General features: G+C 34.4%; 2 protein-coding genes, 1 long non-coding RNA gene and 2 pseudogenes across 5 annotated transcripts in view; 3 read left to right on the top strand and 2 right to left on the bottom strand.

The window, feature by feature from the left end:
- The window catches only part of LOC148939803 (uncharacterized), a 3153-nt gene extending 2151 nt beyond the window's left edge, over nt 1–1002 (bottom strand). The window contains exon 1 of the mRNA XM_089106400.1: nt 904–1002. Coding sequence (XP_088962526.1) covers nt 904–1002 — 99 coding nt within the window. The remainder of the gene's footprint in view (nt 1–903) is intronic.
- The window catches only part of LOC148939802 (uncharacterized), a 34113-nt gene extending 30956 nt beyond the window's left edge, over nt 1–3157 (top strand). Inside the window, exon 5 of the long non-coding RNA XR_016143475.1 lies at nt 2908–3157. This is a non-coding gene — a long non-coding RNA (uncharacterized LOC148939802). The remainder of the gene's footprint in view (nt 1–2907) is intronic.
- Nucleotides 3158–46469: 43312 nt separating this feature from the next.
- LOC148939800 (uncharacterized) lies at nt 46470–129359 on the top strand. 3 transcript variants are annotated; one of them, XM_089105729.1, is made up of 2 exons: nt 46470–46523; nt 67813–71440. In XM_089105729.1, exon 2 carries the CDS (start codon nt 67821–67823, stop codon nt 68832–68834), a length of 1014 nt encoding a protein of 337 aa, XP_088961855.1. In that variant the 5' UTR covers nt 46470–46523; nt 67813–67820; the 3' UTR covers nt 68835–71440. The 3 variants fall into 3 exon arrangements, 2 of the variants coding, with proteins under 2 accessions (XP_088961855.1, XP_088961854.1); XR_016143436.1 differs by lacking the exon at nt 67813–71440 and adding an exon at nt 129103–129359 and having other exon boundaries at nt 46498–46633; XM_089105728.1 differs by having other exon boundaries at nt 46498–46633.
- LOC148939801 (uncharacterized) lies at nt 60875–62441 on the bottom strand (annotated as a pseudogene).
- An 11981-nt stretch (nt 129360–141340) lies between the features above and the next one.
- Nucleotides 141341–142706, top strand: LOC148939799 (uncharacterized; annotated as a pseudogene).
- Nucleotides 142707–144179: the final 1473 nt, after the last annotated feature.

Genomic DNA, 144179 nt, shown 5'->3' with positions numbered 1-144179 from the left:
AAGAAAAATTAGTACCCCACCGAACCCCCTAACCATAATTTTGTCTAGAAAGCATTTATCAGAAAGAAGTCCCCTCCCCCCATTTTCAGTAGAGCACAAAGTAAAAATTTGCGAGAATTATACTAAACTCAGAAATCAAATGCAATTCAATTTACGCATAATAAAGTTATGTATTCTTTTTCTTAGAAATCCCGGCCCCTTACTTTTCACGCGAAGAAACAGTTTTGTTCACTTTAAAATGAAGGTGTTAGAAGCGAGGTATTGCAACCCTAACTCCCCCCCCCATATAAACACTGAGTACTGGAAAGTGAATATCAAAATGGAAAATGAATATTAAAAAAAACTGACATCCATCCCCCTCTTAACAATCCCTCCCCCTCTTTTACAGAAGAAAGTCCCTCCCCCTTGTCAGTAAAGCAAGAGTAAAAATTGAGATGAAGAAGCTATTATTTTAATTTGATCAAAAGTATCCTTTTTTCCAGTGAAACCATTTTGGCTCAAGCGCTAACGTAATGATTGAGAAACCGGATATACTTTAAAAGGGTGACAGTAATTATCAGCTATTTAAAACTTCACGGAAATGCTTAAGTCAAACCAGAGTGGCTTAATATATTAAGGGATTGACAGAAAGTTGGCTGTCAAAAGGAGAGTTCAAAACCATGATTATTTCTATTGGAAGAATTAAAGTTATAAACAGAGAGGGGGAAGGGGGAGATGGAAGGTTTACGTGGTAAAAAAAGAACATATTTTAAGCTTTCTAGCGAGTATAAACAACATATAGTAGAGTTTGTATTGTGGGGGGGGGGGGCGGGGGGTTACCTGAATTTGAATATATTGTGGGGTGACTATGTAAAATGATTTTATTTGAAAATAAACTATGAAAATTTACTAAACAGTACACACATTATAAATCGCTGTAGCCAATGCTTCCAGCTCATCAATGTATTCCAATGTTATATCCATTGTGTCTTGGAACTTTCTGAATGTTAAATCACAACGCATGTCCGTTATATACGAAATCAAAAGGGCTAATTGTGTTGTAATGGTAAACCTTTTTTAACCGACTCTCTGATTGGCTTAGAATGAGATGTAACCGACTCCCTGATTGGCATAGAAGGAGACGCGTGATCCTAATTCCCGTTAACGGATCTCGGAAATCCTCTCGGAAATCCTCTCCCCTCGGAAGTTCTCGGAAATCCTCACCCCTTCGATTATGTAAATCACCCCAGTGTCATTACACCTGGACATACAACAACAAATCAATTGACCTTGACCTCATTATACTCGATCGTAAATCCTTGAATAAATTATGTCTCGTCGGTGTTGACTAAATTGTAAATGGCAGCACACGGTCCCGTCAGTATTCAGTGCCCATATATTGACTCCCGTCACGACCTCCTGATAGGGTTCTACTTCCATTTTATAGCAGTCGCTTCGCAGTGACAAATCCTTTTTGCAATACATAAACTGGGAATCTTCCAAAGATATAGGAGTAGAGAGAAATAGAGACACGAGCATCTATTTTTTTGGAGGGGAGGGGGGGGGGAATTCGATGCGTAGTTTTAATTAATAAGGTTCTAATCACGTAAATTTTTAACTTTTTTTCACAAATTTCTAATAGCTAATTCTCATATTATCACTGGTTCTCACAATCAAAAAATTAATCTGCTTCTTCAACATTTACATTTAATTATGAATGCTCTCTGTAGCTTTCATTCTACGTTTTGACGATGATACCGTAATTTTTTTCTTGCAATTCACCTATTTTCTCATTTTTTGTGTTTGTTAGTTTGAAGAATCACATACTTAATCTACTTCATATATTTTACTTGGGATGCAAGCTGGTGGTCCCCTTTGTACGCCATTTCTGAAATCTCGAGAAATTTACGATTTTCCCTACAATTTCCCTATATTTTCCCGCAATTTAATATTTTTTCAATAATTTACTGAAATATTTTTTCTTACTGAAACGTAAATCATTAAAAAAAATTGTGAGTGGTAAAAATTTCAGTGGTACAAATATGCATAAATTGTAAATATACATATAGTATATTATATCATAGCAAATACTATATTATAAATTTAAATATGCATATACATAAGCATACCTAAATATATTGCCTCCTCGTCAATACCTAGCTCTTTACGCTAAAGTTCAAATTTTGTCCCATTTCTTTAGGAATTAAATAAAAAAAACAAGTCTTTTAACTGAAATTAAGCAGTGACATTAAAATCTGAAGTGAAAAGAAATTATTCCGTATATAAAAGGGGCCGTCCCCTCCTCAACGCCTCGCTTTTTACAGTAAAGTTCAACTCTTTCTCGAAACTCTACTTTTTAAAACAACAAAAAACTTTATTTTTATTCTTATATACTTTATATATTTATTGTTTTTATTTTATATATTTAAAAACCTTTAAAACAATGAATGAACACCTCGAGATATCTGGGGAAGGTAAACAGAAAGGGAAGATAACTCATTAACGAATTTTACTGAAGTTTTTTTTTTACCTTTTTAAAATTTAATAACACCATACAAAATGAGGTATAAGAAGTAAGAAGTGTTTTACCCTGGGCTTTATTCAAGCTTTTAGCAGCTAAATAACCAACTTCTAAATACTAACTACCAACTTCACCAACTTCAACTTCTAAATAACCAGAAAAACCAACTTCTTTGGCTCTACACTTGTTGGAGCCTTGACCCTTGCAAATATATCCTGGCGTTATCTTCCTCCGCTAGTTACGACTCGCCATTGCTGGCTCGTTACGTCTGGCCATTGGCTCTCGTACGTTTGTACCTCCTCTACATCCTAAGTGGTATTGATTTGTTCTTTTTTATTTTGAGTGTAAGCATTTTTTCTCCTGTAAGGCGTTAGATTTCAAGGTTATTATATTCTTCTATTTTTCAGGTCTATTCACTGCCACATCGGGATTTGAGTTATAGATGATACTTATTAAACACAATCACTGGTATGGCAGTATAGACTGCTTGGAATTTCAATCTGCAGCTTTTTAATCAAACAGAAATTACCAAAAATCATCAGACCTAATGTTCGCTTCACAAGATCACAATCAGTACCGTCTACTGTTTTAGGGATTTTTATTATTAAATCTGTTGTGTGTGATTCTATGAAACTTTAATAACTATATAGGCGTTACTTTTTTAAGCATGAATATTCTACAAGTCCACCTAATTTGAAGAATGCCTACGAACGAATGCCAAACAATACAATGATAAATTTTTCCAACATTATTATCGTAAAATGAATATCTTCACCCCTCCGAGTGGCTTCCACCTAATAAACGTTAAATAAACAGCTTTTTTACTTTAACTACAGAATTCTCATTTTAAAACACGAATTTACCTTTATTGGAGTCAGAATTCTCTTTTTTTGGGGAATAGGTAACAGGCCTGAATATATTCCATAGTCTGATAAAAGTATTCTGAGACTGAATGTATTTGGATGTTCAATATTCTTGTGGTGGGACACAGCCCCACCAAAAGGAGTTTCAGAGGAAGTTCTAATCTCCAAGCCTGCTCTCCAAGTTCTGGTCCATGACAGGCCATGTGCCTTTCAAAAAGGGACTTGAGCAATGCTTGAAAAATGGATTAGGTTCTGAAACAGTGTATCATTCTAAAATAATTTTTTTATTCCTAAATTAGTTTCGGTTGGTATAATTCAATATTTGACTGCCGTTACCTTTGATCGAAGCTTTAGATGACTGTTGAACCTTCTTTAGAAAGTGTCAACAGAAGAACTTTTAGAGTCAACAGAGAAACTTTTGTAGCTCACACAATTTTTATAACGTAGATACAGAATAGCTATTATGCTATATTTAGCGTTATCAGTTTTATTCAGTGGCATTGAATTCAAGTAGTGATGTCTTTTTTTTACTTGATTACTATTAGTAAGTTCCAAACAGTCTTAAAACCGCCATAAAAAATGCATTATCCATATAAAAACTACACCATTGGAATCTTAAAAGCCAAAAACCACATTGGAATCGTCAAACAAAAAATGAACAAATATAGAAAAATTCTCTACCAAGCGTCAAACTACCACAAATCAGCATTAAATAATAAATCAAACGACAAAAAAAAACAAAAATTACAATAAATAACCGAATCAAACTCAAAACGAGCAGAAAGTAACATGAGCAGGGTTCACAAACTCTACGCCTTCTTAAGGATAGAACATAATTGGCACATTACTGAAAAAAATACAAATGAAAGTATATATATATATATATATATATATATATATATATATATATATATATATATATATATATATATATATATATATATATATATATATATATATATATATATATATATATATATATATATATATATATATATATATATATATATATATATATATATATATATATATATATATATATATATATATATATATATATATATATATATATATATATATATATATATATATATATATATATATATATGTTGCTATTGTACGGCCGGGGAGTGTAAGTTCAGAAAAAACTTAAATCAGGAAACTAGTTATCCAAGGGTTCAAAATAAATCAATTAATCATTTCTAAACCAGTTAAAAACGTTTAGGCTAGCATCATTGTCCTCATAGTACCGCTGTATAATTGCTTAAAATTTATTAGCCTTTATTAATTTCATTAGAACGTTTTAAGAAACTTAGGTGTTAAAATCCGACAGAACACGACAAAATAAATACTGTCAAAAAAGCCTACTTCTTGCGTCGCTATTCTCAAACTCAATATGTCCCCTGACAGAATCTATAACTCCTTTTAACCTGGGGCTAATCTATAGCTCCACAGTGTAGGATACAAAGAGTAATAAATCGAAATCACATTTTAATAAGCCATTACGAAATAAAAAGCATACCTTTAGAAAAAGACTGTTTATTCTCTCTGCGTTAACCCTTAAATTAAAATTCATGATTTGAATCTGAAGTGAGACGGGGTTGTTTTAGAAAGAGTGGCGGCTTAGTGATCAGTTCAATGCAGGTTTTTCAAGCGTGAGCTATGAAAGTGTAAATATAAATATTTACACTTTCAGCGAGGTATTGCAACCCTAACCCCCTAGAAGCGAGGTATTGCAACCCTAACCCCCCCCCCCCATATAAACACTGAGTAATGGAAATTGAATATCAAAATGGAAATTGAATATTAAAAGAAACTGACATCCATCCCCCTCTTAACAATCCCTCCCCCTCTTTTACAGAAGAAAGTCCCTCTCCCTTTTCAGTAAAGTAATGGTAAAATTTGCGATGAAGAAGCTATGATTTTAATTTGATCAAAAGTATCCTTTTTTCCAGTGAAACCTTTTGGCTAAAGCGCTAACGTAATGATTGAGAAACCGGAGGTACTTTAAAAGGGTGACAGTAATTATCAGCTATTTAAAACTTCACGGAAATGCTGAAGTCAAACCAGAGTGGCTTAATATATTAAGGGATTGACAGCAAGTTGGCTGTCAAAAGGAGAGTTCAAAACCATTGTTATTTCTATTGGAAGAATTAAAGTTATAAACAGAGAGGGGGGAGGGGGAGAGGTGAGGTTTACGTGGTAAAAAAAGAACATATTTTAAGCATTCTAGCGAGTATAAACAACATATAGTGGAGTTTGTATTGTGGGGGGGCTACCTGAATTTGAATATATTGTTGGGTGACTATGTAAAATGATTTTATTTGAAAATAAACTATGAAAATTTACTAAACAGTACACACATTATAAATCGCTGTAGCCAATGCTTCCAGCTCATCAATGTATTCCAATGTTATATCCATTGTGTCTTGGAACTTTTAATCGCTGTAGCCAATGCTTCCAGCTCATCAATGTATTCCAATGTTATATCCATTGTGTCTTGGAACACTATATTTAGCGTTATCAGTTTTATTCAGTGGCATTGAATTCAAGTAGTGTTGTCTTTTTTTACTTGATTACTATTAGTAAGTTCCAAACAGTCTTAAAACCGCCACAAATAATGCATTATCAATATAATGCATTATTTTTGGGAATAGGTAACAGGCCTGAATATATTCCATAGTCTGATAAAAGTATTCTGAGACAGAATATATTTGGATGTTCAATATTCTTGTGGTGCGACACAGCCCCACCAAAAGGAGTTTCAGAGGAAGTTCTAATCTCCCAGCCTGATCTCCAAGTTCTGGTCCATGACAGGCCATGTGCCTTTCAAAAAGGGACTTGAGCAATGCTTGAAAAATAGATTAGGTTCTGAAACAGTGTATCATTCTAAAATAATTTTTTTATTCTTAAATTTGATGCGCTTGGTATAATTCAATATTTGACTGCCGTTACCTTTGATCGAAGCTTTAGATGACTGTTGAACCTTCTTTAGAAAGTGTCTAACTTTTAGAGTCAACAGAGAAACTTTTGTAGCTCACACAATTTTTATAACGTAGATACAGAATAGCTATTATGCTATATTTAGCGTTATCAGTTTTATTCAGTGGCATTGAATTCAAGTAGTGTTGTTTTTTTTTACTTGATTAATATTAGTAAGTTCCAAACAGTCTTAAAACCGCCACAAATAATGCATTATCCATATAGAAACTACACCATTGGAATCTTAAAAGACAAAAACCACATTGGAATCGTCAAACAAAAAATGAACAAATATAGAAAAATTCTCTACCAAGCGTCAAACTACCACAAATCAGCATTAAATAATAAATCAAACGACAAAAAAAAACAAAAATTACAATAAATAACCGAATCAAACTCAAAACGAGCAGAAAGTAACATGAGCAGGGCTCACAACCCCTATGCCTTCTTAAGGATAGAACATAATTGGCACATTACTGAAAAAAATACAAATGAAAGTATATATATATATATATATATATATATATATATATATATATATATATATATATATATATATATATATATATATATATATATATATATATATATATATATATATATATTTGCTGATATTTATTCCTTAAAATCTTAATATTTTTTGATTTTTTAAAGCTTTAAAAATGAAAACATTAAAAAAAATTTCAGTAAAATGCAAGTTATGTTCTTTCCTTGAGAAGGCACAGGGTTTGTGGGCCCTACTCATGCTACTTTTTGCTCGTTTTGAGTTTGACTCGGTTATTTATTGTAAATAATTAAAAAACTTTTTCCAAAAAATAAGTTTTTCAAAAAAAAAAGAACTTCATTCAACCAAAAATAAACAAAAATAGAATCAAATAATCTACCAAGCATACAACTACCACAAATCAGTATCAATAGATAAATGAAGCCCTAAACAGACAGAAATAAAAACAAATAAAATATTCAAACTCAAAACGACCAGAAATTAATGTGAATAGGGTTCTAAGCCCCTATGCTTTCCAAAAGCCAGTATATAATTTGTACTCTACTGAAAAAAACTCAAATGAATTTACTGGAAAAAAATGTGCGCTGTAGGGTTCTGCACCGTTTCCGTTTCTGTTTTTCTTCCACCGTTTTCTCCGTTATCTGTTGTGTTTTTTTTAAGAAAAAGGAAAAAAACAGGTATTCCCGTTTTTGTTTCTGTTTGTTTTTTTTTCTTAATGTTTTTGCCGTTTCTGTTTTTCTTAAGCCAGTTTTTATTCAATTACCGTGTTTTTGTTGCGAATAGAATCATATCACGTTCTTGCAACTTTTATTGGATTTGGACACATGCCATGTATAGAGACATATAATCTTAGTCCATTCATCACAAGTTTTGATTTATGTGGCCATTTTGGATGTTTGGTCTTTTTTATATTTGATCTTTTTTATTAACCAATGTTCGTCAATGTTCATTTTACTCTCATAAGCCTAAAAAACTGAAAAAACAGAAATATCTGTTAAAACAACCGTTAAAAAGAAAAAAACTGGCCGTTTCTGTTTTATTTAAAAAAAAAACAGAAAAAAAGAAACGGAATTCCGTTTTTTTCCTCGTTTCTGTTAGAATCTCTTTCTGTTGTGTTTTTTTAATTGGCTTTTTTTACTGTTTCTATTTTATCCAAAAACAGAAACGGTGCCGACCCCTAGTGCAACGTCAGTTTAATATACATATGCTGATATTTATTGCTTAAAATCTTATTTAATTTTTGATTTCTTAAAGTTATAAAAATGACAACATTTAAAAGAATTTTTTTCATTAAAGTACAAATTATATTCTGGCTTTTTGAAAGCATGGGGGGTTAGAACCCTATTCATATTGATTTCTGCTCGTTTTGAGTTTGAATATGTTATTTATTGTAATTAACATAGTTTCATTTATTTATTGATGCTGATTTGTGGTAGTTGTATGCTTGGTAGATTCTTTGATTCTACTGTTGTTAATTTTTGATTTAATGGAGTTTTTTACTTATTTTGAAAAACTCATTCTATGGAAATTTTTTTTTTAAATTAAGTTCTGTTCATTTTATACGGAGATAATATTTTCAAGGAAAAAGACTGAGCCTCTTATAAAGTTAAAACACAGCCCTTCCATAAAAACCTTAAATACCCCCTTTTGATAACGTATAACCCTTGCCCCTAATCTCTATGGTTTGTTTCAACCCCAAAAGCCTTATTATATAATGTTTAGACTATTTTGAATAGAATGGTTATCTCAAAATTTCTATTAGATGCATTTTGGGACAATACCACTTGTGTGTGTGGAGGGGGAGGGGGGTAGAGCTGCCCTTCGACCACTTTGACTATTAAAAAGAGCACTAGAGCGTCTGATTACCAATCCAATCAGCCCCCTCCGAAGTTTATATGACCATGCTTTCTATAAAAAAACTTTGTATGCCCCTAGGCATAACTTACAACTGTTGCCCTGGGGACTGGGGAGATTTGTTATCCTCAAAGACATAATTTTCAGACGTTTCAAATACGTTGAACTAAAAGTCTATCTCAAATTTTGATTTGCAGTGTTTGGGAAAATGATTGGCGTGGGGAAGCGGGGGGAATTCGCCCTCTGATCCCTTTCGATTAATCAAAAAGGCACTACTCTCAATTTACAATCGAATGAGCCCTTTTTGAAGCTTCTACGACTAATTTTTCTATAAGAGCCTTATATGTCCCAAGGGTCTAACTTCCGACCCTTGTCCTGAGAGCCATGGGGGAAGGGTTGTCACACTCAAAGACATAACTTCCAAGCCTTTCAACTACGTTGAACAAAATGGCCATATCAAAATATTGATCGTAAATGTTTGGGGAAATGATGGGCATGGGGGGTGATTCTCCCTTCGATTACTTTCTACTATTAAAAAGGGCAATAGCCCTCTCAATTTCCAATCGAATGAGCCCATTTTGGAGTTTTTACGACAACATTTTCTACAAGAACCATATATGCCACCAGGGCATACCTTACAACCTTAGCTCTAAGGGCTGTGGGGGGGGGAGGGGGTGTTATGCTCAAAGACATAATTTCCAGACCTTTCAGCCATGTTCAACAAAATGGCTATATCAAAATTTTGATCAGAAGTGTTTGGAGAAATTATGGGCGTAGATGGGGGGGGGGCATCAGCCCTCCAATCGCTTTTGACAAAATTTTCTAAATTTTGATTGAATGTGTTTGGGGAAATGGTGGACGCGAGAAGGGGGTTCGTTGCCCTCCAATAACTTTCGCCTATTAAAAAGGGAACTAGCCCTTTCAGCACTTGGCGATGCTCTTCTATCAACAAGAGTCGAAACCCTGCACAGACAATCTCAATCCTATTACCTCCGACTCATTATATATTCATGCCTACAAATATTACGCTACTACGGGGAGGCAACCCGTAATAGATAAATCAGCTAGGAAGAGGTTTTTCAGCCCAAAGACTCCCATCAAAACATACCAATCCCAGAAGAATTGTCCATTAGTCAGAATCCCGTGCAAATGCTGTGTCGTTTACTAGGCTATAATTTCCTCGAGGGGAAATTATATAAGTACCTAACCAATTTTTTGTATTGCCAGGGTAGCAAGGGTTTAATAAATTGTTTTTTTAATTTCATGTTCGAACTTAGTTTTTACTTCATATTTTTATTTTTTACCTGACCTCATAATTTTGATCTTTTTATTTGACTTGATTTGTTTTGTTTTTTGTTTTTTTTGTGTGTTATTTTCTGTTATTTGAATCAGAATACGAATTCGGCCTTAAAAGGCTAGTGATAGTTCATTTTTGGAATAAATCTTATCTTATCTTATCTTATCTCAAGTGAGAATAGAGTTGACCGCAGGGTCCTCAGTCTTGCAGGTACCCCGAAAAGGTCGAGGCAGCCCTTTGCAGAGGCCGTTGTCCATAGATCTGGATCTTACGCCCTGCCAGAGTTGTCCTCCTATAGAGGATCCTCCCGCGATGGTGTTCTGCATCACCATGCAACTTAACCCATTGCTGGGGGAAGGTTTGCAACTCATGGAACTTGTGGACAAACCAGTGGGCCCTTTTGAGTGTACATTTAAGGGGCCTTCTTCCTCCTCCACCTGTATTTATGACCCCGGGCACAGGTGCCCCAGATTCTATTATGGACCTCCAGGCAAACCAGGTACTTTTACAAGTTATTATGCTAATTGCCCTTCTATGGTAAAATTCATTATCCTCATATTTTGAAGAGGTGGGGGGGGGGGTCTAATTTTTGCAACCTGTATTTTTTTCCAGCTGATTTTAGAACATTTTTAATTAAGCTTTGCCCCGCATTTGCTAGTTCTCATTTAATTATAAAAATGTACGTTTTTACGATATCCTGATTCCCCAAAAATTTTGTGGTTTTTATCGCAGACACATATTCCTTGTCTGTGGTATTTTACCAAAAATTAGTGCCTATGTCGTGCCAAATGTTGTTTAGAGATAGGGGTTATCCATTGTGGTTTCCCTCTAATCTTTTATATTATTCGCGTCTGGTATTATCCTCAGTTTAATTTGCGCCTTAGTTTTATACAGTCATTGAGTGTAATTTGTCCCTTTCGTGATATTTTGACTATTACCTTGTTTTACGAGTTTATGGGTTTAGTACCCGGGTAAAATCTTCGCTGCTATTTATTTTAGCATGACGGATTTTACCCAAACATTCAGCCCAAACCTTCTCCAGTTTGACCGATTCTAATATCAATTTGGTTAGTTTGGTGGATCCCCCCAATTACAAGCCGTTTAGTAGTTTCGTTTTTAAATGCAAACGGTCCTGTCATTGGTGTTTTTTACCTGCAATGTCGTCGCCCTGTTATTTCTGTTAATGGTTTGTTTTGAATTTATTTAATATGTGAAATGAGTTATACCCGAGAAAACTTTCTTTTACACGGTGCTATACTTTTTAAATTGTGACCAATTTTATCTCCGGTTTCTTGTTTATATACACCGTCCTTATAGGTAAGTGTTTAATTTATCATATCTTCTACTATTTATAATAAGATTACAGCTAGCTTGTACATGTAGTGGCCACCTAATGTAAACTCATGCTGCCTTTCCCATTATAATTATTTTTAAATTTCTCCAAAACAATTTTTTTCAAATTCGACTGAAAGTGTCACCTCAGAGAGTCAAAGGTCAGTAGATGCATTGCATGTACTTAACAACGAGAGACCAGCAGTGATTGAGCTCACTCCAAATTTTCTAGCTTCCAATGACCCTATTTCAGTAAACTAACCTCCTTTGTTTTTTTTTTGTTTTTTTTTTTTTAATTATCCCCCCAAAATATATTTTCCAATATACATATCAAAAGAATCGCCTTTTAATGCTGATTCTAATTATGTATAATTTAATTAGGTTCACTACACCCATTTACGCGGCCTTATTAATTTTATGAAACGAAGCCTAATTCGTTTTTACAAGTCTTGTCATTACACCGTTCGCGAAGCTATATCTCGTCTCGGAAACAAAATTTTTGCGGGAACCTATGATGTCACTTCAGATCGGAGCTAATAATTTAGCGTTAGAGAGTGACGTTATTAATTTTTAATGGCGATCTATATTTGAAGAAAAACTTGTTGTTATTTATATGCCGATTAAAAAAAAGAAAATATAGATATTTCTTGACAGTGTTTTTATTCGTTTTATTTTTATTTAATATTTTTTTTTGTTATAATTGTTTTATTCCAATAATAATCCGCTGGGGGCTACGCTTGTTCTGCCTTTCTCCGTCACCTAGTCCGAGTTTTGGACCCCAAATTTTTGCTTTTCTTCCTTATAATACTTGAAAGTTTGTCAGTGGTCTTTATAGTGCGGTTTACATGGTTCCAAATCCGAGTGCGTTTTTTTCGCTTCGTCAAGTATCTGTAATCGTTGCTTTTATTGATGTTTGGACTTTTTCATAAGTGTTTTGGCGATTTGTTCTGGTCACAAAGGAACTTCTTGCTTCCCCTTTGGTTTCTTTACTGTTCTCCATAATTTTTCTCTTAGAAGGTTTTCTTGACGATGGCCCAGGTTTAGCTATATCGGTTTCTGTAGAAGAATTTTCAGTGTCACATTCTGTTAGCTCGCGTCTGGTAAATGGCGTTTGTTCCAAAAGCCATTTTTGCGTTAAGACTGTAGGTGAGTCTAATGTATGAAAATCAGATAATTCATTGGTTCCTTCCAATTTTTCTTCCTCTGTGAATTTTACCCTTGGTTTATCACATTTTAAACCCTTATGTTGTGTTTGATTTTCTTCATCGCTAGTATCCGATGAGTATCACATTTTAAACCCTTATGTTGTGTTTGATTTTCTTCATCGCTAGTATCCGATAAGTATCGAATATTTTTTCTCTTGCTTGTTGTGTAGAGTTTGTAGCTAAGACTGGGCTAAATGCTCCTTCCACTCCTCCCAACTTTTGTGGTTATTAAAAAGGTCCTAAAATTCATATGGTCTTCTGATATATACTGGTGAGATCGTGTCCTCTATTTCTTCTTCTGAAAGTATAGGCTCTGTTTTCCACTGTTTTGAAAAATATCCCTTTTTCATTCTATTATGGTGCACTACTCCTTCCTTTTCCTTATTCTGATGCTTTAGAACATATGTTAAGATATTTGGTAGAATTTTTATAGTCCTGTAGGGTCCATCCCATTTCGGTTTTAACTTTTTTGTTCCTTCCAGATTAGTTTTGTAAACATAAACCAAATCTCCTAAACAGTAACTCGTTTTATTTTTGCTTGTTCTGTCATATTTTTCTTTTTATTCTGTTTTCGCATCTTCCAGATTGTCGTTAACTTGTTCCATAGCTTTTTTTATTCGCATCACCATCTCTTGCTTATATTGGTCTAGGTTGTAATATATTCTGTCATTTTGTATTTCATCTAAACAAATTCTGGGATCTCTTATGTGTTGCAAAAAAATCGCGTTTCTTTTGAGGTACGTGAAAATCCGTATTTATTGCAAAGACTACAAATGGTAAATGTTCTTCCCAATTTTCATTTTCTTCTCTTGCATGTATTCCTAGCATGTAAGCTAATTCCCTATGCTGACTTGCAACCTTTCTATTAGCTGCTGCCAGATAAGATTAGATAAACCCTTGTTTAATATCTGGATATTCTAATATTTAATAAAATAATTTTGCTGTAGCATATGGCGCATTCTCGCCAAGTAAAACTTTTGGGAGAATGACAAATTTCAGAAATTGGTGATTGACCAAAACTTTCATAATGGTTATTGTCCTTTTGTTTTTAATTGGAAAACTATATAAATATGAATTAAAATGATTGACTACCGTTAGTACAAACCTGTTTCTTGTCCTGGAAACTGTTAAACGTTCCCCGGTTCCCCAACTCTCTGTTTACAGAAATTTTCCTACCTCTGAGGGGATGAGCTATTTACATATGTCAGCCCTAGGGGTTCTTGGGGGTAAATTATGTTTGGCCGCACTCTTGGCAGCTTTGTATAAAAGCTTCTACTTTTTGAGTACATTATCGTAAAATCACAATTTTCTTTCAGCCTCCCCATAGTTTTGGCTTCTCACATGTGACAGCCAATCGTCACATGTGCCATCTGTAAAACTTCTCCTTCCAGAGATTTTGAAATTACTGGAAGAATTTTAAAGTCATTTTTTCTATATTCTTGCGATGGTCTATGATATCTTACGAGAATATTTTTACTTTCGTTAAGATCGAAATTATTCAAGTCCTTTAAAAAATTTTTAAAGTGCTCTGGTAGTTCCGTTCTTTTTGATAAAAAGGATGTCATTGCTAAAATAAAAAATTTTTATCTTGATCATTCGTAATATTTTCATTAGCCATTATTTATAGCCCTTTCTCTTTGTTTTGGATGGTTATTACCAAAATTTATTCTGTATTAGATTTTATTACAAATAGTATGGTAAAAGGTTGGTACGGCCCCTAATTTATATTGGAGTTTATGAAAATGCTTGTAGATGTCGTATCCACGGTGTCTACCGGATTGAAGTATTTTGAATCGTATTTAGCCAAACTAATAATTTTTGGTCTACACGTAAAATAATTTTTTTTCCAAGTAAAAATTGTCAAAAATATTCTGTTAAAGCTGGAACTGCCAAACTCTCCCTTACAATTGTCGCGTATTTTTTTTCTGCCTCCGACAGTGACCTGCTCACGTATTGAACTATTGATTCTATTCCTTCAGAATTTATATTTAATAATATGGCTCCTATGTTGTACTCAGAAGTATCTGTTTGCAATCAGAAGTGTTGTTACAAATCAGGTAGTTTTAAAATTGGCACCAACAATAGTTTCGGTTTTTTGTAATTTAGCGCTCGTTTTGTGTTCGCTGGGCATTCGAATTTACCTGATTTTTTCAAAAGGTTTGTCAAAGGTTGTGCTATTGTCGCATAATTTTTAATATATCGTCTGAAATAGCTTAAAAAACCACAAACTGATCTGCAGCTTTTTTGATCTTTAGGAGGCTGTAAATTTTCCATGGCTGTAAATTTTTTTGGATTTGCTGAAATAGTACCTTGGTTTATCAGGTGTCCAACAAAAACTAATTTTGGTACTACTATTTTTAACTTTTCAGGTTTTAATTTTAAGCCTGCTTTTTCAAACTTTACCAGTATTTTTCTAAGCCCGACCAAGTGGTCTTTCAGGTTTTCATTAAACAAAATTACATCATTTAAATAAGCCAAGGTATCTGTATTCCTTCCTGGTTCGTTATCTTTTAACACCAAATTCAATAATCAACTAAAACAATTTGGAATAAATGATAAGCCAAAAGGCATATGTTCAAACGTGTACGTCCCTCCATCGTCTGAGATTACTATAGCCTTATGTTTGGTTTATGCACCTAAATCAATTTGCCAATATCATGCTGTTGAATCAAAACTAGTATAATGTTTTGAACCCCCTTTCGAATCTAGAATTGAATCAGTTCTTGGTAATTTCATCACGTCTTTAACAGTGACGGCATTTAGCTATCTAAAGTCTATACATAATCTCCAGGTGTTATCTTTTTTCCTGACTATTACTAGTGGAAAACACCAATCGCTCACACTTTCTTTAATTATTTCCTGATCTTCCATTTCTTTTATTTGGCTTTCTAGCCATGGCTTTAAATGATAAGGTGTTTTGTACGGTGATTATTTTATTGGAAGGCCCTCTGTTGATATCTTGTGCGTGATTAAGTGAGTTAATCCGTAATCCACTTTGTGTCTTGCAAAAGTCCATTTAAAATCACAAAGAATATTTTCCACCCTAGTTTTTACGTTTTCCGATAAATGTTGTAAATTAAATTGTTGAAAAAAATCCATTATCGACATTCCATACTTTTCTTGGAGTTGCAGTTTTAATGAGGATAAATGTTCGTGGCTAGTGAAGTTTACGCTTAATTCTGGACTGTTTATAGATTTTATTTCTGAATTTGAAATCTTTTCTACTGATCCAAGTCCTACCTGGTTCATTTTTATTGTATTATTACTTAGATTTGATAGTTTTAAGTATGTTATACCATTTTCAATTTTTATAACTGGATTTTCCACGAAAATCATTGGGTATTCTTTTATGGTGTACCCTCCTATCATGGCATCAATTGTTTTAACCTTTCCTACTTTTGCATTTAATGTCGCTAGAACCTGAGCTGTCGTTCCCCCTTCTATGGTGATTTTTCCGCTTATTTTTAGGTTATAATTCGAATCTTCACTTTCGTTATCTGTTGTTACGCAAATTTGCCTTTAATTTAATTTGCCTGGTTTATGGTTATTGTATCGGATATGGGTTCCCATATAATCCCATATTTTCTGATGGCATCTACTCCTAGAATACAAGGAAATGGTAGCTGATTGCATATTATTTCTGTTACTGTTATTTCTTTATCCCCTCCACTCAATTTCAGTGGACATTCTCCCAAAATTGTCAGCTTGTGTCCTGTCACTGATGTCAGGGTATTCTGGCATCTGCTTACGCGATTTTTGACACTAGGAGGAAACCTCTTAAAAACTTCCTCTCAAATTAATGATTGCGATGTGCCTGTATCTAGTAAACAAGGTAAATTTTGAAAACACTCCATTTTAAAACAACGCAGAATCGGTAGATTATTATTATTTGCATTTGTATCACAACATTCTAAACTATATAGGGGTCTTTGTAAGGAAACAGCTCTGTCGACCCTTACAGGCTGGTTTCTACGTTTAAATGCCCACTGTATGGCCGAAAGTTTCTGGGATTATCCCAGTTTTCTTCAGCGCTGCTACTTTGACCCTGGGTATTGTTATCCGTTTGCCTCCTAGGCCTAAATTCAGGAATATTATTAGGTGTTTGCCAAGTATTATTTGTTCCCTGCCTTCCTAAACTTTTGTCCGCCTGCGTTCTGAACTGGTGTTTTGTCTTGTACGTCTGGCCTTCTTTGCGTATTCTATGCCAGCAATCTGCTGCATAGTGGTTTGGTTTGCTACAATAATAGCAATAAAATTTTCTCTTAAATTGTTTGTTTGTTTCCTGGTTATTTCTAAATATTTTTGATCTGTCCTTGTTGGTTCCTCAACTATCTGTCTTTGTTGGGGGAGGGTGCCCATATTTTCTATAGTTATTAGCTGCTAATCTCTCAGGGTCGTGGAGTCTGTCAGCTATTTCCCTAGACGGCGAGCCTCGGCCTCCATCGCGCCTTTTTATGTTCACGATTCGGCTCCTCAAAGCTCACCCTTTTCTGTCCCCTTTCATGTTTTATACTTTCTTGGGCTCCTGTGTTATTTATTGACATCTGGTCAAACTTTTTCATAGCCTCGTCAATTTTTACCTCTGTTTCAACTAGTATTATAGCTTGCTCTAATTTTTCAGATTTTCATGATAATATTAGTCTTAATACCTTTTTTAGTAACATTTGGGTAAAAGTATGTAGTTTTACATTTTGTACTGTATCGTCATTTCTGCCTTTCTCTGACTATAAGCATACGAATCTACAAATTTTGTCTGCATATTTCGTGATGCTAGTTGAGGTATTGAATGTCACTACCTCTGTTCTTAGCCTCTCGGAGATGCTTGTCTCTATGAATCTTGTTTTAAAAGATTCAATTAGAGTACTGATGTTCTTGGGCTATTTTTCCTTAATTGCCTAAAAATGTTTAAGGGCGCTTCCCTTTAATCTGGCTGCCACGCATTGCTCTTTGACCTTATCCTCAAACGATTCAGTTAGTTCGTCGTAAATTTCCAATTTTTCTATAAACTCATCTACATCTGAATTTTCCGCGTATTCTGGTATAATTTTTTCAATTTCAAGTGCTGTTGATAGGGAAGTCATTTTTTCCTCTGGTAAAGCCATTTTATTTCAATCTACTATTTTTATCTAGCCTTCTCGACCCAGTTTTTCTAGCGACCACCAGTTGTTTTGAAGTGTATTTTATGGTATTTGGGGGTTGTAGTCGTAGATGCCTTTATTCTCCCTTTAAAGGGGAGATAAACTCTGGCCCTAAGGTAATTAAACTTTGGTAGCGTGCCTTAGGCTATGACCGAACTAATGAGGCGTACTGGCTGGGTATGTTCGAGGGGTTAAAGGTAGATCGTAGAGAGGTTGTCTAAAATACAATACTTTTATTCATTTAACATATAATAATAATCAGATATATTCTTTCTACTGGGACTGGCTGTCCCAAGTAGACCAAAAGTCTCAGAAACTACAATAATATATAATAAGATACTTAGACACTTACAATGATAAGACAAGATTCCAAGGTATTTCTAAGAACAACGGACCAGAGGTCAGTCCGGCATAAAGTTAGTATCACATCACTTCCGATAAAATGTATCTTTTATACATTTTTATCAACCACACGTTCCCACGTAATCGCTAGGAAGTGGTAATTTCTCAATTTCCCGTTAAACAGAACTTGGCAGGATATGTTCCTTATCTTAATAAAAAGTGGTATTTCAAAACTTCATATTTGCGTCTTATATATTTTTACTAAATTAATAATTAACTAAATTAGAAAGTTTTACCACATAACTAATGCATAGAAATTAAGACAAATTCATAAAAATCAAGACCAAACCGTCGAAATCAAGTACAACCACTAAAAATCAAGACCACTCCAAAGAAATCAACAGGACAACATGTAGAAATCCAGAACAATCTTATAGAAATTATGACCAGCCCGTAGAAATCCAAACCAAACCATAAAAATTAAGACCAAACTGTAGAAATCAAGGCCAATCTCTAAATCAAGACCAATGTAAAGAAATCAAGAGACCTATGTATAGAAATCCAGGTCAAATCATAGAAATTAAGACCAAACTGTAGAAATCCAGAAGAATTCATAAATCTAAGACAAACCCGTAGACATCAAGGGCAACCTCTACAAATCAAGACCAATCCGAAGAAATCAAGAGACCAATAAACAGAAATCCAGAACAATCCCACAGAAATCATAACAAGTGCATAGAAATTCAGACGAATCATATCTGATTTCAGCTAGGCACGTTTGGGTTCAGAAAATTTGCCCGCACGATTACTGAACCCAAACGACCCTAGCTTAAATCAGTTAACATAATATAACCTAGCTAAAAAAAATTAGGTTGGCTGCAGGTATCCCAGCTGCAAAAAGATGGTTGCAGGTACCAATAGGTGTGGCAGTTTGACTGTAGGTACCCGGGGTTAGATGTAAGTTGGTTGCAGAGACCCAGGGTGTGACAGGTGGCACTTTTACTGCTTAAGTAGATTCAGATGCTCATTTCATTGTCTCTGTTGATGATATTTTTGTTAGTCAAATCGATTCAAGTCTCATTGCATTGTCGCTATTATTGATGCTTTTACAGTTGGTCATAATACCTATGGGGCTGTTCTGGATTCTCTTCTGTTTCTGGATTCGTCCGGATTTCTATGCCCTGGTTAGGTTTTATATGGGATTGTTCTGGATTTTTACAGATTGGTATCATGATTTCTTCGGATTGGTCTAGATTTCTAGATGTTTGCCTTGATTTCTACAGTTTGTTCTTGATTCTGAGAGGTTACCCTTGATTTCTACGGAATGGTCTTTATTTTTATGAATTCGTCTGTATTTCGATGAATTGGTTATGAGTTCTATGGGACTGTTCAGGATTTCTACATATTGGCCTCAGGAATTCTTTGGATGGATCTTGATTTTTAAAGGTTGGCCTTGATTTCTACAATTTGATCTTGGTTTCTACGGATTGGTCTTGATTTCTATGTAATGATCATCATTTCTAAGGATTGTTCTTTATTTTTAGATATAGACCTCTTGATTTCTATGGACTGGTCAGGATTTCTACAGTTTGGTCTTGATTTCTATAGTTTGGTCTGGATTTCTATGCATTGATCTCTTGATTTCTTGGGATTGTTCTTGATTTAGTGGTTGGCCTTTATTTTTACAGTTGGTCTTGATTTCTTTAGTTAGGTCTGGATTTCTACGGGTTGGTCAGTAAGAGTTGGAATATTTCAGTAGTGTTTTGTCGTGGTTTACCTTGTCACTGTTACACTCTCTTGATGTTTCAAAGTTTATTTTGAATTTTTTTTTCGTTGAAATGTAAGAGTTGAAATATTTCAGCAGTGTTTTGTCGTGGTTTACCTTGTCACTGTTACATTCTCTTGATATTTCAAGGTTCATTTTGGATTTTTTCGTTGAAATGTAAGAGTTGGAATGTTTCAGTAGTATTTTGTCGTGGTTTACCTTGTCACTGTTACATTCTCTTGATGTTTCAAACTTCTTTTTGGATTTTTTTTTTAGTTGACATATAAGAGTTGGAATATTTCAGTAGTGTTTTGTCGTGGTTTACCTTGTCACTGTTACATTCTCTTGATATTTCAAAGTTCATTTTGGATTTTTTTTTTCGTTGAAATGTAACACACCTGCTCAGACACACTGTCATAGTGAGAGAGATATGCAAAATGTTGGGTTAATTTAGGTTCAGTTAGAGTGGCGCGCCACTCTAAGTGAACCTATATTAACCCAACTTTTGCATATCTCTCTCACTATGACTGTATGTCTGAGCAGGTGTCTTATATTTCAGCGAAAAAAATCCAAAACGAACTTTGAAATATCAAGAGAATGTAACAGTGACAAGGTAAACTAAGAAAAAACACAACTAAAATATACTAACCTTTACATTTAAGAGAAAATAAGTCAAAAATGAACTTTTAAAAATCCAGAGATTGTAAGTGTGTACTGGTAAGCTCAGACAAAACGCTACCGAAATAATCCAACTCTTACATTTCAACGAAAAAAAATCCAACATGAACTTTGAAACATCAAGAGAATGTAACAGTGACAAGGTAAACTGCGACAAAACACTAATGGGGGAAGAGGCCCAAAAAGTTGGGGAGAGGGGGCCTTTCTGTGTCTCAAGCTCGCAAAAAAAGAAGTATTTAAAAAATGGGGGGGGGTGCAAAAAAGTCGGGGGGGGCCTCTCTGTGTCTCATGCTCGCACAAAAAAAACGTATTAAAAAAATGGTGGGGGGCTGACAAAAAGTTGGGGGAAGGGGGGCCCTTGGGGTTGGGAGTCCCATACAACACTGTTCAAATGGAACTTGTGTATTATAAAGACCACAGAGTTTCACCCCAAATCATCCTCTAAAATGTCTCAAACTGTTTCACCCAAATAATCCCTAAAATGTTGATTAATTTGTTTCGCCCAAATAATCCCCTAAACGTAATTTTAGAATGTTCCTTTTGTTTTGGCATCCCTGCGCTGTCACATTTAAAATTCCAAGGAAACCATATCCCGCGTTAAATATATTCAATCTGTCTTGATCTCCTTTGAATTTCTGAAATATGTCTAAGGTGTTTCTAGTTACACTATTAAGGCTTCGAAAGAATATTGATATTTATCTCTCAGACCAAAGAAAATGAAGCCTTTTAGTTTCTTAATTCCCCTCGTGTTACATTGGAATTCCCCGTCGATTATCTAAATCAATTTCCCAGAAATCTAGTCACTTCTGTCTGTATCCAAGAAACATCAGACAAATTGACCAACAAACAGAACCATGAAACAACACTCATAACCATCAAATAACATCAAACCAACCATCAACAAACAGAACCATGAAACAACATCATATAACCATCAAACAGAACAGAACCATGAAAAAAACATCAAACAAGTTGACCAACACTCATAGCCCTCAAACAACATCAAACCGACCATCAACAAACAGAACCATTAAAAAACATCAAATAACCATCAAACAGAACAGAACTATGAAAAAACCATCAAATCATCAAACAATATAACCATCAAACAGGCCTAGAATGAGGTGTGGTCTTGTACCATTAGACACGATTATAGATGGCAGCAGTGGTGCCTTGTAGTGCTGGCACTGTCATCCCTACTTTGGTCATAATTTCTATGTAATTGTCTAGGATTTCTACATATTACCCTCTTGTTTTCTTTGTATTTTTCGTGACTTTTAGAGGTTGCGCTTGATTTCTACGAGTCGGGCTAGATTTTTATGAATTCGTTTGGATTTCTACATATTGGTTATGATTTCTATGGGATTGATCTTGATTTTTAGAGGTTACCCTTGATTTCTACAGTCTCTGATTTGGTTTGGATTTCTATGGTTCGTTCATAACTTCTATCGCATAGTTCTGGATTTCAACATATTGATCTCTTCATTTCTTTGGATTTGTCTTGATTTGTTTACTTGATATTTACGGGTTGATCTAGATTTTTATGAATTGGTCTGGATTTGTATGCATTGGTTATGATTTCTATGGAATTCCTATGAATTTCTACATATTGGCATCTTGATTTCTTCGGATTGGTCTTGATTTTTAGAGGTTGCCCTTGATTTCTACAGTTTGGACTTGATTTCTCTGGCTTGGTCTGGATTTCTATGGGTTGTTCATAATTTTTATGGGATAGTTCTGGATTTCTAAATATTGGTCTCTTGATTTCTTCGGATTTGTCTTGATTTGTTTAGGTTACCTTGATTTCTACGGGTTGGTTTTGATTTTTATGAATTGTCTGGATTTTTAGGCGTTAGTTATGATTTCTATGGCATTGTTCTGGATTTCTACATATTGCTGTTTTGAGTTCTTTGGATTGGCGTGGATTTTTAGAGGTTTTACTTAATTTCTACAGGTTGGTCTTGATTTTTATGAATTCGTCTGGATTTCTATTCATTGGTTATTATTTCTATGTTATTGTACTGGATTTCTTTATATTGGTCTCTTGATTTCTTCGGATTGGTCTGGATTCCTATAGACTGATCTTGATTTTTACAGTGTGGTCTTGATTTATATGGTTTTGTCTTGATTTTTATGTACTGGTCATGGTTTATTAGGATTGTTCTGGATATCTACATATTGATCTCTTGATTTCTACGAGTTGATCTTGATTTCTATGGAATTGCCGGAATTTCTGCAGTTTGGTCTTGATTTCTATGGTTTGGTCTGGATTTCTATGCATTGGTCTCTGGATTTCTTCGGGTTGACGTTGATTTTAAGATTGACCTTTATTTCTACGGGATGGTCCTAATTCTTATGAATTCGGTTGGATTTCTATGTTGGTCCTGATTTCCATGGACTGTTCTGGATTTCTATATATCGGTCTTTCGATTTATTCGGATTAGTCTTGATTTTTAGAGGTTGGCCATGATTTCCACGGTTTGGTCTTGATTTTATGAATTCTTTTGAATTTTTATGCATTTGTGAGGATTTCTATGGGTTTGCCCTAGATTTTTAAATATTGATCTCTTAATTTCTTCGGGTTGTTCTTGATTTTTAGAGGTTGCTCTTGATTTCTACGAGTTCGTCTTGATTTTATGGTTTTGTCTGGATTTTCTATGCACTGGTCATGATTTTTAGGGTTCGTTCTGGATTTCTATATATTGGTCTCTTGATTTCTTTGGATTGGTCTGGATTTTCAGAGGATGGCCTTCATTTCTACAGTTTGGTCTTTGTTTTTATGAATACACTCTGACTCTGTGTTTTTGATTATTTTTTGCAAGATAATGGCTGATTCCTTAAAAATAGGATGAGTCTGCATGAAATGCCAAAAACAAACCACTTTGTTTCTATAGCTGCTAAAAAATTTTTATACGAATCAAAGAATGTTCGAACAATTGTTTTTTGAATGCATGTAAGAAAAAGACCGAATCTTTAAAAACGGGTTGACATTGCATGAAATGTCCAAACATATCACTTTGTTTTCTTAGCTGTTTAAACCATTTTGGTACAAATCAAAGAATCTATTAACCATTTTTGAAAGCATGTAAAAAAAATCTTGAGTCCTCAAATTGCAGAAGAATCATGTAACACCCACGTGTAAACAATAGATCAGTAATTAATAACACTTTCTGGTTGCTAGGGCCCCATTGGAATTGGTTGCTAGGGTTCCGTCGGAATTGGCTGCTACGGGCTCCCGTTGGAATTGGCTGTTATGACCCGGTCAGAATTGGTTGCTAAGGCCCAGTTGGATTTGGTTACTAAGGCCCCGTTGGAATTAGCTGCTAGACACCCCCCCTTTGTTTGAATTGGTTGATAGGGTCCCCGCTGAGATTGACTGCTAGGGCCCCCTTGAAATTGGTTGTTAGGGCCTGGTTGTAATTGCTTGCTAGGGCCCCGTTGGAATTGGTTGCTAGGACCCCGTTGGAATTGGTAGCTAGGGCCTCCGTTCAAATTGGATGCTAGGGCCCCGTTGGAATTGGCTGTTAGGTCCCAGTTGAAATTGGTTGTGAAGGTCCGGTTGGAATCGGTTGCTAGGACTTTGTATAAGCAAACAATAGCACTTGCAAAAGTATGTGCAGTGAAACATAACAGCCAACTGTGTTCAACTTGAAGTAGCCCAAAAGCTTCTTTGGGACATGGCAGAAACAAAACAATAAAAACACCTACGGATACTATATAACATACCTAACAATACCATAACAGCGATAACAACAGCAAAAACACAACATATATTAAGCCATATAATACCATAATAATAAAACACTAAAATAATACTTAATACTCACACACGTAATAATTATAGGTAGATAAATATTCCATGTTTTAAAGCCACATAGGCTATGGCTGCCAAAAACAAAATATCAAACAGAGAAGAAAATTATCACACTATCAAAATTCTTCAAGCATGACTCACCCCCTACAAAAGTCTCTCTCTATTGGTTATTCCCAATTTAAGATTTTTTGCCATCATTTTTATTTTTCCGTAATATTTTGATCCCATTTCTGAGACCAACCACTAACTTGTCTCCAAACTACTAAAAAAAGTGTTGTTCTTAAATCCAATAATTCAGAACAGCCATGAAGTGACATAAGCCATGAAGATAGCCATAAGCCATGAAGAAAAGCAGATCCTCATCATTATCTCCCCATATGGAGACTATACAGGCTATGTAAAAATAGTGTTTGAATTACACAGTCAGAAAATGAATGCTTAAGATTTTTTCCGCAATCTTGCATAGGTATCCTCACTTAGTTTGGATTATGGGTAATTTCACTGAGACGCCTCCATTAATATTCCGTGATGTAACGCGTAGATCAGTGCTCATTTTAGGGGATTCATAAATTTCTGTGCGACAGGATATTTGTAGCTGTAACAAGGATGGTCAGCTTGGTTACACAGTGCACACTTCATGTTATTTTGACAGGGGGTTTCTAGCTCGTTCGAATGTCCTGGCTGGGCAAAAAGCAAACAGCGAGTAAGATCTTCATAGTGCTGAGAAATATGTCCGTAAGCTTGGCAGTTGTAGCAGCGAGGAGGAAAAGGGAGAAACTTATAAATACGGATACGCTCGTACTCAATTATCACTAACGAGGAAATGGCTGCTAATAAGTCTTCTTGGCGAGAGAACCGAAGCTTGTAGGACTAGTTTTGCCAATACGGGAGACTTCGGTACAGTTAGTTATCAAGTTCTGCAACTGACCGTCAGTAACACTGTCAGGAACGAAACGGGAAATTCCATAATACACTGGAACTTTTAGCTGTAAGCTTAGCAATTGTTCCTTAGATTTAATCAGCGACCATAGTAGCTTTATTTTTATCACTTACAACTAAGCGGCAAGTTTATTTTTCTTGTCTAAGTTCTGTCATCACTAATATAGAGTCACCATACAAGTTATCAATAAAAGATTTGCGGTCCTTGTGGTCATTAAGCGATTAAGGTGGATTCTTTAATATAACGGCAAAAGAGGGTTTGTATGAATGTGTGGGGGCTTGAGACAAAGAAGGCAGTGGGTTGCACTTCGACAGAACGTAATTATCGAATCTGACACATAATTCGATAACTTTACGAGTAAGTGTAGCACTTGATTCCCCTTCGATAACTGGTACTTTGTCAGGCTCGTACAGCACGAAACGGGGTAGGGGTATCTGCTTTTCATCACACTTTTAAAATTTTTTAGCATGTCCAGACATTTATCTGCAGCTTTCTGTCTGTCACTTGGACGATTCGTTCAGTTTGCAAAATTCCACAATATTTTCTTTGCTTCCATTAATGAATCAGTGCTAAAAAAAAGTCCGCACCAGTTTTTGCGATATCGGCGTGAACATTCCCCACAGTCCGGGTCCGGTATAAGAAGTTTAATACTGGAGATCATACAAGCTGCTGGCTCCGCATTTTATGTAGCAAACAAACATACAGCAGGTATCTCACTTAGTCAGAAACAAGGTTGAATAGCCGCACAGAGATCACCGGGAGCAAGGATAACGTCGAGACCTGCTCACCTCTCCCCTAAAGTTTAAGGCAGGTTCTCTCCCCTCTTCTGCTTGGTCCCAAGCGATCCACGCGGTACTGTTGACGCACCTTAAGAAAAGGTTGAAATTTGGTTTAAATTGACTGAATTCTAGTAATTTGGCTATTTTCATATACACGATTTGGCGGAAACTATCGTCTATTGGCAACCTCCAATCGGCAACAATGAGTTAAAATATTTGTTCCCAGGGGACATCACAGAGGTCAAAATTACCAGACAAAAGATAAGCCGATTATAAATAAGACTCTTCAAATAAGAGTCCACTGGGAAATCACTCACAATGTAAAACAGGGTTTTATCCAAAAAAGAGATCTTTAAACCACAAGCTCTAGATCAAGATATATTTGACCTATAGGGAAATATATTTTATATTGGTTGGTATTAGCCGACAGTTAGGCCTACTTAAAAGGAAACATTATAAAATTCTGAAGACAAAATTAAAAATATAAAATATTTCCCTATAACATGCCTATAAATACTTTACACAACCCTCCTTTTTATCAAATATTTCACCATCTTAAATTATAGAGGCCTACATTTCCTGGGTTCAAAAGTCATTTATGGAAAAATGAACGGAGAATATATGACTTGGACTATTAGACTTGGCACCATGAACACGAATCTAATAAATAATGTATGCAATTCGGATCTGTATATGACCAAATACAAATCCTATTGCATACCTTCGGATTTCCTCGAGTATATTCAATGTGTTAACAATACCCTTATCACTATAATAGTAGCCCATCAAACAAATACAACTTAAAAACAATAGGGAAATTTTTTTTCAAGACAGTGCAATTTATACTAGTGAATATTTCGGCCCTATGTCCAAGGGCCGTCTTCAGCACAACATTCAATAAAAAATATATATAAAAACAAACTTACATTAAAATACGAAGTTTAAAAAACCGCTTTTAAAAACCTTTAAAATAGCCCTAGTATCCTTACTTCAACGAAGTTCAACCAGGACTGATAAATAAAATGACGAGAGAGGATGAGTTCATTCAAACTCATCATTTGATCAATGAGTTGATCAAATGATCAAATGATCATGAGTTCATTCAAGGATCATTTGATCCTCTTGGCCTACCGTATACGGTCTACACGCCTCACTTTAAAAACTTTCTTGACCAAAGTGGAAAGTCTATTATTCAAAATTGGAAGCGAGTACAAGATTTATCAACTGAAAGCTGTGGTTTTCATGCACTATTATATTTTATTTGTTGATGTCGTGGACATACTTACAGTTAATTCTTCAATATTTATGGTGACAATCCGCGATTGAACGACTTTTTAGTTGTAATTATTCTTTCCTACTTCTATAATATAAATTTCGGTGCCATAAGAGTGAAATGCTTTAAAAATTTATTTAAGTTTGTGCATTAATAATATATAATTTCTTCTTCTTCATCGTCATTTACGTTGTCGTCGTCTTCGACAACGATTACTGGTGGCAGATCATTGGGATTCAACTTCTATTCATCTTGGAGAGCACAGTCGGGGTTTATATTTTCTACAATAAATTGTAACTTCACTTGTATTAAATCTCTTTTTAAAGTCAATACTTCTTTTCCGATTCATATTATAAAATTCATGTGTTTCAATTTGCTTATTTGAAGCGATGTCACACATAAAATTCTCATACGAAGAATCACTTTCTATAACAGCTAAATAAAAGTCTCTTGGTTTATAATCATAGTAGCCGGTATCTTCACAGTGATGACATAAAAACCAGAGTCTTTTATTATTCTAGCAATTGAAGCGTAAACAAGGTTCTTGTTCCCAAAACAATTTAAAGTCACAACGATATCAGTCTTTAAAAAAAAAACTGCAATCACCTTTAGAGTTTTTTGCAATCATGCCAGGGTAAGTATTTTCCTATTGTTCACATTTATCATAGTGACAATTGGAGCATAGGAAACCTCTAGTATGAGAGTCACAAATCACTTTGAGACAGTAATTACACTCTTAAATTTGCACAATATATCTTACATGCAATTTACACGGATTGCATAATCTACACTTTTCATTATAGTCATCAGCAAAGGTACAATTCTCACAGGATGACCAGCTGCCCAATGTATACAAGCATAATGAACATGTGTAAAACAATGAATAATTTATGATACCAACGTTTTCAGAGAGCGGCTGTTGCTGATAAATTTTTTCATAGTAACCGACTTTTACACTCACATCTATATTTTCTGCATTGAAAAGATTTAGAGATGAGTTGACTGAAGGATTAGATTCTTTATGTAGTAGATATGCCATTTTCAGGAAAAGAAATTCCTTTTCGATCTAACAATTTTTACTTTCTTTTTCTTGTTTGATGCCTTACGCTTCCGGGCTGAGTTCAGACTGATGAGTGATGATGTGTTTCCAACCCCTTTTAAATCTTTTCCGCTTTTTCGTGCTTGCAATCGCTCACCAAGGGATCAGGCACTGGAAATAAGATTTTTTGAGGCACTTAAATTAAAAACGTTCCCAGGGCCCCAATTATGTAGTGTAGAGGACGCAAAATCTTTGGTAACCGGTGCAATATTTTTTTAAGCCAGGGGTAGTGCAGAGAGAATCAGCTTAGAAAACCAATTGCCGAGACAGTACCCGGACGTTGATGAACGACCCCTGTAATATTCGATTCCATAGCACAACTTTCGTAGTCCAAGAGTAGCAACATAACAATCAATATCAGGACAAACAAAATTACTTCTATTAGCCATCTTACTGACTGGGTCAAAAATGACATGTAATCACAGTCAAGCCTTTGTTATTGCAAAAGGGTCTTCCCATTCCCTTCTTAATGTTAATTAATTAAAAAAAATTCCATAGAGTAAGTTTTTCAAATAAAAATAAATAATTCTATTAAACAAAAAATGACCAAAAATAAAATAAAATAATCTACAAAGCGTGAAACTACCACAAATCACCATCGATAAATAAATGAAACCCAAAACGAGCAGAAATTACAATAAATAACCGAGTCAAACTTGAAACGAGCTGAAATTAACATAAGTTGGGCTCAACGCCCTTATGCCTTCCAAAGGCCAGAACATAATTTGCACTTTACTGAAAAAATATAAAATTTTTTACTTTTATAACTTTAATAAATCAAATAATTTTAAGATTTTGATTACTAAATATCAATAAATGTATATTAAACTGACAATGCACATTCATTTGTATTTTTTGTTCAACTAAGTTGAACAAAATTGCTATCTCTAAGCTTTGATTGAATGTGTTTGGGGAAATGGAGGGCGTGAGAGGGGGGTTAATCACTCTCCATTCACTTTCGACTATTAAAAAGGGCAATTTCAATTTCCGATCAAATGAGCCCCTTTTGAAATTTCTACAACTTTCTTTATAAACCTCATATGCCCCCAGGGCACAAATTACAACCCTTGCACTCAAAGCTCAGATGGGGTTTTAATCCTAAAAGACCTAATTTCCAGAACTTTCGACTAGGTTGAACAAAATGGATATCTCAAAATTTTGATTGGATGTGTTTAGGGATATGGTGGGCGTGAGATGGGGGTTAGTTGCCCATTTTAATAAAAACCTTATATGCCCCCAGAGCATAACTTATAACCCTTGCCCTGAAGACTATGGGGAGAGTTTTCTGCTCAAAGGTATAATTTCCTGAGCTTTAAACTTCGTGGAACAAAATGGCTATCAAGAAATTTTGATTGGACATGTTTGGGGAAATGGTGGGCGTGGAAGGGGTTTTTGTTGCCTTCCAATCACTTTCGACTATTAAAAAGGGTACTAGCCATTTCAATTTCCAATCGAATGAGTCATTTTTGAAGTTTCAACGACGAAGCGTTCAGTAAAAGCCTTATATGCCCCAAGGGCATAACTTACAACCCTTGCCCTGAGGGCTGTGGGGGAGTGTCCTCCTCAAAAATATAATTTCTATCTGGAAATCCAAAACACTGAATAAAATGGCTATCTAAAAATTTTGATTGGATGTGTTTGGGGGAAAAGGTGGGCGAAAGAGGGGGTCTGGTTTCCCTCAAATCACTTTCGACTATTAAAGAGGGCACTAGACCTTTCAATTTCCAATCGAATGAGCCCTTTTTCAAGTTTCTACGATAAATATTTCAATAAAAACTTATATGCCCCCAGAGCATAACTTATAACCCTTGCTCTGAAGACTGTGGGGGGAGTGTCCTGCTCAAAGGTATAATTTTCTGAACTTCAAATGCGTGGAACAAAATGGCAATCTCAAAATTTTGATTGGATGTGTTTTGGGAAATGGTGGGTGTGGAAGGGGTTCTAGTTGCCTTCCAATTACTTTCGACTATTAAAAAGTGCACAAGCCATTTCAATTTTTAATCAAATGAGCCATTTTTGAAGTTTCTACGACGTTGCGTTGTATAAAAACTTTATAAGCCCCCAGAGCATAACTTACAACCCTTGTCTTGAGGGTTGTGAGGTGGTTGTCATCCTCAAAGACCTAATTTCCAGAACTTAAAACTATGTTGAACAAAATGGCTATCTCAAAATTTTGATTGGATGTGTTCGGTGGAATGATGGGCGTGGGGGGGGCTATTTGCCCTCCAAGCACTTTCGACTATTAAAAAGGGTACTAGCCCTTTGAATTTCCTATTGAATGAGCCTGTTTTGAAGTTTTTTCGACAACGCCTTCTATAAAAACCTTATATGCCCGCAGGTCATAACTTAAAACCCTTGCCCTGAGGGTCGTGAGGGAATGTCCTCCTCAAAAACATATTTTCTGTCTGGAAAACAACTACGCTGATCAAAATGGCTATCTCAAAATTTTGATTGGATGTGTTTGGGGGAATGATGGGCGTGGGGGGCTATTTGCCCTCCAATCACTTTCGACTATTCAAGAGGGTACTAGTCCTTTGAATGTCCAATCGAATGATCATGTTTTGAAGTTTCTACGACAACACCTTGTATAAAAACCTTATATGCCCCCATGGCATAACTTAAAACCCTTGCCCTGAGGACTGTGGGGGAGTGTCCTCCTCAAAAATATATTTTCTATCTGGAAATTTACTACGCTGAACAAAATGGCCATCTCAAAATTTTGATTGGATGTGTTTGGAGGAATGATGGGCGTGGGGGGCGGGGGGCTAGTTGCCCTCCAATCACTTTCGACTATTAAAAAGGGCACTAGCCACTTCCATTTCCAATCGAACAGGCCCTTTTCGAAGTTTCTACGACAACTCCTTCGATACGAAGTGCCCGGGTGGAGAAAAAACACATTGTGCCCACATCGTTCTTTACTTAGGCAGCGCTCGCGCGCTGCCTATGATTAACAGAGCTCCAAATACGAACATTTGACTGGAATGTATTGAAGGTGCTTTATATTTTAATGGTGAATGTGTTTACTAGAGATTTTTCATTCTAGAATATGTAGGAGTGAGATATTGTTATTACCAACTCTTGATCTCTCGACCAAGGATGCGTAAAAGAAATATACAATTGTCAGATGAGAAAGCGGATGCATTGTCTACATAGAATCAGTGGACCACAAGTAATTCGCCTTTTCCAAAATATTTCTTGTTCGATTGATTCGAACAGTATCACCAACATTAAATTGTTTCTTCCCAGCCTATTCATTAGAATATTGTTTCAGAAAAATTTAAAGTGTATTGTCACTGTGATGAACTTCAAGAAGACTAACATTGGACAAGGATCGATAAGGCTGTTGATTATAAATCAAAATGAATGTTTCTAAATCTTGAATAAATGAAGTAATATTTTTCAATGTACGATATCTTGAAATTAATAGTCCAACAGTACTTATCAAACGTTCTGCCAATGTCACCTTTATAAAACTGCGAGTATGATAGAGTACTGTATTATATTTCAATAAAACCTTTTTACATGTGGATCAACGAATTCACTTCTCCGATCTGTTTGAATTTTTCTATAAGAATCCTGTTCAAGAATACTTTCTACATCTTTAGAAACTTCATCACATCTCTTTTCCTACAATGGAGCTGCATATGCATAGAGACTAAAACACTTATTGCAAATAAAATAAACTTGTACGGTCTATTATGGCGTCTTTGAATCTCTTCTAGAGTCAAAAGATCCACTTGTAATATATTTAATGGGAAAAAAGCTTTAGTATTTCGATAGTCACGACCTCTGGTCCTATGATTTCGATGAAGAGTATAGCTGGGTTCCTTCTGTAAATACTGTTTTGCTAACTTCTTTTCAGCTCTGGCGACATTATAAAGTGTAGTGGGAGAACTTGAACTTCCCACTTTTCTAATATTTTCTTAAGCCCGTTTCAAAACTTGATCCATTTTGAACGTAAACGCGGTGTGAAGCTGCTGCTCGCCTTTTGCTTACTAAATAAGGTGGGAGGACGTGTTTGACTAATACTCTTACCAGGCCCACTTGACGTGCTATTACTTAATATATCTTGTTATATTCTCCAAATTCCCCTAATTTTTTTAAAATATGTTTAATTCGAATAAGACTTTTGGGAAAATTTGATGACTTTAAAAATTGATATAAATGACTATCAAAGGACTCAAGTCTTCTACGATTTGCAATCAAATCTGATAACAAATCAATTAAGTTTTAAGTCTTGCCCTAGATTTTAACTTCATTCTTTTTCTTGTCAATATGTTCTATTCTGCAAAATAGGTAAAGAGTCTTTTACTTTGGTCACGATAGGATGGGGGTAATAAGCCTACATCACATGTTAATAAACTTCTTATTTGTTTGGCTTTTTAAAAGCTTCAAAATTTCAGTACTTTCAGAAGGTTGATCAATAACATTTTCTTTTGGTGGTCTTTCACGGTAAAGTTAATGTTTGTTGACATGTCGAAGGCCATTTTGAACCAACATTAATTTTTGTTCATCGGCAATTTTTACATTATTAATAAATTTATCAAGATTATCTTCAAAGTGCTCATTTGGTGAAAGACCTAGTTCAACTGGCGTAAATTTATAGGGTTTAACAATTTCTAGAGAATAGTGATTACAAGTCCGGTGATTATCAGCAATAACAGTCAAAAGAAAAGCTGTTTAAACAAGCTTGTTTGCTTAAACAAGCTGTTTATTTTGTTATTTCCTTTCTTTTTGCCGGCTAGGGCATGCATAAGTGAACGATGTTTCTTTTTAAGTTGTCTAACACATTTTGACAGTTGAAAATTGTCTTCCGTTAAATTTAAACAAAGTTTAGGTAAAAGGTTGATGAATTTAGTGTCAATATAATGTTTGAGTATAGCTTTCCTTCGCCGCGGTTTTGAATTAACTGGGATGGAAAATAAATATCTGTTTTAGTGTGGCTTCTTTATCGTCATGATGGTTACTAACGGCCTTTTTACTATTTACGGGTGTACCGTAATTTCATTTTCAAAAATATCAGTGACTACACAAAACTCTTCGGAGTGTTTTAATTCAGTTCCAACAGAATGTACCCATAAGGTTTATTAGTAGCTTAATTATACGCAAAGAGTAAAAATATTCAGATCATCAGTTTTTTCTACTTGAATGAGTTGACTTATATATTTTGGAGTCTAAAAAATGGATTTTATTTAAGAATGTATTATTATCTACAATTTCTTTCCATTGAAATTCTAAGACTAGCAACTTCTCAGATGATTTATTAATGATAATGTATGAAAAAGAACCATCTACCCTTGCGCCATCTAAAACTTCACCTTTCTGCAAACGTGCCATCGCTGGTAATATAAATTTTAAATCGTAGTTGGAATTGTGCATGTAAACCGGTAGAAAGTATTGTTGCCTAGCATTAATATTATATGGTTTATGCGCAAACCCCCAAAAGTTACTCCCTCCCGATTGAATAAGGTCAACTAAATTATCATAGTCGCGGACTTTCCAATCCACACTACCCTCAACAAGTTTTTTTATTACAAGCCTGGCATATATCTTTATTTTTAATAGCCTACTCGTCTTCCGATAATAGAGTCATTGGATAATGTGTGTTGCGCTGCCGTCAAATTACCTTATTAGCTCTTTTAATTAGTGCAACCATAGCTGCACCTACACATTTCTCCTCACCCAATGTCTCAACTACATCTACCACTTTCACGGTATTACTTAAGTCTCTTCGTACGTGGGTATAAGAAACTACAATGGCTTCGTGTTATTTAATACTTTTAAACTTTAATGGATCGCACACATCCATGAGTGAAACTTTGATGTCCAATGTCACCTTGTCGCTCTGCACGAGCATGTTCTGAAAATGTTTGAACCGTAAGATGGCATTGTTGCCTAAAACCTTCTCCGTGGACTGGTATCCATGAAGTTTGCAGTGTCTCGTGATCTTTCATTTTTAACTCTGTATAAAATCTAGATAAACACATTGGACAGTAATAGAATGTTAACCCCCCTTGATTTTATTTTGACCCCTCATTTAAAAACCCAACTAATATGTGGAATAGGAAAGAAATGTCGAATTGAATCAGGATCTTTGGCTGGCTCGTAAAGATAGCCATACCCAGTGTTTCACTGACTCAATGGACGGAGTCCTTATGGAGTATAAAACGCCCTTTTTACTAATAAGTCCCCCCCTCTTCATACTCTGTATCGTACTGCAACACGGAAATCCTAAGCTTTAAATGCTCATTTGCCCTCTGAAAAATATCAATCCCCTTAAGTGTTACAGGGTAATTCCCCTTTAAACAATTAAAACACAACTTTAGGAAACTCTGCCCCCTCCTTACCCCTATTAACTGTAAAGCCGTCCAAATATGTCTTACTAACATCCTTTGCCTCAGGTTCAAGCCCCCCGACGAGGACTGAATATTTGAAACACTCTAAGCCCGTATCGAAACAAAAGTGTTGCACATCACTACAACTCTCTAAATCTGCATTATATTTTCCAAAATAAATCTTCCCACTCCTTCTCCCGCCTTTTAAAACAAATTATTTTTAAAATTTTGTGATATTAGCTTCTAATTTTTCCATAAACAAAACAACCAATCCACTCCCATATTCATTATACCCCTCCATCCTATTAAGAATTCCCCCCACCCAATACGAAAACATACCCTCATGCAGGTCAGGGTGAAACGTCTGCATTGCCGTTTGCAGGTAATACGGTTGAAAATCACCTTTTCTTTAATTGAATTTTTTTTAAGTTTGATTAACGTCTTCATACTATCGCTTCCTCCCGCCTCCCAAATATGGTTTTCAAGCATATGAGGTTTATAAAGAAAGTTGTAGAAATTTCAAAAGGGGCTCATTTGATCGGAAATTGAAATTGAGCCTTTTAGATGAATGTTACATTTATTGCCGGTATTATGGGTTCAACGGAGTCTTTGGAGGCCTATTATACTGATAGCGAGTAGTATGGGGTCTCTTAGTTCAAGGGGTCACAATGCCCTTCTAAGAACATTACCTAGAATTCCCCCCACCCAATACGAAAACATACCCTCATGCAGGTCAGGGTGAAACGTCTGCATTGCCGTTTGCAGGTAATACGGGTGAAAATCACCTGTTCTTTAATTGAATTTTTTGAAGTTTGATTAACGTCTTCATACTATCGCTTCCTCCCGCCTCCCGAATATGGTTTTCAAGAAGGGCCTAAATCTTTCCGACATAGAAGTAGACAATGTCAATTCGATCCGTATGGATGCTACCAGTTTTAAGAGTGTTGAAAGGGTCTCCAATTTCAGCCCAATAACACGAATATGGTGCAAAGCAGTATTAGCTAGATGCAAGTCAGGCAATACAGGGGGTAAACCAGCATCATTTTGTCCTGCTCCCTCTTCATCACTTTGCGGTATGGATCCTGTCTCGACCTCATTTGTGGGTAACTTTGACCAATCCATAGTCCTTAACAAGACCGAGACCCCGCACAAACACATCTAAATCAAACATAGGGGGACCTGTATTAACCGGATTAAAACCCCAGAACTTAAACCTCCGTCGCATTCACTACTCTCCAGGGCCTGTTCCAATTTCATAATGGACTTTATATCCTCCTAGAGGTTGTAGGCCCCTTGAGATAATGCTCTGTGAATCTAGAAAAATAATAGGAGAATATTAGATTGCTAGAGTAATTCATCCAATGAAAAGGGAATATAATAGTTATGAGTGAGATTGAAGGACCTCATCAGCATGTAATGTTCTTAGAAGGGCATTGTGACCCCTTGAACTAAGAGACCCCATACTACTCGCTATCAGTATAATAGGCCTCCAAAGACTCCGTTGAACCCATAGTACCGGCAATAAATGTAACATTCATCTAAAAGGCTCAATTTCAATTTCCGATCAAATGAGCCCCTTTTGAAATTTCTACAACAACTTTCTATATAAACCTCATATGCCCCCAGGGCACAAATTACAATCCTTGCACTCAAAGCTCAGATGGGGTTTTAATCCTAAAAGACCTAATTTCCAGAACTTTCGACTAGGTTGAACAAAATGGATATCTCAAAATTTTGATTGGATGTGTTTAGGGATATGGTGGGCGTGAGATGGGGGTTAGTTGCCCATTTTAATAAAAACCTTATATGCCCCCAGAGCATAACTTATAACCCTTGCCCTGAAGACTATGGGGAGAGTTTTTTGCTCAAAGGTATAATTTCCTGAGCTTTAAACTTCGTGGAACAAAATGGCTATCAAGAAATTTTGATCAGATATGTTTGGGAAAATGGTGGGGGTGGAAGGGGTTTTTGTTGCCTTCCAATCACTTTCGACTATTAAAAAGGGTACTAGCCATTTCAATTTCCAATCGAATGAGTCATTTTTGAAGTTTCAACGACGAAGCGTTCAGTAAAAGCCTTATATGCCCCAAGGGCATAACTTACAACCCTTGCCCTGAGGGCTGTGGGGGAGTGTCCTCCTCAAAAATATAATTTCTATCTGGAAATCCAAAACACTGAATAAAATGGCTATCTAAAAATTTTGATTGGATGTGTTTGGGGGAAAAGGTGGGCGAAAGAGGGGGTCTGGTTTCCCTCAAATCACTTTCGACTATTAAAGAGGGCACTAGACCTTTCAATTTCCAATTGAATGAGCCCTTTTTCAAGTTTCTACGATAAATATTTCAATAAAACTTATATGCCCCCAGGGCATAACTTATAACACTTGCTCTGAAGACTGTGGGGGGAGTGTCCTGCTCAAAGGTATAATTTTCTGAACTTTAACTGCGTGGAACAAAATGGCAATCTCAAAATTTTGATTGGATGTGTTTTGGGAAATGGTGGGCGTGGAAGGGGTTCTAGTTGCCTTCCAATTACTTTCGACTATTAAAAAGTGCACAAGCCATTTCAATTTTTAATCAAATGAGCCATTTTTGAAGTTTCTACGACGTTGCGTTGTATAAAAACTTTATAAGCCCCCAGAGCATAACTTACAACCCTTGTCTTGAGGGTTGTGAGGTGGTTGTCATCCTCAAAGACCTAATTTCCAGAACTTAAAACTTTGTTGAACAAAATGGCTATCTCAAATTTTTGTTTGGATGTGTTCGGTGGAATGATAGGCGTGGGGGGGGGGCTATTTGCCCTCCAAGCACTTTCGACTATTAAAAAGGGTACTAGCCCTTTGAATTTCCAATTGAATGAGCCTGTTTTTAAGTTTTTTCGACAAAGCCTTCTATAAAAACCTTATATGCCCCCAGGCTATAACTTAAAACCCTTGCCCTGAGGGTCGTGTGGGAATGTCCTCCTCAAAAACATATTTTCTATCTGGAAAACAACTACGCTGATCATAATGGCTATCTCAAAATTTTGATTGGATGTGTAAGGGGGAATGATGGGCGTTGGGTGCTATTTGCCCTCCAATCACTTTCGACTATTCAATAGGGTACTAGTCCTTTGAATTTCCAATCGAATGAGCATGTTTTGAAGTTTCTACGACAACACCTTGTATAAAAACCTTATATGCCCCCAGGGCATAACTTAAAACCCTTGCCCTGAGGGTTGTGGGGGAGTGTCCTCCTCGAAAATATATTTTCTATCGGGAAATTTACTACACTGAACAAAATGGCCATCTCAAAATTTTGATTGGATGTGTTTGGAGTAATGATGGGTGTGGGGGGTGGGGGGCTAGTTGCCCTCCAATCACTTTCGACTATTAAAAAGGGCACTAGCCACTTCCATTTCCAATCGAACAGGCCCTTTTCGAAGTTTCTACGACAACTCCTTCGATACGAAGTACCCGGGTGGAGAAAAAACACATTGTGCCCACATCGTTCTTTACTTAGGCAACGCTAGCGCGCTGCCTATGATTAACAGAGCTCCAAATACGAACATTTGACTGGAATGTATTGAAGGTGCTTTATATTTTAATGGTGAATGTGTTTACTAGAGGTTTTTCGTTCTAGAATATGTAGGAGTGAGACATTGTTATTACCGACTCTTGATCTCTCGACAAAGGATGCGTAAAAGAAATATACAATTGTCAGATGAGAAAGCGGATGCATTGTCTACAGAGAATAAGTAATTCGCCTTTTCCAAAATATTTCTTGTTCGATTTATTCGAACAGTATCACCAACATTAAATTGTTTCTTTCCAGCCTATTCATTAGAATATTGTTTACGAAAAATGTTAAGTGTATCGTCACTGTGATGAACTTCAAGAAGACTAACATTGGACAAGGATCGATAAGGCTGTTGATTATAAAGCAAAATGAATTTTTCTAAATCTTGAATAAATGAAGTAATATTTTTCAATGTACGATATCTCGAAATTAATAGTCCAACAGTACTTATCAAACGTTTTGCCAATGTCACCTTTATAAAACTGCGAGTATGATAGAGTACTGTATTATATTTCAATAAAACCTTTTTACATATGGATCAACGAATTCACTTCTCCGATCTGTTTGAATTTTTCTATAAGAATCCTGTTCAAGAATACTTTCTACATCTTTAGAAACTTCATCACATTTCTTTTCCTACAATGGAGCTGCATATGCATAGAGACTAAAAACACTTATTGCAAATAAAATAAACTTGTACGGTCTATTATGGCGTCTTTGAATCTCTTCTAGAGTCAAAAGATCCACTTGTAATATATTTAATGGGAAAAAAGCTTTAGTATTTCGATAGTCACGACCTCTGGTCCTATGATTTCGATGAAGAGTATAGCTGGGTTCCTTCTGTAAATACTGTTTTGCTAACTTCTTTTCAGCTCTGGCGACATTATAAAGTGTAGTGGGAGAACTTGAACTTCCCACTTTTCTAATATTTTCTTAAGCCCGTTTCAAAACTTGGTCCATTTTGAATGTAAACGCGGTGTGAAGCTGCTGCTCGCCTTTTGCATACTAATTAAGGTGGAAGGACGCGTTTGACTAATACTCTTACCAGGCTCACTTGACGTGCTATCACTTAATATATCTTGTTTTATTCTCCAAACTCCCCTAATTTTTTTTAAAACATGTTTAATTCGAATAAGACTTTTGGGAAAATTTGATGACTTTAAAAATTGATATAAATGACTATCAAAGGATTCAAGTCTTCTACGATTTGCAAGCAAATCTGATAACAAATCAATTAAGTTTTAAGTCTTGCCCTAGATTTTAACTTCATTCTTTTTCTTGTCAATATGTTCTATTCTGCAAAATAGGTAAAGAGTCTTTTACTTTGGTCACGATAGGATGGGGGTAATAAGCCTACATCACAAGTTAATAAACTTCTTATTTGTTTGGCTTTTTCAAAGCTTCAAAAATTTCAGTACTTTCAGAAGGTTGATCAATAACATTTTCTTTTGGTGGTCTTTCACGGTAAAGTTAATGTTTGTTGACATGTCGAAGGCCATTTTGAACCAACATTAATTTTTGTTCATCGGCAATTTTTACATTATTAATAAATTTATCAAGATTATCTTCAAAGTGCTCATTTGGTGAAAGACCTAGTTCAACTGGCGTAAATTTATAGGGTTTAACAATTTCTAGAGAATAGTGATTACAAGTCCGGTGATTATCAGCAATAACAGTCAAAAGAAAAGCTGTTTAAACAAGCTTGTTTGCTTAAACAAGCTGTTTATTTTGTTATTTCCTTTCGTTTTGCCGGCTAGGGCATGCATAAGTGAACGATGTGTCTTTTTAAGTTGTCTAACACCTTTTGACAGTTGAAAATGTCCTCTGTTAAATTTAGACAAAGTTCAGGTAAAACGTTGATGAGTTTAGTGTCAATATAATGTTTGAGTATAGCTTTCCTTAGCCGCGGTTTTGAATTAACTGGGATGGAAAATAAATATCTGTTTTAGTGTGGCTTCTTTATCGTCATGATTGTTATTAACGGCCTTTTTACTGTTTACGGATGTGCCGTAATTTCATTTTCAAAAATATCAGTGACTACACATAACTTTCGGAGTGTTTTAATTCAGGTCCAACAGAATGTACACATAAGGTTTATTTGTAGCTTGATTGTACGCAAAGAGTAAAAATTTTGGTTCATCAAGGTAGATTTGTCTGTTTAGAGTCATAAGTGACCTTGAATCGCAAACAACCCTATATATAATATAGTAAGTACAATTCAATTTAAGTGTTCTCATACAATCACTAGGATGAAAAAGATTATAAAGAACAACAGTTATGAAAATTTTTTCATGATGTGACCAGACTGTAAATAATCTTAGAAGTTTCTGAGACCATCAATAGATTCAGTTAAATCATCAATAATCAACCACAAGTTTGGCGCAATACTATTTAAAAGGTCAATTCCTCGTATGTATTTTATCCTTGGTGCAATACTCTTTATTTTATCATTGGACTTTTGCCACATACTACAAAAATGATATATGTTTTTCACGTTTTTTAAAAAATTTTTTATCCCGACTTTGAATTCTTTTCGTTAATAGTGTTGTTTCGCCAGACATTGAAGGACCACAAAGAAATCATCTGAATGTTTTTTTAAAGTGATACATACTCCTCCAATTTCAAAATACAACTAATCAAACCTAACCTCAATCTGTTCAATAAATACTAAAAATTGGAATATACAAGTTTCCTTTAATTCCTAAGTAAATACATAACAAATATTTAAAACATCTTTACACAAGCCATTATCGTATTTAAATAGGCGGTGGGAAAACAAAATAAAATAGACACTTGAAAATTATAACACTTGAACATGTAACCGAGTTGGGAGGCCGCTGCAAATGCCGAAGCCTGGCCCGGAAGGCGCAGTGCCTGCTGCTGCGGCTGGCGACGGGGCCGGGAGGTAACATAAAAAAACATAAAACACTTTAATTTACCACTTTGCACAAGAAAAAAGTAAATAAATAAATGTAAAATATATAAAAATAAATATAATAAATAAAATATAAAAAATACACACTGCTGAGCTGGAGACTGATTGGCCCTCCTCTCCCCAATGACGGATCAAATAGGCCCCCTCGCCCTCCTACCAACTATAGGACTTATTCCAGACCGAGTTGTTTTCTATAGTCTAAATAATCAACACGATCTAAAGTACGATAGTGACCGTGTAATAGTACCCTCAAACCGTCTGCGCGGAGATAGAATTTATACGATATGGCTGTCAAGGCATTTTTTGCGATTTTAATAGCGGAGTTCTTATATTTTAAAGAGCAAATGGCCATGCTCTTCACTCTTGGAACTAACTTATTTTCAACACATTTCCTATAGACTCATGTTTAAATTTTCCTTTACATAGCGCGAAGACACTCCCTTGCAGAAATGTTTGATCAACTCATTGTGCGTTTCTAAAGAGTACACCTTCTAAACCAGGAAGCACACCTTTGGATGCCAAGTTGCTTCCCGTCTCGGAATTTAAATTTAATAATCGGTTTAGGGCCTGGTATTTCACGAGCTGCGGATAAAAAGACTCATCCCAGTTGGTGTAGTATATTCGGGAGCTAATGTGCGTATCATTTTCCAAGTCTTGCAACAGACTCTCTGTTTTAACTTTCAACAGGAGTTAATCAGTGTGTCCATTATACACTTGACCTTGCCCTTTTCCCGGCCCTTGAAATTTGCACACATTGTAATAAAACTCCAACATGAGTTTCTTTGATATTTCTAATATAGCACTGCCAGCGGCAATGTTTTTATTTAAAACTTGTTTTTTCTATGTAAAAGGACCAAATTGGAGTCTATGATCGTGAATGATCTGAAGTTCAGATCTTCAATAATTCAAGAACATTCTTTTGGGTCAGTCACAACGTCACAACGACTCCTGCTGCACACACACTCGCATATCTTACCAAAGACCGAAATCAAAATGAGTTTAAAGTTTTTTTTCGACTTTTATTTTCGCTTCAGATCGTTTCTTAACAAACGTAAATACAAACGTTTTCATGTACGGCTTTTGATCAAACTGGCGGGTTCTATGATTTTTGTGACCTTGAAACCGTTAGCCAGCATCCATCACCAGAGAACGGGATGTACAACAATAGTCCGTTTCAGATGTAGGTCGGCAATCAGCTTCTGTTTTGAAAGTGTCCAGCGCATACTCTCATCCTCTACAAAAGATAAATTATAGGGACTCAAAGAGTCCCTAGGCAATGGTCTTATTATGCAATGGAAAGTTCTTTACCGAATCATGAACTTCCAAAGGTATTTCACCATCAATTTCGAAAAACCATCCTTGAGGTCCATTCTACTAAACAGTGTGAACTTTTGCGAAATTTGGAGCAGAAGGATCATCCAGCCATTGGTAATTTCCACACGGCAAATAAAAGTGAGACACTGTTGCCGGAAAAAGGAAATTTGTATACAAGAAAACTGCATTCGACTTCTCACCGGTACGTTGTGCAGTCAGGATGATGTCAAGAATATGATACTCTTGAAAAACATACCCTCCCCGCATGGATCTCTCTACAAATAAGTGTTGGTCCACGTCGGTGAACAGACCTATTTTTGCATCACTAATTTTCAGAATTAAATCCATCATCTGACGTAGAGTTGAAAAATAATACCTATATCCATCCAAAAATCATCGTAAATTTTGTCTGTTTTTTACAGACAATATCCAATAACGTCAATACATCACTTGCCAGGTACATTTTACAATAATCCCACCTATTTTTACATCCTTCCTTAGCCCAAACCCTCTTGGCAAATTCATAATCGGCAGTGGTGCATTGACAATCGTGAAGTGAGTCACCAAAATCTTCGATGGCCAGTAATTTTGTCTCATAGTGCCTTGAAGCGGAGTTGTAGTACTCGTACGGGTATATATCCTTGCACGTTAATATATCATACATTTCATCATCTGGAAAGTGCTGTTTGAGGCGAGTAAAACTATTCAGATCATCATTTTTTTCTACTTGAATGAGTTGACTTAAATATTTTGGAGTCTAAAAAATGGATTTTATTTAAGAATGTATTATTATCTACAATTTCTTTCCATTTAAATTCTAAGACTAGCAACTTCTCAGATGATTTAGTAATGATAATGAAAGAAAAAGAACCATCTACTCTTGCGCCATCTAAAACTTCACCTATCTGCAAACGTGCCATTGCTGGTAATATAAATTTCAAATCGTAGTTGGAATTGTGCATGTAAACCGGTAGAAAGTATTGTTGCTCAACATTTACATTACGCGATTTATGCGCAACCCCTCAAAATTTACTCCCTCCCGATTGAATAAGGTCAACTAAATTATCATAGTCGTGGACTTTCCAATCCACACTACCCTCAACAAGTTTTTTTATTACAAGCCTGGCATATATCTTTATTTTTAATAGCCTACTCGTCTTCCGATAATAGAGTCATTGGATAATGTGTGTTGCGCTGCCGTCAAATTACCTTATTAGCTCTTTTAATTAGTGCAACCATAGCTGCACCTACACATTTCTCCTCACCCAATGTCTCAACTACATCTACCACTTTCACGGTATTACTTAAGTCTCTTCGTACGTGGGTATAAGAAACTACAATGGCTTCGTGTTATTTAATACTATTAAACTTTAATGGATCGCACACATCCATGAGTGAAACTTTGATGTCCAATGTCACCTTGTCGCTCTGCACGAGCATGTTCTGAAAATGTTTGAACCGTAAGATGGCATTGTTGCCTAAAACCTTCTCCGTGGACTGGTATCCATGAAGTTTGCAGTGTCTCGTGATTTTTCAATTTTAACTCTCTATAAAATATAGATCAGCACATTGGACAGTAATAGCATGTTAACCCCCCTTGATTATATTTTGACCCCTCACTTAACCCAACTAATATGTGGAATGGGAAATAAATGTCCAATTAAATCAGGCTCTTTGGCTGGCTCGTAAAGAAGCCATACCCAGTGTTTCACTGACTCAATGGACGGAGTCCTTACGGAATATAAAACGCCCTTTTTACTAATAAGTCCCCCCCTCTTCATACTCTGTATCGTACTGAAACATGGAAATCCCAAGCTTTAAATGCTCATTTGCCTTCTGAAAAATATCAATCCCCTTAAGTGTTACAGGGTAATTCCCCTTTAAACAATTAAAACACAACTTTAGGAAATTCTGCCCCCTCCTTACCCCTATTAACTGTAAAGCCGTCCAAATATGTCTTACTAACATCCTTTTCCTCAGGTTCAAGCCCCACGACGAGGACTGAATATTTGAAACACTCTAAGCCCGTATCGAAACAAAAGTGTTGCACATCACTACAACTCTCTAAATCTGCATTATATTTTCCAAAATAAATCTTCCCACTCCTTCTCCCGCCTTTTAAAACAAATTATTTTTAAAATTTTGTGATATTAGCTTCTAATTTTTACATAAACAAAACAAACAATCCACTCCCATTTTCATTATACCCCTCCATCCTATTAAGAATTCCCCCCACCCAATACGAAAAAATACCCTTATGCAGGTCAGGGTGAAACGTCTGCATTGCCGTTTGCAGGTAATACGGGTGAAAATCACCTGTTCTTTAATTGAATTTTTTTTAAGTTTGATTAACGTCTTCATACTATCGCTTCCTCCCGCCTCCCGAATATGGTTTTCAAGAAGGGCCCAAATCTTTCCGACATAGAAGTAGACAATGTCAATTGGATCCGTATGGATGCTACCAGTTTTAAGAGTATTGAAAGGGTCTCCAATCTCAGCCCGAAAAACACAAATATGGTGCAAAGCAGTATTAGCTAGATACAAGTCAGGCAATACAAGGGGTAAACCAGCATCATTTTGTCCTGCTCCCTCTTCATCACTTTGCGGTATGGATCCTGTCTCGACCTCATTTGTGGGTAACTTTGACCAATCCATAGTCCTTAACAAGACCGAGACCCCGCACAAACGCATCTAAATCAAACATAGGGGGACCTGTATTAACCTGATTAAAACCCCAGAACTTAAACCTCCGTCACATTCAATACTCTCCAGGGCCTGTTCCAATTTCATAATGGACTTTATATCCTCCTAGAGGTTGTAGGCCCCTTGAGATAATGCTCTGTGAATCTAGAAAAATAATAGGAGCATATTAGATTGCTAGAATAATTCATCCAATGAAAAGGGAATATAATAGTTATGAGTGAGATTGAAGGACCTCACCAGTAGGTAATGTTCTTAGAAGGGCATTGTGACCCCTTGAACTAAGAGACCCCATACTACTCGCTATCAGTATAATAGGCCTCCAAAGACTCCGTTGAACCCATAGTACCGGCAATAAATGTAACATTCATCTAAAAGGCTCCCCTTTGGATTTATTGAGAGTATATACCATGGAGGACTCCCCTTGGATCACTAGCAGTTGAGCGCTTATTTTTATTAAAAGATCTTACTGAGGGGGAATTATATCTGGCCAAATCTTGAACATATTCTTGGCTCATGCCATTAATGCATAAGTGGCGTCGTCCTCCATCAATGCAGCTCCTAAGAGGTTGGTGAAGTGGTCATAAATTATAATGTCAAGATCGACCTGAAAAGAAACAAAAATTTGTATTCCCTTTAGCAGTAAAAAGAATATTAATCTAGGGGCTCCTCAAAGCCTTCAGATGGTATGCGGCCAGGTGCCCCCCTCCAAAGAAAACGACATTTCACTACAAGGCTCTGGCTATTTCCTGAAAAGAATGTCTTACGTAAATATTTCTCTCTCGAAACTATTAATATAACAGGCCTACCGCTATAATATTGAAAAAGCCTTCAAAACTAACGTGGGGGCAGATGGAACTAACAGGTCTAGAACATAATTGGAACTATGGAACTAACGAATAATCAAAAAATTTTCAATACAAGATTTTAGTTTCTCCCTCTGATAGTTTCCCCATTATTAGGACCCTTCAAGAGTAAGACACTATGTCCTTTAGGGCATTTTCATACCGTTTTCTGTGCCAATGTGAACAGGACGAAAAACCTATGTGCATCCAGCCTTACTCACCAAGAAGTCTAAAATACATCAAAATTAATGACAAATTACAGGTTTTGCACAGTAGAGTTTAATTATAAACACCCCATTCAGATGCGGTCTGATTTATTTCATTGGTTTAGGTTGCAATTTTTTAATTTTGTCCTTTTTTGAAAAGTAATTTTTACTTTTCTGATGGGGAGGCAGTATAATACGGGCATTTAATGCTTTTGGATACAACTTCTGGCCTAATTAAATCATGTTTTCTTTTTCTTATGAATGAGTATCTGTTCGAAATAAATGCTCCTGGCACTGAAAGGCACTTTTTTGTCAAATAACTAAGAGAATTGCATTTTATGAGCTACACTAATCCTACTTGTTGATCTATTCTATGTAAGTTACCATTATAATCCAACCCTCTAGTATAGAACATAAAGGGGCTAAAATATAGCATAAAAGATTCCATAACTGACAAGGTGAACCTAGGCTACTTGATCACTCGTTGTGTGATCTTTCCAAAAAAATTAGGCCTATACCAACCAAGTCACTTGCAAATGCACCCACTTTCTCACCTTGCCTAGTGGATGCATGTGGCCCTAATAATTCAAATCTTCATTAAATTAATGCAGTCAAAGTTTCTAGGCTAGTTATTATAGCCTATAAAACAGTTTTGTTCTCAGTTTGCAATTCATATCCATAGGTGATTGCACATTTAAATTAACAAAATATTAGCCTAGCCTATTGATCTGGAATTGGGGCTATAATGTCAATCCTAAAAGGCAATGTGTTTTGGAAATAAATTTTGATGAATGGGTATAAAATTTGAGATTGTTGTCAATTGGCCTGTTCTTTTACTCAACTTTGTGCTAAGGTCTTACATCTTGGCAAAAAACACTTAAAAGTGAAATCTTAGCAGTAAGATCTTACTTCTAATGCTATTTTTTTGCAAAGGTCTTTCATCATTCTGCTCTGATCAGCAGTCTAAAAACAATGATGAGTATCATCAAAGTTCTTGGATCATTGTTCTATGTGGAAGAAAAATGGTATGCTTCACACTTTTTTCTAACATCAGTGAGCTGTAAGATCTTAAAACAAAGATGAACAAAAAGAACAAAAATCTTTGCAGAAAGATCTTAGATATAATGGAGTACACTGGACTCGTCCACATCGCTAGCAAGTGCGATTTAAGGTAATTTAAGGTAATATAAGATCTTGGAGCAAAAGAAAAGCCCTAATAAGTTTTCAAAGATGTCTCTTACAGTTGTTTTTTCAAGTCTCTCTTGCAGGTTGATGCTCTAGCCTTCAGAAGGCGTAGGGGTATTAGCCCAAATACTGGTTGCAGGAATTCCTGTTTATAAAGTTTGACTTAATTATTTATCAGGGGCATATCTCCAGTATTCTTTTTTTTTGGGGGGGGGGAAGAGGGGTCTATATCTTGATAGTCAAGGGGCATGGGACATATAATAATTTTTTGGTCCATGTTATTGGGGGGCAACTGCCCCCCCCCCCCAAACAACACTCCTGTTATTTATTGTAATTCTTATTTTTTTGCAAGCCATATTCATCCTTTTTTAGCCATATCCATTGTTTCCAGTTTTAGTCATTCTTTGACTTTATTTTTTCTTGTTTGGCTCAGTCTAGTTGTTTAACTTTCTTTTTATGTTTGTTTTTAATCTACACTTTTTTTGTTGTTGGTTTATAAAAGTAATCATCATGCCAATCTGGATTCACATTGTTTTGGATTTGGTGAACATCTCCTGAAACTTTTCAACTTCATTACTTTAGCTGTTTCTGAGATATTACAGATATACTTCATTTAAAGAAGCTCTGCAATTTTTGGCAGTAGCAGACACCCATAAATTTGACAGCCATATTTTGGCCAGTGGACCCTGTAATTTCAACACCAATTATTTCTCATTTGTTTTACATGTTCATTGAAGTTTTGACAGAGTAACCTATATTTTGAAAGGGCCTGTTTCTGTCTGTCAAAAATTTTGAAAAGGTTACTACAAGGTATTTGCAAAGTAAATAAATTAATTTATAGAAGCCATCATCTATGTTTGAATTTGACTAAAGGAATATTTTTAGTGAACCTGGTATTCCAGTACATTAAACAAGAATTTTCGACACTTGGAACCTAGTTTTGACAATGTAATATTTGTTGCCATTTTGATTTAATTTTGTCGAAAAAAAGCTAATGTGACTAAAATTCAGATAAAATCAGATGAATCCGGATGCATTGGTTCTAATTCAAACTCTTTTGTTTTGCAGCAAATAACCAATTAACAGCAGTTTGAACATTGCATACGTGAAAATTTGTTTGGAGCTACTTTCGTGTCGAAAACATGAAACTTACTGAAATAAATGTTTCTTTCTTATCTGGGTGTGCTGGATATTGTGTCAACATTTTCTATTGTTGAAATACAGAAATGGCTTCAAGAGATGGCTCTCCAAGTCATGGCTAAACAGAGTTATTCCATTTCGTTGGGAAATTTTGACAAGGGTTCCAAAATTGTGCTGTTGAATCATTTGTACCTTTTCCCTACTCTTTTGAAATATAGTGATTAGTGCCATCACAATTGTTACTGTGCCCCCTCCCCTTATGGGACCTGATATTGCCCATGACTTTAGGGTAAAACCCTATATACTCAGGCAAATATTTTGATCAAGAGGTATTTTTTCCTAAACAGGGACAATAGGCTCCTAATCTTGGACTACTTTATGTGAATGACTATAGGTCTAGATAATTAGGAGTAGGCTAGTTGGGATTGGTTGACTATACAAATATATAAACAAATAGACAATAAACAAAATATTTGTGGTTCTAGTGGAGGTTTTCTTTGAATTGGCATTGTGAAACAGCTGTTGATGAGAACTACGTACAAAAAATAGTGCTAAACCACAAAATCAGCAAACTTTATGGTAAAATTCTGGTTGGAGCTACTTTTGTTATCTTAGAAATGGGTTAGGTTAGAAAAATGAAAATTTCAGGGATGGGTATACAGACAAATGAATGCCCCAAGAAAGTATTTTGAAGTACCTACCCTCACTCCCTCTCATTCTAGAGGCAGTGACTTTTAATGACCTGTAAAAATCTTTGTGTTATAAAACTAAAACCTTGCAAGAGATCTTCTTCTTAAATGAAATAAAAGAAAACTGTTTTCAGCTCCACAACTTTGCTAAATTCCAATTATGAAATGTTTTAAAGAGCTGCAAATACATTTCCTAAATTTAGATAAAAACCCATTGATATGGCTTAAAATTTTACTCAAAGGCTGTTCTTTTGCTCATCATTGTGCCAAGATCTTAAACCTTTGATAAAATTATATTTTAACTACTTTTTGCTATCTCAGAGAGGATTCAGGTTAGAAAATAAAACTTTTAGTGGTGCTTGTACACCACACAGTCAGGTGCTTCATTTAATAAGAACCTGTTTCTTTGATGATCAATCCCAATTATACATCACAAAATATTATGAAAATATGCTTTAGAAACAAATTTGGGCTATATATTTGCACATTAGGGGGGTTAACGTAAAGTATAACAGCCCTGCATGCAAAATCTGTTAGATATGATTATTCTGCATATTATGAAGTAAGAATTGTTTTCTAGCTTCAAACTGTCCAAATACTTTACCCCAACCCCCCAATGTGCAAATATATAGCCCAAATTATATGTTTCCCATATATTCTGTCACTTGTCTTTGTCTTGTCTCATGCTAAGCTGAAAGAAACTAACAAAGAAACCATTTTGTTCTTAAGTTTTAAAGTGTAAATTTGACTATTTGGTGTATAATGCACAAGTACCCTTTCAGAAATGTATCTACAGACCAAAGTTGGTCATGGGAAGGCATTTTGAAGTACCTACCTCAACTCTTTCTCCTTCTAGAGGGCACTGACTTTTGGAAATCTTTGTTTTGAAAAAGTCAAACCTTGCAGAATATATCAATAAAACTGTTCAATAAAGTACAAAAAACTGTTTTCAGCTTCACAACTTTACTCAATCCCAATTTGTGAGGTTTCAAAGATCTGCAAATAGATTTCGTAAATTTAGAAAAACCCATTGTTATGGCATGAAGTTCTGCTCAATTACCAGGAATTGCATTTTCAAGACTAAAATTTTCATGCCCTGTATTCATTACTGAAAATTTCATTTTCATAACCTTACACATTTCCAAGATGGCAAAAACTAGACTATAATTTTACCACATCTTTTGGCAAAGAACTGAAAAGTGAAAAATTAGTACTAAGATCTTACTTCTAATGCCATTCTTTTGCAAATGTCTTTTATCATTCTGTTCTGATCAGTAGTCTAAGAACAATGATGAGTATATCATCAAATTTTTTTTCACGATTGTTCTATTTGGCAGGGAAATTCGATTTTAACCAGAATGCTATAAATAACTATAGGCTATCTGCCTTATTTCTTACTCAAATTTATTTAGATTGAATCTTAACTCATAAATTCATTGACAAAATTATGTTCCAGTAAGCTCTTCTTCATACATTTACCTATTTTATGACTTTCTATGACTTAACCTATTCTTCCATGATGACATAACGTGTCTTCCATGATGTAAAATAAAGTCATAAGTTTATTTTATGACCTTCTAGCGCTAAAACTTAATTTTAAAAACAGCTGTTAGAGTCAAGAAGGTGTTGCAACTATTTCCAATCAAGGGTTGCTTTAGTAGAAGTATAGTTGAGCAGCTTTTCACAAATTTGAATATGGATAGCCTATAGTATATGGCAAGAATTGAAAAAAGGTCTACCAATAAATTTTTAGTTAAAAGCAACTTCAAAGTATAATAATCACTGTGGTCATAAATGCATCATATCAAGCCCCTCCCCCGCACCTCCAATGGGAACAAACTCAGCTCTAAGTCACACATAAGTGTACTGATATTGTCTTTTTTTCAAATGGCTTTGTTAGTACAATTTTTTGATGTATCACTTATTTACCTATTGGTTTCTGCCCTAGTCCTACAGTGTTTCTTCTGAACATTTCTCACTTATTTCCCCATCCAATTTTTTTTTTAGACACTTGCCTTAGATCCTCATGTGCTTCTAGTGGTGCTTAGGGTATCACGAAATTACTCTTGGTACTAATGTGTTATTCTGACCACACTCAAGAAATGAAGTTAGGTTAATCATAATGAAATATACCAAAACATGATGAAAATATAATACTTTACAAACAAAATTGCATAAACTACAACTGATAATTATAGAAAGCAGGCTTCCCAGAACGCATTACTACCTAACATGACCAACTCTATATATTAAATATTTAATTAAAACATGCCTGCACAGTAGTCTATCCCACTTATGCTAAGCTGATTATCTGAGGGTGCACACAGTCTGTCTTCAGGCTTGGTACAGCCAGTACATCACCCAAGTTGGGTTGTAAAGTTGCACAAATATTCCAGGGGAGCCAAGTTTCATATGCATGGATGATGTATCTCCATTTGCAGTATTTAATCACATTTCTGATTAATAGTTGCAATGTCAGTTCTCTTCAAGTCTTGTTTCTGGCCTACTGTGTTCAATGGAAGTTAAAGATACAGTGCTAGCAAGTGTCTTCTAACTGCAGTATCTTGTCTCTAACCATTGGCTCAAGTACCATTTGTCTGAGCTGTAACATATAGAAAGGAAATGCTAATAGTAAAAGAATGTCCAATTTCCTAGTTATGAACAATACTTTTTATTTCTTTCTTCAAGTAATTTTCTATTACTTGAATGGCTATAGTTTTGTTAACTTCTCATCACCACTTTCTCATGTTAATTCCATTTAAGGAATAAAAGTTGCTTTCTGACAGTTAATTGTCATGTGGCATCAAGTCACAAAACATCTGGGGGTGGGGGGGATAACCAGTTAGCCATGCCAAAATAGAAAATAGCTATGAAATATAAACAAGAAGGCATATTTCAAAGTCTAGGGGGGGGCAATTGCCCCCTGCCCATAATTGGCACCCCTGTGGGATGCAAAAGATTTCTAAATGGTTTTGTTGAAATAAATTTATTGAACACAGTTAGTTTGTTCTGTTGTTATTTCAATATTCTGGTAAACTTTTTTGGATGTATGTCTGACAATTTATCAATATAACAAAAACTCATAGCCAAATTGTATCCCTTGAAAAATATCTCATTTGCAAAAAGTAGAGAATTTTATTTCCTCAAATGTTATTGTCTTTTTCTCTGCTATTCAGTGTAATATGTGGCTAATTTGTAATACCATTTGAACATAACTCTAGATTTTGACAAGTATAATGAATTATGAATATAATATAATGTTGTTTTATAATATAATTATGCCTAATGTTGTTTTAAAGACTTATGAATATAATGTTGTTTATTATAATCATTTTATGACATATTGTGGTGGAGTATGGACTCACTGTAATTACATTTTTTTTGCATAGATACAGTTGTGAAAGAAGGTTAAACAAATCTATATCTAGGCTACATTTTTGCTGTTTCTCATAAAATTAGGATATTCCAATCAAGCACTAAATTTGCTTGTCTTCTGTTATGGAAGTGGATCAGTTTCAAAGTATTTTGTGTAAATTTTAATATATGATATTTCAGGTGGACAATTAAATTTAAACAAACACTCTTTCTGATGAATGTAAAGTGTGGAAAATAAATGAAAGTGATCATGTGCATGATCAAGTGATCAGTGATCATGTGCATGATCATGTGCAAGTGATCAGTCCTATTTATTAAGCTCTAGTTTTGTTAATAGTAAAATTGGGTATCGTACGGTAATTTTACAGACCCTCGTAAAATTAACAATTTACATATTTTACTGGTATTTCACGTATTTTATATATGACATATTTTACAGCCCCTTGTAGTTAACATTGTGCAAAACTACCCAAATGCTAGAAGAAACAGGTCTAGATATGATATTGTTATTTTACTGGTACTTATACGACTACTACTAGTACTGCTGCAACTAATACCACTAAGAATACCACAACTGAAAAAATAAAAAAAAATACTTCACAAACATTCCTTTTATTAACCAATAAAAAAAAATCAGTTAAAAAAAAACAGAAATTAATTTGAAAAAAAAATTATTAAGAAAATAAGTTTTTAGAGAAAAGTAAAGAGTTACAAAGTAAGAAGTTTTAAAGAGTTAAGAGCTAAGACAAGCAGAAATAAATTTAAATAGTATAATTTTAAATAAATCTAAATAAATAATATTAGTAATTTAAATAGTATAAATTTAAATATTATAATTAAATAGTATAATTGATTACTATTATTAAATAAATAGTAGTTCAAGTGTAAAACGAACATACATCACGATCAATAAATAAGTGAAACCTAAACAGATAGATCAATAATTAGTAATGTTTGACTACAATGGCCACTACTTCCATGATTACTGCTGCAACAACTAGTACTATTGGGAGTGATGCTATTTCTAAGACTACTATTACAGTCGCTGCTAAAACTACTGCTACTATTACAGATAGGCCTTCTATGACTACTACCCTTTCTGCTGCGACTACTACCACTAAAATGACTACAACTGAGAAATATTAAAAAAATACTTCACAAATATTCCTTTTATTAACCAATAAAAAAAACTGTATCAATTAAAAATGAACAGAAATTAATTTGAAAATTTTTTATTCAGAACAGAAGTTTTTAGAGAAAAGTAAAGAGTTACAGAGTAAAGAGTTATGTTAAACCTAAGACGAACAGAACAACCTTTTTAGTCGTAGTGTATCTTTAGTCAGCTTGGCATTAATGTTTGGGAGTACTTCCTTCGTTTCCTTGTCTCCCTCCCTGTTATTCCAGTTCTGTTCCATTCTTTCATTTTTGAAACTCTATATTGACAATTTTCAGCAGCCTTGAAAAACGAGGATTAATTCGGTGATGTCCCAAGTCAATGGGTGCTTAGTCTTTCCTTTATTTGAAATTGAAAAATAAAGAGCAACATTGAAACTTAAAACAAATAGAAATTATTCTTTATATGAGTGGAGTTGCCCCCTCCTCAACTTGTTGCCTTTTTTGCTGATTTCTTGTTAGATTTAAAAGTCTTTTTATTCTATTTCAATGGCCCTTGGGTTTCAGTAACCCTTCTTAATCATCAATCGAATTGAAGGGGTTATTGCCCCTTCAAGTCTTTAAAGGTAGAGCCTCTTTTGTTCTTTAGCAAAGGGAAACATATTTTGAACAGTTTCAGTTCCAAAAATTTGTAGTAGGGTAGGGGAGAATGGGGCGAACTTGGACACTTTTTAGTTTTCCAAGCATAACTAGGTACTGGATTGACATAAAACAATTTAGTGTGGGTCGTTAGAAAGGTAAAAGTCTGGCAAATAATGGTGAATTTTTTTCAGATTTTTTAAAGATCACCCTGAAGCGTGAGTACCATGAAAGTAGGACCCTGTCAAGTGTCCAGTTTCGCCCCGTACACAGGGTGAAATTGGACAGGTATGGGGCGACCTTGGACTAGACAGTTTTAAGCAATTAAACTTTATCCAAATACAGAACTTTCGTTTAAAATGATATATAATCACTCAAAATCATATGAAAACTTAAAATTGCATAAAAAAATCAGCCAGGAACATTGCACGGGCCTCCGGGTTTTAACTCGAATTACCAATTTAAAGCGTATATCAAAAGATTAAAACCAAAAAAAAGCCCCTGAACTGCAAAACCGGTTCCACCAGCTGAAGAGGGGACATGAAGCTTCAGTTCTATGTCGGTAATGTCTATCTCAGCAATATCAGGAAGCTGAGGAAACATGAATTTGTCCCCTTGTTTCCGAAGAAAGTTAACCCTCGCAAACTGCTTTTCTACAACATCAAGAACTTTGCCAACATAATACACAAGGGCTTTCTTCTTTCCATACTCAAACTTGACAAAAACAAAGTCTTCGGCTTGAATGTCCTTGTCTACGTCATCCTTATCAGGCTCATGGAGGTGCAGAGAATCGTCAGATGAATTGTCGTCAAGTTCAATGTCATCACCACTACTTTCCACTGGAGATTCAATTTGCTTTCTTTTCTTGGCAGTGGGCTGCTTGGCCTGCTTGGGCATAGGCTTTTTACTCTGCTTTTCCTTTCTTGCTCGTGCTTCAGCTTCTAAAGCATCTTTTTCGGTTGTATCGGTAAGAATACGAGTTCGACCTTGCTTTCTCGCATTCCTTCTGGGCTTTGTCATATCTGCTCTTGGAAAGGGTCTTACTGCTTCAGGAGTCTGTTTTCCTAGCTCGCTTTGGGGACGAGAAGGTGAAGGAGGAGAGAGAGAGGATATTGGCTGCATATCTAGTAATGAATCATCTGGGGGTGGACGATTTGTCACCTCAGCAGGTAGAAAGTCTACCTCAGAAAATACACTTCTGTTGAAGGGCCAAATTCCAGCTTTTGTGAAACCAACCTTTATATTTCCCCGGTTGAACTTGCAAAGGAATGGTTCTTTGCAGAGCTGGGCAGTCTCGTGAATCGTAATTCGTTGACCTGGATGGATCTGCAACCAGGTGTTCAGTGATTCTCTCATCGCAAACTTGAATGGTCCGTAGACAGAGACGTCCAATGGCTGTAAGCAGTGGGAACAATGGGGAGGAAAGGTCAGGAGGTGGACCCAATTATCTTTGCACAGCCGCACTAATTCCACCGAAAGATGGCTATCGTGGTTGTCAAGTAGCAGTAGCACAGGGTCTTCTTTCGATGGCTTCACCAGCTTGATGAAGTGCTCAATAGCAGCTACAAAGTTGATGGAAGTCATCCAACCACTAGGGTGAGAAAACCCAAGACATCCTGGGGGGCCTTCTAGAAAAAGCCGGTCATTCACCTTCACCCGTGGGACTATAAAAACGGGGGGAAGAGCTTGACCAGTGGCTGAAATAAACCCGAGCATTGTAACATTTTCCCCTCTCTCTGCTGACACTGTCTGGGAAACTTGCTTCGATCCTTTCCTTGCGATTACTTTTGGAGCTGGAAATTCAGTAGGAACCCCAGTTTTATCACAGTTCCAGATATGGTTTGGTGGGAACTTGAATTTTTCATAGAGTTTCTGCAGGTTGTCGAAGAACAGATTCACAACCACTTGATTGAAGCCAGCAGCCCTTGCCTGGCTGGTATTTTCAGGCTTACGAATAGATAGCTCTGGGTTTCGTTTCATAAAGCCTGAGAACCAGTCAACCCCAGCTATGTCGTTTCGCACCCAGCTCTCCGGCGTTTTGACGCCAATCAATTTGCCCCATTCAAAGGCAAGTTTCCTTGCTTCTTTCGGAGTGAGGCCGTGATTAATCAGCTGACATTTTAGGAGATACTCTACAAACTCTTTTTCTTGTTTGTTAGAGAAAACAGTTTTTCTCTTCAGGTTGGGCGATGGCCTTGGGCGACCTGGGGGTGTAACTGGATTCGCTCGAGGTTCTTCAGTAACTCCTTGTCGATTTTTCAGAGCATAGGCGACGGTTGATTTCTTCAGTCCATAGGTTTTTGCGGCATTTCTAATAGATAGTCTACACTCTAAGACTGCATTCACTGCCTGCTCCATGGATTCGTCATCTGGTAGATCGTGTTCCCTGATGTAGTTGCGAACCATTGTCCAACTAGAAAGAACAAACAGTAAATGCACAGGAAATACCTGAAAATAGCTTTAAGAAGCAATGATATGAACCGGGTCCCTCCTTACTTACAGTTCGTTACCATGAATTGTTTGATGTTGTAATTAAAAAAAAATTATATTAAAAATTGAATTTTTTTTTTTTAATTAACGGCCTTTGTGATTAAGGGGTCTTTCTTAAAGCATTGGAACAAAATTTGAACTTTAGCGTAGAGTGAGGTATTGACTAGGGGGTGAACCCCCTAAAATACGTAATAAAAATATACGAATATAGTTTGTTACGTGAGTGAATTCATAAGTTACGTCAGAACAAAATTTCGAGAAAGCCATTTGGCCAAAAAATAAATAAAATTGATATATAAATTTTGTTTGAATTATTCATGTACGATGACCCAAAATTGAAGCTGCATTAATTCAAAAACGTCCTGAAATTAAATTACAAAAGACAAGTTTTTTTAACTGAAAGTAAGGAGCATAATTAAAACTTAAAACGAAAAGAAATTATTCCGTATATGAAAGGGGTTGTCACCCCCTCAACGCCATTCTCTTTACGCTAAAATTTTTTATTGTTTAAGAAAATAGAGTTGTGAGAACGAGTCAAACTTTAGCGTAGTAAAGAGCAAGGCGTTGAGGAGGGGATATACGGAATAATTTCTGTTCGTTTTAAGTTTTAATGTTGCTCCTTTCATTAAGCTAATGAAACAGCCAACTTAACCTCGTTGTGTTGTGCGAAAAAAAACACATCTACACACAAGCAACGCCATCTAGCATCATCAATCAAACTCCAAATATTAGTTAAGAAATTCTCTAAAAATTGCCTCCAAAGAGGCAAAGACAGTCTCTAAAATGATAAACAAAAATAGCACGGGGTGAAGTTGGGCACACGGGGCGACCTTGGACAGTGTCCAAAGTCGCCCCCGAATTGCTGTCCAATCTCGCCCCTATCGAACCAATTTTAGAAAATGGCGTCCTGAAAAAGAAGTACTCGGAATAGACAAATCAAACTCAGGGCATAGATAGAGGATGTATCTAGCAACTGTAAAACATCAACAACAAAGAAAAACTACCACCTTTTGTTACCGCAAATCGAACTGATGTTGCGACTCCCAGATTTTTTTTAAGCATCAAAAAACTTTCTTACCTCTTATCCTGGTGTTAACAGTTCCGCTAAATTTCAAACTTCCCGCCAATGTAGACATACATAAGCCCCATCTACCCTATTTTTTGTGGATCGATAGAAGTAATAGGCTAGTTATCAGGTTCAACGTCCAAGTTCGCCCCTGTCCAATTTCACCCCGTTCTCCCCTATATGAACTACCAATAAGTCGTTTCACCCCTTTGATTCTCCAAAAAGTGTCATCAGATATATAGAAATCCATTGTCCTCAACTGTAACCAAGTCTTTTTATCAGTTAAAACATTTCAATCATCCCAATTAAACCTCTCAATTCTTTTGATGGGTTGTGGAAAGTACGGCACTTGAGTCACCTTTCCCCAGCAACTTAAGACCTACATGCCGGCCTGTACCAATAGAGCTCTTCACGCTCACTCCTGCTCTCTTCTGCACTCTCCAGAACAAATGATGAATAACCTCTTTCTTTTTAATGACTTCATTATGCAATAATAAACACTAATCAATTAGACTCTTCTTTAAAATGTCAATAGATGCCTATTCGTGTGGTAAGGTACGGGTGACACCACTTATTGGTGCAAAAATGGTGCTACACCACTTAATGGAGGGGAAAGCCCCCGCCGGCGCCAAATATTATAATGGGATGCCCGTGCTTACCACAACGGTTCTTTAAATATAGGGTTTGTTAATACCAAATTTACAGTATACCCTGTCCCAGGGTATGATAACGTGATTAAACGGTCAAATGGCCAACTATAAGGCCAAGGGTACCCACTCTGGGTTACCACTAATATTTCTAACCGTCTCCTTGGACTTCACCTAGGCTAAAAAGTCAAAAAGTATATAGTACAAAAAAAAGCTTACTGCATTCAAAACCACGCATATATCAGAACTGATCCACAAAATAATAATTTTTCCCCTAGACTGCTCAACCACGTGTCTGCATCGGGCGGTGGGCGAATTTTTCCAGCCAATCTGAATGCTTACCAATTCAAATTCCTTACTTCAATTCAAATTCAACCACCTTACTTCAAATGAATCGGGTTTATGCTGAAAGTAACTTTTAGCTATGGTGAATCATCCCCAACTGCGCAATTAAAATCTCGTGGTTTTTAACAACCTACGCAGTTAAAGAAGGAAAAATGGCGCAGCCAAAATAAAGAGAAAATTAATAATTACTACCAAGAGGAAAAGGGAATAATTAAAGAACCCAAAGAAAAGAACAAGGAAGGACATTTATCTGAAACAAACCAGGACCAATGGTCACAACACCTCCCTCCTAAGATAAATGGTCGCTACTCTGGTGGATTCTCGGTGTTCTCTCTCAAAGGCCTCCATATTAGCCTTTCTTTCTATTTTCCTACTTTTTCTTTGGGCTTCACTTGCTCTTCTTGGTCTTGAGTTAATCTTATCTCTTAATTAATTAGTCAATCCTGGCAAGTTCAACAATTGGCACACGCAAAAATTATGGTACGCAATTACTATTGTGAATTATTACCGCCGTGTAATGAGATTCAACAATTTTTCAAATAACCGGAATATCTAGACTTCATTAGGGAATAACGACTTCTTTCTCAGCGAGCAATTTTACACGAATGAAATTAATCTCTGAAAAATGAATTAACAGGGGTTGGACAAGAACGTAAACTGAGAAACCGCTCGAATATTCCACTAGTGAATTAGCTGGACTAAAATTCAAACAGCGGAACTACCCTGTAAAAGAAATCACGTATCCTCCCTGGATACTCGTACTCCAAATGTAATCTCCTCTTAGGCCGATTACTCAATAGGACAGGTTCCTCCCACCTTCCTTATCGAATGTGCGCACAAACTTGACAAATTTTCCTAATTTGCTGTCTTCAATAATTTTATAACCTTCACCACTGAAGATTATATTCAAATCCGCCAATTCACTTAAATAACAACCCTATTTTCGCTTTCTCGTATCCGTTCTTAAACCCTGTAATTAATTTCTAATACAGAGATTCCCCCACTGTAAACTCAAAACTCAATTAATTTCACGTTATTCTTTTTTATTATTGTCTAGCTAGGCACAGCCCATCCAGATCGTCATAATTTCGTTTTTTTTCTTTTTCTCTAATTTCCGTTTATGCTCAGCCCAAACCTTGATAAAAGGAGGTAATGAAAGGGGGTTATACCCTTTCTCCTGAACTGCGTCATTCTTAGGTAGGAGCCTGGCTCATCAAATTTTAAATTCGCAATCTTTCAACTCTGTCTTTCCGTGCCGATTTTTTACAGCCTATAGCATATACTGTAGGCTAATTATCACCAGTCTTTTTGGAAACGCTCGTTCTTTTGCTACCAGTGCCGTTGATAGCTCCTTTTTTGCTGCCACCAGTATTCGTGGGATAAAGTACGGGTGTCGCCACTTATTGGTGCAAAAAGGGTGCTACACCACTTACTGGAGGGGAAAGCCCCCGCCGGTGCCAAATATTATAATGGGATGCCCGTGCTTACCACAACGGTTCTTTAAATATAGGGTTTGTTAATACCGAATTTACAGTATACCCTGTCCCAGGGTATGATAACGTGATCGAACGGTCAAATGGCCAATTCTAAGGCCAATTGTACCCACTCTGGGTTACCACTAATATTTCTAACTATCGCCTTGGACTCCACCTAGGCTAAAAAGTCAAAGAGTATATAGTATAAAAAAGCCTACTGTATTCAAGACCACGCATATATCAGACTGTTCCACAAAATAATAATCTTTTCCTCCCCTAGACCGCTCAACCGCGTGTCTGCAGCGGCGGTGGGCGAATTTTTCCAGCCAATCTGAATGCTTACCAATTACCACCTTACTTCAAATGAATCGGCTTTATGCCCCTTCTTCCCCCCCCCCCCGACAATTTAGACAAAACGTGTTATCTGAAAGTAACTTTTAGCTATGGTGAATCATCCCTAACTGCGCAATTAAAACCTCGTGGTTTTTAACAACCTACGCAGTTAAAGAAGGAAAAATGGCGGAGCCAAAATTAAGAAAAAATTAATAATTACTACCAAGGGGAAAAGGGAATAATTAAAGAACCCAAAAAAAAGAACAAGGAAGGACATTCATCTGAAACAAACCAGGACCAACGGTCCCAACAATGCCTTAAAAATCTTTTACCTATGTGCAGAGGCAGGCTCGAATTCAGGATTGCAGTGTAGGTATTAGGAATATTTGCCATAAAGCATAGGCGTTTAAAAGCAATAGTCTCTACAGTCAGTGGCTGACAATCGAATAAAATATGCTGGATCGTTTCATCCATTGCAAAGCAGACCCGGCATAGAGGGGAGTGATGTAGCTTCCAATTAAATAACAAATATTGAGAAGAAGGGCACCTGATTCCAGACGGTAATATAGCACTCTGTTTAATCTAGAATGAAAAGGAGATAAAGTCAATATACTGTGATTAAGATTAGATTTTTGCCTAATAATACCACATGAGTTGAGGTTGGAGAGAGGATCTGGATTTATTAAAGAAGCCTTGGCTGCCAGTAAATCAGCAGTATCATTATATTTGATACCTTTATGGCTTGGAACATGTTGCAAATAAATCTGGTTTCCTTTAGCCTGGAGGTTCAGAAGCTGTCTTCTAATGTTGAATAGGTCCTTATCATTGGCGATTCTATTAATTTTTCAGCAACAGTTTTGCCAATTGCGAGTCAGAAAGGCAAAGCATATTCTCCTCCACAATGCTATAATTTAAGAAAACATCTAGAGCAAACCAAATGGCACATAGTTCAGCTGACAAAATAGAAGATCCCAAAGGAAGGGGTGATAGAAGGTTAAGGTTCAGTGATGGGATATATACTGCTGCTCCAGCTCTCCCACCCTAAACGGATTCACCAGAATAGATTTTCCTGTGATTAGGGTACAACTGCAAAATCTGCTCAGCCAGAATAGTCTGAATATCATGATTGGGAATTTGGTTTTTATTTATTGGAATAAGTTCTGCTTGACAAATAGGTGTACTCATTTCCTACGGCCGATTGTCAGTAAAGGGGTACGCTTACGGGGAATACTGACTCCAATTTGGGACCTAAAATTGAAACTGATTTCAAGATGAATGGCCATTGGTTGAAGCTGCCTTCAACGCAAAGGTATGATTATACTCAACATGCTTACTTCCATAAGCTTGAATTCGCGAGAAGTATTTCTTCCTTTGACTGGATGCTCTTTCACTTAGGGAAACCAAACCAGACAGTTGTTTTAATTTAGACAGAGGAGTGTGCCTGTTCAAACCCAGAGAAATTCGAATAGCTGAATTTTGTAAAAATTCCAGCGTTTTAAATGCAGATGATGTACTAATTGAGAAAAACTGGATACCATATTCTAGATTAGATCTGATATATAATTAATAAAAATCCAGAATAACTCTAGGGTGGCATCCTCGTTAATTTTCAGCAAGTCTCTTCAGAAAAAAAAGTTTCTAAATGACCATGGATTTCAAAGAGTTAATATGTGCATGCTATAACATTTTAGAATCTATCCATAGGCCAAGTAGCTTCACTTAGTTGCAATGTGGACTTTCATTAGAGAAAAATTGAAGAGAATTGGGAGGATCTCTTAAGCAAATAGCAAATATAAGGGCTTTGGTTTTACTAATTGAAATTGTAAAACCAAAAGCTGAAGAAGATCTCTGAACTAATTGAACATAGTGTTGAATAAGACTTTGAAGAATTACGATATCCTTTCCGGACTTCCAAATAATCAGATCATCTGCGTAAAGGCCAAACAATGAGTGAGATAATTATAATTCTAAGACATACAAATTGAACAGAAGGGGACTCAAAATCGCTCCTTGAGGGAGACCTCTAGTAATGGGGTTCATCTCTCCCTTATAGTCATTAACTTGAACATAAAAACTTCTATCGTCTAAAAAGGACTTCATAAAACCTATGAAAGAGTATGGAAAATCTAGGTCAATTAAAAGATCCATCAATATATGATGGACTACATTTCCATAGGCATCTGACCAGTCAAATAAGACTGCCATTGTAGCTTGTCAGGTTTTAAGAGAATTACAAACATCACTTTCAAGGCGAGTGATGTTATCTACAGAGCTATGTCCTTTTCTGAAGCCTGTTTGTTCACTGGGAAAAAGATTATTAATTTCAGCAAACCACTCAATTCTCTTTTGAAGAATTCTCAATTCTCCATCTCTCTTTTGAGCAGTGTTTGTTTGAGAGGATATATTAGGTGGATAATGCCACTCTTTCAGACCATGATTTCTGACTAAATCTAGGATTTTGGAGAGCTGGGATAGCTTTGATTAGATTAGGGAGCTCAATACCCTGCTGAGGGATGGATATCTCAATTGTAGATAACTAAACCTGATTTTGGTTATTTTTGGGAGTGCCTGGGCAAGGGTTGGGTAAAAGGCTTGAGGATACTTTCTTAGCCTCATTAATTCTTGGAGATAATGGAACTTTGAAAAGCTGAGCAAGCTCCATAGCTGCTGTAGGAAACGGGACATTTTCTTGATGAGCCATCCTTAGAACTTTGGCCCGTTGGATATATTTAGGACACAAGTTATGATTTGTAGACTGGTGGTCACCTCCACAGTTGATGCGTTTAGGAGCTGTAGAACATCTAATTTCACTAGAAACAGGGTGATTACAAAAGTAAGTGTGGCAGATTGTCTGAGAGGAATAGAAGTACTTAGATGAGGGACCAAGCTTAAAACATTTTGAGCAGTGAATAGGCTTTTCTTGGTAAGATTTATAAGCTTTAGGTAGACCAAAAAGGAACAATGAGTCAAACTGGGTACTCACTGGTAAGATAAAAAGGACATTCTTACTGTTTAGTAACCCATTAGAATCTGGCTTGCCCGTCCTATGGACTTCCAAGATCTCCAGCATTTCTCCCTTATTATTCATGAGACCATCTTTCAGGTCTTCAGTTAATAGTTCGATTGGGACATTATACATCACTATTTTCTGGGTGTTTTTCTAGGTGGAGTCCACTATTTAGAGGTAACTGTTGGAATATTGCCAATTCTATTTTGGTTAAGAGCCAAGCAGGCATCCTTTCTGTCTTGGAATTTAGCGGTAAGAGAGCCATTTCTATTAAAATTCACACTGAAACTACATCTTACAGATTTGAATGGATTCATTCTAATGTTAGTGATATTTTTGGTGGTAAACACTTGGTCTTTTACTGTTGAGGTGAAAAGGATGATAGGTTTGTTCTTCAATTCCATAGCTGAAACTGAGTTAGGGATTTCTGTTATTTCAGGAGGGCTTGTGGAGGACTTTTTGCATTTCTGCTTTCTAATAAGTGTCTGAAAATCATTGAGCTGGGAATCAGTTTTTGGGTTTGGGGACTCTGAGACTGTTATCATTGTGTTATTCTGGCTGTCATCACTAGAGATTGGATATATAGCAATTGCATTGGCAGCTATGGGGATGTGAGCTTCTGAATACCAATTTGATAGTTTACCCCCTTCTCTGAGGGGGCTAGAAGAGCTAGGATACATACAGTTAAGGAAAGAAGAATTCCAAAACAAATCCTACCCACAATAAACTTACAGGAAAAAGCAGTAATATACTTCCCAAAAAAAGGATTATAAAGGCTTGATTCCGATCACTGAGGATGAAAAGGGATATAAATAAAATAATTTTTCCAAATATCTGATTTCTTCTTCTTTTTGGACTAAATCTAAATCTTTGCTGAGGTATAAAAGGTGACCCTTCATCTTCTTTAGTGCAATTTGTGCCACCTGATAGTCAACTGCAGAATAAGACTCCAATATCTGAAGCAGACACAGATCATTAAGTGGGGCATCACAACTGCTAGGAGCAGAGAACCATGATTTGGCATAAATTGTGACAGTGAACAGGATAATACGTCGCATAGAATCAAGCTCTTTTGGTCTTAGCTTAAACTGTCCTCGAAAGCAGTGTATCTTTAGGCAATAAATACCCTTAGCCATCCATCTTGCCCAATGGTAAGCACCTGGTGGACTAATGTGAGTACTTTCTTGTACAGGATTCTTATCATCAAAAACCACCAAGCATAGCTTCAAGAACTCCAGGTAATCATCGCGTGGAAGACTATCTTGACATAACTGATGGTGCAGGAAGGCGATAATTTATTGCTTCTTCAGATGCAGCCAGTCCTTTTCTGGTTCTGTTTGACAACCATTACCACCTGTGTCTCTCTAAAGAGCAGCAATACTGCTTTTGTTGATGAATTTCCACTGCTCTTTAAATCTACTGAAGATACCAATCTGAGGACCAGAGGATAGAAAGAACATATCGAAAACAGCAGCAGATACTATTTCAAGGATGTGGTGCCTGCAGGCCAAGAAAAGGAGACGCTTGTTGGATGACTGTGATGGCCCCTGAATGGACACCAGTATTTGAACTAGTTGTGTCAAAGCACAACCCAGCATGCCAATCTGGAACTCCTTTCCATTCCTGGAAAGCCTCAATTACTGCTTTGCTCATCAGTTCAGTTCACCTGAACCTGCAGGTAGTTTAGGAATACTGAGAAGCTTCTCAATGTTTATGCCGGAAACCACTATTGGCATGCGATCAACAAAACTATCATCATTGTCTGGTAGCAATTTTCTGTCAAAGTGTGCCACTAATGGTGTTGCTGGCAGAAAGAGTGCTTTCTGCTGTTGTGCAGTTGACTGACGAACTTTTTTTCTTGCTCTATACATTGAGCTAGTTGACATAACAATGTTCTCAATTTCAATGCCAGTGGCTTTCAGAGCTGGAGTAACTACATGCATAGCTTCGCGTGGTGTTGTATGTGTACGATCTAAACTAGCAGCAAACATTGGGTCATCAATCAGGCAATGCTCATTTATTACAAGAGAAAGGATTTATGGTGTAGTGTAACGGTTTCATTCATGACAGTTTCTGAGCTCAGTTGTGCAGATAGGCCAGATAACTTCAATAGCCTTGGTCTATAATCTTGCTCATCATTCGATGATTCAGTCTCAGAGTTACAAAGCTGGCTGTATTCTTCTACTGATGTTGAACATAACATCACTGATTTATCCCGATCCACATTTGCCTTTTCTCTGCGTCTTTCTTTATCCTAGAGCCTCTTCTGTCTTTTCCCATGACGAATTTTGAATTCTAAATTCATCACACCCATTCCTCTTCACCCATAAACATCTGTCTGTCACTTTGCTGGTCTTGCATGAGACACAAGTCATCTGGAATTTTTATAAATTGATTACAATCAGCATGTCCAATATCAAATTGCTTTTCCAACCGTGAACAAAATTCTCGTCCCACTTCTGCTTGTCTGTTACTTTGGCGTGACTTGTTCTTAGCAATCCCTGAATGTTTTTCATACAGTGCTTTCAATTTAGCCGCAGCATTTGGCTTTTGTGTTGTTGGAAGACTGGCTGAAGCCCACAGTTCCAAAACTTCATTATTAGTATGTGAACAGCATCCTTTATAGATAATATATCAGTAAGAGCACGGCTGATGATTTTCGGCACTTTATTTTCGGCACTTAGAAATAGCTCCTCCCATTTACTCTGACATTAGCGGGTCAGTATGTATTTGTCAGTCACTGAAAAATGATACAAATTTTTATTGTTCGTAATTGCGAAAGCTGAAAGAAACTTGGTGAGCCGGACTTTTTTGCGAACACGTGCATATTACGAAGTAAAATATAAGAATCAGGAAATCGAGAGACATGCCTATCAAGGAAAATAAACTAGCAAGTACTTATTTTAGTTTTAGTAGTTTAAATATTTGATTATTTCTTTTTTGAACAAAAGGGCAAAATTTTTAAAACGTGTGTTTGATTATCTCCTTAATGAGTTTCTCAGTACTACAGATAATAAAAATCAAACCAATATCAATAAACACATATGATAAAAGGAAGTGACTAAATTTAATTTTGCCTGCAAGTATGCATTCATGCCCACCGCGTAATTTTCTTTTTGAGAAAAAATTGATAAAACTTTGGTACTGAAATATCAATGCAACGCGCCAAATTTCATAATCAAGTGTCATCATGTTATGGCATTGTTCAAATAAAACTGATTTTTAACTTGATTACCGTTGTAAATTCATTCTTTGTTTTTCTTTCCATGCTTAAACCGATGTTATATTTACCTTTTACATTATTACAGCCCACTGTATATACATTTATATAAATTTATATGCAGTGTTACAGCCATATCAATCATTCTCCTTTCCTTTTTTATTCTTTACTAATGATTTCTGGTCGTTTTAAGTTTGAGTTATTGTAGGCCTATATATATTATGTAGGTATATATATATATATTACGCTAAACGCTAAAGTTAGACTACGCTAAAGCTCTTAAAGCTCTTAACGTCCTTAAAGCTCTTTACGCTAAAGTTAGACTCTTTCTCACAGTGCTATTTTTTAAAACAATAAAAACTTTAGCGTAAAGATCGAGGCGTTAAGGAGTGAACAGCCCCTTTCATATACGGAATGATTTCTGTTCGTTTTAAGTTTTAATCTTGCTCCTTACTTTCAGTTAAAAAAAACTTGTTTTTTTTCATTTAATCACAAAAAAAGATGAAGTGGTTTCGGTGCAAAAGATGAGATGAGGCAGCCATGCAGCTGCCTCACGATGCCTTACGATGACACTCATAAAATTAACTTTGGTAAATTCTTAGATTCTGTAAGTCTTGCTAGGAAAAATGGAAATTGTTTGTACATCACTTTACTAGTAATAATACTTTCATAATAACTTATAAGTAGAATTTGAAGTACAGTAACTTATCTGAACCAAATTCCAAAGAATTTGTAGTGAGTTTGAACACTTGTACATTAAGGAGTTAGTTCCTTACTAGAGTATCTCAGATGTGATTTTTTTTTAATTCTCTCCACATCTTTTCATTTAGGTTAAACCATGATGCATAAAGATCGCAAGGCTGTTGACAAGTTTTTTGGGAAAGATTTATATCCATTTGATGAAGGTATGGCTCCAAGGTATGGAAGTTGTCATATGAAATATCTTGTGGAGTTTAAAGAAGACTGTTTGTATTGTAAAGCTTCAAAAAATGCAATTCCTAAACTTCAAGATTTATCATTAAGGGTATTGGCAAACTCTAACGAGGAATCTTTGTGTGATATTCCACTCTCATTGTGCAATAGATTAATGCTAATATGCCTTGAAAGGGAAAATGGATCGCCTTGGAACGGAAGTTATTATAATAGCTTGCAAATTAGGAATATGGTAAGAAACTGGCCTGTTTGTCGCATCTCTCTTCAGGAAATGTTATCTGATCATGTTTGCGAGTGCTTTGGCGGGCTTAAACGATTTAGATATGCATACTATATATTTTATTCTTTTATAGAACTGATTTTAAGAAAAGAGCATTTTCATGTGAAAGTAATTGACCTGAGAGGAGTAGTTTTTCCAATCCATACTCAAGATTGTTTTCACCAGATTATCGAGTGTTTTCTTGAAATCAAATCAAAGGCTAGAGCTATAAATTGTGACATCGACAGGGAAATTATATTAGACCTTGCGATTAGACATTTTGAATGTACGCACAGCTCCAGTGCAGCGTGCAACAACGGCCTTGTTGATATCCTTAAGAATAACCTAAGGGTTAATAATGAAAGTGGTTGCAAACTCCAGCTCAATTTCGGCTATTTGGGAGTTTGGGGAAACCCTCAAGGGCTCTTACTAAGGGATGCTACATCAAAACTTGAGAGTTTTGGCATACATAATGAACAATCGCTCTTGGATCAGTTAGTAGTGACAGAGATGAAATTGGAACTTCCCAATTACCAGAACCTGGTCGCTGTTAGCTTTGGCTCTTCTGGTCTTCTTAAATGCGGCATTTCTTCACTGTCAATATCTGGGGCTCTCGGAAATCTTAAACAGTTGCGGTCCTTAAACTTGAGTGATATATAACATGCTTAGAAGGTTTATTATGTAAACTAAAGAATCCCTTATTATGCTTGCGCCTTCGTAATTGCAGATTGAGTTCTAAAGACCTGATTTACTTAATGAATTCAGTTCATTCTAAATCTGTGCTAGAGCTTGATATTAGTGGTAGCTGTTTCAATGATGAAGTGGATTTAGGAACCTTTTTATCTGTTTTTCACTTGCAGCTTGTTGTACTTGAAGCTAACAATCTAGATTTATATGATCAGCCCCCAGATCTTTGTGCAATATTACAAAGGTTTGCTGCTTTGCGCTATATATCCCTTCGGCAATATCCCTTTAAGATTGAAGAGCTAATGTCTGTTGTGAAAGCTCTTTGCGGCTCCAAAAATATGAAGACTCTACGTTTGTATTCTAATGATGTCCTCTGCTTCGGTGGCGAAACGGTTAATAATGTTGAAACGGTTAATAATGATGCCCTCTGCTTCGGTGGCGAAACGGTTAATAATGTTGAAACGGTTAAAAAACGGTTAAAAAACGGTTAATAATGGCCTGCTTGCAATTACTGAAGATGAGAATATATTTTGTATCTTTTCCAGTTGATTGAATACTTTGGCACTTCCTTTTACCTCATGTACACTAGGCTATAATATTGATAAAAGTCTTCTGTAATTAAGTTTAGTATGCTATGTAAGTCTGAAGTTTTTTAAAATTTATTTTCAATTGATTGTAATGAGCGCATGAATATTGCTATTTTTCTCTTGATATAAATATAAAACACAGAGAAGGTTCTCAACAAGTGAAAGTAACAGCCGTGTTTCACGTATGATCAGTTTCTCTGCCAGATCAACCTACTAAAAATTATACTTAAAGCCCTTTTTCTGACCTAACCCAAAATGTTAGGGTTTGCTATTTTACTGTATTTTTCTATTGTGATTTTTTTTTTTCTCCAGATTTTGTGTTTTGGAAGATATGAAGACCAGAATATGCCATGATATTCTTAAGAATATCTTTAAGACCAATTAATAAGCATAATTAATAAAGAGACAATAAGACATAATTCGGTATGTATTAAAAAATAATTCAATTTCAAAATTTTTCACCCAGGGATTTTTATATTGTGGTAAAATTGCTTTTTCTAATATACCAACATGATTTATCTAAAACTGCTATCAATACTAAAAAAAAATTTGCCCACAGTAAAAATTTGGCATATATCTCAGATTATTAACACTAAGTAACTTTAGCTGGTTCTTATTTCTTGTGTTTGAGTGAACTGAACTTGAATAAACGGCCCTTCTGGAGCTTGTAGAATGAATTACTGTTGACTGAATTATTTAATTGTTATATTTAATTCAACCGAAAAAAAACAAATACGGTAGTGTCTGTGAAGCAAAATGTTTGAGAATTGTTACAGATGAGCATTTATAATGGTAGGGACATACTTATATCATATCAATAAAATTATATTCCTCGGCATGCTTGACAACATTAAACAATTGGAAACAGAAAAATAAAACTTCAAAGTAGTTTATTTCTGTGTATTTTACGAAAAGATGTAATCAAGACTTGTATTTTATGAAAATACGTAAAGACGTGTATTTTACGTAAATCACGAAATCAATAGACGCTAAGTGTATTTTACGAAAAAACGTGTATTTTACATAAATCACGAAATCAATAGACGCTAAGTGCACTGAATTTTTTGAATTATTTGTAATATCTCAGGGATGGCGTGAGGGTTTGATTTACAATTGTCAAAACTTGTGGGGGCCTTAAAGTACCTGACATTTTGACATATGTCAAAGACCACAATTTTTGCACCCAGGTAATCGAAATAATGTATTTGTAATATATCCTGAAAGGTATTGGGGGCAAATTTGATACTTAGGTACTACTGGGGGAAGGAATGGAAAGTTGGAGCGAAGTCATATTAAAGTTTTCGTCCATCATTCCGAATTTGCCGAAGCTGGGAAATAATGCCTGATTTTACAAAAAGCTTAAGTAATTAAATTGGATTGTAATCTCTGTTGGCAATGTAGTTTACGTTTTACATATAGCTAGTTAGCTATCTAGTTAACTGGTTATAGTTATAGCTAACTAGTATAGTCATATAGCTAGTTAGTTTTGCATAAATTGCTGAAATGACAATATGTCATCTAATAAATTTTTAGGTTCATGTTCCCTGTTAAAGTTATTGTATGCTTTTTCTCTGCAGTCCAGTGATTTTAATTTTTTTAATGTATGACTGAAAATTTTCCATTGCTAGATAGCTGAGATTCAGTCCTTCTATAAAGCTACATTTTTCAAATTTGTTCTAAATTGTTCTTTATATTGTAAACCTCTATTTTAGTTCTTTATTTGTATGCCTTTTATATTGGCAGATGTAATTGTTTACGTAAATTCCAAAGATAGACGATAAATGTTGGTACATGGTCTTTATTAAATAACGTGAGAATATACATAGAGAAAATAAGGTAGCACAAGAACAACTAGCTACGACGAAGGTGAAAGATGGACTGCCTTTAGAAATGAACCAAGAATATAACTTTCCTGGAACGGAAGTTCCAGCTATTGGTTGTTCAGCCATGCCTGGGAACGGGCCCTTTCCCACGACTAGCTTTAGTCCCAAGAACCCCCCTGGAACGCTCTCGTTGACAGATAAATGCCCAAATAACTAAGAAATGCGACACTCGGAAAAGGTTCTCGAATTAATACTCTACATACTTTACAGATTCTCCCCCCCGTTTTAAGTTAAGTTTCCCAAATTTGGCTTATCGCCTTCTAATTAAACCCTCAAACTTTAATTGAATTCAAAACGTTCCCTTCCCAAATTATTCACTTCTCACCTACTAACATTCTACAGCATGAACTAGTAACAATTACATAATGCAAACACTACACAATACTTGCATAAGTAAAAACTTACATAGTATAAACGAACCACACTAACAACAGTAGTCGGAAACTGGATATTTTAACTCATCATTTTCTTTGTATAGTTTAAAATAGACCTGTTCCCCATACACCTGAATTTGATGAGGACAAGGACAGTTGGGATTATGTATAAACTTCGGATTAGATGACCGAGAAAGGCTAATTAATCCTGAAAATACCGGCGACAAATAAATGAAATTGCATAAACTTATAAATAATGGAATAGATATGTCAACCATTGCAGTTTGATTGGCCTACCATGCTGCAATGACGTCAAGATATCATTACCAATAAAATCCTCGGGGTTTTATTGCTGCGGAACGCCTCGGTTTTGACCTATTTGGTTTTGCTCTACTAACTTGTGGTTCGACAAATGGCAGTACTACTGTTGATATCTCTACATAACTATTAGCGCTACGCATTAAAACCATCCCGTGAGACATCAATCTCATCCCACTGGACCTCAAAACCAGCTCCCTTTTCCTTGGTAGCCAAACTGCCCTGCGAGGCATCAGTACCATCTCGCAGTGCAACAAAAAAAAAACATCCCGTGAGGCATCAGTACCATCCCACGGGACCTCAAACCCAGCTCCCTTTCCATGGGTAGCCAAACCGCCCTGCAAGGCATCAGTACCATCTCGCAGTGCAACAAAACCATCCCGTGAGGCATCAGTACCATCCCACGGGACCTCAAAACCCGCTCCTTTTTCATGGGTAGCCAATCCGCCCTGCGAGGCATCAGTACCATCCCACGGCTGCCACCACTCTGTAAACCTCTATTTTAGTTCTTTATTTGTATGCCTTTTATATTGGCAGATGTAATGGTTTACGTAATTCCAGAGATAGACGATAAATGTTGGTACATGGTCTTTATTAAATAACGTGAGAATACACATAGAGAAAATAAGGTAGCACAAGAACAACTAGCTACGACGAAGGCTAAAGATGGACTGCCTTTAGAAATGAACCAAAAATATAACTTTTCTGGAACGGAAGTTCCAGCCATTGGTTGTTCGACCATGCCTGGGAACGAGCCCTTTCCCATGGCTAGCTTTGGTCCCAAGAGCCCCCCTGGAATGCTCTCGTTGACACATAAATGCCCAAATAACTAAGAAATGCGACACCCGGAAAAGCTTCTCGAATTGATGTTCTACATACTTTACAATATTAAAAAAAAAAATGCTGTAAGCGTGCGAAAATAGGACAATATGCCCATCGTGAGTATTTTCAGTTGGAAATTATTTGCCAGTTTTATCTTTCTTTATAGAAGGTAAGCATTAAAATATTTCCTTAATTTGACTTGGTAAATTTGTTGATTGACTGTATCGAAACTCTGATTGCATAATTCACCTTGGAAAAAAAATGTTCAGGACGTTGGTGGAAACTATTCTAACGGGTTAGATAATAGATTAAGAAAGCCTTGCCATGTTACTGGAAGACTAAAATCAACCTTACATAGATATAATTCTATACTTCAATAATTTCTATGAAATAAATTTGTGTAAAAAAAAGTATGTGAAAAAATAATCAATATCTTCTTCAAAATAATTTTGTATGGTGTCGATGCATAGCTTTATAAATATTTATGGGTAGTAAAGATGCATGGCTTTATGTATATATGTTTGGTCATATCAAATCAGGCCCCTCTCCTCTCTCTCTCTCTACATCTTCTAGATATAAACTAGGATTCATAAATAACCTATGTTGTTGTTATTTTTTCTCGCTTGTGCTGAAGAAAGGAAAAGATAAAAGGTGAAAAGATTGAAAGCCTGTTCTGAAACGTATATATTAACACTAATTGGTTCCTAATTATTTTCAAATAGTCTTAAAGAATAAAGTTAATCTTCACTCGGTTCGGTCCATTATAAAAGTTCTTATTGTAACCTGAATATAGTCCAAAGCGCCAAATTACACGCCTGTTTTTCTTTTCTTTTTTGTTGCTCTATTCGAGTTTACTTTTGACTTGTTGAAAAGTGTGGGTGTAGTTTTACTTGTTCAAAGCTAAGCTCACGGAAAAAATAATAATTTGAAAGCAATTCCTAGCCTAGTTCCAAGTCCGGATAGAATTACTATCGATAAGTCTAGGCTGAACACCCCAATGAACAACTTCCTAGCTTAGTGTTTTGTATATATTGCCTAATCTGCTCTTCTTTTTTTTATATATTGAAGAAATTTATTTAGTAATATTCAGTGTTTTCTGTCCATTTTTGTGTATTAATCTATGCGTGTCTCTAGATGTGATGCTTTTGCCGGTAATTTCTTGTGTGTGCAGTTCTTAGTGCATTTACTGAAACGCCGTGTCAACGCTTGGAAAAGCGTTGACTAATGTACTCTATGAAAGGCCAAAGTGTGTGTTAAATAGGGAAGTGGGAAACAGAACGCAGTGTTATTTTCTGACGTTTGATCTGCTCTTATTTCATTTTTTCTGATAAATATTTATTTGAATGCTTTTGTGTATTTACTCCTGTTCCAGTTAAATTACTTGATGAAAGTTCTTTAATAAACTTAATAAACTTTAATTCCTCTGAAATTCATATTTTACTTTATTTGGGTAGTTGTGATGCTTAAGTAATTGGTTCTAAGTTAAGTTCTGTTTTAATTTAAGCAGACAATCTATGATCGATTTTGCTGGTATTAAAAGACATGTGTTTTGAGACCTTAAATATCGAAGAAATACAATAGAGGGTGGAGAGCCTCAGGGATCCAAGAAAAGGTGTTGGTTGGCATAGATGGCTTCCACTTCTTCTTAAAAAACACGTAAGTAACTCCCACAGTTCTAGGACTTCAAGATAGGTCGGATGTCGTTAACATTAGGTATAATCTAGATAAATACTAGTTTAAATGCGTAAAACTCTAACAGACTCCATATGACACTTGCGGATTTCGGTGAAATATGAAACTGACAAACACAATCGTCAATAAATGCACGTGTGCTTTGATGAAACAGATCCATCATATTCATATAGCAATCTATAAATGAAAAAGGTAAAGAAAGACATTGTTGTGGTGATAAGGACAAGAGAATGACCTTATTTCAAAATGTTAGTTATTTTTAGTAGCCTACTGAAAACGGCTTGGCAAAGGTCCTTGCCGAAGTATCTGCTTTTTTCATTTTCGCTTTTTTTCTGTCAACTGGATGATATTACCCTCGTTGTCATGCGAGGGATGAAAGAGGGAAGCTTTGAATCGGAGGAGCATGCGCAGTTGTCATGACCTCAGGTGGCTTGTTGCCGCTAGTAGAAGATTAATGACAGTAAAAAGGATTGTAAAATGCAAGCTTAAACTTTTTAAAGGCTAGGCTTACAAAAATTAAAGACAATACATTTTTTAGTTTAATTTAATTCACTTTTAATATCACGAATGGAATTCAACAATAAAATTAGTTAGATTTTGCGCAGATGGTGTATCTTCACACTTTGTGGAGGGAGGGATGTCAAACCTTGAGTTTCCCAGGATACAGCGTTGAACCGTTTGGGAGACTGAAACTGGATGACATTAAATAGAAAATTATGGTCCAAATAACTTTGTATTAAAAATAAATTGAAATATCTATGGGGTATAGAGATGTCAATAATTGTTGTAGCGGGGCCAATAACCCTAATTTGTGAATCGAGCCCAAACTGTTATAACGCACATAAATTGTTTGATTTTCGGCGGATGAGCTTAGCATAAAAAATACTATTGCAAAGTTTAAATAAAAAAAGTCAATTTTTATTGTGACAGAAATAAATTTTCCTGGGAAAACTTATTAGCTTGAAGTTAGATTAGGCTCCTTGACATTAGCTTTGTGTCTCATTTGTTTGTTTCCGTCATGAATGTTTTCTTTTCTTTCCTGTTTCTCCTTCCTTTTATGTTTGTTTTTTCTCCTTTTTCTCTTTTTATTTATTTTTATGTGTTACTCGACATGCTTTTGATTTGCATTTTTATGTGTTTTTGCTGTGTCACTCCACGTATAATACTATTATATAGTGGGTGAAAAATAAATGATAGAAATAGCATGTGGCAATGAAACAATGTCTCAAGAAAAAAATTATACATATTAGTCCTTGGTAAATATTTTAGGATAAAAAAGGTATTTAGATATATTAATTTTATGGTCTATACGGTACTAAACTGACAAATCTCTCTTGCAAAGACCAAGCTTAACCTCTACTTCAAGAACCAATAGCCATAGCATTGCTTCAATATGATAAATGTCATGTAGATGAAATGTTATATAGAAATATTGTAAGAAATATGCTAAATCTCAATATTTTAGATCGATCAAATTATTGTACTAAAGTTGTGAAATAAGTAAAGACACAAAAAAATTTGGACCCAAGAAGCTTAAGTGTGAGTGGTGAAGTAATATAGTGCTTGAGTAGAGGTTTAGGTTTAGAAGGAGAATATTGTCTGAACCTGAGGTATCTGATATAGCCCAAGGTAATGTTCAACTTAAAAAAGCAATATTGTGTCAAGTAATTTTTGTTATTAACAAATCATTAGTATTTTGTTCTGAAAGATAATTAATAGCCAATTTGCATCTACATATAGATAGATAGACATTTATTAAGGGTAAAGCTTCTTTAGGACATGTCAAAAGCAAGACAACAGAAACACTTACGGATACTGTATAACACACCTAACAATACCATAACAGCAATAACAATAGCAAAAACAAAACCCATATTAAGCCGCATAATACCATAATGACAAAACAACAAAATAATACTTAATACTCCCACAGGTACTAACAATAGATAGATAAATATTTGATGCTTTGAAGCTACATAGGCTATGGCTACAAAAAAGAAAAATAACAAACAGAGAAGACAACTCTCACACAATCAACATTTCTTCAAGCACCCCCCCCCCCGTTCCTTAAATAAGTCTCTCTATAGGTTATTCCCAATTTAATAAATTTTGTAATCTTGTTTTATTTTTCCGTAATATTTTGATCACACTACTGAGACCAACCCCTCCCATGTCCCAAAACTAATAATTTTTTTTTCTTCAATCCTGTAATTCAGGACGGCCATGAAGTGACATAAACCATGAAGACAGCCATGAGCCATGAAGTGAAGCAGATCCTCACCATTGTTTCCACAAATGGGGCACATATAAAAATAGTGTTTGAATTCCACTGTCAGAGAATGCATGCTTAAGATATTTGCCACAATATCGCTTAAGTATCCGTACTGAAATAAAAATAACGCAAAACTGTAAATTCAGGAATAATAAACCTAGACCACATTTTATCTTAAAACTGAGTGAGGGAAAAAAAGAAGGGATTCCGCCAATATTGATTTCACCCCCCCCCTCCGCAGCCAGAAGCCTAGCTGATGACAGACATATAACAAAAAAATCGCAGTGAGGACGAGAGAATCGTCTTGCCATTCCCCCAACACAAAATCCAGAAACATGTCTCGCCCCCTTCCTTACATCCAAACTGTCTCTTAAATTTTAACCGATACCTCAGTCGTTAAATAAAACAAGGTGGATGTATATAAATAGTTTATCTCTTGCTTTTTTACACATAGATGGGGGGGGGGGGTAGAAAACCATAGAAGGGTTTCTTCTAGCATTACCGAAGCCGTAAATATATATATAATAGACTGTGCCCTATCGTTGATGCCTATTAAAACATTAATTGACTGTTACAGATGGAAGTATATGTGTTTGTGTCATTAAGACATAAACACATATACTTCCATGACTCACGACCATACTGCTAAGTTTGAGAATGAAATTATAACCGAATTAAAGAATCTAAAACAAAATGGCAAAATCACCCCACAATTGTATTATAAATTTCTCCCCCGAGGTAGCTTTTGCCCAAATTTTATGGTTTACCGAAATTACATCAGCAAGGTATTCCCTTAAGGCCAATTGTAGCATGTACGAAAGCCCCTGCTTCCAATATTGGAAAGTCGTTATATACAGCCTTCAAACCTTTGCTTTATTTCCTAAAGTTGTACATATCTAATTCGGTAGATTTAGTAGAAAAACTTGAAAATGCAAGCATTTTAGAAAATACAATAGTAAGTAGTTTTGACATAGTTTCTATGTATGCAAATATTGATTTAGGAATATCTGAGCAATTATTAAAAAATAAAATAGAAGAAAACTATCATTTAATTAAAGATTCAACAAGAGGAATAGACTGCGAGGTTTTAATGTCCCTAGTCGAAATTTGTAATAAGTATTCAATGTATTTTCAGTTCCGTAATTCTTTTTATCAGCAAAAAATGGACTCCCGCTATCCAGGTTATTAGCGAACCTTTATGTAGAACACCTTGAAAATTGGCCCTTAAATTCATATTTTTAAAACATGTCTGTTGGAGGTGTTATATGAATGATTTAATATCACTTTGGAATTATGGAGAAAATGAACTTAGGGGCTCACCCCCCACAAGTTAAAAGAGGTGTTGTTACATCTCTTGTCGATCATGCCCTAAACATTTGCTCTGAATCTCACATCACACGTTACATTTGGAACTAGATATTCAGAACTAGATCATATAAGGCTAGCAGACAGGTTTTCTAGGGTCATGTGCCAAGCCGGACATGTTTCAGAGTTAATAATAAACAGGTTAGTAACCTGTAGCTTATAGCTATCAGGGATCTCGTCCTGTATTGCTTACATTATTAGAGGTGTCAAGGGTATCTCAGTTGGATAAAGGCAACTCAATTTGGTATGAATGATCTTAATTGATGATTTGAATAATAGGATGAAACAGAGGACAGTAAAATTCTTTTTTTTTAATTTGATCATATGAAAGTAGTAAAAGGATTAAAATCGATTACCAACTACAGGTAAGTCTGAGGGGTTGGTAAGTACAGAAGTCAATTGATTTAAGTACACTCATACTTTTGAAATTTTCATCGCTTACCAGTTAAGGTAAGTCTGAGAGGATGGCAAGTTAATATAAATTTAATATCGCAATTTAATATAAAATTGGAATAACATCATTGATATCAATCTATGGAAACGGTTACTGCTGAAAAGGTGATCATGCGACAAGGTGATCATAAGAACATCTTATTTTATGAATGATATTTGGTTTTTTAATAAAGTTGGGTTTCAGTTTCCAGAAATAAGAACATCCATGTTTAAAATACATCTGATTTTAATAATAATATTGGATTTTTAATGAAGTTGTGTTTCCGTTTTCATAAACAAGAACATCCAAGTTTCAAATACATATGATTTTATTAACCATATTTGATTTTTTTAAATAAAGTCGAGTTTTAGTTTTCAGATATAAGAATATCCACTTTTGAAATAAATTTTATTTTATTAAAAATATTTGATTTTTTAAAGAAGCTGGGTTTTAGATCTCAAAAATAAGAACATCCACGTCTGAAATACATCTGATTTTGTTAATAATATTTGATTTTTTTTCAATGTAGTTGGGTTTTAGTTTTCAAAAATAAGAACATCCATTTTCAAAACACATCTAATTTTATTAATAATACTTGATTTTTTTTTAATAAAGTAGGGTTTTAGTTTTCAGAAATAAGAACATCCAAGTTTAAAATACATCTGATTTTATTAATAATATTTGATTCTTTTTTAAAATAAAGTTGGATTTCAGTTTTCAGAAAACAGAAAATCCAAGTTTGAAATACATCCACTTTTATGAATAATATTTGACTTTTTAATAAAGTAGAGTTTAAGTTATCAGCAATAAGAACATCCACATTTAAAATACATCTGATTTTATTAATAACGTATGATTTTTAAATAAGTTGTGGTTTATTTTTCAGGAACAAGAACATTCATGTTTAAAATACTTCTGATTTTATTGACAATGTTTGATTTTTTTTTAATAAGGTTATGTTTTAGTTTTCAGAAATAAGAACATTCACGTTTAAAATACATCTGATTTTATTAACAATATTCGATTTTAATAAAGTTATGTTTTAGTTTTCAGAAAAAGGAACATCCACGTTCATTTACATCTGATTTTATTAATAATATTTGATTTTCTCTGATTTTAAAAATAATATTTGATTTCTTGATAAAGTTGGGTTATAGTTTTCAGAAATAAGAACATAGACGTTTAAAATACATCTGATTTTATTAATAATATTTGATTTTCTAATAAAGTTTTTTTTCGGAAATAAAAACATCCACGTTTAATTTAAATCTTATTTTATTAATAATATTTGATTTTTTAATCAAGTTGGGTTTTAGTTTTCAGAAATAACACCCACGTTTAAAATACATCTGATTTCTTCAATAATATTTGATTTTTTTTAATAAAGTTGTGTTTTATTTTTCAGATACAAGAACATAAACGTTTAAAGTACACCTTATTTTATTATCAATACTTGATATTTTAATAAAGTCGGGTTTTAGTTTTCAGAAATAGGATCATCCACATTTAAAGTACATCTGATTTTATTAATAGTATTTGATTTTTTCAAAAAAAATAAAGTTGGTTTTTAGTTTTCAGAAATAAGAACATCCACGTTTAAAACACTTCTGATTTTATTATTAATATTTGATTTTTTAATAAAGTTGGCTTTTTAATTTTCAGAAATAAGAACATCCGCGTTTAAAATACATCTGATTTTGTTAATAATATTTAATTTTCTAATAAAGTTGGGTTTTAGTACTCGGATATAAGAACATCCATATTAATTTTGACTTTTTGCATACCCCAATACTAAGCAATACTTTTCAAAAGACATTATTCTATCATTACCATCACAGGCCCGTCATATCGTCACTTAGAATATCATTTCCATCATACAGGTGTCATATCATCACTTCGAACAGACATTACTTTATTAATTTCGACTTTTTAGCATACTCCAATACTAAGCAATACTTTTCAAAAGACATTATTCTATCATTTGCCTCATAGGGATGTCATATCATCACTTAGAATAGACATTATTTTATTAATTTGGAGTTTATGCATACTGTTGGGGTTCCACCCCTGTTTCTTTTCCTTTCAGATAAATGACCTTTTTTCGTTCTAATTACATTTGCTTAGATTTGCCTATTGTATAATTTTAATGAAAATTTAAAAGTCACGTTTCTAAGCTATAGTTGTGTTGCAATAAGTAAGCTTTGAAGTAAATTCTATTTTTGTACTTCCTGGTTTGAGTCATTGAATAATAGGGCTGGGAAGGCAGAATTGGTTATGAATGGGGATTGAGATGACTGGCTGGGCCAAGCGAAGGTCCACCCCTATGAACAGTGCTGTAAAGATTATTATTTTAGAATTAGTCTACTTTGAGACCCCGTATAGGGAGTCTGTAATAGGAATTTATAGATGTGTTTATTGTGACCGTTTGGAAGAATACAAGTAAGGTATTTTCTACAAACTATGTACTAGTTTCCGTAACTCCGTAACGGTAGGGTAGGAATAGAATTACGAGATACCGTCATTATTATATTGACAGGGGGGTCTGTTACATCCAACGAGAGGGTTAGAGATTTTCTAGCCGTAACCCAAGGCGGGTACATTTGGCTTTAGAAAGTGGCCATTTGACCACTCGATCGCGTTATACCATCATACCCTGGGACAGGGTATACTGTAAATAGGGTAGTACCAAACCTGATATTTGCAGAACCGGTGTGGTAGACGCGGCGTCACATTATATTTCGGGGCCGCGGCTTTCCCCTCCAATAAGTGGTGACACCCGTATTTTACCACGCCAGTGGCGTTGTGGCCTTCCGGTATAACACTGGTGGCTAAATACCACGAACATTGGTGCCAGCGGTAAATATCAACCCGAACATTGGTGGCAGCAAGAAAAGATCCTATCAGTAAACCTGATAGTAAAAGAAGTCCGCGTTTTCGAAGAGACAAGTAATTTAGCCTACAAGAGTAGCATATTGTAATTACATATAGAGAAAAAAAATACGGAATCAATTAATAGATTTATGAAGATCTATTATGGGCCGTGACTTGTTAGATCATAATTGAAAAATTTACTAATCAATATATAGCTCAACTAATTAGTGTGAAAAAATATAAGACTAATCGACCCGCAGCAATTTTTCGCGAGAAACTGGAAGTTACATGGATAAAAGAATTTTCATTTAGACTGAAGAGGTATTTTGAAGTTAACGGAATTTTGAAATAATGTCGGACAGAGATAAGATTAACTCAATACCAAGAAGCCGAGTGCGAGTGAAGCCCATAGAAAAAGTAGGAAAATAGATAGAAAGGCTAATATGGAGGCCATTGAGACAGATCACCGAGAATACAAGAAAAAAATCCAGGCTGAGAAAGATGAAATTATAAAGAATAGAAAAGAGGACGAAAGGGCTAGAGTAGCCTATAAAGAAAGAGACAGGGGGAAAAAGAAACGTAGAAATGAAGCAGAAAGAGGAGAAAAGGCCCTATTGGAGGCTTTTGAGAGGGATCAACCGAAAAATTTCCGGGTTATCGGATGTATGGAGACCAACTAACCTTAAAAAGGCTAGCTCTAGATTAAATAGTCGTTCTAAGATATTTAGCAACCAAGATTTTCTAAAAAGAATCTTGTCTAAAGACATTAATCATAGCAATACGGAGTTTTGGTTAAGAGTAGCAGAATTCAACGGAGCTAGAAAGGCAGAAGATATTGCTTTCAAAATCCTTAAGGAGGCCGATAAAAAGCACTTACAAATATATGAAGAAATTGTTAAGGAAAACGAAAAAGAACGGTCGGCAATTGTGATTCAGAGTCATATTGACACTTTAAGAGAAGGGATGGAGGGTAAGAAGATTGTTCTTAAACGTCAACAGATTATTGAGGATCTATATAAGGAATTGGATAGGGTTTTTTTACGAGGCGTACATTGCTTACGAGGCGTACAAAACAGCACTTAGAGAAAATCTTCAATCCTACGAAAGGTTAAATAAGAGGGTTGAAAAATTTCAGATGGAAATTATTGGCCGGGTTCTTCTATTAATTAAGAAAAATTCTAGACCGCGAAAAGTATACACCTCTACTTTACATAAAATAGTAGAAGAGAAAATAGAGGAGGAAAGACAAAAACGTATAGAGGTTGAAAGAAAAGCCAGAGAGCTAAAAGAGGAGGAAGCTAGGAAACAAACAGAGAAAGATAAAAGAGAAAGAAAGGAAGAAAGACAGGCCCGTAGGGAGGCCTATACAAAATATTACCAGATATTGCAAAAACAATTGACAGACTAATGAAAACTCTTTGGGGAAATTCACAAAGTGACGTTCTATCACAAGTTACTTATAGATCGTCGGAAAGCCATAATAATTTGTCTAAGGATCAATTGTGAATGGCACTTACAAATATATGAAGAAATTGTTAAGGAAAACGAAAAAGAACGGTCGGCAATTATGATTCAGAGTCATATTGACATTTTAAGAGAAGGGATGAAGGATAAAAAGATTGTTCTTAAACGTCAACAGATTATTGAGGATCTATATAAGAAATTGGATAGTGTTTTTTTCCGAGGCGTACATTGCTTACGAGGCGTACAAAACAGTACTTAGAGAAAAGCTTCAACCCTACGAAAGGTTAAATAAGTTTCCGTAACTCAGGCAGGGTAGGAATAGAGTTACGAGATACCGTCATTATTATATTGACAGGGAGGTTTGTTACCTCCAACGAGAGAGTTAGAGATTTTCTAGCCGTAACCCAAGGTGGGTACATCTGGCTTTAGAAAGTGACCATTTGACCACTCGATCGCGTTGTCATACCCTGGGACAGGGTTTACTGCAAGTAGGGTAGTACCAAACCCGATATTTGCAGAACCGGTGTGGTAGACGTGGCATCACATTATATTTTGGGGCCGGGGCCTTCCCTCCAATAAGTGGTGACACCCGTATTTTACCACGCCAGTGGCGTTGTGGCCTACCGGTATAACACTGGTGGCTAAATACCACGAAAATTGGTGCCAGTGGTATATATCAACCCGAACATTGGTTGCAGCAAGAAAAGATCCTATCAGTAAACCTAATAGTAAAAGAATTCCGCGTTTTCGGAAGACGAGTAATTTAGCCTACAAGAGTGGCCTATTGTGATTACATATAGAGAGAGAGAAAAAATACGGAATCAATTAATAGAATTATGAAGATCTATTATGGGCTGTGCCTTGTTAGATCATAATTGAAAATTTTACGAATCAATATATAGCGCAACTAATTAGTGTGCAAAAATATAAGGCTAATTGACACGCAGCAATTTTTAGCGAGAAGTTACATGGATAAAGGAATTTTCATTTAGACTGAAGAGGTATTTTGAAGTTAACTGAATTTTTGAAATAATGTCGGACAGAGATAAGATTAACTCAATACCTAGAAGGGCGAGTGAACCCCATAGAAAAAGTAGGAAAATAGTAACAAAGGCTAATATGGAGGCCATTGAGAGAGAGCACAGAGAATATGAGAAAAAATGCAGGCTGAGAAAGATGAAATTAGAAAGAATAGAAAAGAGGACGAAAGGGCTGGAGTAGCCTATAAAGAAAGAGACAGGGGAAAAAAGAAACGTAGAAATGAAGCAGAAAGAGGAGAAAATGCCCTGTTGAAGGCTTTTGAGAGGGATCAACCGAAAAATTTCCGGGTTCCGGATGTATGGAGACCAACTAACCTTAAAAAGGCTAGCTCTAGATTAAATAGTCGTTCTAAGATATTTAGCAACCAAGAGTTTCTAACAAGAATCTTGTCTAAAGACATTAATCATAGCAATACGGAGTTTTGGTTAAGAGTAGCAGAATTCAACGGAGCTAGCAAGGCAGAAGATATTGCTTTCAAAATCCTTACGGAGGCCGATAAAAAGCACTTACAAATATATGAAGAAATTGTTAAGGAAAACGAAAAAGAACGGTCGGCAATTGTGATTCAGAGTCATATTGACATTTTAAGAGAACGGATGGAGGATAAAAAGATTGTTCTTAAACGTCAACAGATTATTGAGGATCTATATAAGGAATTGAATAGGTTTTTTTACGAGGCGTACATTGCTTACGAGGCGTACAAAACAGCACTTAGAGAAAATCTTCAACCCTACGAAAGGTTAAATAAGAGGGTTGAACAATTTCAGATGGAAATTATTGGCTGGGTTCTTCTACTAATTAAGAAAAATTCTAGACCGCGAAAAGTATACACCTCTACTTTACATAAAATAGTAGAAGAGAAAATAGAGGAGGCTGAATATACAAGAGGCTCTATACAAGAACGTAAAGAGGCTGAAAGAAAAGCCAGAGAGCTAAAAGAGGAGGAAGCTAGGAAACAAACAGAGAAAGATAAAAGAGAAAGGAAAAAAGACAGGCCCGTAGGGAGGCCGATACAAAATATTACCAGATATTACAAAAACAATTGACAGACTAATGAAAACTCGTTGGGGAAATTCACAAAGTGACGTTCTATCACAAGTTACTTATAGATCGTCGGAAAGCCATAATAATTTTGCGAGAAAATGGAAATTACCGAACATTAAACACTTTTACGAGAAAATAAACAACTTCGCTGACTACAGGGGGAGGTGGACCGGCCCATAAAACAAATTGGGAGGCTGCGCCACCCTCTCGGAAAAACGAAATACTTGATACGAGTGTTCAAAATGTTGATTATCCACAAAAATGGGATACGGAAGTAAAAAGACCACAAAATAGTGAAAATAAAACGCACGAGAATGACTTTTCGGGAAAATTTCCAGAAAATGGAAAACTAGAGAACACTTTTAATGAATATGAGACGCTAACAAGTACAGGCCAAAAGGAAGCGCTGATTGTACCAGAGAATAAGGAGACGAAATTTATTGTACGCGCTTTTCCTCGGAAAGTTCGAGAAATTTTAGTACAATATGAAAAACCAAATGTCGGAATTCAGTTCCCATTTGATGACGAAATATTTGTTTCTGCGGTAAGAATAAAGAAAACTAAGAGAGAGAAAAGAGAGACTAAACGGAGCTACAATGAAGTAATGCAGTCAAAGATGGTAGACACTGGAGTCCAAATCAGATTTAACGATGTTTTATTATTTTGCGCGAAGGACAAAATTGAGAAAAGTGAAAAAGAACAAATAAATGCAAAAAAGAGACAAAATTTGGAGATTCAACCTGAAAGGGCGAACAATTAAAAAATTTTGGATGGGCTGTGCCTTAATAACATAAATAATAGGGAGAAAAATAAAATGTTGGATGGGCTATGCCTTGATAAAATAAATAATAGGGGGGAAAAAGAGGTCCAAGACCCATAGGGAATAAAACAAGATGGTTACAAAAAAGAGAGGAATGACCTACAACGGGTTGGGGGAAAGTTGGGAGATATTGAATGTCGAGTAGGATTGGAAAAACTTGAAAAGGAATCTGAGATTAGTATTATCAATTCGTAAGATATGTCGATCCTTTATGAGTGGGAGGAATCCCTTGGGGAAGATCCCCTGCGGGAAGTCGCGAAAGATAGCCCTTTTCCTCAATGCACAACTGGCGGACAAGTTGTAATCCCTTTACAGAGATTTTGCCACTCTGATCTGGAGTCCTTGGGGAATACTCTCTTCCAGTCACTTCATACTTCACCCAAACCTTTGTCCAGTAACCCTATTCATAGTTGTTATTCTTCATGGGAACCGACAATTATTTCCGGCAAATTGTATTCAGTGGGAGATGTATCCGAGTTTCATCTTCAATTAACATCAACGCATTAACTTCATTTAATTATCCCAGGGGAGGGAACCCAGAAAAAAGGCGATTCATGGTTCGCTCAAAATTTTACTTCATTCCCAGTACCCTTATCGTTTTCACAGGCCTTTGCATTTTCGGCCTTAGATTATTTGGCATTATGCCAAAGGGCAATTTACTTTTTTATTGAGATGTGGGGTTGTTTCCACAGATGGAAATTAAGAGGCTAGTGCAGTCAATTTTTCATGATGGCTGGCATCATCATATGTGCCGGAAACTGATTCTCTGCTCCTCTCAAATGAAAATTCGTGAGAGCGAGAAAATTTTTCGTTTTTGATTGTGCTGCGCACAATCATTGTCTAGGAATCTTGGGGACTTCAACTTTCAAAACCTAATGCGGATGCTGTACGATTTATACCATGGTGGTCCTACAGTAGAGACGTGTCGATGACGACCGATCCAGAGCCAAGCGGTGGAAGTAGTAGCACAGACACTGGTGGAAGAGAGAAGGCAAATGGATTTTGTAAAGTTGAAGTTATGTGTTTATGTTTGTAAGGGTGGACCAAGGTAGCGCGTGAGTGGTCATTTATCTTACGGGGGGAGGTGTTGGGGTACACCCCTGTTTCTTTTCCTTTCAGATAAATGACCTGTTTTCGTTCTAATTACATTTGCTTAGATTTGCTTATAGTATAATTTTAATGACAATTTAAAAGTCTCGTTGCTAAGCTATAGTTTTGTTGCAGTAAGTAAGCTTTGAAGTAAATTCAATTTTTGTACTTCCTGGTTTGAGTCATTAAATAATAGGGCTGTGAAGGTAGAATTTGCTATGAATGGGGATTGAGATGATTGGCTTGGACAAGCGAAGCTCCACCCTTATGAACAGTGCTGTAAAGATTATTATTTTTGAATTAGTCTACTTTGAGACCCCGTATAGGGAGTCTGTAATGGGAATTTATAGATGTGTTTATTGTGACCGTTTGGAAGAATACAAGTAAGGTATTTTCTACAAACTGTGTACTAGTTTTCGTAACTCAGGCAGGGTAGGAATAGAGCTACGAGATACCGTCATTATTATATTGACAGGGGGTTTGTTACCTCCAACGAGAGAGTTAGAGATTTTCTAGCCGTAACCCAAGGCGGGTACATATGGCTTTAGAAAGTGGTCATTTGACCACTCGATCACGTTATCATACCTTGGGACAAGGTATACTGTAAATGGGGTAGTACCAAACCCGATATTTGCAGAACCGGTGGAGTAGACGCGGCATCACATTATATTTTGGGGCCGGGGCCTTCCCTCCAATAAGTGGTGACACCCGTATATTAACACGCCAGTGGCGTTGTGGCCTACTGGTATAACACTGGTGGCTAAATACCACGAACATTGGTGCCAGCGGTAAATATCAACCCGAACACATAACCCAATACTAAGCAATACTTTTCAAAAGACATTTGAAATATATCTGATTTTATTAATAATATTTGATTTTTTTATAAAGTTGAATTTCAGTTTTCAGAAATAAGAACATCCACGTTTAAAATATATCTGATTTTATGAATTATATTTGATTTTATAATAAAGTGGTGTTTTAGTTCTCGGAGGTAAGAACATCTACGTCTAAAACAAATCTGATTTTATTAATAATATTTGATTTTTTAATAAAGTTGGATTTCAGTTTTCAGATATAAGAACATCCATGTTCAAATGCATCTGATTTTATTAATAATATTTGATCTTTTTAATAAAGTTGGGTTATAGTTTTCAAAAATATGGACATCCAAGTTTAAAATACATCTGATTTTATTAATAATATTTGATTTTTCAAAGAAGTTGGGTTTTACTTTTCAAAAATAAGTACATTCACGTTTAAAATCCATCTGATTTTATTAACAATATTTGATTTTTTTTAATAAAGTTGAGTTTTAGTTTTCAATAATAAGAACATCCACGTTTGAAATACATCTGATTTTATTAATAATATTTGATTTTTTATTAAAGTTGGGTTTTTTTCAGAAATAAAAACATCTACGTGTAAAATACATCTGATTTTATTAATAATATTTGATTTTTTAATAAAGTTGGATTTTAGTTTTTAGAAATAAAAACATCCCCGTTTAAAATACATCTGATTTTAATAATAGTATTTGATTTTTAATAAAGTTGGGTTTCAGTTTTCAGAAATAAGAAGATCCACGTTTCAAATAGATCTAATTTTATTAATAATATTTGATTTTCTAATAAAGTTGGGTTTTAGTTCTCAGAAATAAGAACATCCGCGTTTAAAATACATCTTATTTTATTAATAATATTTGGCCTTTTAAAATAAAGATTGATTTTAGTTTTCATAAACAAGAACATCCACGTCTAAAATACATCAGATTTTATTAACAATATTAGATTTTCAATTAAGTTGGATTTTAGTTTTCAGAAATAGGAACATCGACTTTTAAAATACATTTGATTTTATTAATAATATTTGATTTTCTATAATATTTGATTTTTTAATAAAGTTGGGTTATAGTTTTAAGAAATAAGAACATTCACGTTTAAAATTTATCTGATTTTATTAATAATATTTGATTTTTTAATATAATTTGGTTTTAGTTTTGAGAAATAAGAACATCCACGTTTCAAATACATCCGATTTTATGAATAATATTTGATTTTCTAATAAAATTGGGTTTTAGTTTTCAGAAATAAGAACATCCGCGTTTAAAATACATCTTATTTTATTAATAATATTTTGCTTTTTAAAATAAAGTTTGATTTTAGTTTTCAGAAATAAGAACACGTTTAAAATACATCTGATTTTGTTAACAATATTCGATTTTTAGTTAAGTTAGGTTTTAGTTTTCAGAAATAAGAACATCCACGTTTAAAATACATCTGATTTTATAAATAATATTTGATTTTCTCTGATTTTGGCAATATTATTTGATTTTTTAATAAAGTTGGGTTATAGTTTTCAGAAATAAGAACATTCACGGTTAAATACATCTGATTTTATTAATAATATTTGATTTATTTAATTAAGTTGGATCATCACTTAGAAAAGACATTACTTTATTAATTTCGACTTTTTAGCATACTCCAATACTAAGAAATACTTTTCAAAAGACATTATTCTATCATTTGCCTCATCGGGCTGTCATATCATCACTTAGAATAGATATTACTTTGTTAATTTTGACTTTATGAATACACCAATACTAAGCAATGCTTTTCAAAAAACATTATTCTATTATTTCTCTCATAGGGCTGTCATATTATCATTTAGAATAGATACTATTTTATTTATTTTGAGTTCATGCATACCCTAAAACCTTAGCAATATATTCAAAAGACATTTGAAATACATCTGATTTTATTATTAATATTTGATTTTTCTAATAAAGTTGGGAGTTAATTTTTAGACATAAAAACATCCCCGTTTAAAATACATCTGATTTTATTAATAATATTTGATTTTTTTTACATAAAGTTGGGTTTTAGTTTTCAGAAATAAGAACAACCACGTTTAAAATACATCAGATTTTATTAATAATATTAGATTTTTTAATAAAGTTGTGTTTTAGTTCACAGAAATAAGAATATCCGCGTTTAAAATACATCAGATTTTAATAATAACATTTGATTTTTAATAAAGTTGGGTTTCAGTTTTCAGAAATAAGAACATCCACGTTTAAAATACACCTAATTTTATTAATAATATTTAATTTTCTTATAAAGTTTTTTTTCGGAAACAAGAAAATCGACTTTTAAAATACATCTGATTATATTAATAATATTTGATTTCTGAATAAAGTTGTGTTTAAGCTTTAAGAAATAAGAACATCCACGTTTAAAATACATCTGGTTTCATTAATTATATTTGATTTTTTTTTAAAAAGTTGGGTTTTAGTTTTCAGAAATAAGAATATCCACGTTTAAATTGCATCTGATTTTATCAATAATATTTGATTTTTTAATAAAGTTAGGTTATAGTTTTCGAAAATCAGAACATCCACGCATAAAATACATATGATTTTATTAATTATATTTGATTTTTTAATAAAGTTGAGTTTTAGTTTTCAGAAATAAGTACATCCACGTTTAAAATACATCTGATTTTGTTAATAAAATTCGATTTTTTAATAAAGTTTGGTTCCACGTTTAAAATACATCTGATTTTATCAATAATAGTTGATTTTTTTTAATAAAGTTGTTTTAGTTTTCAAAAATAAGAACATCCACGTTTAAAATACATCTGATTTTATTAATAATATTTGATTTTTTATTAAAGTTGGTTTTTTTTCAGAAATAAAAACATCTACGTGTAAAATACATCTGATTTTATTAATAATAATTGATTTTTTTTAATAATGTTGGATTTTAGTTTTCAGAAATAAGAACATCCACGTTTAAAATACATATTATTTTAAATAATAATATTTGATTTTTAATAAAGCTGGGCTTCAGTTTTCTGAAATAAGAACATCCACGTTTCAAATACATCGAATTCTATTAATTATATTTGATTTTTTAATAAAATTGGGTTTTAGTTTTCAGAAATAAGACCATCCCCGTTTAAAATACATCTGATTTTAATAGTAATATTTGGCCTTTTAAAATAAAGATTGATTTTAGTTTTCAGAAATAAGAACATCCACGTTTAAAATACATCTGATTTTGTTAACAATATTTGATTTTTCATAAAGTTAGGTTTTAGTTTTCAGAAATAAGAACAACAAGGTTTAAACAACATCTGATTTTATTAATACTATATAATTCTCTAATAATATTGGATTTTTTAATAAAGTTGGGTTATAGTTTTCAGAAACAAGAACATTCACGTTTAAAATACATGAGATTTAATTAATAATATTTAATTTTTTAATATAATTTGGTTTTAGTTTTGAGAAATAAGAACATCCACGTTTCAAATACATCTGATTTTATGAATAATATTTGATTTTCTAATAAATTTGGGTTTTAGTTTTCAGAAATAAGAACATCAACGTTTAAAATACATCATATTTTATTAATAATATTTGGCTTTTTAAAATAAAGTTTGATTTTAGTTTTCAGAAATAAGAACATCCACGTTTAAAATACATCAGATTTTATTAACAATATTCGATTTTTAGTAAAGTTAGGTTTTAGTTTTCAGAAATAAGAACATCCACGTTTAAACTACATCTGATTTTATTAATAATATTTGATTTTCTCTGATTTTGGCAATAATATTTGATTTTTTAATAAAGTTGGGTTATAGTTTTCAGAAATAAGAACATCCATGTTTAAATACATCTGATTTTATTAATAATATTTAATTTATTTAATTAAGTTGGATCATTACTTAGAAAAGACATTACTTTATTAATTTCGACTTTTTAGCATACTCCAATACTAAGAAATACTTTTCAAAAGACATTATTCTATCATTTGCCTCATAGGGCTGTCATATTATCACTTAGAATAGACATTGCTTTATTATTTTGACTTTATAAATACCCCAATACATAGACATGATTTTCAAAATACATTATTCTATTATTTCCCTCATAGGGTTGTCATATTATCATTTAGAATATATACTATTTTATTTATGTTGAGTTCATGCATACCCTAAAACCTTAGCAATATATTCAAAAGACATTTGAAATACATCTGATTTTATTAATAATATTCGATATTTTTTAATAAAGTTAGGTTTTAGTTTTCAGAAATAAGAACATCCACGTTTAAAATATATCTGATTTTATTAATAATATTTGATTTTTTAAACATAAAGTTGGATTTTTGTTTTCAGAAATGAGAGCATCCACGTTTAAAATAAATCAGATTTTATTAATAATATTTGATTTTTTAATAAAGTTGTGTTTTAGTTCACAAAAATAAGAATATCCTTGTTTAAAATACATTAGATTTTAATAATAACATTTGATTTTTAATAAAGTTGGGTTTCAGTTTTCAGAAATAAGAACATCCTCGTTTAAAATACATCTGATTTTATTAATAATATTTGATTTTCTTATTAAGTTTTTTTTCGGAAATAAGAAAATCGACGTTTAAAATACATCTGATTTTATTAATAATATTTGATTTTTTAATAAAGTTGGGTTTTAGTTTCAAGAAATAAAAAACATCCACGTTTAAAATACATCTGATTTTATTAATTATATTTGATTTTTTTTTAAAGTTGGGTTTTAGTTTTCAGAAATAAAAACACCCACGTTTAAAATACATGTGATTTTATTAATAATATTTGATTTTTTAATAAAGTTAGGTTATAGTTTTCGAAAATCAGAACATCCACGCATAAAATACATATGATTTTATTAATTATATTTGATTTTTTAATAAAGTTGAGTTTTAGTTTTCAGAAATAAGAACATCCACGTTTAAAATACATCTGATTTTATTAATAAAATTCGATTTTTTAATAAAGTTTGGTTCCACGTTTAAAATACATCTGATTTTATTAATAATCTTTGATTTATAATAAAGTTAGGTTATAGTTTTCGAAAATAAGGACATCCATGTTTAAAAAACATCTGATTTTATCAATGATATTTGATTTTTTATTTGGGTTTTAGTTTTCAGAAATAAGAACATTCACGTTTAAAATACATTTAACTTTATTAATAGTATTTGATTTTTTTAAAACAAATTTAAATTTTAGTTTTCAGAAATAAGAACACTCACGTTTAAAATAAATCTGGTTTTATCTATAATATTTGATTTTTTTTAATAAAGTTAGGTTTTAGTTCTCGAAAATATGAATATCCACGTTTAAAATACATCCGATTTTATTAATAATATTTGTTGTTTCAAAGAAGTTGGGTTTTAGTTTTCAGAAATAAGAACATCAACGTTTATAATCCATCTGATTTTATTAATAATATTTGATTTTTTTTAAAAATGAATTTGGGCTTTAGTTTTCAGAAATAAGAACATCCACGTTTGAAACAAATCTGCTTTTATTATACTATTTGATTTTTAATAAAGTTGGCTTTTTATTTTTAGAAATAAGAATATCCACGTTTAAAATAATCTGATTTTATTAATAATATTTGCTTTTTTAATGAAGTTGGGTTTTAGTTTTCAGAAATAAGAACATCCATGTTTAAAATCCATCTTATTTTATTAATAGTATTTGATTTAAAAAAAATAAAGTTGGGCTTTAGTTTTCAGAAATAAGAACATCCACGTTTAAAACAAATCTGCTTTTATTAATATTATTTGATTTTTAATAAAGTTGACTTTTTAATTTTCAGAAATAAGAATATCCACGTTTAAAATACATCTGATTTTATTAATAATATTTGATTTTTAATAAATTTGGGTTTCAGTTTTTTGAAATAAAAACATCCACGTTTTAAATATATATGATTTTTTAAATAATATTTGATTATTATTAAAGTTGGGTTTTAGTTTTCAGAAATAAGAACGTCAATGTTTAAAATACATCTGATTTTATTAACAATATTTATTTTTAGTTTAAATAAAGTTGGGTTTTAGTTTTAAGAAATAAGAACATCCACGTTAAAAATACATATGATTCTATTAATAATATTTGATTTTTTAATAAAGTTTGGGTTTTAGTTTTCGGAAATACAATTATCCACCTCTAAAATATATCTGATTTTGTTAATAATATTTTATTTTCTAAATATTATTAATAAAATCAGAAAAAATCAAATATTATTAATAAAATCAGATGTTTCTTAAACTCGAATATTCGTGTTTCTGAAAACTAAAACCGAAATTTATTAAAAATCGAATATTGTTAATAAAATCAGATGAATTTTAAACGTGGATGTTTCTGAAAACTAAAACCAAACTTTATTAAAAAAAATCAAGTATTATTAATAGAATCAGATGTATTTTAAACGTGGATATTTTTATTTCTGAAAACTAAAACCCAACTTTATTAGAAAATCAAAATATATTCATAAAATTATATGTATTTTAAACATGGATGTTCTTAATTCTGAGAACTAAAACCCAAATTTATTAAAAAATCAAATATTATTAATAAATCAGATGTATTTTAAACCTGGATGTTCTTATTTGTAATAAGTAATACCGAACTTTATTAAAGAAAAACAACTATTATTAATAAAACCAGATGTATTTTAAACGTGGATGTTTTTATTTCTGAAAACTAAAACCCAACTTGATCAAAAAATCAAATATTATTAATAAAATCAAATGTATTTTAAACGTGGATGTTCTTGTTTTTGAAAACTAGAACTCAAATTTATAAAGAAAATCAAATATTATTAATAAAACAAAATGTATTTTAAACTCGGATGTTCTTATTTCTGAGAAGTAAAGCCCAACTTCTTTGAAAAATCAAATATTATTAATAAAATCAGATAAATTTTAAACTTAGATGTCCTTGTTTCTGAAAACTATAACCCAACTTTATTAAAAAAATCAAGTATTAGTAATTAAATCACATCTATTTTAACCTTGGAAGTTCTCATATCTGGAAAATAAAACGCAAATATATTACAAGCTCAAATATTATTGATACAATCAGATGTATTTTAAACTTAGATGTTCTCACTTCCGAAAACTAAAACCCAATTTTATTAGAAAATCAAATATTTTTCATAAAATCCGATGTATTTAGACGTGGATATTCCTATTTCTGGAAACTAAGATCCAACTTTATTAAAAAAAATCAAATATTATTAATAAAATCAGATGTAATTAAAATGTCTTTTGAAAAGTATTGCTTAGTATTGGGGTATGCATAAACTCAAAATTAATAAAGTAATATATATTCTAAGTGATGATATGACAGCCCTATGAGGGTAATGATAGAATAATATCATTTGAAAAGTATTACTTAGTATTGGATCATGCTAAAAAGTCGAAATTAATGAAGAAATGTCTGTTCTAAGTGCTGTTATGTACCCCTATGATGTAAATGATATTCTAATTGATGATATGACAGGCCGATGAAGGTAATGATAGAATAATGTCTTTTGAAAAGTATTGCTTAGTATTGGGGTATGCATAAAGTGGATGTTCTCATTTCTGAAAACTAAAACCCAACTTTAATAAAAAAATTAAATATTATTTAAAAAATCATATATATTTAAAATGTGGATATTCTTATTTCCAAAAACTGAAACCAAAATTTATTAAAAATTCAAATATTATTAATAAAATCAGATGTATTTTAAACGTGGATATTCTTATTTCTGAAAATTAAAAAGCCAACTTTATTAAAAATCAAATAATATTCATAAAAGCAGATTTGTTTTAAACGTGGGTGTTCTTATTTCTGAAAACTAAAGCCCAACTTTATTTAAAAAAAATCAAATACTATTAATAAAATCAGATGGATTTTAAACATGGATGTTCTTATTTCTGAAAACTAAAACCCAAATTCATTAAAACATCAAATATTATTGATAAATCAGATTATTTTAAACGTGGATGTTCTTATTTCAGAAAACTAAAACCCAACTTTATTAAAAAATCAAATATTATTAATAAAATTCGATGTAATTTAAACGTGGATATTCTTATTTCTGAAAATTAAAAAGCCAACTTTATTAAAAATCAAATAATATTGATAAAAGCATATTTGTTTTAAACGTGGATGTTCTTGTTTCTGGAAACTAAAACCCAACTTCAATAAAAAATTAAATATTATTAATAAAATTAGATGTATTTTATACGTGGATTTTCATATTTTCGAAAACTAAAACCTAACTTTATTAAAAAAAATCAAATATTATTAATAAAACCAGATTTGTTTTAACCGTGGGTGTTCTTATTTCTGAAAACTGAAATTCAAATTTATTTTTTTTAAATCAAATATCATTAATAAAATCAAATGTATTTTAAACGTGAATGTTCTTATTTCTGAAAACTAAAACCCAACTTCATTAAAAAATTAATTATTATTGATAAAATCCGATGTATTTTAAACACGGATGTTCTTATTTTCGAAAACTATAACCTAGCTTTATTAAAAATCAAAGATTATAACCTTTCTAAAACCTTTCTAAAACAGGTCGAACATACCATAGGCAATAACGCCAACTTGCCAATAAATACGGTTGATGACTTGTTAAAAGCATTCAAAGAGAGATTTATAGAAACCAGTTCAATAAATAAATTAAAACATGGAGTAGTGAACTTTGATTTTTCACAAAATATAAGTGAATATATGGATAATATACGCATTTATGTAGAAGCAAAATAATGAAGTGGTTCCGGGCAACTGTATGAAAAAGTCATACTAAATACCTTTTTGCAAGGGCTACCCCCAAAACTATATAGATTAGTAATATCCGAGAATATTCAGACGTTGAATCTTACAGTCCAGGAGGTAGAGCAACTAATCGAAGTTGATAAAAGGGTTGCTAATCATAGTAATGCAAAAATAAGCAGCATAGGGGACTCAAACATGAACCTAGTCTTCAAGGGTGATCAGGCATTCCCAAATTTATTTTCAAGGGATAATCCCTCAGTGGCACACAAAAAAATGCCAAAACCCACTAGGCGAAAAGCAGTACGGTTTCAGCCCATTAACCCTACGATACTAAGGTACTAGAATTGCAATCGTGTTGGCCACATAGCGAGAGAGTGCCACTATGTCCCCAATCCCATACCAAGAAATGCGGTCGGTAATACGCAAAATTACGGCAACCATTTGTTCAGAAGAACAAATTTTAGCACCGGTCGTGCAATAGGCTATAGCAAGGGGGATTGCGCAAATCAGTACCTTATAATGCGTACCAACCAAATCTGTATAACCCTTTCCCCAACAGGCAAATTAATTACCGGTTTGAAAACCCAAATACTCGCTAAGGCAAATATAATGCGAGAATGCAATATAGAAATCATGAAAATTTGCCGATGAGAAATGAAAATTTTACAAGCCAATGGCACTGGCAGTCAGCGCCAGCAAACGGCACTGACACGAGATATCCACGTTACCATTATAATACATGGAGAAGACAGACAGACGTAAATCATTTAAATATGCCTACGGAACCTAATACGTCTGAATATCTATTACGGGCACCAACACATGAAATAAATCCTCAGGGAAACGTTTCGGGCCCCTCAGAAACATAAGTTGGACCCAGAGGGTGCCAGGAATATTTAATAGGTCCAAGAAAATATTAGTGCCTTCTTGTAGTGATATTAATAACAAGTTACCTATATTTAATGATTTTTGTGTAGAAAACGTATACTTTACGGCCTTAGTTGACAGTGGAGCTACTGTAAATATCATAAACTCTTGCGTATTTAATATGTTGCCTCTGCACAATAGGCGACAAAAGAAGCCTAATAATCCCAATTTAACAAGTGTGGCATGTCATAAATTAAATGCAAATGGGTAAATTTGCTTAAACATAAAAAGAGACAATAGAACCATCATGACAAATTTTATTATATGTGGTGATCTCCCATATGAAGCTATTATAGGGGCAAATTTTCTAAGGTCTAATAGAATATAATTACACGTAGCCAACGAGAAGCTTGTATACCCTGCTAAGGTAGGGGAAGAAATTTCTACCTTAAGAAATCGTAACAGAGGTTACGAAGATAACATAACAGTAAACAAAATTTCCAATGGTATAATGGCGAAGTATTTTGAACCTCATGTCTCGCAAAGACATGGCATAATTGGAAATTTATTCAATTACCCTAAGAGATATTGCAGAATGAAGTAAATTTAAATATTAAAAGTATTGAATCTGCGAAAATAAAAATAGGAAATATACAACAGTACAGGTTAAATGAAATTCAAAAAATAGAGGAATTATAGAAAAACATAATAAAACCAGATGTGACGCCGCAAGGTGCCACAATGGCACAGCATAGCGCCACTATGAATCTAATAAACAATGAAAATGAAGAGAAATATTACGGATTTGCGATAAGGAAAACAAAAATCCCTCCCAAAACGATGCAAAAAATTCAAATATCACAAATGATCGAGCCAATGGTTAGCAAATCAGAAATACGGTTTGCGACACCGTCTGAAATACCTTAAAATCTGTTATGCGAGTAACAGATTATATCTTATGACAAAGGGGAAGGTTTTATTTGGGTAACAAATAACCATGAAAATGATACAATTACAATTAAAAAGGGGACTTGTTTAGTCCAAATCGAGGTTTTAACGGAAAATGATTTAAATAAATGGGAAAATTCTAAAAGAAACCTAGTTAACGGTATTAAAACTTCAAATAACGAATATCCTTTAACTAAATCGCAATTTCTAAACAAATTTAAAATGGATCATATTACAGATATGGAACTTAATAAAAATTTATGCGATTTATTATGGAATTTCATTTTTTTTTTCTACGAATCTGAAGATTTTTTCGGGCTGTTACCATTTTATGAGATAAATTTTTTCCTGACTGGTGTCCCAGATGAGATACAACCGGTCTTCTTACCATCAACGAACACTGAGTGGTTAAAAAATAAAATCCCTGACTTAGAAAAAAACGAACTCCTACGTCATTTTATCAGCTCAACTAGCGCCTAAATGCCTCGATTACCAAAAAAAAATGGAGATCTTCGACTCGTAGTAGATTATAGTGCTCTCAACTAACAAGTAGTTAGCGATAAATTTCCTCTACGAAGAATAAACGAAATTCTTGACTCAATTTCAAGCAAAAACAAAATTTTTACCTCTTTGAACCTTACCTAAGGCTACCACCAAGTGAAAATAGCCGAAAAGGATGTCCATAAAACTGCATTTTCAGCATCCGAATATGGATCTTATGAATACTTAAAGGTACCATTTGGGCTTAAAACAAGTTCAAGCGCGTTATGTAGACCCCTATTGCACCTGTTAAGAGGATTAAAGAATATAATTCATTTTGTTGATGATATTATATGCGTGGGGGAAAACACTGAACAACACTTAGCAACGTTAGCTAAGGTGTTCGAGAAGTTCAGGCAAGGCAATTTAAAATGCCAGCCCGAGAAAGTTAATTTATTTCAATCTAAAATTATATTTTTAGGAGTAGTAGTAACCCAGGGAGAGATATCCCCAGACCCTGATAAAATAAAATGTGTTGAAAACCTCAAGCCCCCCAGAATAAAGAAAGAATTAAGGGGAATTTAGGCCTTATAGGCTACTTTAGGAAATTTATATGCAATTATGCCCAGATTACGAAACCCCTCACGAACTTAACCACAGGGACGTCTCATAGTGTGATCTCGTCCCAGGAGGCTCAAACTTCCCTACACCGAATCAAAAAGAAACTCACTTCTGAACCAATTTTATCACTCCCTGATTTTGAAAACGGAAAATTCATCATTACCACCGATGCTAGCTCAAAGGGAATAGGCGCTATCCTTTCGCAAATAATCCAAGTAAAAAACCCTAACCCTCCACAGGGCATGCCTAAACAAATAGAAAAAGTTATATTCTATTCAAGTAAAACTTTATCAAAGAGCGGAAGTAGTTATTCCGCCACAAACTTAGGATTGTTGTCTATTATCTACCACCTCGACAAGTTTAGACATTATTTAATTGGTAGAAAATTTATATTACGATCAGACCACAAAAGCTTGCAGTACCTGCACACATTTAAAAATCCCATCGGCATTCTAGCTAGATGTATTATGAAAATTCAAGACCTAGATTACGAAGTAAAACATTTAAAGGTAAAACAAAACGCAGCTTTCGACTTTTTGAGTAGATACCCAGAGAAAAGTCCATCAAAAACTCAAAAAAATAAAGTTAATGTTACCAATTCTAAAAGCGAACATTGATGTGAGAAAATCAAAATCAAAGACGCAGTAAAAGAAAATAAGATTAACTATTGTCCCTTATCTTTGGAAAATATAAAAAGAAAGCAAAAAAAGGACGAAATGTGTGTAGCACTAATTGATTATTTTGTGAATGATGATGCGTTGCCAGACAAATTCAAAACTCTTAGAAAAGAAATAGATAATTTTTACTACGACCTTGATGAAGAAATACTGTGTAGAATTGTGACTGCTGAGACAAATAAAAACCAAACCTCGATAATACCTGTGTTACCACAAAACTTGATAGGGCCTGCATTTGAATATTTTCAATCGGACACAGGTGGACATTTAGGAGTTATGAAAACGTTCCGTAAGTAAAACAATACTTTTAAGTACAATCGGCACTGACAAAACTTAAAGTATTTGTAAGTACATGGAAAGCATATAATTTGAGAAAAATCCCCCCAGCTTATCCAAATCCTCCAATGGGAAGGGTCCCGGTAGCAAAGTACCCCTTCGATATTATCTCATTTGACCTATACGGGACAAGTGGAGGCTTACCTGTTTCTAGCAGAGGCAAAACTTGTATTTTTTCAGGTGTGGATAAATTTTCCGTATTTCCTTTTTCAACAACATTGAAAAATAAAGGTGCTTATGCCACAAGTAAAGAATTATCAGAATTTATTGTAAAATTTGGCATTAACAATAAAATCATGAGTGACAACGGTAGAGATTTTGTCGAAAAAGTAACAAAATATTTAATGAGTTTTCTTAATATAGAGAAAATGGTGACAGTGCCGTACCATCCACAAGCTAATGGCAAAATAGAAAACAGGCGTAAAATATTTTCGAACGTTCTTAGTATTTATGCGAAAGACAATAGGAGCGACTTGGATAAATTCTTACCTTATTTAACCAACGTAATCAACACTGCTTATTCCGAAACAACCAGAGACAATCCATTTTATTTACTTTTTGGTCGAGATTTTAGAATCCCGTATGATGAGATTATTGAATCTCGGCAGTATTATAACGACTCAGAAGATTATAAACAAGAATTCATAAATAGGATGAGGAAAACTTATAAAATAGGTAGGCAAGAGCTGGAAAAATGTAAAACAAACCAAGAACTAAGAAACCAACCCAAAGTTAAGGGGAATATAGATTTCAAAGTAGGATACTTCGTTTACCTAAAGAACGAGGCGAAAACGGAAGGAAAAAAACTTTCCAGCAAATATTCAGGACCGTACAGAATAGTCAAAGAGTACGATAATCAATATACTTTTAAAATGGAAAACCCCGATAGTCGAAGAACTTACAAGGCGCATGTTAGCCGAATAAAAAGAGCCAAATTTCCAGAGAGATGGGCATCACATCCCTCCTCTGCTGATTCGTCAGATTCGGAAAATGAGCCCCCTAGGTCAAGATTGGCAGAGCTAAAACCTTTCAATTTTAAACAAGATTATTTTGAAAATGAAAGTGATGAACAAAACTTTGAAGAATTTTTAGCTATGGAAAATCTAGTTGTTCCAGAGAAAAAATCCCTAATACCAGTAAGAATACCAGTAAGAATAAGAACGCCAAAAAGTCCAAAAAGTTATTCATCGGCGAGCGCGGGAGATTTAGATTATACAATATCTCCAAAAACCCAATTTTTCCCCAATAGGATCTCGACCCCATGTCCCCCCAAAAGATTTCCAGACGATATGGTTTCCCCTGCAACACCAATAGAAAGGCCCCTGTCTTTACAAGAAGAATTAAACAGAGCTGTAGAAACCCCCGGTATTACTGTGAAGAAAACTCCTCCCAAAGCTTTAACTAGGACTAACCTACGAGAAGCTATGGATTTAATAAATTTTCCCATAAAAACGAGTCAAAGTACATTGCCCGGGAATAAAACTCCAAAGGATGACCAGCAAGGTCAATATCATGAAATAACTGTGTCCAAGGCCAAACTTAAACAGTGGACTTCATGGAGGGAAACCCTAGTGCAAAAAATGCCCCATCCCCCTGAGGACATGGCCTTCAAACAATGGAGGAACCCCGCAACAACTATTGATTCCTCCCAAAGCTCCCAATAATCTTTCAAATCCCCCGAGTTGAAAACTCAAGGCGAGGACTTAGAGAATAAACCTTCTACTTCCAGAGAAGGGGAAATTTACGAAGGAAGGGCAGGTGACACCTCAAAAAGTGCCACCTCTACAAGTTCTAATCCGGATTCGTCGGAAACTAGTTCCGAAGAGTCTGATGGTGAATCAGACCATATAGTAGCTAAAAAAATAGTGAAATCAAGGCCAACCTCAGCAGCCGCACACGGTAAACAAACGAAATAAAAAGGGCAATAATTTTTTAAAAAACAATACAAAAGTTTGACCTTATCTTGCTAGACAAACCGAAAAAGAAAAACCGCAAGAAACATACGAGAAAATAACGACACAGTCCGGCAGAACTGTTATAAAACCTGACAGATGGAAATATCCCTAATTAATGTAAAGAAAAAATTTCAAATCCCTTATGAAAATCAACTTGTGATCCACCTTAATAAATGTAACAGTGTGCAATAAAGTTAACCAAGTAAATATCAATGAAAAAAAAATATATATAATACGAGTGATGTCAAAACGTTGATGATGACAGAAAATAACCAACGGTAGAACGCTCGGGGCCGACCTAAGCTGAAAAGTGATTTGAGGTCCCTTCGTTTGGTAATACCGGAGAGTACCTAGAGGTCATTGTTCTTGACCTGTATTTTTTTTTTAAACGACCGCAAGACAGAATATTTTTCAATCTCTCAAACGCAATATGTAGGTATTTTTACTAACACCTATACCCATCAAAGCACAATTTAATGATTGAATAAAGACTTCAGTGAGCCATCTAAGTTTTCGTTTTTGAATCTGAATGCTTTGAAATAGAAACAGAAATTTTACTTTCTTATAGCTCCGAGGCTAAAAAAAAACAACTTTAATTTCATTATATTATATCTATGACGTATGCTGTCCTACAGCTCTGTGTTAAACATTACTTCCAAAGAGAAACAGAGACATTAATGTCTTTAGCTCCTTGGCGAAAAATTTAATTTCATTATATTATATCCATGACGTATACAATAACAGAGAGATCACTGTTCTATAGTTCGGTGACAAAAATGTTCTTTAATTTCATTGGTTTATCTATGACATATCTTGTGCTCTAATTTTTGTGACATATTTTCGCAAGTCAGTCACGATTATATCTTACCTATACTGACTCAGGTCTCCCTCGGATTTTCCATGAAAAGTCGACCCATGCCTTAACAAAGATGGATAGTATCCAAAACAAGATATTATCAGTACAGAAGCGTCTAATTATATGAAATATTTCGTCTTAGTTCAGATTATAATTATTTTATTTAGTATGATATAGATATATCATATTTATGTATTTAGTTCTGAAGGATTTGCTCAAACAATAGCCTTCTAAAAAAATATTGATGTCAGTTCTTCCTTATGCTTTTATTCTTTGCCAAGCATCAACTGGAATATACGCGGGCAAGCTTGGAATCCTGCATCTAATGACCTTATTCAAAAGGCGAATATGATGCACCAGTGTTGACTTGTAATTACGGAAAATCCAAGAGAAGAACACGGGGAAACAAAGAAGAACACCTCTGCATTTCAGCCGCTAAACCCGGAACCCCATGAGAACGTCTAAGCCTAGAAATAGGGAGGACATTAGAAAACGAGTGGGTAGAGAGGTCTCCACAAGTCCTTCTTATGTCTTATTCCCTCATCGTAATATCGTTTGCGTGAAACCGTGTGATTATGACACTGCAACAAGCGTTCCTTATACAGCACGCACTTGCGTGAACAATGCAGGCATGAAAAATATCTTAAAAGTAGACCTCAAACTTAATAATGTAGGGTAAATTATGCTTATTTAATATCGATATTTTCGTTCTCAAAACAAATTTGAAGACATCTCTGTTTTAGATTTTCATTGTGAGTACTAATATTAGTGTATTTATTTAATTCTGTCTCATAGCCTAGAAATTAATATACCCAATCAATACACGACTTATTTGTACTATGAGTGTTTACTTTAAAGAACTTGTGATTCTGCCGTATTATTTTTGTTACAGGAATTAAATGGCAAATTGGCTATTGAGCATTACAATGAGCTGCCCAGCACATACCATCCAGTAGCATGTAGTTCCAACACATCGCAACCGACGAAGCGTGCTCAACATGACTCCATGCAACTTTTTTCCAAGCTTCATCTACGAGAACAATAGTTACCGTCGATCGTCGTTTCTTCGACTATGAACCATACTACGTATCAGGTAACACTATATTTGAACCTCAGTATCAAGTACTTTAACGAACTATATAATCACAGAAACCCATCGGTCAGTACAAGATATAAATACGTAGATATCGCGTTTGATACTCACTATGGACCCCAGAATAATTTGACATTATAGTGATGATATTTAAAGCTAAACGATATTTAACGATATTTGAAGTTAAATGACATTTAAAGACATTTGAAGATTTGAAGCCGAAATTAAAGACAATTTGAAGTTTAATTCTGAGAACCCCATCGAGCAGTACAAGATAAACGATATTAGAAATCAAATGATATTTGAAGATGTTTGAAATTGAATTTAAAGACAATATATTAAGAGAGTCACTATAGTATGACGACAACCCGTTTCAAAAGGCACAAATGAACAATTTTACGCAAGAATACATTCTCTATGTGCCTCAAAAATCCTAAAAAAAATAATATGCTGAGAAGAAAAACACCAACACCTGTAGTGGGAAGAACCATTTCCCAGTTGACTATTAGAACGATATTTAACGGTGATTTCCCAGTTGACTATTAGGGAAAACTTACCGTGTAAAGACAACTAGACTCGAACTGTTCCACGAAGAAACCATAACGTAAGTGCTTCGAAATTTTTGCCAGAACAAAAGGAGTGAAGGACAGAAATTTACAACGGAAGAGTGTAGTACACTAAGGACACGAAAGGTGATGAATAGATGTGAAGCTACATGGGTTACTTCCTAATAACTTTGACAATTCAAAAATCCCAATAGTGAAAGTGTTTTAATGTCATCAGTGAATATGATGAACCAATTGTATATTATAAATCATTCATGGATTTTACCACAAGTAGAATTAGGTGTAATATTATCATGTTATTCATTTAACGTTGTGTAGATAGTATGTAGTACGTCATATAGACAGCAAAATCAAAAAAAAACTAATGTAAAACTAGAATAGTCCCAACCTTATTGGAAATGTAAAAGTAATCAGTTTTAGATATAGAAAAAAAAAATCTTTAATATAATAGATAACCTAGAACCAAAATAAAGCTGAGTCCGGTAGACGAATGTTATATAGGGATGTAGAATAAAACAAGAAAGATTATTAAAAATTTTTAAGAACTCCTAATGAGCAGTTACTAATGACGGGACGTCATTATTTGATGGGAAGGGTGATGTGCACCAGCAGTAGAATACCATATATTTAAAATATAAGATTCTTTCCTTCTAAAGATGATTCGGGCAGAAATTAAACGTCCCCTAATTGAGTTCAAATACCGCTTCCAAGAGTCTAAATTTTTAATCAGCAAAAAGAGAAACTGCATTCTATCTTCAGTCAAACAACGACGTAGTCGTTCGAATTTCACTAACATAATTAGTAGCAAGAAAAATGCTACGTATGATATTTCTAAGGAAGTTTAAATGGCAAAAAAATCGTTTGAACGCCTGAATGATCTGAAAAATTTTAAAGAATTCATTGGACGAAAGGTTTACATCCTTTGCCCTCTGGGCCCATGGCGGGCAATACTTACAGCGCAGGACGTAAGAACTGCGTTTGGGAGTGGGGTAAATGTGTTTTTAATTTTAATATGAAGTCAGATCTGAAACGATTAGTACCAATCGTTATATTTTGGTCACCGTTATTGTCAATGAAGTGACCCGTTGCTGTGCGACTAAGCATGTAAGTTCAATAAATCTCTTGTCTTTTTTATCTGTGTTTATTTCATTTATATGTCTGCGTCTAGTCCAATAATAGGTAATTAGTTCGTAAGTCTCCAAGGTAAATGCTCCCAAAGGAATCTGATCTCCAGATAGCTCAAGAAAGAAGAGGCCACATTTATATGTCTACATATTCGATCCTCTCCCATTAATTGAGAGCGGCGCCACAATCTCCAGCGCTATAAGCGGCGCTATCAGAGAAATTTCTATCGCCACAAGTAGCAAATCTTTTATCGCTACATAAATAGGTTATCTCTAGCATTTTTACTCATAGATGGGGGGGGGGTAGAAAACCATAGAAGGGTTTCTTCTAGCATTACCGAAGCCGTAAATATATATATATAATAGACTGTGCCCTATCGTTGATGCCTATTAAAACATTAATTGACTGTTAATAATATAAAAAAAAAGCTTCAAACCTTCCATGTTAAATGGATGTCTTGCAGCATAATGCCCTTTGAATTACAGATAGAAGTATATGTGTGCGTGTCATTAAGACACAAATACATATACTTCCATGACTCACGACCATACTGCTAAGTTTGAGAATGAAATTATAACCGAATTAAAGAATCTAAAACAAAATGGCAAAATCACCCCACAATTGTATTATAAATTTCTCCCCCGAGGTAGCTTTTGCCCAAAGTTTTACGGTTTACCGAAATTACATAAGCAAGGTATTCCCTTAAGGCCAATTGTAGCATGTACGAAAGCCCCTGCTTCCAATATTAGAAAGTCGTTATATACAGCCTTCAAACCTTTGCTTTATTTCCAAAAGTTGTACATATCTAATTCGGTAGATTTAGTAGAAAAACTTAAAAGTGCAAGCATTTCAGAAAATACAATAGTAAGTAGTTTTGACAGAGTTTCTATGTATACAAATATTGATGTAGCAATATCTGAGCAGTTATTAAAAAATAAAATAGAAGAAAACTATCATTTAATTAAAGATTCAACAACAGGAATAGATTGCGAGGTTTTAATGTCCCTAGTCAAAATTTGTAATAAGTATTCAATGTATTTTCAGCTCTGTAATTCTTTTTATCAGCAAAAAATGGGCTCCCTATGGGAGCACCGCTATCCGGGTTATTAGCGAACCTTCATGTAGAACACCTTGAAAATTGGCCCTTAAATTCATATTTTTAAAACATGTCTGTTGGGGGGGGGGGGTTATATGAATGATGTAATATCACTCTGGAATTATGGGGAAAATGAACTTAGGGGCTCACCCCCCACAAGTTAAAAGAGGTGTTGTTACATCTCTTGTCGATCGTGCCCTAAACATTTGCTCTGAATCTCACATCACTTGTTACATTTGGAACTAGATATTCAGAACTAGATCATATAAGGCTAGCAGACAGGTTTTCTAGGGTCATGTGCCAAGGCGGACATGTTTCAGAGTTAATAATAAACAGGTTAGTAACCTGTAGCTTATAGCTATCAGGGATCTCGTCCTGTATTGCTTACATTATTAGAGGTGTCAAGGCCATCTCAGTTGGATAAAGGCAACTCAATTTGGTATGAATGATCTTAATTGATGATTTGAATAATAGGATGAAACAGAGGACAGTAAAATTCTTTTTTTTAATTTGATCATATGAAAGTAGTAAAAGGATTAAAATCGATTACCAACTACAGGTAAGTCTGAGGGGTTGGTAAGTACAGAAGTCAATTGATTTAAATACACTCATACTTTTGAAATTTTCATCGCTTACCAGTTAAGGTAAGTCTGAGAGGATGGTAAGTTAATATAAATTTAATATCGCAATTTAATATAAAATTGGAATAACATCATTGATATCAATCTATGGAAACGGTTACTGCTGAAAAGGTGATCATGCGACAAGGTGATCATAAGAACATCTTATTTTATGAATGATATTTGGTTTTCTAATAAAGTTGGGCTTTAGTTTTCGGAAGTAAGAACATCTACGTTTAAAATACATCTGATTCTATTAATAGTATTGGATTTTTAATAAAGTTGAGTTTCCGTTTTCAGAAATAAGAACATCCACGATCAAAATACATCTAATTTTATTAACAATATTTGATTTTTTAATAAAGTTGGGTTATATTTTTCAGAAACAGAAATATCCACGTCTGGTATACATTTAATTTTATTAATACTTTTTAGTGTTTTGCTAAAGTTGGGCTTTCGTTTTCAAAAACAAGATAATCCACGTTTAAAATACATCTTTTTCTAATTGTAATATTTGATTTTTTTTAATCGAGATGGGTTCTAGTTTACAGAAATATAAATACCTATGTTTGAAATAAATCTGATTTTACTAACAATATTTGATTTTTTGATAAAGTTGGGTTTTAGTGTTAAGAAATAAGAACATCCACGTTTAAAATACATCTGAATCCATTAATAATATTTGATTTTTTTTTAAAATAAAGTTGGATTTCAGTTTTCAGAAAACAGAAAATCCAAGTTTGAAATACATCCACTTTTATGAATAAAATTTGATTTTTAAATAAAGTTGGGTTTTAGTTATCAGAAATAAGAACATCAACGTTTAAAATACGTCTGATTTTATTAATAATATTTGATTTTTTTAATAATATTTTATTTTTTAATAAAGTTGGGTTTTAGTTTTCAGAAATAAGACCATCCACGTTTAAAATGCATCTGATTTAATACATAGTATTTGATTTTTTTAAATAAGGTTGGGTTTTAGTTTTCAGAAATAAGAACATCCACGTTTAAAATACATCTGATTTTATTAATAATATTCGATTTTAATAAAGTTGGATTTCAGTTTTCAGAAATTGGAACGTCCACGTTTAAAATACATTTGATTTTATTAATAAAATTTGATTTTCTCTTATTTTAAAAATAATATTTGATTTTTTGATAAATTTGGGTTATAGTCTTCAGAAATAAGAACATAGACGTTTAAAATACATCTGATTTTATTAATAATATTTGATTTTCTAATAAAGTTTTTTTTCGGAAATAAGAACATCCACTTTAAATTTAAATCTGATTTTATTAATAATATTTGATTTTTTAATGAAGTTGGGTTTTAGTTTTCAGAAATAAGAAGAATCATGTTTAAAATACATCTGATTTAATAAACAATATTTAATTTTTTTAATTAGGTAGGGTTTTAGTTTTCAGGAATAGGAACATCCAAGTGTAAAATACATTTGTTTCTATTAATAAAGTTTGATTTTTTAATAAATTTGGGTTTTAGTTTTCAGAAATTAGAACATCCACGTTTAAAATACATCTGATTATATTAATAGTATTTTATTTTTTCAAAAAAATAAAGTTGGGTTTTAGTTTTCAGAAATAAGAACACCCACCTTTAAAACACATCTTATTTTATTATTAATATTTGATTTTTTAATAAAGTTAGCTTTTAATTGTTCAGAAATAAGAACATCCACGTTTAAAATACATGTGATTTTATTAATAATATTTGATTTTTTAATAAAGTTGGGTTTTAGTACTCGGATATAAGGACATCCATATTAATTTTGACTTTTTGCATACCCCAATACTAAGCAATACTTTTCAAAAGAGATTATTCTATCATTACCATCACAGGCCCGTCATTTCGTCACTTAGAATATCATTTCCATCATACAGGTGTCATATTATCACTTCGAACAGACATTACTTTATTAATTTCGACTTTTTAGCATACTCCAATACTAAGCAATACTTTTCAAAGGACATTATTCTATCATTTGCCTCACAGGGCTGTCATACCATCACTTAGAATAGATATTATTTTATTAATTTTGAGTTAATGCATACTGTTGATTAAATACTGCAAATGGAGATACGTCATCCATGCATATGAAACTTGGCTCCCCTGGAATATTTGCGCAACTTTACAACCCAACTTGGGTGATGTACTGGCTGCACCAAGCCTGAAGACATACTGTGTGCACCCTTAGATAATCAGCTTAGCATAAGTGGGATAGACTACTGTGCAGGCATGTTTTAATTATATATTTAATATATAGAGTTGGTCACGTTAGGTAGTAATGCGTTCTGGGAAGCCTGCTTTCCATAATTCTCTGTTGTAGTTTCCATAATTTTGTTAGTAGAGTATTTTATTTTCATCATGTTTTGGTATACTTAATTATGATTAACCTAACTTCACTTCTTTAGTGTGGTCAGAATAACACATTAGTACCAAGAGTAATTTCATGATACCCTAAGCACATCTAGAAGCACAGGAGGATCTAAGGCAAGTGTCTAAAAAAATTGGATGGGGAAATAAGTGAGAAATATTCAGAAGAAACCCTGTGGGACTAGGGCAGAAACCAATAGGTAAATAATTGATACATCAAAAAATTGTACTAACAAAGCCATTTGAAAAATAGACAATATCAGTACACTTATGTGTGACTTAGAGCTGAGTTTGTTCCCATTGGAGGTGCGGGGGAGGGGCTTGATATGATGCATTTATGACCACAGTGATTATTATACTTTGAAGTTGCTTTTAACTAAAAATTTATTGGTAGACCTTTTTTCAATTCTTGCCTTATACTATAGGCTATCCATATTCAAATTTGTGAAAAGCTACTCAACTATACTTCTACCAAAGCAACCGTTGATTGGAAATAGATGCAACACCTTCTTGACTCTAACAGCTGTTTTTAAAATTAAGTTTTAGCACTAGAAGGTCATAAAATAAAATTATGACTTTATTTTACATCATGGAAGACATAGAATAGGTTAAGTCATAGAAAGTCATAAAATAGGTAAAGGTATGAAGAAGAGCTTACTGGAACATAATTTTGTCAATGAATTTATGAGTTAAGATTTAATTTAAATAAATACAAAGTCAACCTGGGGGGATTTTCCGGCGAGTATGGTTAGGTTAGGTTAGACTAGATTAAGTTAGGTTAAATTAGGTTAGGTTAAGTCAGGTTAGGTAAGTTAGGTTAGGTTAGCTAAGTTAGGTTAGGTTAGGTTAGGTTAGCTAGTAAACATCTCTCCATGTTTAAGTTAGGTAAAGTTAGGTTAGGCTAGATTAAGTTATGTTAGGTTAGGTTAGGTTAGCCTACGTACGCGCGCGTACGTAGGCTAACCTAACCTAACATAACTTAATCTAACCTAACCTTACCTAACTTAAACATGGAGAGATGTTTACTAGCTAACCTAACCTAACCTAAGTTAGCTAACCTAACCTAACTTACCTAACCTGACTTAGCCTAACCTAACTTAATCTAGTCTAACCTAACCATACTCGCCGGAAAATCCCCCCAGGTCGACTATGTATTTCTCTCTCACTATGCATGCTTGCGGCTGTAGCAAACGTACTCTATGGTTGCTCTTACACTGGAAGCAGCTTTCCCAGTGGTACTCCATGGTAGGTTATCGAGACTATCTAGTTTTTTGCGTGCGTTAAATCAGTCATTTTTTGCCATTGGAGGGATAAACGCCTACACCATATTTTTAAAAATAGACAAGAAAATGAATTATTCGAAGAAAGTGTGTGCTGATGATAAAGTCATTGTTGTCTTGAATGCTGACAAAGAGATATATTTGAACTATGAAACAAGTAGTAGTGGAGATCTTATTGGGAATGTGTGCATACGTTGTCATGACAGGGAGGAGTTAAATTCCTTTAGAGTAGTCAAAAATTTTCATCGTTCAAAAGGTGGATATGTGAAAGTATCATTTCCAGAGAAGTTAGTACTAAAAGAGAATGCCAACATAAAAATAATAGTTGATGAAAAGGGGCAACTTCTAGCTAATGTTTCTGGTAACATGTAAGCCGTTGATAGATCGTATTATTATCGTTCTGGTTTTAGAGTTCGAATGAAAGCAGAAAGTAAAAAAAGGCCCTACTTCTGCACCAACATTATAAATCATATCTTGTCAACGTGCCAGAACTGTTGCCTCTGTAAAAATAATGTGATAATAGACAGTGAAATTGCCGGTAAAATAAAAAGAGCACTGGCAGACAATATCACTAATGAATATAATGACAAATTGATCGGAAAAAGAAGCACAAGTGAGCATTATTACTACTATTGGTCAATGAATCAAATAATACCTGGGATGAAACGTGTATTGAATCAGTAGGTGACATTCCAGTGGAAATTGTATATGACTCAAAATGGATGAATGATTATTCTAGTGGTTATGAACTAAGAGAAGCGAGTAACTCTAGTATCAAGAGAGAGAACTCGATAAATTATTTTATGGAACAGATTCAGAATGTTCAATGTTGTTCAATAATGTTAATAATGTAAAATAATGTCTGTAACATATTTTTATGTTGTTACTTCAATAAAAATATTTTATGCATTACTTTGTTATATTCCTATTATCTTAGGAAACTTTAGCATGTTAGGCGCTTCGAATGTTTATTAAAAAGTTGAAGATTTTTCATTTTCGTTGAAAAAAATTAGAATTGAACTATAACTTTTTTCTTTTCTCTAAGAAAATTCAAAAGAGAACTTTAAATTTCTTTGTGTCTTTGTGAAATTAAGAACTGAAGTGGAAGATTTTTATTTTTCTCTGGAGAAATTAGAATTGAACTGTAAGTTCTTTAATAAAATTCAGACTTGAGTTAACTTTTCATGATCAAAGTATAACTTTTTCTATCTTCTATAAAAAATTTAGAACAGTAATTTAAATTTTTCCATCTCTTTGAGAAAAATCTGAACTGAAGTGGAAAGTTTTTATTTTTTCTTGGAAAATAGACTTGATCTGTAACTTATTTCTTTTTCATTGAGAAAATTCAGAAGAGAGCTTGAACTTTTCTTCACTTCGTTGAGAAAATGTAAAATTGAAATAGAACTGTTTATCTTTCGGGAAAATATTCACAACTAAGGTATAATTTTTCTATCTTCTAAGGAAAAAATTTAGAATAGAACTTTAAACTTTCTTGTGTCTTTGTGAAATAAAGAATTGAGAGGAAGATTTTTATTTTCTCTGGAGAAATTAGAATTGAAGTGTGTTCTTTGGTAAAATTCAGAAAAGAACTTGAACTTTTCTATGTTCTAAGAAAAATTTGGAACAGTATTTTATATTTTTTCATCTCTTTGAGAAAAATCTGAACTGAAGTGGAACCTTTTTTATACTATTTGGAAAAAATAGAATTGATCAATAACTAATTTCTTTTTTCATTGAGAAAATTCAGACTAGAACTTGAACTTTTCTTCACTTTGTTGAGAAGATTTAAAATTGAAGTAGAACTTTTTATATTCCGGGAGAATATTCACAGCTATGGTATAGCTTTTTCTATCTTCTACGGAAAAATTTCAAATAGAACTTTAAATTTCCTTGTGTCTGTGAAATTAAGAACTGAAATGGAAGATTTTTATTTTCTCTGGAGAAATTAGAATTGAACTGTAAGTTCTTTAATAAAATTCAGAAGATAACTTGAACTTTCTATCTTCTATGAAAAATTTAGAACAGTATTTTAAATTTTTTCATCTCTTTGGGAAAAATCTGAACTAAAGAGGAATCTTGAATGATATTGTGATGTGTAAAAAAGATGTAAAGTAAAGTTGTGGTGAAAGGGATTGGTACTTTAACTTGTAAAATGCGTGTAGGAGCGATATAGAAAAGAACTTGTTCTGAAATGCCTTTTGAAGACTATTGCTAGGTGTTGGGACATTCCAAATCCTGTAAAGTATAGTTCTGGGTGAAAAAGATGGGTACTTCAACTTGTAAAATGGGTTTAGGAGGGACAATAAGAAAAAAGTTGTAAAGTAAAGTTGTGGTGAAAAGGATGTGTATTTGATCTTGTAAAATGGGTTTGGGAGAGAAATTAAGAAAAGAACTTTTTTTCTGAAATGCTTTTTAAATACTATTGCTAGGTGTTGGGGCATTCAGAAAGCTTTAAAATAAAGACCTTGGGGAAAAGGATGGGTAATTCAACTTATAAAATGAATTTAGGAGGAGTATTAAGAATAAAAGAATTTTGTCTTAAATGTCGTTTGAAAAGTATTGCTTCGTGTGATGGCGTTCAAAAAAATGTAGAGTAAAGTTGTGTGTGAGAAGAATGGGTACTTTAGCCTCTAAAATGGGTTTATGGAGGACACTAAGAAAATAACGTGTTCTGAAATGCCTTTTGAAAAGTATTGCTTGGTGTTGTAGCATTCAAAAAGCTGTAAAGTAAAGTTGTGTGTGAAAAGGATAGGTACTTCAATTTGTAAATTGGGCTTAGGAGGTATATTAAGAAAATAACTTGTCCTGAAATACCTTTTGAAAAGTATTGCTTGGTGTTGGGGCATTCAGCTGTAAAGTAAAGTTGTGGGTGAAAAGGATGGGAACTTCAACTTGTAAAATGGGTTTAGGAAGGACATTAAGAAAATAACTTGTTCTGAAATGCCTTTTGAAAAATATTGTTTTGTGTTGGAGCATTCAAAAAAGCAGTATAGTAAAGTTGTGGGTGAAAAGGATGGGTATTTCAACTTGTAAAATGGGTTTAGGAGGGACATTAAGAAAAGAACTAGTTCTGAAATGCCTCTTGAAAAGTATTGCTTGGTGTTTGAGCATTCAAAAAGCTGTATAGTAAATTTGCGGGTAAAAGGGATGGGTTCTTCAATTTGTAAAATGGGTTTAGGAGGGACATTAAGAAAATAACTTGTTGTGAAATGCCTTTGAAAAGTATTGCTTGGTGTTGGGGTATTCAAAAAGCTGTAAAGTAGGGTGAAAGGGATGTGAACTTCAACTTGTAAAATGAGTTTAGGAAGGACATTAAGAAAAGAACTTGTTGTGAAATGCCTTTTGAAAAGTATTTCTTGGTGTTGGGGCATTCAAAAAGCTGTAAAGTAGGGTGAGAAGGATGGGAAAATCAACTTGTAAAATGAGTTTAGGAAGGACATTAAGAAAATAACTTGTTCTGAAATGCCTTTTGAAAAGTATTGCTTGGTGTTAGAGCATTCAAAAAGCTGTAAAGTAAAGTTTTGTGTGAAAAGGATAGGTACTTCAATTTTTAAATTGGGTTTAGGAGAGATATTAAGAAAAGAACTTGTTCTGAAATGCCTTTTGAAAAGTATTGCATGGTGTTGGGGCATTCAAAAAGCTTTAAAGTAAAGTTTTGGGTGAAAAGGATTGGAACTTCAACTTGTAAAATGGGTTTAGAAAGGACATTAAGAAAATAGATTTTTCTGAAATGCCTTTGAAATGTATTACTTGGTGTTGATGTATACAAAAAGCTGTAAAGTTAAGTTGTGAGTGAAAAAGATGGGCACTTCAACTTGTAAAAGGGGTTTAGGAGGGACATTAAGAAAAGAACTTGTTCGGAAATGCCTTTTGAAAAGTATTGCTTGGTGTTGGAGCATTCAAAAAGCTGTAAAGTAAAGTTTTGGGTAAAAGGGATGGGTACTTCAATTTTTAAAATGTGTTTAGGAGAAACACTAAGAAAAGAACTTACTGTGAAATACCTTTGAAAAGTATTTCTTGGTGTTGGGGCATTCAAAAAGCTGTAAAGTAAAGTTGTGGTTGAAAAGCATGGGTGCTTCAACTTGTAAAATGGGTATAGGAGGGACATTAAGAAAAGAATATATTCTGAAATGCCTTTTGAAAAGTATTGCTTGGTGTTGGAGCATTCAAAGAGCTGTAAAGTAAAGTTTTGGGCAAAAGGGATGGGTACTTCAATTTTTAAAATGTGTTTAGGAGAAACACTAAGAAAAGAACTTGTTCTGAAATACCTTTGAAAAGTATTGCTTGGTGTTGGGGCATTCAAAAAGCTGAAAAGTAAAGTTGTGGGTGAAAAGGAAGGGTACTTCAGCTTGTAAAATGGGTTTAGAAGGGTCACTAAGAAAAGAACTTGCTCTGAATGCCTTTTTAAAAGTATTGCTTGGTGTTGAGGTATCCAAAAAGCTGTAAAGTAAAGTTGTGGGTGAAAAGAATGGGTACTTCAACTTGTAAAATGGGTTTAGACGGGATATTAAGAAAAGAAGTTGTTCTGAAATCTATTTTGAAAGTATTGCTTGGTGTTGAGGTATCCAAAAAGCTGTAAAGTAAAGTTGTGGGTGAAAAGGATGGGTACTTCAACTTGTAAAATGGGTTTAAGAGGGACATTAAGAAAAGAACTTGTTCTGAAATGCCTTTTTAAAAGTATTGCTTGGTGTTGATGTATCCAAAAAGCTGTAAAGTAAATTTGTGGTGAAAAGGAAGGGTACTTCAACTTTTAAAATGGGTTTAGGAAGGACATTAAGAAAAGAACTTGTTCTGAAATGCCTTTTGAAAAGTATTGCTTGGTGTTGGAGCATTCAAAAAAGCAGCATAGTAAAGTTGTGGGTGAAAAGGATGGGTACTTCAACTTGTAAAATGGATTTAAGAGGGACATTAAGAAAAGAACTTGTTCTGAAATGCCTTTTGAAAAGTATTGCTTGGTGTTGAGGCATCCAAAAAGCTGTAAAGTAAAGTTGTGGTGAAAAGGATGGGTACTTCAACTTGTAAAATGGGTTTAGGAGGGACATTAAGAAAAGAACTTGTTCTGAAATGCCTTTTGAAAAGTATTGCTTGGTGTTGGAGCATTCAAAAAGCTGTAAAAAAAGTTGTGGGTAAAGGGATGGGTACTTCAATTTGTAAAATGGGTTTAGGAGAGACATTAAGAAAAGAACTTGTTGTGAAATGCCTTTGAAAAGTATTGCTTGGACTTGGCGCATTCAAAAAGATGTAAAGTAAAGTTCTGGATGAGAAGCATGGAAACTTCAACTTGTAAAATGGGTTAAGGATGAACATTAAGAAAACAACTCGTTCTAAAATGCCTTTTGAAAAATATTTTTTGGTGTTGGAGCATTCAAAAAAGCAGTAAACTAAAGTTGTGGGTAAAAGGGATGAGTACTTCAATTTGTAAAATAGATGTAGGAGGGACATTAAGAAAAGAAGTTGTTCTGAAATGTCTTTTGAAAGTATTGCTTGGTGTTGAGGTATCCAAAAAGCTGTAAAGTAAAGTTGTGGGTGAAAAGGATGGGTACTTCAACTTTTAAAATGGGTTTAGGAGGGACATTAAGAAAAGAACATGTTCTGAAATGCCTTTTGAAAAGTATTGCTTGGAGTTGGAGCATTCAAAAGCTGTAAAGTTGAGTTGTGGGTAAAAAGGATGGGTACTTCAACTTGTAAAATGGGTTTAGGAGGTACATTAAGAAAAGAACTTATTGTGAAATGCCTTTTGAAAGGTATTTCTTGGTGTTGAGGTATCCAAAAAGCTGTAAAGTAAAGTTGTGAGTGAAAAGGATGGGTACTTCAACTTGTAAAATGGGTTTAAGAGGGACATTAAGAAAAGAACGTGTTCTGAAATGCCTTTTGAAAAGTATTGCTTGGTGTTGAGGTATCCAAAAAGCTGTAACGTAAAGTTGTGGGTGAAAAGGAAGGGTTCTTCAGCTTGTAAAATGGGTTTAGGAGGGTCACTAAGAAAAGAACTTGCTTTGAATGCCTTTTTAAAAGTATTGCTTGGTGTTGAGGTATCCAAAAAGCTGTAAAGTAAAGTTGTGGGTGAAAAGGATGGGTACTTCAACTTGTAAAATGGGTTTAGAAGGGACATTAAGAAAAGAAATTGTTCTGAAATATCTTTTTAAAGTATTGCTTGGTGTTGAGGTATCCAAAAAGCTGTAAAGTAAAGTTGTGGATGAAAAGGATGGGTACTTCAATTTGTAAAATGGGTTTAGGAGGGACATTAAGAAAAGAACTTGTTGTGAAATGCCTTTGAAAAGTATTGCTTGGTGTTGGGGCATTCAAAAAGCTGTAAAGTAGGGTGAAAGGGATGTGAACTTCAACTTGTAAAATGAGTTTAGGAAGGACATTAAGAAAATAACTTGTTCTGAAATGCCTTTTGAAAAGTATTGCTTGGTGTTGGAGCATTCAAAAAGCTGTAAAGTGAAGTTGTGGGTGAAAAGGATGGGTACTTCAATTATTAAATTGTGGTTAGGAGGGATATTAAGAAAAGAACTTGTTCTGAAATGCCTTTGAAAAGTATTGCATGGTATTGGGGCATTCAAAAAGCTGTAAAGTAAAGTTGTGAGTGAAAAGGATTGGAACTTCAACTTGTAAAATGGGCTTAGGAAGGACATTAAGAAAATGACTTGTTCTGAAATGCCTTTGAAAGGTATTACTTGGTGTTGAGGTGTCCAAAAAGCTGTAAAGTGAAGTTGTGAGTGAAAAAGATGGGCACTTCAAATTGTAAAAGGGGTTTAGGAGGGACATTAAGAAAAGAACTTGTTCTGAAATGCCTTTTGAAAAGTATTGCTTGGGGTTGGAGCATTCAAAGAGCTGTAAAGTAAAGTTTTGGGCAAAATGGATGGGTACTTCAATTTTTAAAATGTGTTTAGGAGAGATATTAAGAAAAGAACTCTTTGTGAAATACCTTTGAAAAGTATTGCTGGGTGATGGGGCATTCAAAAAGCTGAAAAGTAAAGTTGTGGGTGAAAAGAATGGGTGCTTCAACTTGTAAAATGGGTATAGGAGGGACAGTAAGAAAAGAATATGTTCTGAAATGCCTTTTGAAAAGTATTGCTTGGTGTTGGAGCATTCAAAAGCTGTAAAGTAGAGTTGTGGGTAAAAAGGATGGGTACTTCAACTTGTAAAATGGGTTAAGGAGGGACATTAAGAAAAGAACTTATTGTGAATTGCCTTTCGAAAGGTATTGCTTGGTATTGAGGTATCCAAAAAGCTGTAAAGTAAAGTTGGGGGTGAAAAGGATGGGTACTTCAACTTGTAAAATGGGTTTAAGAGGGACATTAAGAAAAGCACTTGTTCTGAAATGCCTTTTGAAAAGTATTGCTTGGTGTTGGAGCATTCAAAAAGCTGTAAAGTAAAGTTGCGGGTAAAAGGGATGGGTACTTCAATTTGTAAAATGGGTTTAGGAGGGATATTAAGAAAAGAACTTGTTCTGAAATGCCTTTTAAAAGTATTACTTGGTGTTGGGGCATTCAAAAAGATGTAAAGTAAAGTTATGAGTGAAAAGGATGGAAACTTCAACTTGTAAAATGGGTTTAGGAAGGACATTAAGAAAATAACTTGTTCTGAAAAGACTTTTGAAAAGTATTGCTTGGTGTTGCAGCATTCAAAAAAGCAGTATAGTAAAGTTGTGGGTGAAAAGGATGGGTACTTCAACTTTTAAAATGGATTTAGGAGGGACATTAAGAAAATAACTTGTTCTGAAATATATTTTGAAAGTATTGCTTGGTGTTGAGGTATCCAAAAAGCTGTAAAGTAAAGTTGTGGGTGAATAGGATGGGTACTTCAACGTTTAAAATGGGTTTAGGAGGGAAATTAAGAAAAGAACATGTTCTGAAATGCCTTTTGAAAAGTATTGCTTGGTGTTGGAGCATTAAAAAGCTGTAAAGTTGAGTTTTGGGTAAAAAGGATGGGTACTTCAACTTGTAAAATGGATTTAGGAGGGACATTAAGAAAAGAACTTATTGTGAAATGCCTTTTGAAAGGTATTGCTTGGTGTTGAGGCATCCAAAAAGATGTAAAGTAAAGTTGTGAGTGAAAAAGATGGGTACTTCAACTTGTAAAATGGGTTTAGGAGGGACATTAAGAAAAGAACTTGCTCCGAAATGCCTTTTGAAAAGTATTGCTTGGTGTTGAGATATCCAAAAAGCTGTAAAGTAAAGTTGTGGTGAAAAGGAAGGGTACTTCAAGTTGTAAAATGGGTTTAGGAAGGATATTAAGAAAAGAACTTGTTCTGAAATGCCTTTTGAAAAGTATTGCTTGGTGTTGGAGCATTCAAAAAGCTTTAGAGTAAAGTTATGTGTCAAAGGTATGGGTTCTTGAATTTGTAAAATGGGTATAGGAGAGACACAAAGAAAAGAACTTATTATGAATTGCCTTTTGAAAAGTATTTCTTGGTGTTGGGGCATTCAAAAAGCTATAAAGTAAAGTTGTTGGTGAAAAGGATGGGAATTTTAACTTGTAAAATGGGTTTAGGAAGGACATTAAGAAAATAACTTGTTCTGAAATGCCTTTTGAAAAGTATTGCTGGGTGTTTGAGCATTCAAAAAAGCAGCATAGTAAAGTTGTGGGTGAAAAGGATGGGTACTTCAACTTGTAAAATGGGTTTAAGAGGGACATTAAGAAAAGAACTTGTTCTGAAATGCCTTTTGAAAAGTATTGCTTGGTGTTGAGGCATCCCAAAAGCTTTAAAGTAAAGTTGTGGTGAAAAGGATGGGTACTTCAACTTGTAAAATGGGTTTAGGAGGGACACTAAGAAAAGAACTTGTTCTAAAATGCCTTTTGAAAAGTATTGCTTGGTGTTGGAGCATTCAAAAAGCTGTAAAGTAAAGTTGTGGGTGAAAAGGATGGGTACTTCAGCTTGTAAAATGGGTTTAGAAGGGTCACTAAGAAAAGAACTTGCTCTGAATGCCTTTTTAAAAGTATTGCTTGGTGTTGAGGTATCCAAAAAGCTGTAAAGTAAAGTTGTGGGTGAAAAGAATGGGTACTTCAACTTGTAAAATGGGTTTAGACGGGACATTAAGAAAAGAAGTTGTTCTGAAATATATTTTGAAAGTATTGCTTGGTGTTGAGGTATCCAAAAAGCTGTAAAGTAAAGTTGTGGGTGAAAAGGATGGGTACTTCAACTTGTAAAATGGGTTTAAGAGGGACATTAAGAAAAGAACTTGTTCTGAAATGCCTTTTGAAAAGTATTGCTTGGTGTTGAGGTATCCAAAAAGCTGTAAAGTAAATTTGTGGTGAAAAGGAAGGGTACTTCAACTTGTAAAATGGGTTTAGGAAGGACATTAAGAAAAGAACTGGTTCTGAAATGCCCTTTGAAAATTATTGCTTGGTCTTGGGCATTCAAAAAAGTAGTATATTAAAGTTGTGTGTGAAAGAGATGGGTACTTCAACTTGTAAAATTGGTTTATGGACATTAAGAAAATAACTTGCTCTGAAATGCCTTTTGAAAAGTATCGCTTGGTCTTGAGATATCCAAAAAGCTGTAAAGTAAAGTTGTGGTGAAAAGGATGGGTACTTCAACTTGTAAAATGGGTTTAGGAGGGACATTAAGAAAATAACTTGTTCTAAAATGCCTTTTGAAAAGTATTGCTTGGTGTTGGAGCATTCAAAAAGCTGTAAAAAAAGTTGTGGGTACAGGGATGGGTACTTCAATTTGTAAAATGGGTGTAGGAGAGATATTAAGAAAAGAACTTGTTGTGAAATGCCTTTGAAAAGTATTGCTTGGTGTTGGGGCATTCAAAAAGCTGTAAAGTAAAGTTCTTGGTGAAAAGGATGGGAACTTCAACTTGTAAAACGGGTTTTGGAAGAACATTAAGAAAATAACTTGTTCTGAAATGACTTTTGAAAAGTATAGCTGGGTTTTGGAGCATTCAAAAAAGCAGTATAGTAAAGGTGTGGGTGAAAAGGATGGGTACTTCAAATTGTAAAATGGATTTAGGAGGGACATTAAGAAAAGAAGTTGTTCTGAAATGTCTTTTGAAAGTATTGCTTGGTGTTGAGGTATCCAAAAAGCTGTAAAGTAAAGTTGTGGGTGAATAGGATGGGTACTTCAACGTTTAAAATGGGTTTAGGAGGGACATTAAGAAAAGAACATGTTCTGAAATGCCTTTTGAAAAGTATTGCTTGGCGTTGGAGCATTCAAAAGCTGTAAAGTTGAGTTGTGGGTAAAAAGGATGGGTACTTCAACTTGTAAAATGGGTTTAGGAGGTACATTAAGAAAAGAACTTATTGTGAAATGCCTTTTGAAAGGTATTTCTTGGTGTTGAGGTATCCAAAAAGCTGTAAAGTAAAGTTGTGGGTGAAAAGGATGGGTACTTCAACTTGTAAAATGGGTTTAAGAGGGACATTAAGAAAAGAACTTGTTCAGATATGCCTTTTGAAAAGTATTGCTTGGTGTTGAGGTATCCAAAAAGCTGTTAAGTAAAGTTGTGGGTGAAAAGGAAGGGTACTTCAGCTTGTAAAATGGGTTTAGGAGGCTCACTAAGAAAAGAACTTGCTTTGAATGCCTTTTGAAATGTATTTCTTGGTGTTGAGGCATCCAAAAAGCTGTAAAGTAAAGTTGTGCGTGAAAAGGATGGGTACTTCATCTTGTAAAATGGGTTTAGAAGGGACATTAAGAAAAGAAATTGTTCTGAAATGTCTTTTTAAAGCATTGGTTGGTGTTGAGGTTTCCAAAAAGCTGTAAAGTAAAGTTGTGGGTTAAAAGGATGGGTTCTTCAACTTGTAAAATGGGTTTAAGAGGGACATTAAGAAAAGAACTTGTTCTGAAATGGCTTTTGAAAAGTATTGCTTGGTCTTGAGGTATCCAAAAAGCTGTAAAGTAAAGTTGTGGTGAAAAGGATGGGTACTTCAACTTGTAAAATGGGTTTAGGAGGGACATTAAGAAAATAACTTGTTCTAAAATGCCTTTTGAAAAGTATTGCTTGGTGTTGGTGCATTCAAAAAGCTGTAAAGTAAAGTTGTGGGTAAAAGGGATGGGTACTTCAATTTGTAAAATGGGTTTAGGAGGGAAATTAAGAAAAGAACATGTTCTGAAATGCCTTTTGAAAAGTATTGCTTGGTGTTGGAGCATTCAAAAGCTGTAAAGTTGAGTTGTGGGTAAAAAGGATGGGTACTTCAACTTGTAAAATGGGTTTAGGAGGGACATTAAGAAAAGAACTTATTGTGAAATGCCTTTTGAAAGGTATTACTTGGTGTTGAGGTATCAGAAAAGCTGTAAAGTAAAGTTGTGAGTGAAAAGGATGGGTACTTCAACTTGTAAAATGGGTTTAAGAGGGTTTTAAGAAAAGAACTTGTTCTGAAATGCCTTTTGAAAAGTATTGCTTGGTGTTGAGGTATCCAAAAAGCTGTAAAGTAAAGTTGTGGGTGAAAAGGAAGGGTACTTCAGCTTGTAAAATGGGTTTAGGAGGGTCACTAAGAAAAGAACTTGCTCTGAATGCCTTTTTAAAAGTATTGCTTGGTGTTGAGGTATCCAAAAAGCTGTAAAGTTTTGGGTGAAAAGGATGGGTATTTCATCTTGTAAAATGGGTTTAGAAGGGACATTAAGAAAAGAAATTGTTCTGAAATATCTTTTGAAAGTATTACTTGGTGTTGAGGTATCCAAAAAGCTGTAAAGCAAAGTTGTGGAGGAAAAAGATGGGTACTTCAACTTGTAAAATGGATTTAGGAGGGACATTAAGAAAAGAACTTGCTCTGAAATGGCTTTTGAAAGGTATTGCTTGGTCTTGAGATATCCAAAAATCTGTAAAGTAAAGTTGTGGGTGAAAAGGAAGGGTACTTCAGCTTGTAAAATGGGTTTAGGAGAGACATTAAGAAAAGAACTTGTTCTGAAATGCCTTTTGAAAAGTATTGCTTGATGTTTGAGCATTGAAAGAGCTGTAAAGTAAAGTTTTGGGCAAAAGGGATGGGTTCTTCAATTTTTAAAATGTGTTTAGGAGGGACATTAAGAAAATAACTTGCTCTGAAATACCTTTGAAAAGTATTGCTTGGTGTTTGGGCATTCAAAAAGCTGAAAAGTAAAGTTGTGGGTGAAAAGAATGGGAAATTCAACTTGTAAAATGGGTTTAGGAAGGACATTAAGAAAATAACTTGTTCTGAAATGCCTTTTGAAAAGTATTGCTGGGTGTTGGAGCATTCAAAAAAGCAGCATAGTAAAGTTGTGAGTGAAAAGGATGGGTATCTCAACTTGTAAAATGGGTTTAAAGAACTTGAACTTTTCTTCCCTTCGTTGAGAAAATTTAAAATTGAAGTCGAACTTTTTATCTTCGGGGAAAATATTCACAATTATGGTATAGCTTTTTATATCTTCTACGGAAAAATTTCAAATAGAACTTTAAATTTCCTTGTGTCTTTGTGAAATTAAGAACTGAAGTGGAAGATTTTTATTTTCTCTGGAAAAAATTAGAATTGAACTGTAAGTTCTTTAATAAAATTCAGAAGATAACTTGAACTGTCTATCTTATATAAAAAATTTGGAACAGTAATTTAAATTTTTTCATCTCTTTCAGAAAAATCTGAACTGAAGTGGAACCTTGAGTGATATTGTAGTGTGCAAAAAAGTTGTATAGTAAAGTTGTGGTGAAAATGATGGGTACTTCAACTTATCAAATGGGTTTAGGAGGGACATTAAAAAAAGAACATGTTCTGAAATGCCTTTTGAAAAGTATTGCTTGGTGTTGGAGCGTTCAAAAAGCGGTGAAGTATAGTTCTGGATGAAAAAGTTGGGTACTTCAACTTGTAAAATGGGTTTAGGAGGGACATTAAGAAAAAAAGTTGTAAAGTAAAGTTGTGGTGAAAAGGATGGGTACTTCAACTTGTAAAATGGGTCTAGGAGGGACGTTAGGAAAAGAACTTGTCCTTAAATGACTTTTAAAAAATATTGCTTGATGTTGGGGGATTCAAAAAGCCTTAAAATAAAGTTGTTGGTGGAAAGGATGGGAAATTCAAATTGTAAAATGGGTTTAGGATGGACATTAAGAATAAAAAAACTTGTTCTGAAATGTCTTTTGAAAAGTATTGCTTGGTGTTGTGGCGTTCAAAAAGCTGTAAAGTAAAGTTGTGGGTGGAAAGAATTGGAACTTCAACTTGTAAAATGGGTTTACGAAGAACATTAAGAAAATAAATTGTTCTGAAATGCCTTTTGAAAAATATTGTTTGGTGTTGGAGCATTCAAAAAAGCAGTATAGTAAAGTTGTGGGTGATTAGGATGGGTATTTCAACTTGTAAAATGAGTTTAGGAGGGACATTTAGAAAATAACTTGTTCTGAAATGCCTTTTGAAAAGTATTGCTTGGTGTTGGAGCATTCAAAAAGCTGTAAAGTAAAGTTGTGGGTAAAAGGGATGGGTACTTCAATTTGTAAAATGGGTTTAGGAGGGACATTAAGAAAAGAACTTGTTGTGAAATGCCTTTGAAAAGTATTGCTTGGTGTTGGGGCATTCAAAACGCTTTAAAGTAGGGTGAAAAGGTTGGGAACTTCAACTTGTAAAATGAGTTTAGGAGGGATATTAAGAAAAGAACTTGTTCTGAAATGCCTTTGAAAAGTATTGCTTGGTGTTGGGGCATTCAAAAAGCTGTAAAGATGGGAACTTCAACTTGTAAAATGGGTTTAGGAAGGACATTAAGAAAATAACTTGTTCTGAAATGCCTTTGAAATGTATTGCTTGGTTTTGAGGTATCCAAAAAGCTGTAAAGTGAAGTTGTGAGTGAAAAGGATGGGCACTTCAACTTGTAAAATGGGTTTAGGAGGGACATTAAGAAAAGAACTTGTTCTGAAATGCCTTTTGAAAAGTATTGCTTGGTGTTGGAGCATTCAAAAAGCTGTAAAGTAAAGTTTTGGGTAAAAGGGATGGGTACTTCAATTTGTAAAATGGGTTTAGGAGAGACATTAAGAAAAGAACTTGTTGTGAAATGCCTTTGAAAAGTATTGCTTGGTGTTGGGGCATTCAAAAAGCTGTAAAGTAAAGTTGTGGGTGAAAAGGATGGGAACTTCAACTTGTAAAATGGGTTTAGGAATGATTTTAAGAAAATAACTTTCTCTGAAATGCCTTTAAAAAGTATTGCTGGGTGATGGAGCATTCAACAAAGCAGTATAGTAAAGCTCTAGGTGAAAAGGATGGGTGCTTCAACTTATAAAAGGTGTTTAGGAGGGACATTAAGAAAAGAATATGTTCTGAACTGCCTATTGAAAAGTATGGCTTGGTGTTGGAGCATTCAAAAGCTGTAAAGTAGAGTTGTGGGTAAAAAGGATGGGTACTTCAACTTGTAAAATGGGTTTAGGAGGGACATTAAAAAAAGAACTTATTCTGAAATGCCTTTTGAAAGGTATTGCTTGGTGTTGAGGTATCCAAAAAGCTGTAAAGTAAAGATGCGGGTGAAAAGGATGGGTACTTCAGCTTGTAAAATGGGTTTAAGAGGGACATTAAGAAAAGAACTTGTTCTGAAATGCCTTTTGAAAAGCATTGCTTGGTGTTGAGGTATCCAAAAAGCTGTAAAGTAAAGTTGTGGGTGAAAAGGATGGGTACTTCAACTTGTAAAATGGGCTTAGGAGGGACATTAAGAAAATAACTTATGCTGAAATGCCTTTTGAAAGGTATTGCTTGGTGTTGAGGTATCCAAAAAGCTGTAAAGTAAAGTTTTGGATGAAAAGGATGGGTACTTCAACTTGTAAAATGTGTTTAGGAGGGTCACTAAGAAAAGAACTTGCTCTGAAATACCTTTTGAGAAGCATTGCTTGGTGTTGAGGTATCCAAAAAGCTGTAAAGTAAAGTTGTGGGTGAAAAGGATCGGTACTTCAACTTGTAAAATGGGTTTAGAAGGGACATTAAGAAAAGAAGTTGTTCTGAAATCTCTTTTGAAAGTATTGCTTGGTGTTCAGGTATCCAAAAAGCTGTCAAGTAAAGCTTTGGGTGAAAAGGATGGGTACTTCAACTTGTAAAATGGGTTTAGGAGGGATATTAAGAAAAGAACTTTCTCTGAAATGCCTTTTGAAAGGTATTGCTTGGTGTTGAGATATCCAAAAAGCTGTAAAGTAAAGTTGTGGGTGAAAAGGATGGGTACTTCAATTTGTAAAATGGGTTTAGGAAGGGCATTAAGAAAAGAACTTGTTCTGAAATGCCTTTTGAAAACTATTGCTTGGTGTTGGAGCATTCAAAAACAATTTTAGGGATTGGTCTATAGAATAGTAAAATTGTATAAATTTGATTATAAGTATGAAGTTTGAGCTGAATTGTTTGATATTGATTGTTTGATACTGATAATTGTTTGAATAGGACTGATTTTATTCCGCTGCGACTGTACTTCGGAGCGTGCACGCGCCGACTGGATTCGGTAGAGAACGTTCCTACCTAACGAACCAGTAGCTAGTCAGTTGTCTCCAAGCACCTGGAGAGTCAGGACCGTCATTTTTACGTGACGAGGTAGTTTTTAATGTTGATAGTTTTGACTTTGACTACTGTTATGCGCCTTTTTTGACTGTATGCAACTCTTATAGCACATAACTTTGTACATAAAATACTGTAGTATCATGAAATAGTATTGTATATGATACTATAGTATAAAGTCTATAACACTGCTCAATTTGCCGCTTGATTTGATTCACTAGGCAGTAGTGGTTTTGGTACCGGGACTTTTGTTGCTGAATGCAAGCATTACGCTAGCTTTTGGATAAGAGCTCAACGCAGGAGTGCAATTTGCTATTGAGCAGGGGGGAGCAGCAACAGCCCCAGGACCTGAGTTTCCCCTCTTCCCCATCTGATGAAAATCTTCAAAAATCTTTACAAAACCAAGATAAGCCTGCATAATTGAAGCATCAACAGAAATGGGTCAGTTCTCTTTAGTATATTTTTGCCTTTATGGTACTATATGGCTGATTTTTTCAATTTTGACTGTTATTTTCACTTGATTGGGAAACTTTTTCCAGCTTTGCCCTCCCCCCCCCCAGAATTTTGACAAAATTGCGCCTCAATTTGGTATGAATGATCTTAATTGATGATTTGAATAATAGGATGAAACAGAGGACAGTAAAATTTTTTTTTTTTAATTTGATCACATGAAACACAGTTTATATAATTATCCACTAAGCTTATCGCAGATTATTTCTGGTCTTCGTTCTCGGTACGAACAAAAAGCTCCTCCCACTTCTTCGTGCAGTTATGGATCAGTGTCTTTGCGTCTATCAATGAGAAATGGTTACAAAGTGCATTATTCGTAACAGCGGGTTTCCACTTGTTTCCGATTGTTTCGCGTCTGACTTGTCTACCCGTGAAAAGATCTGATGCCGCTTATTTTTCTACGTTCTCTGGAGCACTCGCACCCCGGTCCGGGTTTTTATAATGGGTGAGATAGGGATCATAATTCCAGAGTGATATTACATCATCCATATAACGCCCCCAACAGACATGTTTTAAAAATATGAATTTAAAGGCCAATTTTCAAGGTGTTCTACATAAAGGTTCGCTAATAACCCGGATAGCGGTGCTCCCATAGGGAGACCATTTTTTGCTGATAAAAAGAATTACGAAACTGAAAATAAATTGAATACTTATTACAAATTTTTACAAGGGACATTAAAACCTCGCAATCTATTCCTGTTGTTGAATCTTTAATTAAATGAAAGTTTTCTTCTATTTTATTTTTTAATAACTGCTCAGATATTGCTACATCAATTATTGTATACACAGAAACTATGTCAAAACTACTTACTATTGTATTTTCTGAAATTCTTACACTTTTAAGTTTTTCTACTAAATCTACCGAATTACATATGTGCAACTTTTGGAAATAAAGCAAAGGTTTGAAGGCTGTATATAACGACTTTCCAATATTGGAAGCAGGGGCTTTCGTACATACTACAATTAGCCTTAAGGGAATACCTTGCTTATGTAATTTGGGTAAACCGTAAAACTTTGGGCAAAAGCTACCTCGGGGGAGAAATTTATAATACAATTGTGGGGTGATTTTGCCATTTTGTTTTAGATTCTTTAATTCGGTTATAATTTCATTCTCAAACTTAGCAGTATGGTCGTGAGTCATGGAAGTATATGTATTTGTGTCTTAATGACACAAACACATATACTTCCATCTGTAATTCAAAGGGCATTATGCTGCAAGACATCCATTTAACATGGAAGGTTTGGAGCTTTTTTTATGTTATTAACAGTCAATTAATGTTTTAATAGGCATCAACGATAGGGCACAGTCTATTATATATATTTTACGGCGTCGGCAATGCTAGAAGAAACCCTTCTATGGTATTCTACCCCCCCCCCCCCCCCCATCTATGAGTAAAAATGCTAGAGATAACCTATTTATATACATCCACCTTGTTTTATTTAACGACTGAGGTATCGGTTAAACTTTCAGAGACAGTTTGGCTGTAAGGAAGGGGGCGAGACATGTTTCTGGATTTTGTGTTGGGGGGATGGCAAGACAATTCTCTTGTCCTCACTGCGACTTTTTTGTTATACGTCTGTCATCAGCTAGGCTTCTGGCTGGGGGGGGGATCAAATCAATATTGGCGGAACCCCTTCTTTTTTTCCCTCACGCAGTTTTAAGATAAAATGTGGTCTAGATTTATTATTCCTGAATTTAAAGTTTTGCCTTATTTTTATTTCAGTACGGATACTTAAGCGATATTGTGGCAAAAATCTTAAGCATGCATTCTCCGACAGTAGAATTCAAACACTATTTTTATATGTGCCCCATTTGTGGAAACAATGGTGAGGATCTGCTTCACTTCATGGCTCATGGCTGTCTTCATGGTTTATGTCACTTCATGGCCGTCCTGAATTACAGGATTGAAGAAAAAAAATTATTAGTTTTGGGACATGGGAGGGGTTGGTCTCAGTAGTGGGATCAAAATATTACGGAAAAATAAAACAAGATTACAAAATGCATTAAATTGGGAATAACCCATAGAGAGACTTCTTTAAGGAAAGGGGGGGGGAGTGCTTGAAGAAATGTTGATTGTGTGAGAGTTTTCTTCTCTGTTCGTTATTTTTCTTTTTTGTAGCCATGGCCTATGTGGCTTCAAAGCATCAAATATTTATCTATCTATTGTTAGTACTTGTGTGAGTATTAAGTATTTGTCATTATGGTATTATGCGGCTTAATATGGGTTTTGTTTTTGCTATTGTTATTGCTGTTATGGTATTGTTAGGTGTGTTATACAGTATCCGTAAGTGTTTTTGTTGTCTTGTTTTTGCCTTGTCCCAAAGAGGCTTTACCCGTAATAAATATCTATTTATCTATATCTAGATGCAAATTGGCTATTAATTATCTTTCAGAACAAAATACAAATGATTTGTTGATAACAAAAATTACTTGACACAATATTGCTTTTTTTAAGTTGAACATTACCTTGGGCTATATCAGATACCTCAGGTTTAGACAATATTCTCCTTCTAAACCTAAACCTCTACTCTAGCACTATTTTACTTTACCACTCACGCTTAAGCTTCTTGGGTCCAAACTTTTTTGTGTCTTCACTTATTTCACAACTTTAGCATAATAATTTGATCGATCTAAAAATATTGAGATTTAGCATATTTCTTACAATATTTCTATATAACCTTTCATCTACATGACATTTATCATATTGAAGCAATGCTATGGCTATTGGTTCTTGAAGCAGAGGTTAAGCTTGGTCTTTGCAAGAGAGATTTGTCAGTTTAGTACCATATAGACCATAAAATTAATATATCTAAATACTTTTTTTTATCCTAAAATATTTACCCAAGACTAATATGTATAATTTTTTTCTTGAGACATTGTTTCATTGCCACATGCTATTTCTATCATTTATTTTTCACCCACTATGCAATAGTATTATACGTGGGGTGACACAGCAAAAACACATAAAAATGCAAATCAAAAGCATGTCGAGTAACACATAAAAATAAATGAAAAGAGAAAAAGGAGAAAAAAAACATAAAAGGAAGGAGAAAGAGGAAAGAAAAGAAAACATTCATGACGGAAACAAACAAATGAGACACAAAGCTAATGTCAAGGAGCCTAATCTAACTTCAAGCTAATAAGTTTTCCCAGAAAAATTTATTTCTGTCACAATAAAAATTGACTTTTTTTATTTAAACTTTGCAATAGTATTTTTTATGCTCATCCGCCGAAAATCAAAACAATTTATGTGCGTTATAACAGTTTGGGCTCGATTCACAAATTAGGGTTATTGGTCCCGCTACAACAATTATTGACATCTCTATACCCCATAGATATTTCAATTTATTTTTAATACAAAATTATTTGGACCATAATTTTCTATTTAATGTCATCCAGTTTCAGTCTCCCAAACAGTTCAACGCTGTATCCTGGGAAACTCAAGGTTTGACAACCCTCTCACCACAAAGTGTGAAGATACACCAACTGCGCAAAATCGAACTAATTTGATTGTTGAATTGCATTCGTGATATTAAAAGTGAATTAAATTAAACTAAAAAATGCATTGTCTTTCATTTTTGTAAACCTTATCTTTAAAAAGTTTAAGCTTGCATTTTACAATCCTTTTTACTGTCATTAATCTTCTACTACTAACAGCTCATTGCGGCACCAAGCTACATGAGGTCATGACAACTGGGTTTGCTCCTCCTCCACCAAAAGCGATTCAAAGCTTCCCTCTTTCATCCTCGCATGACAACGAGGGTAATATCATCCAGTTGACAGAAAATCAGCGAACATGAAAAAAGCAGATACTTCGGCAAGGACCTTTGCCAAGCCGTTTTCAGTAGGCTACTAAAAATAACTAACATTTTGAAATGAGGTCATCCCAATCCGCAAGTGTCATATGGAGTCTGTTAGACTTTTACGCATTTAAACTAGTATTTATCTAGATTATACCTAATGTTAACGACATCCGACCTATCTTGAAGTCCTAGAACTGTGGGAGTTACTTACGTGTTTTTTTAAGAAGAAGAGGAAGCCATCTATGCCAACCAACACCTTTTATTGAATTCCTGAGGCTCTCCACCCTCTATTGTATTTCTTTGATCTTTAAGGTCTTACAACACATGTCTTTTAATAACCAGCAAAATCGATCATAGATCGTCTGCTTAAATTAAAACAGAACTTAACTTAGAATCAATTACTTAAGCATTACAACTACCCAAATAAAGTAAAATATGAATTTCAGAGGAATTAAAGTTTATTAAGTTTATTAAAGAAATTCCATCAAGTAATTTAAGTGGAACAGGAGTAAATACACAAAAGCTTTCAAATAAATATTTTTCTCAGAAAAAAATGAAATAAGAGCAGATCAAACGTCAGAAAATAATACTGCGCTCTGTTTCCCACTTCCCTATTTAACACACACTTTGGCCTTTCATAGAGTACATTAGTCAACGCTTTTCCAAGCGTTTCAGTAAATACACTAAGAGCACTAAGAACTGCACACACAAGAAATTACCGGCAAAAGCATCACATCTAGAGACACGCATAGATTAATACACAAAAATGGACAGAAAACACTGAATATTACTAAATAAATTTCTTCAATATATAAAAAAGAAGAGCAGATTAGGCAATATATACAAAACACTATGCTAGGAAGTTGTTCATTGGGGTGTTCAGCCTAGACTTATCGATAGTAATTCTATCCGGACTTGGAACTAGACTAGGAATTGCTTTCAAATTATTATTTTTTCTGTGAGCTTAGCTTTGAACAAGTAAAACTACATCCACACTTTTCAACAAGTCAAAAGTAAACTCGAATAGAGCGACAAAAAAATAAAAAAAAGGTGTGTAATTTGGCGCTTTGGACTATATTCAGCTTACAATCGAAATTTTTATAATAGACCAAATCGAGTGAAGATTAACTTCATCTTCAGTGTTAATGTAAACGTTTCAGACCAGGCTTTCAATCTTTTCGCCTTTTATGTTTTCCTTTCTGCAGCACAAGTGAGAAAAAATAACAACAACATAGGTTGTTTATGAATCCTAGTTTATATCTAGAAGATGCAGAGAGAGAGAGAGAAGAGAGGGGCCTGCTTTGATATGACCAAACATATATACATAAAGCCATGCATCTTTACTACCCATAAATATTTATAAAGCTATGCATCGACACCATACAAAATTATTTTGAAGAAGATATTGATTATTTTTCTACATACAATTAATTTTTTTTACACAAATTTATTTCATAGAAATTATTGAAGTATAGAATTATATCTATGTAAGGTTGATTTTAGTCTTCCAGTAACATGGCAAGGCTTTCTTAATCTATTATCTAACCCGTTAGAATAGTTTCCACCAACGTCCTGAACATTTTCTTTCCAAGGTGAATTATGCAATCAGAGTTTCGATACAGTTAATCGACAAATTTACCTAGTCAAATTAAGGAAAAATTTTAATGCTTACCTTCTATAAAGAAAGATAAAACTGGCAAATAATTTCCAACTGAAAATACTCACTATGGGCATATTGTCCTATTTTCGCACGCTTACAGCATTTTTTTTAATATAAAGAACCATTTAAAACAAATTTGAAAAATGTAGCTTTATAGAAGGACTGAATCTCAGCTATCTAGCAATGGAAAATTTTCAGTCATACATTAAAAAAATTAAAATCACTGGACTGCAGAGAAAAAGCATACGAAAACTTTAACAGGGACCATGAACCTAAAAATTTATCAGATGACATGTTGTCATTTCAGCAATTTATGCAAAACTAACTAGCTATATGACTATACTAGTTAGCTATAACTATAACTAGATAGCTAACTAGCTATATGTAGAACGTAAACTACATTGCCAACAGAGATTGCAATCCAATTTAATTACTTAAGCTTTTTGTAAAATCAGGCATTATTTCCCAGCTTCGGCAAATTCGGAATGATGGACGAAAACTTTAATATGACTTCGCTCCAACTTTCCATTCCTTCCCCCAGTAGTACCTAAGTATCAAATTTGCCCCCAAAACCTTTCATGATATATTACAAATACATTATTTCGATTACCTGGGTGCAAAAATTGTGGTCTTTGACATATGTCAAAATGTCAGGTACTTTAAGGCCCCCACAAGTTTTGACAATTGTAAATTGAACCCTCACGCCATCCCCGAGATATTACAAATAATTCAAAAAATTCAGTGCACTTACCGTCTATTGATTTCGTGATGTACGTAAAATATACATTTTTTCATAAAATACACTTACCGTCTATTAATTTCGTGATTTACGTAAAAGACACGTCTTTACGTATTTTCATAAAATACAAGTCTTGATTACATCTTTTCGTAAAACACACAGAAATAAACTACTTTGAAGTTTTTATTTTTCTGTTTCCAATTGTTTAATGTTGTCAAGCATGCCAAGGAATATAATTTTATTGATATGATATAAGTATGTCCCTACCATTATAAATGCTCATCAGTAACAATCCTCAAACATTTTGCTTCACAGACACTATTTGTTTTCTTTCCGGTTGAATCAGTTCACTCAAACACAAGAAATAAGGACCAGCTAAAGTTACTTAGTGTTAATAATCTGAGATATATGCCAAATTTTTCCTTTGGGCAACTTTTTTTTTAGTATTGATAGCAGTTTTAGATAAAGCATGTTGGTATATTATAAAAATCAATTTCACCACAAGATAAAAATCCCTGGATGAAAAATTTTAAAATTGAATTATTTCTTAATACATATCGAATTATGTCCCATTGTCTCTTTATTAATTATGCTTATTAATTGGTCTTAAAGATATTCTTAAGAGTATCTTGGCATATTCTGGTCTTCGTATCTTCCAAAACACAAAATCTGGAGAAATAAAAACTGACAATAGAAAAATACAGTAAAATAGCTTAACTCAAACATTTTGGGTTAGGTCAGAAAAAGGACTTTAAGTATGATTTTTAGTTGGTTGATCTGGCAGAGCAACTAACCATAGGTAAAACACGGCTGTTACTTTCACTTGTTGAGAACCTTCTCTGTTTTTTATATTTGTATCAAGAGAAAAATAGCAATATTCATGCGCTCTTTACAATCAATTGAAAACAAATTAAAAAAAACTTCAGACTTACATAGGATACTAAACTTAATTTCAGAAGACTTTTATCAATATTATAGCCTAGTGTAAATGAGGTAAAAGGAAGTGCCAAAGTATTCAATCAACCGGAAAAGATACAAAATATATCCTTATCTTCAGTAATTGCAAGCAGGCCATTATGTTGTTGGAAAATTCTTTCAACATTATTAACCGTTTCGCCACCGAAGCAGAGGACATCATTAGAACACAAACGTAGAGTCTTCATATTTTTTGAGCCGCAAAGAGCTTTCACAACAGAGATTAGCTCTTCAATCTTAAAGGGATATTGCCGAAGGGATATATAGCGCAAAGCAGCAAACCTTTGTAATATTGCACAAAGATCTGGGGGCTGATCATATAAATCTAGATTGTTAGCTTCAAGTACAACAAGCTGCAAGTTAAAAACAGATAAAAAGGTTCCTAAATCCACTTCATCATTGAAAGAGCTACCACTGATATCAAGCTCTAGCAGAGATTTAGAATGAACTGAATTCATTAAGTAAATCAGGTCTTTAGAATTCAATCTGCAATTACGAAGGCGCAAGGATAATAAGGGATTCTTTAGTTTACATAATAAAGATTCTAAACATGTTATATGATTCAAACTCAAATTTAAGGACCGCAACTGTGGAAGATTTCCGAGAGCCTCAGATATTGCCAATAAAGAAATGCCGCATTTAAGAAGACCAGAATAGTCAAACCTCACAGCGACTAGGTTCTGGTAATTGGGAAGTTCCAACTTCATCTCTGTCACTCTTAACTGATCCAAGAGCCATTGTTCATTATGTATGCCAAAACTCTCAAGTTTTTGCATCCTAGTAGGCCCATCCCACTTAGGTAAGAGCCCGCTGTGAGGGTCACATGTCATCAATTTATCAGCTTATAGCCTTTGATATTCTTTCAAGAAAACCTTCGATAATCTGGTGAGAACAATCATGATTAAACATCGGTAAAATTACTCCTCTCAGGTCAATTACTTTCACTGGAAAATGCTCTTTTCGTAAAATCAGGTCTATAAAAGAATAAAATATATAGCATGCATAATTCAGTCGTTTAACAAAGCCAAAACACTCGCAAACATGATCAGATAAAATTTCATGAAGAGAGATGCGACAAACAGGCCAGTTTCTTAGCATATTATAAATTTGCATTCCCAATTTGAAACGCCTTTGAAAAGGCCTTTCGATTTCCGTTTCAAATTGCCTTTCAAGGCATATTAGCATTAATCTATTGCACAATGAGAGTGGAATATCACACAAAGATTCCACCTTAGATTTTGCCAATACCCTTAATGATAAATCTTGAAGTTTAGGAACTGGATTCTTTGAAGCTTTACAATACAAACAGTCTTCTTTAAACTCCAGAAGATATTTCATATGACAACTTCCATACCTTGGCATTTCTTCAAATGGATATACATCTTTCCCAAAAAACTCGTCAACAGCTTTCCGATCTTTATGCATCATGGTTTAACCTAAGTGAAAAGATGTGGAGAGAATTTAAAAAAAATCACATCTGAGATACTCTAGTAAGGAACTAACTCTTTAATGCACTAGTGTTCAAACTCACTACAAATTCTTTGGAATTTGGTTCAGATAAGTTACTTAAATTCTACCAATAAGTTATTATGAAAGTATTATTACTAGTAAAGTGATGTACAAACAATTTCCATTTTTCCTAGCAAGACTTACAGAATCTAAGAATTTACCAAAGTTAATTTTATGAGCGTCATCGTGAGGCAGCTTACTGGATGGCTGAAACCACTTCATCTTTTTTTGTGATTAAATGAAAAAAAACAATTTTTTTTTAACTGAAAGTAAGGAGCAAATTAAAACTTAAAACGAGCAGAAATCATTCCGTATATGAAAGGGGCTGTCCCCTCCTCAACTCCTTGCTCTTTACGCTAAAGTTTTTATTGCTTTAAAAAATAGCGTTGTGAGAAAGAGTCTAACTTTAGCGTAAAGAGTGAGGCGTTGAGGAGGGGACAGCCCCTTTCATATAGGGAATAATTTCTGTTTGTTTTAAGTTTTAATGTTGCTCCTTACTTTCAGTTAAAAAAAATTTGTTTCTTCTATTTAATTTTTGAACGTTTTTGAATTAATGCAGGTTTTGATTTTGGCTCACCGTATATGAATAATTAAAACAAAATTTGCAAATCAATTTTACTTTTATTTGGTTAAATGGCTTTCTCGAAAGTTGTTAAATCTTATTTACGAACGTTTTTATTAGTAATAAATATACATAACTTACGAATTAACTTACGTAACGAACTTCTATATTCATATATTTTAAAGTGTATATTAAAGGTTCACCCACAATTCAATACCTCGCTCTTTACGCTAAAGTTCGAACTTTGTTCCAATTCTTTAAAAATGACTCCTTAATCACAAAGGCCGTTAAATAGAATAAATAGCTCTTACGAAATTACTAAAAAATCTTTGGTGTAAAGAGCGAGGAATGACTAGGGGGCGAACCCAATCATACACGTAATAATTTCTGTTCGGTTTAAGCTTTGATGTTGCTCCTTACTTTCAGTTGAAAAACTTGTTTTTTTATTTAATTCCTGATCGTTTTAAATGATGCTGGGAAATCCGATGCCCCTTCATAGCAATGTCCCTTCCTCCGTGGAAATATCCTCCCACATAGCCCCCGACCCCCCCCCCCCCCACACACACACACTACCAAAAAACATCCCCCTGAAAACGTCTGTATACTTCCCAATAACCAATACTATATGTAAACATTGGGTAAAGTTCATAATTTTCAGCCCTCCCCCCGGTGTTTTGGGGGATTAAGTCATCCTAAAAGACATATTTATTATATTTTCGACCAAGCTGAACAAAATGACTACCTCAAAATTTTGGTCGGGTGACTTTGGAAAAAAATGAGCGTGGGAGGGGGCCTAGTTGCCCTACATTTTTTTGGTCACTTGAAAGGGCACTAGAACTTTTAATTTCCGTGCGAATGAGCCCTCCCACGATATTCTAGGACCACTGGGTCGATACAATCACCGCTGGGGGAAAAAAACAAAAAACAAGTAGGCCTAAACACGCATCCGTGATCTTTCTCCTGGCAAAAAATACAAAGTTCCACATTTTTGCATATAGGAGCTTGAAACCTCTACAGTAGGGTTCTTTGATACGCTAAATCTGATGGTGTGATTTTCATTAAGGTTCTATAACTTTTAGGGGGTGTTTCCCCATTTTTTCAAAAAATCATGCAAATTTTCTCAGCCGCGTAACTTTTGATGGAATGAGCCCTCCCACGATATTCTAGGACCACTGGGTCGATACGATCACCCCTGGGAAAAAAACAACAAACAAATAGGCCTAAATACGCATCCGTGATCTTTCTTCTGGGAAAAAAATATAAAATTCCACATTTTTGCAGATAGGAGCTTGAAACCTCTGCAGTACGGTTCTTTAACACGCTGAATCTGATGGTATGATTTTCATTAAGGTTCTAAAACTTTTAGGAGGTGTTTCCCCCTTTTTTCAAAAATCATGCAAAGTTTCTCAGCTGCGTAACTTTTGATGGGTAAAACTAAACATGGTGAAACTTATATATCTATAATAAGCATTAAAATAAAGCCACTGGCATTGAAATTGAGAACATTGTTATGTCAACTAGCTCAATGTATAGAGCAAGATAAAAAGTTCGTCAGTCAACTGCACAACAGCAGAAAGCACTCTTTCTGCCAGCAACACCATTAGTGTCACACTTTGACAGCAAATTGCTACCAGACAATGATGGTAATTTTGCTGATTGCATATCAATAGTGGTTTCAGGCGTAAATATTGAGAAGCTTCTCAGTATTCCTAAACTACCTGCAGGTTTAGGTGAACTGAACTGATGAGCAAAGCAGTAATTGTGGCTTTCCAGGAATGGAAAGGAGTTCCAGATTGGCATGCTGGGTTGTGCTTTGACACAACTAGTTCAAATACTGGTGTCCATTCAGGAGCCATCACAGTCATCCAACAAGCGTCTCCTTTTCTTGGCCTGCAGGCACCACATCCTTGAAATAGTATCTGCTGCTGTTTTCGATATGTTCTTTCTATCCTCTGGTCCTCAGATTGGTATCTTCAGTAGATTTAAAGAGCAGTGGAAATTCATCAACAAAAGCAGTATTGCTGCTCTTTACAGAGACACGGGTAGTAATGGTTGTCTAACAGAACCAGAAAAGGACTGGCTGCATCTGAAGAAGCAAGAAATTGTCACCTTCCTGCACCATCAGTTATGTCAAGATAGTCTTCCACGCGATGATTACCTGGAGTTCTTGAAGCTATGCTTGGTGGTTCTTGATGAGAAGAATCCGGAACAAGAACGTACACATATTAGTCCACCAGGTGCTTACCATTGGGCAAGATGGATGGCTAAGGGTATTTATTGCTTAAAGATACAGTGCTTTTGAGAACAGTTTAAGCTAAAACTAAAAGAGCTTGATTCTATGCGACGTATTGTCCTGTTCGCTGTCACAATTTATGCCAAATCATGGTTCTCTACTCCTATCAGTTGTGATGCCCCACTTAATGATCTGTGTCTGCTTCAGATATTGCAGTCTTACTCTGCAGTTGACTATCAGGTGGCACAAATTGCACTAAAGAAAATGAAGGGTCACCTTTTATACCTCAGCGAAGATTTAGATTTAGTCCAAAGAGAAGAAGAAATCACATATTTGGAAAAATTATTTTATTAATATCCTTTTTCATCCTCAGTGATCGGAATTAAGCCTTTATTATCCTTTTTTGAGAAGTATATTAATGCTATTTCCTGTAAGTTTATTGTGGGTAGGATTTGTTTTGGAATTCTTCTTTCCTTAACTGTATGTATCCTAGCTCTTCTAGCCCCCTCAGAGAAGGGGGTAAACTATCAAATTGGTATTCAGAAGCTGACAGCCCCATTGCTGCCAATGCAATTGCTATATCTCCAATCTCTAGTGATGACAGCCAAAATAACACAAGGATAACAGTCTCAGAGTCCCCAAACCCAAAAACTGATTCCCAGCTCAATGATTTTCAGACAGTTATTAGAAAGCAGAAACGCAAAAAGCCCTCCACAAGCCCTCCTGAAATAACAGAAATCCCTAACTCAGTTTCAGCTATGGAATTGAAGAACAAACCTATCATCCTTTTCACCTCAACAGTAAAAGACCAAGTGTTTACCACCAAAAATATCACTAACATTAGAATGAATCTATTCAAATCTTTAAGATGTAGTTTCGGTGTGAATGTTAATAGAAATGGCTCTCTTACAGTTAAATTCCAAGACAGAAAGGACGCCTGCTTGGCTCTTAACCAAAATAGAATTGGTAATATTCCAGTTACCTCTGAATGGTGGACTCCACCTATACAAAACACTCAGAAAATAGTGATGTATAATGTCCCAATCGAACTATTAACTGAAGACCTGAAAGATGGTCTCATGAATAATAAGGGAGAAACGTTGGAGGTCCTGGAAGTCCAAAGGATGGGCAAGCCAGATTCTAATTGGCTACTAAACAGTAAGAGTGTCCTTTTTATCTTACCAGTGAGGACCCAGTTTGACTCAGTGTTCCTTTTTGGTCAACCTAAAGCCTATAAATCTTACCAAGAAAAGCCTATTCAATGCTCAAAATGTTTTAAGCTTGGTCCCTCATCTAAGTACTTCTATTCCTCTCAGACAATCTGCCACACTTACTTTTGTAATCACCCTGTTTCTAGTGAAATTAGATGTCCTACAGCTCCTAAACGCATCAACTGTGGAGGTGACCACCAGTCTACAAATCATAACTTGTGTCCTAAATATATCCAACAGGCCAAAGTTTTAAGGATGGCTCATCAAGAAAATGTCCCGTTTCCTACAGCAGCTATGGAGCTTGCTAAGCTTTCCAAAGTTCCATTATCTCCAAGAATTAATGAGGCTAAGAAAGTATCCTCAAGCCTTTTACCCAACCCTTGCCCAGGCACTCCCAGAAATAACCAAAATCAGGTTTAGTTATCTACAATTGAGATATCCATCCTTCAGCAGGGTATTGAGCTCCCTAATCTAATCAAAGCTATCCCAGCTCTCCAAAATCCTAGATTTAGTCAGAAATCATGGACTGAAAGAGTGGCATTATCACCTAATATATCCTCTCAAACAAACACTGCTCAAAAGAGAGATGGAGAATTGAGAATTCTTCAAAAGAGAATTGAGTGGTTTGCTGAAATTAATAATCTTTTTCCAAGTGAACAAACAGGCTTCAGAAAAGGACATAGCTCTGTAGATAACATCACTCGCCTTGAAAGTGATGTTTGTAATTCTCTTAAAACCTGACAGGCTACAATGGCAGTCCTATTTGACTGGTCAGATGCCTATGGAAATGTAGTCCATGATATATTAATTGATCTTTTAATTGACCTGGATTTTCCATACTCTTTCATAGGTTTTATGAAGTCCTTTTTAGATGATAGAAGTTTTTATGTTCAAGTTAATGAGTATACGGGAGAGATGAACCCCATTACAAGAGGTCTCCCTCAAGGAGCGATTTTGAGTTCCCTTCTGTTCAATTTGTACGTCTTAGAATTATAATTATCTCACTCATTGTTTGGCCTTTACCCAGATGATCCGATTATTTGGAAGTCCGGAAAGAATATCGTAATTCTTCAAAGTCTTATTCAACAGGATGTTCAATTAGTTCAGAGATACTCTTCAGCTTTTGGTTTTACAATTTCAATTAGTAAAACCAAAGCCCTTATATTTGCTATTTGCTCAAGAGATCCTCCCAATTCTCTTCAATTTTCCTCTAGTGATATTCCATATTGCAACTCAGTGAAGCTACTTGGCGTATGGATAGATTCTAAAATGTTATGGCATGCACATATTAATTCTTTGAAATCCATGATCTTTCGGAAACTTTTTGTTCTAAAGAGACTTGCTGAAAGTAAATGGGGATGCCACCCAAAAGTTATTTTGGATTTTTATAAATTATACATCAGATATAATCTAGAATATGGTATCCAATCCTTCTCAATTCGTTCATCATCTGCATTTAAAACCCTGGAATCTTTACAAAATCTAACTATTGGAATTTCTCTGGAGGCACTTTACTCCTCTGTCTAAATTAAAACAACTGTCTGGTTGTGTTTCCCTAAGTAAAAGAGCATCCAGTCAAAGGAAGAAATACTTCTCGCGAATTCAAGCTTATGGAAGTAAGCATGTTGTGTATAATCATACCTTTGCGTTGAAGGCAGCTTGAACCAATGGCCATTCATCTTGAAATCAGTTTCAATATTAGGTCCCAAATTGGAGTCAGTATTCCCCGTATGCGTACCCCTTTACTGATACTCGGCCGTAGGAAATGAGTACACCTATTTGTCAAGCAGAACTTATTCCAATAAATAAAAACCAAATTCCCAATCATGATATTCAGACTATTCTGGCTGAGCATATTTCACAGTTGTACCCTAATCACAGAAAATCTATTCTGGTGAATCCGTTTAGGGTGGGAGAGCTAGAGCAGCAGTATATATCCCATCACTGAACCTTAACCTTCTTTCACCCCTTCCTTTGGGATCTTCTATTTTGTCAGCTGAATTATGTGCCATTTGCTTGGCTCTAAATACTTTCTTAAATTATAGCATTGTGGAGGAGAATATGCTTTGACTTTCTGACTGGCAATTGGCAAAACTGTTGCTTGAAAATTAATAGAATTCTGAACCTCCCGGCTAGAGGCAACCAGATTTATTTCCAACATTTTCCAAGCCATAAAGGTATCAAATATAATGATACTGCTGATTTACTGGCAACCAAAGCTTCTTTAATAAATCCAGATCCTCTCTCCGACCTCAACTCACATGATATTATTAGGCAAAGATCTAATGTTAATCAAAGTAAATTGACTTTATCTCCTTTTCAGTCCAGACTAAATACAGTGCTATATTACCGTCTGAAATCAGGTGCCCTTCCTCTCAATAGTTTGTTATTTAATTGGAAGCTACATCTCTACCCTCTTTGCCGGGTCTGCTTTGCCACGGATGAAACAATCCAGCATATTTTAGTTGATTGTCAGCCACTGAGTGTGGAAACTATTTCTTTTCAACGCCTATGCTTTATGGCAAATATTCCTAATACCTACACTGCAATCCTGAATTTGAGCCTGCCTTTGCACATAGGTAAAAAGATTTCTACGGCATTGTTGGGACCATTGGTCCTGGTTTGTTTCAGATAAATGTCCTTCCTTGTTCTTTTCTTTGGGTTCTTTAATTATTCCCTTTTCCCCTTGGCAGTAATTATTAATTTTCTCTTAATTTTGGCTGCACCATTTTTCCTTCTTTAATTGCGTAGGTTGTTAAAAACCACGAGGTTTTAATTGCGTTACTTTAAAAAGTTACTTTCAGATAACAAGTTTTGTCTAAATCGTCGGGGGGTAAAAGAAGGGGCATAAAGCCGATTCATTTGAAGTAAGGTGGTAATTGGTAAGCATTCAGATTGGCAGTTGAATCTCATTACACGGCGGTAATAATTCACAATAGGAATTGCGTACCAGAATTTTTGCGTGTGCCAATTGTTGAACTTGCCAGGATTGACTAATTAGGCTAATTAAGAGATAAGATTAACTCAAGACCGAGTAGAGCAAGTGAAGCCCATAGAAAAAGTAGGAAAAAAGATATAAAGGCTAATATGGAGGCCTTTGAGAGAGAGCACCGAGAATATAAGGAAAAAATGCAGGCTGAGAAAGATAAAATTAGAAAGAATAGAAAAGAGGACAAAAGGGCTAGAGTAGCCAATAAAGAAAGAGACATGGAAGAAAACAAACGAAGAAAAAAGCAAAAAGAGAAGAGGCCCATATGGAGGATTTTGAGAGAAATCAACCGAAAAATTTCTGGTTTCCGGATGTATGGAGACCAACTAACCATGAAAACGCTAGCTCTAGATTAAATAATCGTTCTAAGATACTTGGCAACCAAAATCTTCTAACAAGAATCGTGTATAAAGGCACTAATCATAGCCATAGGGAGATTTTGAGAAAACTAGTAGAATTCAACGAAGCTAGTAAGGCAGAGGATATTGCTTTCAAAATCCTTACGGAGACCGATAAAAAGAAATTGCAAATATATGAAAAAACTGTTAAGGAAAACGAAAAAGAACGCTCGGCAATTGTTGAAATGATTCAGAGTCATATTAACATTTTAAGAGGAAAGATGGAAGGAGATAAGGAGGATTAATAGACTGTTCTTAAACATCAGCAGACTATTAAGGATCTATATGATGAATTGGATAGGGTTCGTCCCTCTGGTGAAAAGGAAAACATTGCTTACGGGGCTTGCATAATAGTACTCAGAGAAAATTTCAACCCTAAGAAGAGTTAAACAAGAGAGTTAACAAACTTCAGGTGGAAATTATTGGCAAGGTTCTTTAATTAATTAAGAAAGACAATAGGCTACAAAAGGAATACGCCTTTCAATTATACAAGATAGTTGAGGAAAATGTAAAGGAAGAAAGACAGGCCCGCAGGGAGGCCGATAAAAGATATTACCAGGATGTTGCAAAAACAACTGACAGACTAATGAAAACTCATTGGGAAAATTCGCAAAGTGACGTTCTATCACAAGTTACTTATAGGCCGTCGGATAGCCATAATAATTTGTCTACGGATCAATCGCAAGAAAATGATAATTACCAAACATTAAACACTTTTACG

Source organism: Artemia sp. Qi Xiang Cuo, chromosome 20 (assembly GCF_049724085.1).
Source record: "Artemia sp. Qi Xiang Cuo chromosome 20, ASM4972408v1, whole genome shotgun sequence".
Taxonomy (NCBI): domain Eukaryota; kingdom Metazoa; phylum Arthropoda; class Branchiopoda; order Anostraca; family Artemiidae; genus Artemia; species Artemia sp. Qi Xiang Cuo.
The sequence above is the reverse complement of the archived record's forward strand: the minus strand, read 5'-3'. Positions and strand labels throughout refer to the sequence as shown.

Excerpts from the sequence above, each read along its gene's own strand:
- LOC148939800 (XM_089105729.1), top strand. The coding sequence starts at position 67,821 with ATGATGCATAAAGATCGCAAGGCTGTTGACAAGTTTTTTGGGAAAGAT.